General features: G+C 41.7%; 7 protein-coding genes and 2 long non-coding RNA genes across 19 annotated transcripts in view; 4 read left to right on the top strand and 5 right to left on the bottom strand.

Annotated features, from left to right (window-relative positions):
* The window catches only part of LOC127008571 (uncharacterized), a 19445-nt gene extending 8304 nt beyond the window's left edge, over window positions 1-11141 (bottom strand). Inside the window, exons 1-5 of the mRNA XM_050880774.1 lie at window positions 10943-11141; window positions 6478-6681; window positions 5512-5830; window positions 4506-4671; window positions 1862-2287 (exon numbers count right to left, since the gene is read on the bottom strand). Of these exons, the coding sequence (XP_050736731.1) occupies window positions 1862-2287; window positions 4506-4671; window positions 5512-5830; window positions 6478-6655 (1089 nt within the window). The 5' untranslated portion in view covers window positions 6656-6681; window positions 10943-11141. The remainder of the gene's footprint in view (window positions 1-1861; window positions 2288-4505; window positions 4672-5511; window positions 5831-6477; window positions 6682-10942) is intronic.
* On the bottom strand, window positions 4228-4489 carry LOC127008573 (uncharacterized). Its single transcript, XR_007761190.1, has 2 exons — window positions 4302-4489; window positions 4228-4257 (listed from the first exon to the last, which is right to left on the bottom strand). It is a non-coding gene; the product is annotated as an uncharacterized LOC127008573 (long non-coding RNA).
* Window positions 11142-11377: 236 nt separating the features above from the next.
* On the top strand, window positions 11378-15721 carry LOC127008570 (uncharacterized). The gene is made up of 5 exons (XM_050880772.1): window positions 11378-12589; window positions 12845-13051; window positions 13173-13626; window positions 13870-14861; window positions 15067-15721. The coding sequence occupies exons 2-5, from the start codon at window positions 12897-12899 to the stop codon at window positions 15632-15634; spliced, it is 2169 nt and encodes a 722-aa protein (XP_050736729.1). The 5' UTR covers window positions 11378-12589; window positions 12845-12896; the 3' UTR covers window positions 15635-15721.
* Window positions 15722-18809: 3088 nt separating this feature from the next.
* On the top strand, window positions 18810-35665 carry LOC127008569 (exocyst complex component 2-like). Its single transcript, XM_050880771.1, has 19 exons — window positions 18810-18964; window positions 20073-20213; window positions 21272-21424; window positions 22997-23147; window positions 23459-23654; window positions 24318-24438; window positions 25411-25625; window positions 25988-26103; window positions 27057-27297; window positions 28116-28271; window positions 28784-29031; window positions 29624-29738; window positions 30280-30435; window positions 32033-32215; window positions 32618-32714; window positions 33023-33144; window positions 33667-33851; window positions 34150-34206; window positions 34363-35665. The coding sequence occupies exons 2-19, from the start codon at window positions 20099-20101 to the stop codon at window positions 34472-34474; spliced, it is 2739 nt and encodes a 912-aa protein (XP_050736728.1). The 5' UTR covers window positions 18810-18964; window positions 20073-20098; the 3' UTR covers window positions 34475-35665.
* A 7381-nt stretch (window positions 35666-43046) lies between these two features.
* LOC127008567 (laminin subunit beta-1-like) lies at window positions 43047-93036 on the top strand. Of its 7 annotated transcripts, XM_050880762.1 has the most exons (36): window positions 43047-43250; window positions 52528-52690; window positions 58006-58140; window positions 59469-60404; window positions 64230-64348; window positions 64853-64983; window positions 65414-65582; window positions 65868-65996; window positions 66159-66311; window positions 67433-67664; window positions 68402-68590; window positions 69022-69201; window positions 69579-69629; window positions 70311-70527; window positions 71047-71155; window positions 72058-72108; window positions 74273-74428; window positions 74630-74750; window positions 74870-74997; window positions 75349-75544; window positions 75760-75957; window positions 76418-76595; window positions 78072-78235; window positions 78952-79176; window positions 79639-79838; window positions 81388-81414; window positions 81890-81986; window positions 82288-82479; window positions 82856-83036; window positions 83644-83828; window positions 85093-85700; window positions 85927-86071; window positions 89148-89308; window positions 89848-90045; window positions 90136-90271; window positions 90392-93036. In XM_050880762.1, the coding sequence occupies exons 2-36, from the start codon at window positions 52627-52629 to the stop codon at window positions 90538-90540; spliced, it is 6510 nt and encodes a 2169-aa protein (XP_050736719.1). In that variant the 5' UTR covers window positions 43047-43250; window positions 52528-52626; the 3' UTR covers window positions 90541-93036. The 7 variants fall into 7 exon arrangements, with proteins under 7 accessions (XP_050736719.1, XP_050736723.1, XP_050736724.1 ...); XM_050880766.1 differs by lacking the exon at window positions 69579-69629; XM_050880767.1 differs by lacking the exon at window positions 72058-72108.
* On the bottom strand, window positions 61916-64223 carry LOC127008568 (uncharacterized). The gene is made up of 2 exons (XR_007761189.1): window positions 62224-64223; window positions 61916-62075 (listed from the first exon to the last, which is right to left on the bottom strand). It is a non-coding gene; the product is annotated as an uncharacterized LOC127008568 (long non-coding RNA).
* A 6652-nt stretch (window positions 93037-99688) lies between the features above and the next one.
* On the top strand, window positions 99689-110837 carry LOC127008566 (DNA-directed RNA polymerase II subunit RPB7). Its single transcript, XM_050880761.1, has 9 exons — window positions 99689-99770; window positions 100797-100964; window positions 102177-102286; window positions 109155-109245; window positions 109421-109540; window positions 109772-109837; window positions 110049-110120; window positions 110476-110509; window positions 110701-110837. The coding sequence occupies exons 2-9, from the start codon at window positions 100953-100955 to the stop codon at window positions 110712-110714; spliced, it is 519 nt and encodes a 172-aa protein (XP_050736718.1). The 5' UTR covers window positions 99689-99770; window positions 100797-100952; the 3' UTR covers window positions 110715-110837.
* On the bottom strand, window positions 110724-114945 carry LOC127008565 (WW domain-binding protein 4-like). The gene is made up of 5 exons (XM_050880760.1): window positions 114787-114945; window positions 112585-112792; window positions 112168-112399; window positions 111696-111906; window positions 110724-111460 (listed from the first exon to the last, which is right to left on the bottom strand). Coding segments are annotated over exons 1-5 (870 nt in total). The 5' UTR covers window positions 114789-114945; the 3' UTR covers window positions 110724-111243.
* A 1286-nt stretch (window positions 114946-116231) lies between these two features.
* LOC127008563 (peroxisomal acyl-coenzyme A oxidase 1-like) lies at window positions 116232-135017 on the bottom strand. 5 transcript variants are annotated; one of them, XM_050880756.1, is made up of 15 exons: window positions 134484-135017; window positions 131710-131856; window positions 129834-129972; window positions 129096-129261; window positions 128735-128858; window positions 128363-128482; window positions 127010-127134; window positions 126436-126596; window positions 125903-126065; window positions 125592-125782; window positions 118753-118865; window positions 118402-118541; window positions 118140-118286; window positions 117554-117717; window positions 116232-116660 (listed from the first exon to the last, which is right to left on the bottom strand). In XM_050880756.1, exons 2-15 carry the CDS (start codon window positions 131843-131845, stop codon window positions 116564-116566), a joined length of 1986 nt encoding a protein of 661 aa, XP_050736713.1. In that variant the 5' UTR covers window positions 131846-131856; window positions 134484-135017; the 3' UTR covers window positions 116232-116563. The 5 variants fall into 5 exon arrangements, with proteins under 5 accessions (XP_050736713.1, XP_050736714.1, XP_050736716.1 ...); XM_050880757.1 differs by having other exon boundaries at window positions 134600-135017; XM_050880759.1 differs by having other exon boundaries at window positions 134609-135017.
* Between the last annotated feature and the right edge of the window lie 6785 nt (window positions 135018-141802).

The raw sequence follows: 141802 nt of genomic DNA, 5'->3' as shown, positions 1-141802 counted from the left end.
TCGCTTTAATACTCACTCACAATACTGATCCACTTCACGGGTGGTCTTCCCCTGACACCCCCTCCCTCAATCCTTCCCTCATACACTCCATTCACAAATTCATTCTCCCCCATTCTCATCAAATGTCCAAACCATCTCAATGCACCACGCTTCACCCACTCCACCACTCCACACTCCACTCCTTTCGCTGTCACACCATACCAAACCACTCATGCACGCTTTCATTACTTTCTCCATCCCATCCTAACACATCACAAGCACCTCTTAAATAACTCATTTCCACTGCACATATTTTTGATTGCTGTGCTGCATTCCATGTCCACATCTCTGATGCATATGACAGAGTTGGCAGGATAATACTGTTCTGTATTCCCCTCTTTACCTCCATGCTCACACTTCTTACTTTCACAACTCTCTCCAATGCACCCACCACCTGTCTGCCCTTCACTGCTCTTTCCCTCACCTCACCTTCCATACTTGGGGAGGCGGTGGCTGAATGGATAGCGTGACGGCCCCGCGTTCAGGAGGACGTGAGTTCAATCCCCGACCAGTGCCACCAAGCTGGGATTTTTCAGCCGCCGCCGAGTGGCTTAAAACTACCCACATGCTGTCCAGATGATCACCTATCAACCCGGACTCTAGCTTCTAGGATTAAAGATGAGCTCCGGGAGGGCAGCATGAGCCAATACAAGATGGCGACACTATAAACATTCACCTGCCAGCGGGCTGGGCTGACCATCAGCCCCAACCGGGAAGGAGCCTTGGGCCGACCATCAGGCCCCACCGGGAAGAGGCCTACCGGCGCAATAGGCCGCGACGTAAAAAAAAGAAAAAAAAAAACTTGCATGCTTACATAAAACTTTCCCTAAATATTTAAACTCAGTCACCTCCTTCATTCCCTCCTCCCCTAACCTTATCCTACACTTCATTGTACTCTCTGCTCTAACTCTGTACAGCTTTGCCAAATCAATGACCTGTTCTCTCGCCCTCTCAAATACCATAACCTTACTCTTTCCAGCATTCACTCTCAGCTTTCTCCTCTTGCACAACCTATCAAACTCATCCACTATCCTCTACAGCGTCCCCTCAAAATCATCCTTCACCAAATTAAAAAACAAAACAAAATGCACAGATACCGTCTCTTTACATAATAATAATACATTTCTACACACAAATTTCCGAGGCATGGGTTTCATCTCAAGGAGCATAAGCAATAGGAGTGCTTAAGTTATCCTCAAACTTTACTTAGCACTAGTTAGACCTCATCTCGATTATGCGGTTCAGTTTTGGTCACCCTACTATAGAATGGATATCAAGATGTTAGAATCTGTACAGAGAAGGATGACAAAAATGATTCAGTGGGTGAGAAACTTGCCTTATGTGGATAGACTGAAGCATTTAAATCTACACTTTCAAGAAAGGCGAAGGTTGCGCGGAGACCTGATCGAAGTTTATAAATGGATGAAGGGCTTTAGTGAAGGGGATGTCAATTGGGTTTTGGTTGTTAAAGAACCAGGTAAGACACGTAGCAATGGATTAAAGTTAGATAAATTCAGATTCAAAAAAGACATAGGCAAGAATTTGTTTACCAATAGTGGTGGATGAATGGAATAGACTTGGCAGTCATGTTGTGGGTGCCAATACCATAGATACATTCAAGAAGAGGTTGGATAAATTCATGGATAGTGAGGTAAGGTGGGGTTAGGATTACAGGAGCTGCCTTGTGTAGGCCAACTGGCCTCTTGCAGACTCCTTACATTCTTATGTTCTCATAACCACACAAAAATAAATAACTTGGGTGACTGGTAACAAAATAATATACTTTGCTCTCCATCTTTCCATAGTTGCTTGACTGTCATACCTGTGTTCGTGAAAGGGCGTCAGTCTCCTTGGCAAGAATCTCCAGGCACTCCTTCATGATCACATCCCTCGTCAGCTGTTGCTCAGTGGTCAGAAGTCTGGACAGCATGCGCGAGGAGGACATCTGGGTGAGCGTCCACACCAGACTCATGGCCATTGACACGCTCCTCACACTTCCCCTGCTATACATCTCCTGCAGAAGGGTGCCGGTCCCCTCCACCTTCCCCTGACAGCAGATAGTGAAGGCCTGGGAGAGATCATTGAGGGAGAGGTCCGAGAGAGCCGCTGAGGTGAGGGCGTTGCTGAGCAGGATGGGGATGGCGGTCAGCAGGGCGTCAGAGAGTGGCGTTAGTGGCATCTTCCTCAGTAGGAAATCGAGGAAAATCATCTGCTTGAGGGATAAGTCATTGATCTGGTTCTTCAGCATCTGAGGGGAAAGAGAAATAGAGAAGGTGAGGTATTTCATTCTAGTTTTCATGTACAGAAGTAAATAACAGACTAAAGCAGGAAATAGAGGAAAATCATCTGCTTCTGGAATAAGTTATTGATCTGGTTCTTCAACATCTGAGGGGAAAAGAAAAATAGAGAAGGTGATGCTTTTCAATGTAGTTTTTGTTGATATAAAAGAATAATAGAAAATGTATGAAAAAACAATGAAAAGCATCCTTTAGCATTTAACAGAAAATAAGGTGTTTGAATATGACCTTCTATCTTGCTTTTATTTTATGGGAAGTCAAGAAAATGGCAAAATAAATGTGGATCAAACTTTAATTCAATTCATACCTGTTAGAGAGTAGAAATAAAGACAGGACATTTGTTACTGATTCTTAACTTACCTTAAAATAAACTTACTCTACCCAACCTTTGACTTTTTATGGTTTTATTACCCATATAGCATTTTTTATTGACTGCCTAACCTAACCTCCTCTGACCTGGTCTTTGCTCTATCTAACTTTTGACCTTCTAAGCTTCGATTGATTCTCTACCTAACATGACCTACCCTGACCTGATTTTTACTTAAACTTTGACCCTGATTGCATTTCATTTGTTACCTAACCCTACCTAGTTTTTACTCCTCCCAAGCACTGACCTTACAAACTTACTTTGATTCTTTACCAAACCTAATCTAATCTTTACTCCACCCAAGCTTTCAATGATTCTTTACCTAACCTAACCTAATCTTTATTTCACCCAAGCTTTCAATGATTCTTTACCTAACCTAATCTTTACTCCACCCAAGCTCCCAATGATTCTTTACCTAACCTAATCTTTACTCCACCCAAGCTTTCAGTGATTCTTTACCTAACCTAACCTAACCTAATCTTTCCTCCACCCCAGCTTTCAATGATTCTCTACTTAACCTAACCTAATCCTTACTCCACCCAAGCTTTCAATGATTCTTTACTTAACCTAACCTAATCTTTACTCCACCCAACCTTTCAATGATTCTTTACCTAAACTAACCTAACCTAATCTTTCCTCCACCCAAGCTTTCAATGATTCTTTACCTAACCTAACCTAATCTTTCCACCACCCCAGCTTTCAATGATTCTCTACTTAACTTAACCTAACCTTTACTGCACCGAAGCTTTCAATGATTCTTTACCTAAACTAACCTAATCTTTATTTCACCCAAGTTTTCAATGATTCTTTACCTAACCTAACCTAACCTAACCTAATCTTTAGTCCACCCAAGCTTTCAATGATTCTTTACCTAACCTAACCTAATCTTTCCACCACCCCAGCTTTCAATGATTCTCTACTTAACTTAACCTAACCTTTACTGCACCGAAGCTTTCAATGATTCTTTACCTAAACTAACCTAATCTTTATTTCACCCAAGTTTTCAATGATTCTTTACCTAACCTAACCTAACCTAATCTTTACTCCACCCAAGTTTTCAATGATTCTTTCACTAACTTAACCTAATCTTTACTCCACCCAAGCTTTCAATGATTTTCTACCTAACTTAACCTAATCTTTACTCCACCCAAGCTTTCAATGATTTTCTACCTAACTTAACCTAATCTTTACTCCACCCAAGCTTTCAATGATTTTCTACCTAACTTAACCTAATCTTTACTCCACCCAAGCTTTCAATGATTCTCTACCTAACCTAACCTAATCTTTACTCCACCCAAGCTTTCAATGATTCTTTACCTAACCAACCTAATCTTTACTCCACCCAAGCTTTCAATGATTCTTTACCTAACCAACCTAATCTTTACTCCACCCAAGCTTTCAATGATTCTTTACCTAACCAACCTAATCTTTACTCCACCCAAGCTTTCAATGATTCTTTACCTAACCTAATCTTTCCTCCACCCAAGCTTTCAATGATTCTTTACCTAACCTAATCTTTCCTCCACCCAAGCTTTCAATGATTCTTTACCTAACCTAATCTTTACTCCACCCAAGCTTTCAATGATTCTTTACCTAACCTAACCCAATCTTTATTTCACCCAAGCTTTCAATGATTCTCTACCTAACTTAACCTAACCTTTACTCCACCCAAGCTTTCAATGATTCTTTACCTAACTTAACCTAACCTTTACTCCACCCAAGCTTTCAGCGACTCTTTACCTAACCTAACCAAACCTTTACGGCACCTAAAGCTTTGCCCTTCCAAGCTTCCAAAACCCCACCTGAAGGACTGCCTGAGTTAACTTGGAGTTGGATGGCACTCTTAGGTGGCACAGGTACTTGAGGAGTGTCACCAGCTCGTCCTCCTCCATGCGTCGGCACTTCACAAACAGCTGGCTACTCAGGATCTCAAAGTCCTCGTTTTGGAGAAGCTCTGTGTTATCGTCACTGTTGGAAAAAGGATCTATGGTTATTTTCTTTTTCCTGTAATTTATATTTTTCAGAGTGGCAAATACATAGTCCTCCTATCAGGTATTGTATTAAGAAATTACACAGAATTAATTAAAATGAAAATGTATTGTTGATATGCAGATTTATACACATTCTTCAATTTGTGCGTACAGAAACTTTTAACCCTTTCCATCCGTGACGCAGACGTCGGCGTCAGAGTATGGAAAGGGTCAAGAGGAAATGGAAGAGGATTAATCCTCTTCTAAACCTCTCAATCCTCCTCTAAATTCCTTTTAATCCTCTTCCATTTCCTCTTAAGAGGTTTAGAAGAGGATTAAGAGGTTTATAAGAGGACAAACCCTTTCCATACGGTGACGCCGACATCGGCGTTGCCGTAGTGAAGGGGTTAATCAGGACCAATATCAGGAAAACATAAGAAACTACACAGAATGAAATAAAGTGAAAATGTATTGTTGATATGCAGATTTATACACATTCTTCAATTTGACAAGAGCTAATTTGTTTTTGGTACCATAGCACAGGACAGGTTTTTTTCATGGTAAGAAAATTAATTGAAGTGGTGTATCAAAATTAGCATGTGAACCAGTAGGGTAAAGGAAACAAATCAAAAAACATATATAAGCTTTCAGAAATAACTAGCAAACAGATCAAGGCCTAGAAATAAAAAATAAAAAATCTGAGATAGGAAAAATGATCGCTTCCTCCTCACAAACAAATGCTTATTAATCTCCTTCTAATTCAGCCACACTTTCATTCTTATCCAATCCTCTCCTCCTGCTCCTCCTTTTCCCCTTCTACCCTTACTGCCAAACTTACCCTAAGCTCACAAGATCACTCAGCTTCCTGATGAGTGCCAAACAGTGCCTCGTGTCCATCACCTCCCTGTGTCTCTGGTAAACCTCGAAAATCTCATCGGCACTCTCACACTCGTAGATCTTGGCCTCCAAAAGATCACTCTGGTGCCGCTGGTGCTGGCTCGGTAACATGAAGCTGTCTGGGGATGCTGAGCTCTGAAGGTCTGTCAGGTGTGGGGGTCTTGGTGAGCGAGGTGTGAGGGTTTTCCTTGGGCTGTCATCCTCCTCCTCCTCTTCTTGGGTTCCTGTGAAGCTAGTGCTTGGTCTGAAGGTTGTGTGGCCTGGAGGAAGGAGGAAAAGCAAATGAGTGGCTGTGAGATAGTGAAGGACTCTATATTGTAAAAAGAAAAATATTTTGCTACATCATCCCCTACTGCATACTCTCTACTCAAACTCATCTAGATACTATCCTAACCTCTAATGCAAGAGTTATTCCGTAAAAAGAAAGATACTTTACTACATCATCCCCAACTGTACACAACTTTCTACTCAAGCTCATTCCTATACTATCCAGATCCCTTATGCAAGAGTTAGCTAGCATCTGCATTCTTTCATCCCTCTTGCTGGTAAAATCTGGAGCAGCCTTTCTCTGTCTGTATGTCCTCCTGCCTACAACTGGAACACTTTCAAAAGGGAGTATCAAGACACCTCTCCAAATGATTCTGGCCTCTCTGTTTTGAAACCCTTTTACTACAAACTGTTTACAGGAGAAGGACTAGCAGTTTTTTTGTTGTTGTTTATTTCCTCTTTTTTTTTTTTTTTTGCAAACACTCTTATAATCAGCACTCATATCAGGAAAAAAAAACTCCACAAAATTAAATGGAAATGTACTATTGTTAAAATGCAGATTCATACACATTATCTAATTTGAGAATATTAAGCAAGTCTTCACTTTTTACCATAACTATAAAAAAACTCACCACCTTACCTGAGCAACACCTGACCGGCAGCACCTCCCATGCCACGCCCCTTCTGGCTGCTGCTGCCACTCCACACCTGCTTCCTGAGGCCACTGCAAGGGTGAGTGTCGCCTGTGCCGCCCTGCCCAGCCCCTTGGCCCTGAGGCTGAGGGACCGGGCCAGGGCGTGGAGGAGTGCTGGGGACATCTCTTCGTCCCTCTTTTTAACTTAAGCTGATGAGACAATAGACAATATCACATTATAGTATTTGGGGACGTTAATCCTAAAGAAGGCATATGTGTATGTGTATATGTATAGTTTACCTCCGCCACCTCAATATACCATATAAGCCTTCACAAGGAGGCGGTGGCTGAGTGGATAGCATGACGGCACAGGTTCACACCCCACCCGGTGCCACAAGCTGGGATTTTTTAGTCACTGCCGAATGCCCAAAGACTACCCACGTTGTCCAGAGAACCATCTATCAACCCGGACTCAACATTCTAGGTACAAAGATGAGCTCCAGGAGACAACATGAGCCAATGCAAGATGGCGCCACTGTAAACACTTGCCTGCGCCACAATGGGCTGGGGCAGACCATCAGACCCGATCATGAAAACCTACTGGCGCCATAGACAAAAACATAAAAAAAATAAAAAATAAAAGTATGGTTAAAGGGCAAAAATACAGTATATATGAGTTCTTTGTGCTTTGTTGCATGTTTTCTTGGAAATCTAATTTGAGTGCCCCCTAAGGTTTGTGGTAGCATATTCAGTTCAGTTCAATTTGGAGGGATTGCCTTTGCAACGACCCCTCCTCTTGGTTTTCTTATGGTTGGTTGTGCTGCCTTCTCTTCTCTACCATTAAACCTTTGCTCTAAAATTATTGAATGTAACATTTAATTTCTTCCCATCTGTTTATGTTCTCAAACAATAGTTCACAAAGGATATTTTCTTTGTATGGTTGGCTAAATAATCACATTTGTTTCTAGTTTCTTGATAAAACTGCAATATAATAAGAAATGAAGTAGATCTTCTATTTCTACCCTGCCTTCCTTACATATTGTGTCACCATTATGGAATCTGTTTCCATCATTGAGGGCAACTATGTTGGCTCCACACCTGAGAAATGTCACTGATCAGAGCTGGTTATTGTAACACTTTTCTTCCTGAATCTTTAGCTTACAATTTCTGTACAGGGCAGTGCCACTTATATTTAGAAGTTCTTTTCTTCAGTTCTTTGAGTCCCATTCTTCCACTATAGATTTTTTTTTTTTTCTTTACTTAATATTTTCATATTTATGAACATATGAACGCAAGGGGTCTGCAAGAAGCCCACTGGCCTATACAGGGCAGCCCCTGTCCTCCTACCACGAGCGGCAGTGTACCTCCCATCATCCACCTCCCCAAGCCCATCCAATCTCCTGAATGCAGTTATCCTGCCAACATGAGCCAATCCAGCTACCACACGGCCACCCAGCCCATTCCACTCGTCATCCACCCTATATCCCACCTACTACTTCCTTACAAATCTTTTTATCCATAAACTTATCTAACCTCTTTTTGAACACATTTAAACTACTGCTGTATGCTACCTCCCCTGGCAATGCATTCCAGAAATCAACCACCCTATGGCTAAAGAAATATTTTCGTAAATCCAACCTACACCCTTGTTTCCTAATTCTCCTATCATGACCTCTAGTCCTGTTGCCCTCCTTTAGTGTAAAGAAAGTATCCACATCTAAGTAATCGCAATCTGAAAACATTTTATATAGCTCTATCATATTCCCCTTAGACATCTCTCAAATGAAAACATTCTTTTATTTATTTATTTTTTTATTTATTTACTAAGACTTGTTACTCTTGCCGTCTGTTGCAATTTTTCCACCCACTTATCATTTTTAAACACTATTGCCATTTCCTTATAAACTCTTCCCACCAGCGAGCCTTCTTTATTTATCAAGTAATTTATAAACGCCATTTTTTATTTTCCAATTCTAGCCTTCATGGCAGTACTTCCAAATTCCCCCTTAACACACTGGCTGGTGCATGATTTGGTGCTCTAAGTATGAGTCTATAGGCTTAATTTTCCAGGGTTTGTAGGTTATTTAAATCTGTTTTGTTGAAATTTATTACGTTCATTCCATGCATGATGGATGGAAGTGAGACACTTTTCCAGGATGTTTTGCCTGCACCTATCTGTTACAGCTTTTGGCTAAAATTGGTGTTAGTTGATTCATTAATCCTTTCCCTTTCTTTATCATCCTTTCTTTGTGTTGCTTGAAACAATCTTTTTTAACTGGTATTGTTACATCCAAATAGTCAATTTGTTTCTCTATATTTATTCCTCTTATTTCTTGCATTTTTTTCCTTATTAAATATACCGTAATGATATTGCTTTTCTCTTTGTTTATAAGTAAGCCATACTATTCAACCACTTTTTGTAGTTTTTGTAGTCCTCTCTCTGCATCTTCAACTATTGTGTCAAGTTTAAGCCATCATCCACATAAAAAAGTGTGTTTATATAAAAAAAATTATCCTTGAACCCCATCTGTGTCTCATGAAGTTTCTCAATTAATGAATATGTAATCAATTTAAAGAGTGTCGCTGATACTGTACATCCTTGCTTTGTGCCGCTAGTTATTTTGACTTCTTCCTGAACTTCATATCCTAATTTAATACTGGTCTTATCCAGTGAGTATACACTGACAATAATATCTAGAATTCGTGGATGTATAGGAAAGTTTATCATAGTTTCAATAAGTTTTACACCTTTAATTAAGTGAATCATATGCTTTGCTAAAATCTACTGTTGCATAAAAAATATAAAAAAATTATCTGTTTTCCAGACCAACATTAACATGCCAGGAGTATAAGAGACCACTAGAGAGGAACCCTTACAGGATCAAGCACTAAAAACAATATGGAAATGTCAGATTCATTGAAAACTATCACAATAATAGTAGTTTCATCCTAAAACTAAGCAATGATAAAACCAATCTTAACACCAATTTTTACTGAAATCATCAATAAATACCTAAAAATAAGTATTATCAACTTGATTCTACCATAAACCTTTGGGGGCACTCAAAGCAGATCTTTAAAGAAAGATGCAACAAAACGCAAAGAACTCATTTCCTCATTGAGTTACTAATGACTAGAATAAGTTACCAGATCATATTGTGAGTGCTCCTTCAGTGAACTCTTTCAAAAATAGGTATGACAATCACATACAACAGATAACAATGGAGGCGGGGAACAGGATCATAGGAAACCCGCGGAACTTATTGGTGAGTCTCGATTAAGAATGCTGGCTTCCCCGCGTCCCCTCCTCGTCAAGTGGATTCTGGGGTCAGGAAGCCCACCAGGTGAGTAAGGAAAAGTAAACCACAACCATCTTTATGAACCTGAAAATACACTCACCAATAAGTTCTGCTGGTATCCTTATGATCTAACCAGACCCTGTTGCCTGCCTCCATTGTTATACGTTGTATGTGATTGTCATACACATTTTTGAGAGTTTGGTGAAGGAGCACTCATAATATTATCTGGTTAAATTGTTCCAGTCATTAGTAACTCGATGAGTAAATGAGTTCTTTGTCTGCGTTTTGTTGCATCTTTCCTTGAACATCTGCTTGGTTAAGATTCGTTTTAGGTCCATGCCAGTATCTCATTACCTACCATATGAAACATCAGTATCTCTTCATATATCTTTTCTACAAACCTTCAACAGTCATGGAAACGCTTTGAAAATCCATTTCAAGGACTTTTTTTTAACTCTTGAAAATAGGGAATAATGTTTACGAAAGCGTCGCCTTCTCTGGCGGTGGCCTCGGAGACGCTGCAGCCGGTGATGCGAGAAATACCTCCTCGCTGAAATAAGTCACATATACATGTGGAGGGGGGGGGGTCCAGGGGGGGGCATAGCCCCCCTGGCTAGAAGGGGGGGTCGAGAGGGGCGCAGCCCCCCCGTTAATAGATCGTAAAGTTCGGTTGGAGTATTTTAAATATGCTCCCCAACCCTAAACCCTCTGCAAGCTATTTTACGGCTGCGGCGGCTGCAGCGTCGCCGCGGCCGCCGCCAGAGGAGGCGACACGCTTTCGTAAACTATCCACTATTTTCAGGAGTAAAAAAAAAAAGTCCTTGAATTGGATTTTCAAAGCGTTTCCATGACTGTTGAAGGTTTGTAGAAAAGATATATGAAGAGATAATGATGTTTCATAAAGTAGATTATGAGATACTGGCACGGACGTAAAACGAATCTTTACCTATCTGCTTTGAGTGTGCCCTAAGGTTTGTGGTAGAATAAGCCTAAAGGACTCGACTATCACTATGGCAGCAAGGATCAGTAAAACGAAACCATCTATGCGTCCCTATAAACAAGTATAAAGGACTGTTTAGGCCTATGACCGCGAGAAAAAAAGTAAAACAGTCCTGAAAGTCCGCCCATTAATTCCCCGCATGGTGGGTACGGCAAGCATGCAGTCCACTCACCTACTGCAGACCACTTATAAAAAAGTTAAGGCGTGGATGTGTGGCCGTGAATCGAACACAGGGACAAAGAGACCCGGAAAACACCTTGTCACATCATCAAACACATCACGCGCCTAGAGTGAAGAGAAAAAAAATTCTCGTCTGCCGGGTAATGTTTACGTTGGACTGAGCTTGATCTTGATGGACAGGTGACTTCAGGACCTCTGTAACGGCGTCCTCCGTAACTAAAATAAGTGCAAGTTGTGAAGTATAAAAGTGTTGAGAAGGAGGACTCCACTCTGCCCAGGAGAGTTGTGTGAGTGGAGCCCCCCGACACGTGAGATGCATACTCCATACGAGGGCGGACAAGTCCCTTATATATGGAAAACATCTGTGCGGGGAAGAACTGGCGGAGACGATGCAGAACGCCCAACCTCGAGGAAGCTGAGCGAGATGTGAATTTAACAGAGCTGGGACTACCGATTGACATTTGGGATCGGTACTACCGGCGGTAGATTACTGCTACCGATACCGATCATTCGGTATTTTGAAGAAACTACCGAATACCGCTACCGATCGCATGATTGGCAGTCAATCGGTATCGGTAGATTGAAAAAGCGAGCGCGGGACTTTTTTGTTAAGACTTAAGAGAAGACGACCCCGGCAAAATGAAACGGACAAGTTTCAACACGTTCGAGCGCATCTATGGGAAGCAGTTAGCAGGAAATTCCAGGTATTACTTTGACGTCATCACGCTTAGCCAATCACCGGCCGTTCTGGGCGTTCTCAGCCAATCAGAGGCAGCCACGACCTAGCAGATTCTCGCTCCCGCCAAAAGTTTTGGCGGGAGCCCCACTCTTGTTTGGCCTGCCGACGCGAGTAGCCTACACCTACGCTCTAGCTCCTACGCTCTCGACAACGTGCTCAGCCTCATCGCCTAGTGTTTTAAGTGGCAGTGTTTTTAAGTCCACCGCCGCGGCAGCAACACTTAATCGTTTTGTGCTTTTAACTTTTCAAGTGATTTTCCTTTTTTAAACTTTATTTTACATTAAAAAAGTTTTGATCAAGTCAGTGAACTATTTAATCATATTGTTACGAACCAGAGGTTAGGATATGCTGTGTGTTGAGTGAGTGTTTTGTATGTGGCGCGGCGGGGCCCGTGTGTAGGAGTGTGTGAACCCTGTAAGAGGGACGCGGCAGAGTGAGGCTAGTCACGTAAGCCAGTGTCACGTGTGAGGCAGCGTGGGGGAGAGGTGAGGTGTGGAGGCAGCGTCTCCTTCCCCCTGTGGACTTGAGGACGTGTCCTGGGCAGAGGCCATGGGAGTGAGGCTCTGTTAGGTTAGGCTCCAAATTGATGACACAAACTTAATCGTACTTGTAAACTCATTGCTTACTGACTACTTCTATGGCTTTCAAGCTTTCTATAACCTCTGTTAGAATTAATTTCACACAACACTTCCTGCCAATCTATTCTGTGCCAGTGTGCTTACAAACACGCTTACCTTTATATTGTCAAATTGGCTCAGACTTAAGTGAACAGAGTATAGTCGCCATCAACATGAGGAGGTTCCTGACCAGTAGCCCGGTCCCCGGCCCCAGCAGGCAGTCCCAGGCCCAGTAAGAGAGGACCAGCAGCCGCAGCAGCCTCTCGGATGCCTCAATCATCAGGTAGTTAAAACTTAAATGATTTTTTTTTAAATCTAAAATCTTTTATCTTTTAAAAAAAGGCCTTTTTTCAAAAGATGTTTTGTTGAAACTGTTAAATAGTTTCGTCTCTTGCTTTTCATAAGGCACTTTGTTAAATTTAAATTTAACAAAAAAAATAAAAGGCATTTTCCTTTTTATCTGAAAATTTCTGATCGACAGTTTTTACTTTGTAAAAAAAAAATTGAAATTTAACTAAAAATGTTAATTTGGTTTTAGTGACCCAGCCGACCCCCTGGAGGACACCAGGAGCCTCTCCAGGGCATCTTCCATGTCCACCAGCAGGCTGGACACCTTGGCCAGCAGCGGCGTGGACATGGTGAGCGCCAGCGGCGAGGAGACCTCCGACTACGAGGAAACCCAGGGAGGGGGACAGGCCTTGAACGCCGAGGAGGAGCTAAAGGGCTCTCTTCACGGCCTTAACGAGTAAGTCGAAATTTTTTTTTTATTTAGGTTTTATCACTTTTATAAGTTTTATCTTGATGCCACTGCTTTTAAAAAGTGTTTAAGTCTTTAACTTCTTTAATCTTTATCTTTTCTTTTTAAGGTTCTTCAAGTTTTACAAGCTGGAGACCTCCCAGAAGAGCAGCAAGTTCAAGAACAAGATGCTGCACAAGGGGATGGCCAGCTGCTACAAGTGTCCCCAGAAGATAAAGTTCGACAGCGAGTCGAGGGGGAACCTCAAGAAGCACTACAAGACCAAGCACCCCTCCATGCTGTCGTCTCTGGAGGCAGCCCTGTCCCTCAACAGGTTCAAGCCGACGACCAAGATAGAGAAGACCCGCCGCCAGATCACCCTGAAGGAGGCGACGGATAGGCCCAAGGCTTGGTCGCAGGAGCTGGCCCAGCAGGCGTACGTGGTCTGGTTCGCGGAGGGCCTCAAGCCCCTCTGCGACACCGAGGACGAGTCCACGAGGACCTTCTTGAACTTCCTCAAGCCCGAGTTCAAGATTCCCTGCAGGAAGACCCTCACCAAGCGGCTCAACAAGTACGCTGTACAGGTAAAATTTTTATTTAAGAATTAAAATTTAAACTAGCTAGTTGAAAGTAAACTTTAAAAATGATTTTTTTTTTATTTTTAAAATAACTATTAACATGTTATTTATTAACTTATAACTTTTAAAAGTTACATTTAAGGTTTTCCTTTTTTGTTTTAACTTGAGTTTTAATTTAATAATTTATAACTAAAAGCAAAACTTTTTTATTTTTAAAGAGTATTCTATCAAGCCTAATTTTCTTTGCAGGTCAAGGATGAGGTCAAGGCCACCCTGCAGAACGTCGACCTTGTGGCCACCACCGCCGACTCCTGGACGTCCCACAGGAGGGCCTTCCTCGGCTGCACGGTGCACTGGATCGACCCCATCACTTTGGAGAGGAAGGCAGCAACTCTTGCGTGCAGGGAGCTGATGGAGAAGCAGACAGGACGAGTTCTGGCAAGGAACCTGTCTGACATCTTCACGGAGTTCGACATCAGCAACAAGATCGCCCACTGCACCACCGACAACGGGCGCAACTACGTGGCAGCCTTCGAGCACTTTGCCGCCGACACCACCACCAGGCCAGAGTTGACAGAGGAGGAGCTTGAGGAGCAGACCGACGAGGCGATCGTCAACAGCGAGGTCGTCGACGTCTCGGACATGCTGCGCAACAGGGGGGATGATGAGTCACAGCTTCCGCCACATTTCAGATGCAGTGCTCACACCCTCAACCTGCTGGCCACGACGGACGTAGCAGAGGTGCCTGAGTGGAACAAGGGGCCCAGGGCTGTCTTCAGGAGGCCTGGGGCCAAGGCCCAGGCCCTGTGGAACCAGCAGAATAGGTCCTCTGTCTACGCCAACAGGATCAAGGAGGCTCTGGGTGGCAGAAGGCTCGTCACCCCTGTAGCTACGAGGTGGAACAGCTACTTCAACTCCATGAAGGCCCTCATGGAGCTTGTGCTGGAGAAGCAGGACGCCAAGGTTGCCATCAACCGCATCCTCACCGACCAGGGCTCCGCCAGCTTCGACATGAAGGATGCCGAGATCATCAAGGAGTACATGGACGTGATGGAGCCTGTTGCCACCTGCCTGGACAGGATGCAGTCAGACAAGTGGGCCTACATGGGCAACCTCCTGCCCGACCTGATGCTCCTCAAGAAGAAGCTCCAGCAGCAGCAGAGCCGCAACCTCAAGCACGCCAAGAAGCTTGTGGACTACCTCCTCGACCAGGACAACCTCACTAATGGCTTTGCCAACAGGTAAGATAAAACCCCTTGTAAAAACTTTTATAAACTTTTAAAAACTTGTAAAAAATTCTTAGCATTTTTTATTTTATCTTTTATTCAAAACTAAAATTTAAATTAAAAAAAAAATATAATTAAGTCGCTTAGATAAAACTTAAAAGAAATTATTGATTTTAAAGAACTTTTATAAATAAAAACTTATATGTGCTTTTTTTATTAGATTTGGTCACCTGTTCGCGGAGGAGCACCTGCTGATGGCCACCGCCACCCACCCAGCCCACACTCTCCAGGCCATCCACCGCCTTGCGGAGCAGGACTACACCACCATCAAGGAGAGGCTTGTCAGGGAGTTGGTCGACATCGTCAGTCCAACCCCTACGCGGGAGGCAGCTGCTGATCAGGGTGGCAATCAGTACTTCTGCTATGATGACCTCTATGGGCCTTCTACTTCCACCACCCCAGCCAACAAATCTACGCTGGAGGAGGCCATCAAGCTGGAGGTCATCAACTGGGCCAGGACCAGGGACCACGTCGTCAGGAAGGAGCAGTTTCCTGCCGGCCACCGCGACGCCTGGGTGAAGTTGTTTGTCAAATACAACACCTCCCTGCCCAGTTCCGCTGCCGCTGAGAGGTTGTTCAGCACCGCCGGCAACATCCTCCGCCCCAAGAGGTCCTCCCTGACTGCCAACAACTTTGAGCAGTTGGTGATGTTGAAGGGCAACAGCGAGCAGTTCAAGACATTCCTCAAGGAGGACCTCAAGAAGGGCGCCGACACCGACCTGGAGTAGGAGGCTCAAGACTGCTTCAGTTGTAATTTTTTTTTGTGTTGGGAAGAAATTTATTTTGTGAAAGTTAATAAATAATGCTGTATTGTCTAGTTTGTTTAAATTTAACTTTTTTTCAGTTTGATGTTTATTTTTTGAGGGAGAAATTCATTTATTAAATAAGTTATGTATTTTTGAACTTAAAAAAGGTATTAAAAGACTCTAATTTACTTCTATTCTTAAGTTAACCGAAATAAGAGAAATAACTTAAAAAGTGTGTTATGGGCCTTTAAAAGCATTTTTTTATTATATAATTATAGAGTTTTTTAATCTACCGATACCGAATCTATACCGATCGGTAGATTTCTGAAAAATCTACCGATCTACCGATACCGATTGGACGCGGCTCGCTACCGACTACCGATACCGGTGGTAGATTTTTTCTACAGAATCCCAGCTCTGGAATTTAAGTTTCCAGTTGAGATTTTGAGCTAAGGATAGACCGAGGATATTTAGTGTTGAAGTAGGTGAAAGATGAGTGTTATCGAAGAATAGGGCATAGGTGTTTGGGAGATTAATAATAATTGTGTCGAGTAGATAGATGGAGAAATTGGGTTTTTGAGGCATTGATCGAAGGACACAAGGTTCCCGGGCCTCTACCCCAATCGAAAATGATAGCAAGGTCTGAGATTAAGCGTTCTCCAGCCTTCAGTCGATCAGTCTGTGGAGTCTTGTAATTCCTGTTGAGAAGGCCGGTCTTCTGTTGAAAGAAGTTGAATAATGCAGAGTGGAATCATTATCGTATGAGTGGATAGGACAGTTTGTTAAAGAAAGAAGATCATTGATGAATAACAGGAAGAGAGTGGGTGACCATCTACCACAGCGGAGATAAAGGAACAGAAAGAAGGATAGAAACCATGAGAGGGCAGTTTAGAAAGCAAAGACTTGTGCCAGACTCTATCGAAGGTTTTCGATATGTCTAGCTCAACTGAAAAAGTTTCACCGAAACGGCTAAGAGAGGTAATTAAAGATATAAAATTTTGTTCAGAAATGTATCACTGCTTGTTAATACATTTGGACAGGTTAGGGATATATACTTCTCCATGGTTAGCCTGTGTATGTGTGTGTGTGTGTGTGTATTTATTTATTTCTTGCAATGGGTGTGGGCGGGTGGGTGGGTGTCTTTCTTGCAAAAATGCAATTTTTGGCAGATGGAATCACGCTCCCCATGTATCCAGCTCACGCCCCCACAGACAACTTAGCTCGTCACAGTTATCACTTATGTGTTCCAGCTCTATGTTATAATGTGTCAGACATCAGTAGAAACATCTCAACTGTTGAAAATAAAGTAACACAGCGCGAGGAGCAAGGGACGATCGATGTTCCGTCAGTGTTCCCAGATAGCTTAACTCGTCACAGTTATCAGTTATTATGTGTTCCCAGCTCTGTGTTATAATGTGTCAGACATCAATAACATCAGTAGAAACTTCTCAACTGCTGAAAATAAAGTAACACCCCGAGGAGCAAGGGACGATGTTCCGTTAATGTTCCCAGATAGCCTAGCTCGTCACAGTTATCAGTTATGTGTTCCAGCTCTGTGTTATAGCATGTCAGACATCAATAACATCAGTAGAAACATCTCAGCTGTTGAAAATAAAGTAACACAGCCCGATGAGCAAGGGTTGATGTTCCGTCAGTGCACATGTTCCAGATAAATTATCTCGTCACAGTTATCAGTTATGTGTTCCAGCTCTGTGCTATAATGTGTCAGACATCAGTAACATCAGTATAAACATCTCAACTGTTGAAAATATGTGTGTTCTCACGAAATAACATATATTTGATAAAACTGTGTAAATAAAGGGTAAGTTATGACGTCACGAGCTGGCAATACGTGGCCTGGCGGAGCACGCACTGTGATTGGTCCTAATTTCCCGTGGAGACGAGGTGTTCCAGACTTGGCGAATATGCGCCCCGGCACAGGTGCAGCCCACCACGAGGCAGGTGCCTGAAAGGGCACGTCGGATGTTCTTTTTGCAGAAGATTTTGCTGAACATTTCAAATGTTTATGTTGATAGTTTACAGAATGAAAGAAAGAGTGGCAGTTACACCACTTAGAGATGGAGGTTGGTGGAGGCAGCCCCTTCTTGCGCGCCAGAACCTTCTTAATATTACCGTACTGTCAATGATCAGTTCCCCGAATTCTTTGTCGGAAACAAGCAACATGAATAGGTACACACACACACACACACACACACACACACACACAGGGAGAGAGGCACACATTGACACACACACCTACATAGCCTATATTTACACACACACACACACACACACACACACACATACAGAAAAATATGCAAAAACACACTCGTACACACACACAGAGTACGAGGAGACTTGATCGAGGTTTTTAAATGGATGAAGGGCATAATAAGGGAGATATTAATAAGCTTATTCTGATGGTAATAGAGCGGGTAGGACACGTAGTAATGGGTTTCAGATGAATAAATTCAGATTCAACAAGGACATTGGCAAGAATTAGTTCACCAACAGACTATAGTGGATGAGTGGAACAGACTTGGAAGTCATGTGGTGATGCCAATACGATAGACACATTAAAAAAAAGATTAGATAATTTCATGGATGGTGATGTTAGGTGGGGTTAGGTTCGCAGGAGCTGCCTTGCATACTGCATACGCCTACTGGCCTCTTGCAGACTTATGTTTTTATGTATGTTCTTAAGAATACAAAGAAGAATTAATATAATTTTAAAAGAAGAACACAAGAAGAACACTAGAAGAACACAAGAAGAAGAATACAAGAAGAATATACAAGAAGAACACAAGATCGAAGAATACAATTAAGAAGAATATAAAAAGACCACAAGAAGAATACAAGAAGACCACAAAAAATACAAGAACACAAAAAAACAATATGATTGATATTGATTGGTAGTTTATTGTTGCGAGTAAAACAACAAAGGAGAAGGGAGGATCATGCCATCCCAACCCCCAGGCAGTACAGAGTGTGATTATACAACTATAAGGATACATGTGTAAGTAGCACCAGGAAACTAAAAAGATACAATGGTAGGGGACAATTTAAGTGCTAAATAAATAAAGGCCTTGATTTAGTCAAGGGAGCAGACATAATAAGGGACTGTACATATGGACACAAGAACACAAAAATAACACAAGAAGAAGACGAGAAGAACACAAGAAGACGAATACAAAAATACAAGAAGAACACGAGAAGCACACAAGAAGAACACGTTAAAAACACAATAACACGAAAAGAACACAAGAAGAAGACCAGAGCCAAGACCCAGGCCAAGCTGTCACCTCGCAAATCGTAAGAAAGTTTAATATTTTTACCTCTGCACGTCCATTTATTGCTTATTTTTCCTTCTTTTTCCACTAACTGGATACTATATGAAACCCAGAAGCTGGTTAGTGTAAGAAAATTCAGTTTCAGTACGCCTATTAAGCCTAAAATGGTGATTCTTGAAGTGCACTCAGTCAGACCCTCCCACCACTTGGCTTATTCAACAGAAAGATATGGTAAAACAGGCACATATTTAGCTATTATTTACACATTAAACACATTAAAGCACCCCAATTGTGTTTTTTACAACAGGACATACAAGGGAGACGTAAAACAAGCTATAGCAAAACATAGATAACAGATACAGTTAATCAAGCACAAATTTAGCTATTATTTACACATTAAACCCACACACACACCTTAATGGCCTTTTTTACAGTAGTTTATTCAAGGGAGAAGTAAAACACAATAGACACAATAGCAAAATACATAAGACACACCATTACTAACCCCAAGCATCTTACAGGTTATTTATCTAGAATCACACCCAACTCTGGTTACTTTTGATTTTTTTCAAGACACAGACATTTGTTTGGGATATGGGAGGTTTTTAGGTTAGCTTAGGACTGTAGGTCATTTTGGAAGCCCATTTTTCAGTGATTTTGCCTTCCCACCCCCCCTCAAAACCCCTGGTTCCCCACAGGCCCCCAGGCTTGTTTGGGGGGGTAGATGGGGCTGGGGTGGTTGAGGGGGAGAAGAAGTTGTTCTGCAGTTTTACCAGGTTTATTTTTAGGTTAGCTTAGTATTGTAGGTCAGTCAGGTAGATTTTTACTTCCTGTGGTAGATTTTTAAGTTAGGTTACGGTAGGATCAAATTTTAGATTGGGTTGATTTTTAGGGTTATTTTATCAGTAATAGCTATGTCATTATAATGTCAGAACTGTATGTGGGGATGTCAATGTGTCGGGAAATAGATATAAATGAGTAACACATGAGTCAAAACTAGACTAAAAAAAATAAAAAAATAAATAAAACCATCCTACTTCATCACTAAACCTATAATCTGCCCCTTTATGCTCAAATCTTTATCATTGTCTCAGATCATTGCACTTCCCTCCATGTATTTTTCCTTCCAGCCTGACTGCAGCTGAGGTGACGTGACATGACCCGTGCGGTGGCCCCAGTGGTGACGGGCATCTCCCCCATCGAGGGAGTGCCCGGAACCAAGGTCATCATCAGGGGGGAGAACCTCGGATCCCGCCCCGAGGATCTGATCGGTAACACCTTAGCGGAATAATCTCTGACTTTGCTTTTTTACGTTTTTTGTTTCCTTCTCATTAATCTCTAAAGTTTGCTCTCAAATGCTTCCTCGTGTAAAAAAATAAGCTGGTTAAAAAAAAATAAGTGGAATAATCTTTTACTTCAACTGTTTTACTATTTTTTCATTTTTTCACCGTCGTTGTTTATGATTTCTCCTTGGTAAAAAAACTAAGTGGATTCTCTTCTACTTTTTTCTTTTTTTTTTAGTGTGTGTGTGTGTGTGTGTGTGTGTGTGTTCCCTACTGTATTTTTATATTTTCCCTCTACTGCTTTCTCTCAGGTAAAAAAAAAAAATAATAATAACCTAGGCAAAAAAAATAAGCAGAATACTATCCTCTTACTTTTTACTTTTTCCCACTTTATTTATTTATTTATTTATTTATTTTTTTTCCTACACCTACTGCTTCCTTTGGTGTTGAAAAAAAATAAGCAGAATAATCTCATTCATTTACTTTTTTCACCATTTTTTTATTATATTTGCATTGATTTTTGTTTGTTTGTTTGTTTGTTTGTTGCTCCTTACTGCTCTCTCTTGGATAAACAAATAAGCTGAGTAAAAAATTAAAGTGGAATAATGTTATACTTTTTTATTTAGTCTTTCCATTTTTTCCTTTCAATTTTTTTTATGTTTGACCTTTACTTCTTTCTCTTGTGTAAAAAACAGGCAGACTAACCTCTTACTTTTACTCCTTAACAAATTTTTGCACATTTTTCCTGTTGTTTTTTATTATGTTTTTGCCTTACCTCTGGTGTACAAAAACAAACAGAATATTCTCTTACTTCTACGTTTTTACTTGTTTTTGCATTTACTTCATAGGTCTGCCCCCTCTTGATCCTCTTTTTTGCAGAATTAAACACACCCTTTGTTTTTAAATCGCATCACTCCAATTATCTTTTTTTCACAACAAAGAAGTCACCACCTGATGCTTTCCTCGCACCAAATAAAACCTGTATACATGTCAAACTAAATGGCCATGAATGATAATTGTTTCTAATGTTTTAAATGTTTCCCCAGGCCTGACGATATGTGGCGTGGACTGCCTCATGACTGCTGAATGGAAGACCAGCACCAAGATCGTCGCTCGCAGTGGCTCAGGAGTGGGGAAGGGTGACATCATAGTGACCACTGTCCAGGGCTCTCGGGGCACATCCACAGTCCAGTTCAGAGGTGCGTATGTGGAACCTGAACTGCTTTTCGCTTTTGAGGAGCAGAGCCGTAGCAAAATGTTTTTATCTGTATCTCGTTTTCTTCTTGAGTTGCTTCCCTGCCTGTAAAAAAAATTATAATGATGAAAATATAGGTGCTCATTATCAGGGCTGGAGTGAATACACTAGTTGTGTATTCGAATACGAATATGAATATTTCAAATTCCAATGAATACAAATAGGAATTCAAATACACTGAAATGATTTTAATTCAAATACAAATATGAATACTTCTCGATCGTATACATGAATACTTTTCCTTAAAAATACCTTATTAACGTAACTGGATATAGCACTGTTATAAAGTTATACAACAGTAAAATGAGCTCATGAACCTATACTCTATACACGACGATTTCATGTCTGCTCAGGAGGCTATATTTTCAAGGAAAAACTGTTATTTCTGGTAATAAATTTTGAAGTAGGTATGTGTCAGATTATTCACAGAATATGAATACTTTTCCCTTGTTTTCAAATATGAATGAGAATACTTTGATTCCTATCTTTCAAATACGAATATGAATATGAATCCACCCAAATATGGTATTCAAATGTATTAAAATATGAATACCAAATACAAATACTCCATTCCTGGTTTGGTTAGGTTAAGTTAAGGGAATTTTCAAACACATGATATCCAGAAACCTTTAGTATAAATTAAGAAAAAAAGCCTTCACTGTGTTATATAGAAAGTCTCATTAGCAAGGAAGCATAGATGAGTTTTTCTGAGTAAAGATGTATGGTAACTTTTTGTGGTTTTGTTAGGTTAGGTTAAGCTTAGGGTATCTTCAAACACACGATATTCAGAAACCTATAGCATAAATCAACAAAGAAACCCTTCACTGTGTTATATAAAAAGTCTCATTACTGAGGAAGGTTTAGGGATGGAGTGAATACAAGAGTTGTATATTCGAATACGAATGCTTCAAATTCCAATGAATATGAATACGAATTTGAATACACTGAAATGGTTTTAATATGAATACAAATATGAATATTTCTTGAACGTATTCATGAATATATTCATGAATACTTTTCATTGAAAAATACCTTCTTGATGCAACTGGGTATAGCACTGTTCTGAAGTTATGCAACAGTAAAATGAGTTCATGGACCTGTATAATACACGACCATTACACATCCGCCCAAGAGGCTAGAGTTGCAAGGAAAAACCTGCTATTATTTCTGATAATAAATTTTGAAGTATTTGTCAGATTATTCACAGAATATGAATACTTTTCCTTTGTATTCAAATATGAATGAGAATACTCTGATTTCTATCAATAATTATTCAAAGACAAATATGAATACACACAGATACAGTATTTGAATGTATTCAAATACAAATACATACTGAATACGTATATACCATTCCTGCTCATTATACTAGTAAATGAGTTTTATCATTTATTATATTTTAGCATACTAGAAAACAAATAACATGAAACTAATATCAGAAATTTTTCTATACATATACAGCCCATCCATCTTTCCCTCGGCACCAGTAACAGAACTTAACCATGTCACATCTCAGGTTACCAGGAGACAATGGGGCCGCTGAAGGAGTCCGCAGTGTGGGTGGATGAGACTATATTCCTCAACATGGCCTTTGGGAGGAAGCGGCCTATGTCCCCAGCCTCGGCCCTGCAGGATGACCCCCTTGGCCTGTCTGTGGAGGGCCATGAGTGAGTATTTGCTGTGGGAATATATGGATGTGGAGAACTTGAGGGGTGAATGTATAGATACTGTACATGGCAGATTTGAGAGGTGTTGAATATTGCATGTGTCCTTTAATAGAAATAGTAACAACACTGCCTAACAACACACAGACAAGGATAGACATATGTGAATATTATAAACTGTAAAACAATGCATATGAAAAATTTTACCTTCTCTTTCCTTTACTTCATTCACCCTTCTTCCCTCCCTCCCTCCCTTCCTTCCTGATCCTTCCCTCTTCCTCCTCCCATTCACCCTTCCTCTCTCCCTGACACAGCCGGCGGGTGATGGAGGAGGAGCTGGAGGAGATGTTCCCAGGTTGCTCGGGTGACCTCTCCTCCCCCAAATTCAGCCCGGAGTGGTTCCTGCTGGAGAACCACCCATCCACCTCCTTCGATGACCTCAAGGCGGGTCTAGCGTGCCTCAGGAGGAAGGTGGAGGCTCAGAAGGAGGGACAGATATCCTTCCTCAAAGTGGGTATTTTTTATTTTATTATTATTTTTTTTTTTTTATTTATTTATTTATTGTTGTTTTCCTTGAGCTGCCTCCTTTGATTCTTGTTCTTGTTTTTCTTTTACTTCTTCTTCTTCTACTACTTCTTCATCGCTTAATGTTCTCAAAGTGAGCATTTCTTTTTCTTCTTTTTCTTCTTTTTGCCTAAGCTCTTTTTATTTCATTATTCTATTTTGTTTTATTTTATTTATTTATTCATTTTATTTATTTTATTTTTTCCTTTGAACTACAACATTTATTGTAAAAAAAATACTTACACTTATTATTATTTGTGAGTTTGAGTCTTCGCTTTTATCACAAGGTATATTTCCCAATTACTACTCTCAAATATAAAAAGAAATACTCTGAGAAAATAATATATACTTATACAAAACTACATCCAAAAGTTAAGTTATTGCCATTGCATTTGGGAGGTGTTAAATATTTTATGTTCTTGCCATTGCTAATAAAACAGAGTATTTCATATCTCCTTAAATTTTAGGTCACACAGCTACTAAAAAATCTTACCACTACATTCATTCTTCCAGATGTAGGGAAAAGTTTAAAATTTGGGAGGTGTTAAATATTGCACATGTCTTTTGATTTAATAGAAATGGTACTAATTGCATCATCCCACCACCCAGGCTAATGTGGGTTCAGTACTGGAGCAGCTGGACACTCTGCAAGAACTCAAGTGCAAGTTTGAGAGCGACATTCAAGAATACGGACGAAATTCAACACAGGTCTTGGAGAAGTCGATCATAGGTGAGTGAAAGGCCCAGATTCCCAGATTCCCAAATATTTTGAGGCTTACACGCCCACATATTTGGTAAGATTTTTGTAGAGGTTGTGTTAGCATTTCCATAGGTTGTTTTATGGGCCTAATGATAGTTTGACAAGGCTTCTGTACCATGAATGTGAAAAGCACTCATGAGAATCAGACTAATCTCTTTTGTGGGCTTTAGAAATATAATTTGTTTGTGTGAGCCAAAAATATCTGAGAATACAGGCCCAAAGCTGCATGGTTTCAGTGAGAGAGAAGGATGTGACAACAGGAGAGAAAGATATAATGAAGAGATGTAAGAAAGGAGATGAATGATAGGGATAAATCTTGGTCTGGAGAAGGGTGAAATAGAGAGAGAAAAGGATGAGTTTGGGAAAAGATAAGGGCGAAGAAATAGAAAGAGAAGTGAGTGATTGGTCATGGTAAGGAGAAAAAGATGATGAAATTTAAAGAGAGACAGGTTGGAGGGATGAATCATGGCAAAGAGAGGGATACAGAAATTAATAGAGAGGGGTAAAAGGGATGGGTTATAGCAAAAAGAATAAATAAACAGGAAAAGAGAGAGAGGGTGGGAGGGATGAGCCATGATAAAGGGAGGAATAAAGAAACACAGAGAAATAGACAGATAAGAGTAATATAACACCACCCAGGAACTCTATTTGATCAATCTTTCTCAGCACATCATATCTCCAACACTCTTTAGATTACTTCATAGGAGCAGTGAGTTGTCATCTTTTTTCCTTTATGTATTCTGTGTTTAGCTTTTAGTCTGCGTTCTTTACTGTAAATATATACCCTACTCTTTTATTTTCAGTAAAGGAAGCAGCTCAAGGGCAAAAATATATAAAAAAAACACTGTCGCTATAAAGAGAAATTGAGAAGAGTGGCCTAAAGAGAGGTCAATTTCAAATACTATTACTGTGACTATTATTACTACTCCTATTCTATTACAGAGTGCAAGGAGGAGGCCGACAAACTATTCGAGGACGTCTTACAGCGAAAGGACCGAGCGGACGGGACCAGGAGCGCCCTCAATGTGCTCAACCGCTTCCGTTTTCTGTTGTTCCTCCCGGTCAACATTGAGAGGCACATCAAGAGGGGCGACTATGACATTGTGATCAACGACTATGCCAGGGCCAAGAGCCTCTTCGGGGATAGCCAGGTTCCGGTAGGTCGCCTTGCTCTCTGTCTGTCTTAAGGAAGCTACTTCTCTTTTCTCTTCTTTTTATTTCTTCACTTTACTCCTATTACTTGTACTCCTCTAAAAACTACTCTTCTGCTATTCTTTTCTTTTTACTTCTCCTTACTTCTTTTACTTCTACTCCTCCACTCCTTTCTTCTGTTGACTCTTATTCTATAGCCCTCCTTTCCTTCCTTCTATTTTGAATGAGCAGTGATTAGCAGGCTTTTTGGTTTGTCTTTGTCTATTGCCCTTGACCCATTTCCTTTTCCATAAATAAAAAATGAAAAAAAGAGGATTTAGAAGCTACTTTATATGGCATTTACCCTTTTTTTCCTCTTCCAACATAGCTGTTCAAGCGATTCTACAGTGAAGTGGAGAAGAGGATCGAGGACCTTAGAGGCGTGCTGGGGGAGCAGTTGATTCGAATGCCTTCCTCCCTGGACCACCAAAAGAAGATCATCAGGTAATGTTTTTAATTTATTCAGGAGTCTAGTCTAAGGGCCACTTTCACAGTTCAGTTCACTGTCATCAGAGGAAGGAAATGGAAAGAAAAAGAAAGCAAATGGTGAGAAAAAAGACAGATGGAAAGAAATGTCACTCACTCAAGACCTAAATTGGAAAGGGGTAGGGGACGGGCACAGCTTACAGGGTCAAAGAAAGAAGTCTCAAGTTACCTCTCCTCCCGAAACTGACCTCTCTTTTGGCCTCTTGCTCTGTCTCGTTTTATTGGAGCAGTGCCTAGGGGAAATTTTTGTTGTTGTTGTTTTATTGCCCTTTGAACTGTCTCCCTTGCTGTTAAATAAATAAATAAATCTTTCCTCAAGGGATGAAAATAAAAAGAAAAAGGAATCCTCTCATTCTTCCCTTCCTTTCCTCCCTCATTCAGTCCCTTCTTCCACCCCCTTCCTCCTACATCTATCCTTCACTCCGTCCCTCCCTTTCTCCCTTCTATCCTTCCCTTTTTACCATACATCTTCCCTCTCACTCTTCCTTTCCTTCCCTCCCTCATTCAGTCCCTTCTTTCACCCCCTTCCTCCTACATCCATCCCTCACTCCTTCCCTTCCTTTCTCCCTCCTGTCACTATTATTCCCTCCATACCTTCCTTTCTCCCTTCTGTGCTTCCCTTTTTACCATACATCTTCCCTCTCACTCTTCCCTTCCTTCCCTCCCTCATTCAGTCCCTTCTTTCACCCCCTTCCTCCTACATCCATCCCTCACTCCTTCCCTCCCTTTCTCCCTTCTGTCACTATTATTCCCTCCATACCTTCCTTTCTCCCTTTCATCTATTACATCTTTCATTTCATTCTCCAGCCTTCCCTTCCTCCCTCCTATGTACATTCTTCACTCCTTCCCTCACTTCCCTCACTCCTTCCCTTCTTAAAAAATAAAAAAATAAATCCTTTCTCTCCCCATAGGAACTTGCACCACTTGGAGACACCTGGTGACCCCGCCTGGCAATGCCTCACCGCGCAGCACGCCTACATCCTCCACCTCCTCATCTCCTCCCGCGATGCCTACCTCAACCGCGAGATGGCTGACCATGACCTTGGCTCCAGTGGCATGGGTGGTGGTGGCGGTGGTGGTGGTGAGACGAGGCACACCACCCCCGCGGCCAAGTACAACAAGATAATGATGTCGTCGATTGGGGAGTGGCAGGTATGTGGTGTCGCGTGTGTGAAGGGTGTGTGTGTTTGTTTACCAGTTTGTTTGTTTGTTTCTTTGTTTTATATTTTATCTATGGTACCGGTAGGCTTTTTTGGTGGGTCCTGTTGGTTGGTCCCAGTCCATTACGGTGCAGGCAAGTGTTTATAGTGGTGCCATCTTTCAATCAGCACTTCTTTTACTTCTCTACTCTTATACTCTTCTTTTATTTCTACTTCTTTTACTTATATTTTTCTCTTTACTCTACTTCTTTTACTTCTGTTCCTCTACTCTTTTCTTCTTTCTGTTCTCACTCTTTAACCTTCCTTTCCTTCCTCACTCACTCCCTTCTCTCCCTTCTATCCTTCCCTTTTTACCATACATCTTCCCTGTCACTCTTCCCTTCCTTTCCTCCCTCCTTCAGTCCCTTCTTTCACCCCCTTCCTCCTACATCCATTCCTCACTCCTTCCCTCCCATTCTCCCTTTTATCACTATTATTCCCTCCATACCTTCCTTTCTCCCTTCTGTCCTTCCCTTTTTACCATACATCTTCCCTCTCACTCTTCCCTTCCTTCCCTCCCTCATTCAGTCCCTTCCTTCCTTCCCTCCCTCATTCAGTCCCTTCTTTCACCCCCTTCCTCCCACATCCATCCCTCACTCCCTCCCTCCCTTTCTCCCTTCTGTCACTATTATTCCCTCTATACCTTTCTTTCTCCCTTCACCTTCATCTATTACATATTTCATTTGATTCTCTAGCCTTCCCTTCCTCCCTCCTATGTACATCCTCCACTCTCCTTCCCTCACTTCCCTCACTCCTTCCAATCTTCGCCAGGCCACAGCCCCAGTCCGAGTCCTCATGGTGGAGGAGATGTGCGAGCTACTCTCAACGAATTTCCCGGACATGTGGAAGCTGAGTCAGGCTTACTTCGGGGGGGAGCTGCTACCTCCGACAGCACAAATCAACCACCAGCAGCACCCCAAATGCAAGGTAAGGGAGATTCAAGGGCTCGGAGGATTTGCTAGTTACGGTAAACCACTATTTCTACTTGTCTGCTCTTTATTTTTTATTTTCATGTTTACTATTCTACTATTACTTTTCTCACTTCCTCTCTTCTTCTCTTCTTTTTACTTCTACTCTCCACTTTTTATTTTTATTTTACATTTTCTTTCTTTTCCCTTCTACTCTCCACTTCTTTTATTTCTATTCTCCTATGCTTTCTTTCTTTTTACTCTCACACACACACACTCACACATACATACACACAGGAAACCACTACAGCACAACACACATACTCACACACACATTCAAGACACCTCTCCTCTCGAAATTGATCCCTCCTCTGACCTCTTGTTCTTTCTTCTTTTGTTGGAGTGGCATCTAGTGGACTTTTTTGTTGCTGTTTTTGTCTTTTGCCCTTGAGCTGCCTCCCTTGACGTAAAAAAAGAAAAACACACGACATAGCACACACTTCATATTCCGTCTCACCTCACCCCATGCAGGAGATGATCTTGGAGCTGCTGCATGTCTTCAGTGGGGCCATGCGGGGTGCCCTCATGCCCCGCTCCCTCGACCCGGCAGGCCAGAATTACCGAAACTACCATGTGTGGCCGGAGGTGTTGCTTGACCAGATAACGCCGTGGCTGCCGCAGGTCCTTCGGCACGTGAGAGGCTGCTACAACACCCTCCTGACCCTTGACCTCCCCAACGACGCCCTGGATGTGATTCGTGACCTCATTTTTGATCTTAGGTATGTTGTGGTCTTCCTATGTTGGTGTTAATGATTTCTTTTCAATTCGTTTTGGGGGGGGTTGTTTAAATTTGTTTCTGCTTGGTTTGCTGTCCGTAATGTTTTTTTGTTTTTTGTTTGTTTGTTTTTCTTTTTCAGTTCTTTGTGTTCCTCTCCTTTCTGTCTCTTCTTCCTCTTCAACTTCTCTTCCCTTCTCATCTCTTCATTCTTTTCTTTTCCTTCTCAGTTCTTTGCTGTCCTCTCCTCTCTCTCTTCTTCCTCTTCAACTTCTCTTCCCTTCTCATCTCTTCATTCTTTTCTTTTCCTTCTCAGTTCTTTCCTGACCTTTCCTCTCTGTCCCTTCTTCCTCTTTAACTTCTTCTCTTCCCTACTCATCTCTACATTCTCCTTTTCATATTTTCTCTCCTCATTTTATATTGTCATCTTCTCTTGTATCTGCTCCTTTTTACTGGTCTCCTTTTCTTGTTCTGTTTCTTTTTCCTCTCATAATCCTTCATCTCTAGATCTAACTAATCCTTTCTCTTCACACCTTCCTTCACAGCCCTAACCTCCCTTCTCTCAGCTGCCCTCACCACTCCCCTTCTTCCCCCAGGGTGCACTGCCTCACCTCACTCTTCCAGCAGACCATGGAGCATGTCTGTGGCCTCTACACACGCGAACAGTGGAAAGTGGAAGTGGATGATGAGCATGGTGGATGTACACAGCTGGTGAGAGAGTAACGAGGTCTTGCGTTTTGTTAAGCCTTTAGTGTTCTTGTCACGTTTCACTTTGATCATAATTTCTTTTTCTTTTACTTTTTCTTTTACGTTTCTTCCCTTCATCTTTCCTTCTTTACGCAGCTGGTGAGAGAGAGTTACGATGTCTTGTGTTTGGTTTTATAAGTGTTAAGTATTTTTGCCATGTTTCACTTTCATCATAATTTCTTTTCTTGTACTTTTTCTTATATGTTTCTTCCCTTCATCCTTCCTTCTGTAGGCAGCTGGTGAGAGAGAGTTACGATGTCTTGTGTTTGGTTTTATAAGTGTTAAGTATTCTTGTCTAATTTTTCTTTGACCTCAATTTCTTTTTGTTTTACTTTCCTTTTACATTTACTTTTCCTCCCTCCATGCTTCTCTTGTCTTTTTGTCCTTTTACCCACCCTCTCCTTTTTTCCCTCCCCTCCACATACTCTTATTCACCCTCCTTCCTTCCTTCCCTCCTCTCCACATCCTCTTCACTGTGTCCTCTCACCCTCTCTCCCTCTTCCAGCCCCATCTGTGTGAGAGTGTGATAGTGGAGTGTGCCCAGCTGGTGCGGGAGACAGTACTGGAGGCAAGCCTGCGGGAGACTCCTCTTCTGGATCATCCCACTGTCAGAAGGGACTTGACGACGCTCATCCATAATGTTATTGTAGCCTTTGCTCAGGTAAGTGTCATTTTAGCAAGGTGTAGAATCGTGTGTGGGTTTTTTTTTTTTTTTTTTTTTTTTTCTGAACTTTGCCACAGCCTCTCTTCTTTTTTTATTTGCCCTTTCTCCTGTCTTCACACTCCCCTTTTCTTCCTTTTCCTTCACCCTGCAATTATGTTTTATATTTTTATTTTTTCATCTCAATCTTGCCAAAGTTTCTCTCTTCACTTCCCCTTTCTTCTTTTCACTCACCTTTCCCTTTTTTTCTTTTCCCTCACCCTTCCCTTTCCTCATCTCTCCTTTCTCTTCACTCTAACTTTCTTTACCCTCACACTCTCCTTTCTCTCTTAAGGGGGGTGGCTACGGGGTATTTTTGGCCGAATATTTTTGAAATCTGAGAAATTCTTTTTCTTCGCTCACTGTGGCCGAGATAGCCTAAATTATCAAGTGGTAAGGTTTGTTTTGGTCAAATTAAATCCCTTACGGCCGGGAAGCCATGTTTAAATACCCCGCGCGGTTGCGTCAGAGGCCTGAGTCACGCGGTTACACACGTGGTGTCATTCAATGCTTATATACGCGTAAATTTTCAATAAAAAATGATTTCTTCTTTATGAATCTGCATCACTGGGCATCTCAGAGAGGGTGGATGGAGTGAGTCATGCTGCCCGAGGGCCGAGAGGACTGTAGATCACGCGTCACAACTTTGGCTATGAGGATGGGAACATAATATTACATATGTTTGGTTCTCAAGAAAGATTACAAGAATCTCTTCACTGGCAAGACCTTGAAAGAGCCAGACATGCAACACCCAAGTCCAAAAAGAAAAGAAAACAGCAGAAGAAGGATGAAGAATACCAGCCTGGAGAATATTGATAAAATCTGGCGACAATGAGAAAGGTGGCGCCTTTTGACACCCTCACATACCAGTGAATAATACTTTCTCAACACTGAGAAAAGGGGACCAGATGCCTTATCAATATCTCCAGTCAATCAGCAAGGTTTGCACAATCATGTGTGAAAATTTCATCTCAATCGGACAATTATGAAGGGCATGACAGGGGTAAATGCAAAAAAAAAATTTAGGAGCCGATTTCTCAAAAGTTGGTTTTTTACACTTCAAAAAATTTCAAAAAATCAGTAAATCATCTGACTGACAATTGTTAGGTATCAATAAAAACTTCAATCAAAGGCCGATTTTTTTATTGGAATAGATTTTTCAATATGGCCATAGAAAACGGGATACAGAGCGGAGAAAATCAAGTGTGAAAAAAAAATTTAAAAATTTTCTCTCAAAGATAAAAGCAAAAATCAAAAATCTGTTCCCGACAAAATGTAGATATATAATCGAAGTTTCATTGGTAATTTTTTCAAAGTGATTGACTTAAAAATAAAGCCTGTGAAACAAATTGAAAAAAAACGCGTTTTACCTCAGTGCCCCCTATCATTCACCCAATCTCCATGAAATTCACTATACACTCCTCATTAACACCAACAAACAACATAATAAAATTTCAAGGCTATTGGACCTACCAAAAGAGCTGTAGGGGGGGGGGTAGTCGCCCCCCTTAACACACTCCCCTGCCCCTTTCCCCTCACCCTTCTCGTCCACCACCAGGCCTTGGAGAAACTCACCCTGAGGGACCCTGATGAGGACCAGGGGGAGTGTGGGGTGAGCGAGGATGCGCCGGGTGTGGAGGCTCAGCTGCTCATCACCCTAAGCAACTGTGCCTTCATGAGGAGGGTGATCCTGCCTCGCCTTCAGGAAAGCCTTGTCAAAGCATCCTACCCACAGGAGGAGGTAGGACGCTCTTGTTTTTCTACCCACAAGAGGAAGTAGGTGCAGGTGAGGTAGATTAGCATGGTATGGTGTAAGCGCTGTCTTTCCTACCCGAAGGAGGACTCAAGAGGTCAGTTTTCTTTTTGCCTTCTTCTCTCTGTCCTTTCTCCTTCCTTTCTTCCCTCCTTACCTTTCCTTCTTTCCTCCCTCCCTCCCTTCTTTCCTTTCTTCCTTTCCTCTCCCACCCACAAAAGGAAATAGGTCTGCAAAGGTCTGGTCTTTCTTCACTTCTCTGACCCTTCTTTTCATTCTTTCCTCCCTCCCTTCTTTCTTTCTTCCCTTCCTCCTTTCTTCCCTCCCTCTATCCCTGTTTCCTTTCTTCCCTACCCCCATCCTTTCATTCACTCATTCCTTCCCCCTCAGGTCAAGGAGGCAGTGGAGCAGGCAGACAGCACATACTCTGAGCTGCAGGATAGACTGTTTGAGGCCTATCTGGAGGAGCGTGTTGACCCCATCATTGGTGAGTGTGATCCAAGTGGCCCTCTGACGGTGTGCATGATACATGGAAATGCAGGCAACAGAAAGCCTATTGGTTTATTACGAGGTTGCCTGCTCTGGTGATTTTATCTGCTCGACAGTCACTTCGCACCCGCAGAGCAGATGAAAGCACTTTGTATTCAGTTTACTCCTGATGCAATGAAATAATGGCTGATTCAATTTTTAAATGAGCTGATGGTATTACTACTTACTGTTTCTGAAGAAAGAAATAATTATTCATAAAAACACTCATTCTCTTCTTACTTCTGCCTAATGTGTCTTCTCCCCCAGGCATGATAGAGCGCTCCATGTATCTTGGCATGTATGACTGGGGCAAGGTGGACAGACCCCCCTCAGAAGTCAGGACCTACGTCAAGGAAATACTCATCAACATAACCCACGTCCATGCTGAGGTGAGGGGGACAAGCTAGTGGTAGTAGTAGTAGTAGCAGTAGTAGTAGTAGTAGTAGTAGTAGTAGTAGTAGCAGCAGTAGTATGTAGTAGTAGGAATGAATGACCAATAGCTGATAATTCCCAAATATAAATTCTAGCCAACAGCTGACTATATCGATTCAAATAAACCTATTTTGGCCCCCCCCTTTTCCTCTTCCATCAATATATCATAAATTCATGGAAGTAATAAATGACCAATGGTTGACAGTTCCCAAAATATAAACTTTAGCAAACAACTGACAATATAAATCTAAGTACGTAAACCTATCCCATTTTCACTATCGCAGCCCACCACATTATAAACCCAAGTAAAACCACATAGATAACCACACCCTCATTTTTCCACCAGCTAAACTCTGGCAAACAGCTGACAATATTAATCCAAGTAATCCGTAAACCTAATATGATTCCTCTTTCCCAGCCCACCACATCTCAAATCCATGTAAGCCACACAGATATCCACACTCTAATTTTTCCACCAGGTTGTCAGGGTGTGGCCCGGTCTGGTGGGGGGGCTGGTGGGACGTGTGGTGGAGGGCGTGGGGGAGGAGATGGGCCGCCTCATGGCCTGCGTAAGCCAGTGGTGCCAGTACGGCGCTCTGCAGGCACACACTGACCTGGCTGCCCTCACCTCAGTGCTCCAGGGACACATATCACCCACAGCAAGGTGTGTGTATGTGTGAGTGTGTTTGGGGGATGGCAAGGAGTATGTGTATGTGTGTGTGTGTGTGTGTTCTTCCCTAATTCTACTCTTACAGGATTTTTTCAAGCTAGTAGTGAGTGTATTCCTCTGACTCATTCCTAGTTTTGTCCAGTTTGTCACACTCAGTTGAAGAGTTTACTTGTGAAGGTGTCATTTTCCTGGGCTTGGTTCCCTTGAGCTTGGCGTTGTAGTATGGGGGAGGTGATGCGCCCCCCAGCGTATGTCCCCACTGGTTGATTGAGTCATTTTCCTTTCCTTTCAGTGCATCATTCCAGGAAGCAGTTGAGACTCTTCCCAAGTTATCACCAGCTGAGGAGAGGTGAGTGGATTTCTTGTTGGTGAGATTATGTGGCAGGTTGATGTGAAGGAATGAGGTCTATGTTGTTTTGTTGATGGAATGGCAATGTGCTAATATGGTGCCAGTGATGATGTGTTTTCTCATTCATCACTTTCTCCCATCCCGTCTCATCACCAGATCGAAGGAGGAGATCCTACACTCCTTCAGAAGCAAGATGAGGTTCCTTCTGGCCTGCTTTCATGACCTTGAGCCCTTGACGAATGGCACTCTGACCCACTCGCTGGCTTGAGGATAGTGATGAGTGACTTTTTTTTTTATCTTCTTTATCTTCACCAATGACACCAGTAGGCTTTCTTGATGGGACCTAGTGGTCAGCCCTGGCCTGTTATGGTGTAGGCAAGTGTTTATAGTGGAGCCATGTGGTGAGCGAAGACTCTAGACTCCTTGGTGATGACTGTGGTCCCAAGGTTATACAGTGAGCCATAGTATTACAGTTGTATCATATTTCCTTTTTGCTATAACTAAGTGGCTGTGAGCAAGGGTAAAGATGGGGGTATACTCCTCAGCTGCATGTGGTCTCAGTGCTGATTTGTCACAATTGGCCCTTGAGCAACTGTGTGACTGAGTGCTGCATCATTAAGAAGAGATTTTGATATTTTACTATTTGCAGTGACTCATTTCTGTTGCAAAATCAATAAAATCACACATCTACACACTTGCAGTGGCAGAGTGAGTACAGGTTTTCCTCGAGTTACGACGTTTGCAATTTAAAACCACTCACACTTAAAACCAGCCGATCAATCCCGAATCCTGTCAGAAATTGAGGACTACCCATACTGTATTTTTTTTCTTTTTTTCTACTCTTTAGACTTCTGTTAGTGCTCGATTCTTACAGGCTTGGCTCTAATAGTGTGGAGCATGCTGTAGAGTTCTGATGCACTGTTATCAGCTCAGCCTCTCAGTTTGCTGTGTATACTACCTTTTCTTTTGCGTTGAATGAATACTAGCCGAAATTAAGGGCTGGTTTGTGATATATTTTTATTTACCTAGTTGTGTGTGTGTGTGTGTGTGTGTGTGTGTGTGTGTGTGTGTGTGTGTGTGTGTGTGTGTGTGTGTGTGTGTGTGTGTGTGTGTCAGCCTTTCCTGATGCTTTGGGGGGCATGTCTGCTTTTTCGTTCCCAACTGGCGAGCGAATGCATGTGTGTGTGTGTGTGTGTGTGTGAGAGAGAGAGAGAGAGAGAGATTGATATAACCTTCCCTTTCTCCATATATATAATTATTTCCTCTGAGATTCTGCCAAAACAACATGTCACATATGTAAATTAGTAGATATTTATAGATGCCTTTTGTAACATAATTTTATGTACTCAGTAACACTTTGGTTGGGCATAGTACATGTATGCATTATTGTTATTTGTTATCTTCAAAGGAGGTTCTATACCCCCATCGATCTTGAAAGCAAAGTACACCCTCCCAATATCCTATTTTCTTAATAACCTTGCTATAGAAAATGTGAGCATAAGTTATATTAAAACCTACAGAATATATTTTATCATGCCATATTCTTATATATACAGAATACAGTAGTCTTCCTTTAATCTCCACCTTATACAAAAGGAGTGGGTGGGTTTCAGAAATGGGTCATGTGGGGTTTTGAACTATAGGTAAATGGGGTTAGTAAATTGCATGGTGATGGTTAGAGGTTACAGGGGTTAACGGTAATGGGTGGGAGGTAATGGGAGGGTGCGTTTCAGAAATGGGTAATGTAGGGTGTCAAATAATAGGTAAATTGGGTCAGTAAATTGTGTGGTGATGGTTAGAAGTTGCAGGGGTTAATGGTAATGGGTGAGGGTAATGGGAGTGGGTGGGTTTTGGAAATGGGTCATGTTTGGTATCGAATAATAGGTAAATAGGGTCAGTAAATTGCGTGGTGATGGTTAGAGGTTACAGGGGTTAATGGTAATGGGTGGGGGGTAATGGGAGCATGTGGGTTTCAGAAATGGGTCATGCGGGGTGTTGAATAATTGGTAAATGGGGTCAGTAAATTGCATGGTGATGGTTAGAGGTGGTGACAGTTAATGGTAATGGGTAGAGGGTAATGGAAATGGGTTGGTTTTGAAATTGGGTCATGTTTGGTCTTGAATAATAGGTAAATGGGGTCAGTAAATTGCATGGTGATGGTTAGGGGTGGTGGGGGTTAATGGCAATGGATGGGGGGTAATGGGAGTGGGTGGGTTTTGCAAATGGGTCATGTTTGGTGTTGAATAATAGGTAAATGGGGTCAGTAAATTGCATGGTGATGGTTAGAGGTGGTGGGGATTAATGGTAATGGGTGGGGGATAATGGGAGTGGGTAAGTTTCAGAAATGGGTCATGTGGGTTGTTGAATAATAGGTAAATAGGGTCAGTAAATTGCATGGTGATAGTTAGAGGCTATGGGGATTAATGGTAATGGGTGGGGGGGTAATGGGAGTGGGTGAGTTTTGGAAATGGGTCATGTAGGGTGTTGAATAATGGGTAAATAGGGTCAGTAAATTGTGTTGTGATAATCAGAGGTGGTGTGGGTTAATGGTAATGGGTGGGGGTTAATGGTAATGAGTGGGTTTTGGAAATGGGTCATGTTTGGTGCTGAATAATAGGTAAACGGGGACAGTAAATTGCATGGTGATGGTTAGGGGTAGCAGGGGTTAATGGTAATGGGTGGGGGGTAATGGGAGTGAGTGGGTTTTGAAAATGGGTCATGTGGGGTGTCAAATAATAGGTAAATGGGGTCAGGAAATTGGGTGGTGATGGTTAGAGGTGACGGGGGTTAATGGTAATGGGTAGAGGTTAATGGAAATGGGTTGGTTTTGAAATTGGGTCATGTTTGGTCTTGAATAATAGGTAAATGGGGTCAGTAAATTGCATGGTGATGGTTAGGGGTTTTGGGGATCAATGGTAATGGATGGGGGGTAATGGGAGTGGGTGGGTTTTGCAAATGGGTCATGTGGGGTGCTGAATAATAGGTAGATGGGGTCAGTAAATTGCATGGTGATGGTTAGAGGTGGTGGGGATTAATGGTAATGGGTGGGGGGTAATGGGAGTGGGTAAGTTTTGGAAATGGGTCATGTGGGGTGTTGAATAATAGGTAAATAGGGTCAGTAAATTGCATGGTGATAGTTAGAGGCTATGGGGATTAATGGTAATGGGTGGGGGGGTAATGGGAGTGGGTGAGTTTCAGAAATGGGTCATGTGGGGTGCTGAATAATAGGTAGATGGGGTCAGTAAATTGCATGGTGATGGTTAGAGGTGGTGGGGATTAATGGTAATGGGTGGGGGGTAATGGGAGTGGGTAAGTTTCGGAAATGGGTCATGTGGGGTGTTGAATAATAGGTAAATAGGGTCAGTAAATTGCATGGTGATAGTTAGAGGCTATGGGGATTAATGGTAATGGGTGGGGGGGTAATGGGAGTGGGTGAGTTTCAGAAATGGGTCATGTGGGGTGTTGAATAATAGGTAAATAGGGTCAGTAAATTGCATGGTGATAGTTAGAGGCTATTGAGGTTAATGGTAATGAGTGGGGAGTAATGGGAGTGGGTGGGTTTTGGAAATAGGTCATGTTTGGTGTCGAATAATAGGTAAATAGGGTCAATAAATTGCATGGTGATGGTTAAGGGTAGTGGGGGTAAATGTTAATGGGTGGGGGTAATGGGAGTGGGTGGGTTTCGAAAATGGGTTATGTAGGGTGTTGAATAATGGGTAAATAGGGTCAGTAAATTGCATTGTGATAATTAGAGGTGGTGTGGGTTAATGGTAATGAATGGGTTTTGGAAATGGGTCATGTTTGGTGCTGAATAATAGGTAAACGGGGACAGTAAATTGCATGGTGATGGTTAGGGGTAGCAGGGGTTAATGGTAATGGGTGGGGGGTAATGGGAGTGAGTGGGTTTTGAAAATGGGTCATGTGGGGTGTCAAATAATAGGTAAATGGGGTCAGGAAATTGGGTGGTGATGGTTAGAGGTGATGGGGGTTAATGGTAATGGGTGGGTTTTGAAAATGGGTCATATGGGGTGTCAAATAATAGGTAAATGGGGTCAGTAAATTGCATGGTGATGGTTAAAGGTGGTGGGGGTTAATGGTAATGGGTGGGGGGTAATGGGAGTGGGTGAGTTTTGAAAATGGGTCATGTTTGGTGTTGAATAATAGGTAAATGGGGTCAGTAAATTGTGTGGTGATGGTTGGAGGTTACAGGGCTTAATGGTAATGGGTGGGAGGTAATTGAAGCAGGTTGGTTTTAGAAATGGGTCATGTTTGGTGATGAATAATAGGGAAATAGGGTCAGTAAATTGTGTGGTGATGGTTAGAGGTGGTGGGGGTTAATGGTAATGGGTGGGGGGATAATGGGAGCAGATGGGTTTTGAAAGTGTGTCATGTTTGGTGTCAAATAATTGGTAAATGGGGTCAGTAAATTGTGTGGTGATGTTAAGAGGTGGCGGCAGTTAATGGTAATGGGTGGGGGTAATGGGTGTGGGTGGATTTTTAAAATGGGTCATGTGGGATGTCAAATAATAGGTAAATGGGTCAGTAAATTGTGTGGTGATGGTTAGGGGTGGCGGGAAATGATGGTACCCCCATACACCCCTTTAGACTCCTTTAAGCTCACTTCTACCCTCCTTCCACCCCACTAAAAACCCCTACTACTTAAGATTAAGACTCCTGGTGGTGTGGTGTGGTGTATGGTGTTATGGGTAGTGTGGTTATGTGTTGTGGTGTTGTAGTTTGGTAAGTTATGGTAGTTCAGTGTAGTAGTAAGTGGTGCTAATTAAACAGTCTTTTTCCCCATTGTGCAGCTATTTTGATTTTGATACATAGCTGCATGTATATATATAGTCCCCACCTCTCTCTCTCTCTCTCTCTCTCTCTCTCTCTCTCTCTCTCTCTCTCTCTCTCTCTCTCTCTCTCTCTCGCAGTAGCACAGTACCCCTGAAGGACATTCCCCCGGGGACGCCCTCGAGGCAAAGGACACCCACACTGCCACTGATTAGAGAGAGAGAGAGAGAGATTTACATAGATTTACATAGAAAATCAGACCGCACAGACCCCATGGTCCAGACTAGGTGGTCTGTCCTTAAACCTAAGTGATTCAACATTAATCAGATGGCTCCAAAACGTTGCTTTTCATCTCTAGTTATATTAAGTTCAAGGAAGTGACGGTCGAGCTTGTTTTTAAAGGAGTCAATCGTGTTACGCTGGATCACTGAAGGTGGGAGCTTATTCCATTCTCGCACTACAACGTTGGTGAAGAAAAATTTGGTGCAGTCTGAATTTACTTGTCTATATTTGAGTTTTATGCCATTGTTCCTCGGTCCCTAAGTGTCATCGATCATAAGAGTGAGAGAGAGAGAGAGAGAGAGAGGCCTATGCTCCCTCCAGTAACTTTACCCATGCGACCTCTTCTCCCCCCTTCCCCCCCTTCTCCCTCTCTCCTTTTCTCCTTCCCCTCTTCCTCTCCCTCCCTCTCCACCCCCCATGACACTGTCTCAGGCACTGGGAGGTCACGGAGCCAAACAACATATGGGCTCCAGTAATGTGACACTCTCTCTCTCTCTCTCTCTCTCTCTCTCTCTCTCTCTCTCTCTCTCTCTCTCTCTCTCTCTCTCTCTCTCTCTCACTCTTGCTTCATCTAATCCTCACCCTATATATTTCTTCCCTCTTTTTTCCCCCTCTTCTCCTTAATCCTCCTCCCTTCCTCTTCTCCCTTCCCTTCCACCACCCCTCTTCCTCCTCCCTCCCTTCCTCCCCAGTTGACGGGGTGTATTTGAGACTGGCAACGAGGAACTATGATCTTGAGGTTAAGTTTAGAATTATATGTAAAAATTATGTTGAGAGATGCTTGCTTGCCTCAACACCCCACATTTCCTCCTCTCTCTCTCTCTCTCTCTCTCTCTCTCTCTCTCTCTCTCTCTCTCTCTCTCTCTCTCTCTCTCTCTCTTTCCTCCCTCCCTCCCTCCCTCGATCTTTCCTCTCCTGTTTCTCCCTCTCCCCTCCTTCCCTTTCCTCAGCCTCCTCGATCCCTTCCCTCTCTCATTCCTATTTTCATTCATCTCTCTCTCTCCCTCTTTCTTCCTTTTCAGTCTCCTCCTGTCTCTCCCTTCTCCATATTATCCGTATTTACTTTCCTCTATCCCCTTTTCTTCCTCCTTGTCCCTCCCTCCTCCCTTCTTTCTTCCTTCCCTCCCTCTTTCTCTTCTTTCTTCTCTTCCTGTCTCAACCTTCTTCCTATTTACTTCTCTCTGTTTTCCTTCTCGAGCCTCCTCCTAGCTGTCCCTCCCTTTTTCCCCTCCCTCCTCGATCCTCTCTTTCCTCTCAGCCTTCTCTCTCTCATCCCTCCTTTCCTACTCTCCTCCACTCTCCTCCTTGATTGTACCATATCCCTCCCCTCGGTAGAAAGAAGTGCGCCATGTGTTCCTAATAAGCGAGCTGTAAAATGAAGTTGAAAATATGTGTTAATGAAAATATTATGTTCCCCAAGAGGGGTTTGTGTGTGAGGAACGCCCCCCCCCCCTTACGAAACGTCTTTTAAATATAGTTGGAAATGGATTTTGGGCCAACACGGACACTTTTTTTTTATTTCTTTTCTCAGACAGGAAATGACCTCTTTATTTATCACTTTTAGAACAACACTCAAGGTTCCTTATCTATACAATGCTCTAGGTCCGTTTGCTGTACTTATATTGTCCTTGTTTTTTGTATTTATAGAAGTGCAGCCTGTTGATGAAAGACGCGCCTCTCTCTCTCTCTCTCTCTCTCTCTCTCTCTCTCTCTCTCTCTCTCTCTCTCTCTCTCTCTCTCATCAACGCATCATGGTCCCGAAATAATCTCTTCGTAATGTCACTTCCCATGAGATTTTACGTCATTTATATATTTATTTATTTTTCTTGCCTCGAAGTAGTAATAGTAATATAGTTGTAGTAGAAGTAGTAATAGTAGTAGTAGTATAGTAGGCACAATGGCTGAAAAGTGTGTGTGTGTGTGTGTGTGTGTGTGTGTGTGTGTGTAGGGGTGCCGAGAGGGCGTGGCAGCTAGGGGAAGGAAAAGGGGGGAGGAGGGAGGGAAGGAGGGAAAGGGCACACACACACACACACACACACACACACATACACACACACACACACAGACCAAGGCGTGGGAAGAATGGTTATGCGGCCCCACTTTCACTCTTTCTTCCATCCTTTCTTTTCCCATTTCTCTGCTCTTCCTTTATCTACGTAAATTCTCTCTCACACTCTCTTATAACTCACCCATTTCATCTATCACTTCCCTTTGTACTTCGTTTCCAATTGGCTTTTTTTATCTCACCCTCAAACATATACTATAAGCCAAATTTATCCCTCGTATTACATTACAAGGAGTCTCATATGGAAATGGATCTTAGGAATGAAATAAAACTATAAGCGAAAAACATCAAAATGGCAGAGAGAGAGAGAGAGAGAGAGTAGTGCAAGGAAAACAATGCACTCTTCAAGCTGTCATTGCTAGGGAAAGTTGTTGTACGTCTGGCATGGGGCTAGACTGCGGGTTCTCTCCTTCCCTCTCCCTCTCTCCCTCAAATCCGCTCGCATTTATCCCTCCCTGCGAGCATACAACAGATGAAACAATTCCCACGAGGCAGTATTATCATTATTAGTTTGTTCTTATACACCTGCAGGGAAGAAGGAGGCGAGGAATGCTGGATATTCATATTAAAACCGATTAGTACTCTCGTGGGTGTCTGAATGGAAGGCCCAACCCCGCCGCATGATAACTTTCAGCTGAGGTTGTATGAGCGTCTTGTGGACTTATTTGAGGGGTTTAGAGCTCTGTGACGGCGGTTCAGAGGTCTCGACTGCCAAAATTTCAACCCTCTGGCAATAGAAGCGGCCCAGGATTGAAAATTGTTGGGATTCTTCATTGAGGATTGCTTGCTCGCTCTCAAACCCTCCCCCAGTGTTGCCAGGTGCCGGTCCTTTAATATCTGTAGTTTTGCAGGTAAAGTATCCCGAGATTCAAGATTTCTGTTGGTCATAAATCTACATAACTCTTAAAAACGGTGTGTATAGTATGAAGAGTATGAACAAAACATAAACAGGTATACCTAACTAACTACTAACAGCTAGGTATATGCTTCTATCAAACACGTACATATATTAGAATTAAGACAAACCTACTATACATAGCCTTCATACCAAGTAATTAAGTTCTGTATGAATGAACTAAGATTATGAAAGTAGAGGAGCTGGCTAACATTTTATTCTCTCTCTCTGTGCAGATTTTTCTGCATAACCTGAAAAATCTGTAGGAAATCCAGACATTTCCGTAGACCTCTCCTCCCACCTGTCAGTGTTACCAGACCAAGGCACTTCGAAACACCCCTTATTATAATCCACATTGTATTTAGCTTTTTCCTCCTCAGATAAATAAAACGCGATGAGTCATTGAACGAGCGTTACTGAGATGTGTATTAGGTCCAAATTATCAGATAACTACCTATCACATCGCTGTATTTTCTGCGGGGTGTTGAAATCTCCAGGTGTAAGTAGTTAGCCTTCTGTGTGTTTAGGGCAATGCACAGAGATAAAAGCTTACTACTGAGGAGCTTTTTGAAATTAATTAGAACCACGAAAACATAACTCGTAACTAGAGCACAATAACCTCATCGCGTGACAATCTCGCACGTAACAAAAGCAGCGGCCCTGTAAAACCTTTCATTCCTCAACCTTCCTTCTAGTACTAGCGCTGTATATTCTCAAAATTAAGATGCAGTAGTGATAAGATGAACGACATAACCGCATAATAACGAAGTCCGCCCTTAGGAGGTGACGATGGCATTGGTAAGTGGCAACGATGGGGGCAGAGAGGCAGTGTGCATTCGGCAGTGGCTGGGGTAGGGTGTGTTGCCGCTCGTCCTCCCTCCCGTACTGTGCTGGTGGTAGTGCCCAGTGCCACGCCGAGAGTGCCACACCGCCCTTAGGATTACTGCCCCCCAGATCACCACCAGGGGGCCAGAAATAAGTGACACAGTGCCTGGTTTCCGCTAAGATACCCATGTGAGACGAATTTTGTCTTAGTACCAAAGTCTCTCTCTCTCTCTCTCTCTCTCTCTCTCTCTCTCTCTCTCTCTCTCTCTCTCTCTCTCTCTCCCCTGTCTTTTTTTTTCTCATTTTTCTAATTCTTTCATTCTCTCTCTCTCTCTCTCTCTCTCTCTCTCTCTCTCTCTCTCTCTCTCATTTTCCTCATTCTTTCCTTCTCTCTCTCTCTCTCTCTCTCTCTCTCTCTCTCTCTCTCTCTCTCTCTCTCTCTCTCTCTCTCTCTCTCTCTCTCTCTCTCTCTCTCTCTCTCTCTCTCTCTCTCTCTCTCTCTCTCTCTCTCTCTCTCTCTCTCTCTCTCTCTCTCTCTCTCTCTCTCAGTATTTTTGACAGTCCTCCTTTCGTGTGTGTGTGTGTGTGTGTGTGTGTGTTTGTTCCCCTTCATCCTTAACCTAAGTACATCTATTCCACCCACACATGCACCCTCTTGTCATTCCATCCACTCCCTCTCATTCCTCCCTTTCTTTCCACGCACACTTTCTTGGTCATTCCACCCACCATCTGTCATTCCACTCCCATGCCACTCCCTTTCTTTCCATCCTTTTCTTTCGTCATTCCATTCCCTTTCATTCCTCTAACTCCCGTTCCTTTCCACCCACTCTCATAGTCATTCCACTCTCCCCCTCTCAATCTACTCCATTTCTTTCATTCCTCTCCCTCCATCCCCTTTCTTCCACCTCTCATTTATAGTCATTTCTCCTTCCCCCTCTCGTTTTACTAGCTTTCTTTCATTCCTCTCACTCCCTTATTTTTCTAACTCTTTCCTTCCACCCACTCCCTTCGAGCACTCCGTCCTTCTTAAGTCATTCCACTCCGTTGCTTTCACTCCACTCTCGCCCTCCTTATTTCCACGTTTCCCATCCACCTTTTCCTCGTATTCTCTACCTAAAGGACTCACCAGAACCTAATAATATTGAACAGAAGAACAACAGTGGTGTGTAGAGATTCAATGAGTCCATACAAGGAACGTATCACGCCTACACACACGCCAAGCTCTGTCTGTCTGTACTCCTACTCACAAAAGGTTGAAAAAGTAGTGATATAACGTGTTCCTCCCCTTTGTAACTTACGAATAGGTCTTTGTTGTAGTGATTTGTTGAACCTTATAACGACTGTGTGTGGGGTTAAAATCTGGATGTCATGTTTTTGAGTGGAAGAGAAAAAGGATTAAGGTTTGATTTTTTTTCTAGGTTAGCATCTCAAACTCTGCATCTCTCTCTCTCTCTCTCTCTCTCTCTCTCTCTCTCTCTCTCTCTCTCTCTCTCTCTCTCTCTCTCTCTCTCTCTCTCTCTCTCTCTCTCTCTCTCTCTCTCTCCATTCATTCGCTAGTGTTACCAACTCGTGTTTACTTTATGAATCGCATCCATTCTTCGGTTCGTTGCCCCAGTGCTGTCCCTAATCTTTATGAGGTGTGTGTGTGTGCTCTCATACACGTACGTGATTTACATCCTGACATCAGCCATCTGCTTCCTATATTCGTTTTCCGTTATTTGGTTGCTGTCATTTTCACTACAATAAAAACGAAAGTGATGATAGTGGTGATAATGATGCCAATAATATCTGCCAAAGGTGATAATCAACACCTCTTTAATCATGGCTCTATCTTGTTGCCACACCAGGTAAATGTTAAAGTTGGCACTCCACCTACACACACATCTAGCACCATATTAACACGGTCCCCTCTGCCTCAATATCTCTTGGCACTATATTCCACTTCCTGTAACCTACCTCTTGGCTTGTTAGCTTACACGTGGCACTCCTTTTACTAGCACCCATCTTGACCTTCCTAGTTTTTCATTTGGTTTGTGGAAAACACTTATTTTTCACCTGCCATTCTAATTGTCATGGGTGTGACTGACTTTCATATTTTCCCATTTATTCGGCTGTTGGCGGGTATCTTGTGTAGTTATCTTTGTCACCCTCTATGTCAACCTTCCTAGCCCGATTTTATTTGTTTTGAGAAAGATGTTTGCTGTTTTGGGGTGTTTCTTGCTCTGTTGCTTCGTCTTTTATTTAGCCCTTGACGGTTTTCTTACGTAGTTATGCTTGGCAGCCTCCTTGCTTCCATTTGTTTTGAGAAAGATATTTTTATTACGTCATCCCAGTTGTCTTGAGTGTGGCTGACCATTTTATTTTGTCCTTTATTCTGCTCTTAACTGTTTTCTTAAGGTAGTAATGCTTGTCACCTTCCATCTTAACTTTCCTAGCTCTAATTTGTTATGGGAAAGATGCTTAAGTCTCAGCTGCCATTGTACTTGACTTGGGTGTGTCTACCTCTTATTTTTTTTTCTTCTAGCGGTTTTCTCATAGTATTTATGCATTACTGCAAATAAAAAAATAATACCCGGGTTTTAGTAGTGCCTTTTATCCTTCTTTCCTTCCTTCCTTTCATCCTTTCATCCATCCTTCTTTCCCTCCCTCCTTTCATCCATCCTTCCTTCCTTTCTTCTTTTCATCCATTCTTATTTCCTTCCTTCTTCCTTCCTTTCAGCCCTCCTTTCATCCATCCGTCCTTTCTTCCTTTCATCCATTCTTCCTTCCTTCTTCCCTCCTTCCTTCCTTTCATTCATCTTTCCTTCCTTCCTTCCTTTCTTCTTTTCATCCATCCTTCCTTCCTTCTTCCCTCCTTCCTTCCTTTCAGCCTTCCTTTCATCCATCCTTCCTTCCTTTCTTTCTTCCTTCCTTCTTTTCATCCATCATTCCTTCCTTTCTTTCTTCCTTCCTTCTTTTCATCCATCATTCCTTCCTTTTCATCCTTCCTTCCTTCTTTTCATCCATCCTTCCTTCCTTCCTTCTTTCTTCCCTCCTTCCTTCCTTTCATCCATCAATCCATCCATCCATCTATCCCTCCTTCCGTCCTTCATTGCTTCCTTCCTTCCTCCCTCCCCTCATGCCACCATTTCCGTGGGCGTGGCGCTGACAGCCGTGCCTCACCAAGCTGCTGTGGCACTTTGGGTGGGTGGGCGCCTCAAGTGGGCCAATAATAATGTGTTGGCATCATGGTCTGTCTGTGCTTCCTCTTGCGGGGGTGTAGGCGTGAGATTGGGGAGTGTATGGTCTCCAATTTGTACGCATCCTTTAATTTGTCTACCTTGTGAAGAGAAGAGGGTATGGTCACTGGTATGTTTTATTTATTTATTTATTTATGTACTTATTTATTTAATTTTTGGAGTTGAGGTATGAAAAAATGTGAAATGTTGACAGAGTAAAGATTTATATTAGTAGCTGCTATTTTTTTTTTTCTTTTTCTTCCTTTCTCCCTCATTTTTTTGTTCTTATTTTTTTTCGTTTCTTTCTTTATTTTCTGTTTTTATTATTAACTTCATATCTGTAGCCACCATTTTTTTCTCCTTTTTTCTGCCTTTTCCTCTCTCTCTCTCTCTCTCTCTCTCTCTCTCTCTCTCTCTCTCTCTCTCTCTCTCTCTCTCTCTCTCTCTCTCTTCATTATTAATTTATCTTTATTCATTAGAGGACGGGTTATATCACACACACACACACACATGAGAGAGAGAGAGAGACTAGAAGAGGGTGCTGCCGCTGCTGGTGCTGATGCTTCTAATTGTGATAGTGCTGCTCCTGCTCTCTTTGCTGCCTAAGGACTTGTTATTGCTGGCTAGGCAGAGACTGGGTGACTGCCAACCGCTTGCTGTCACCTCTCACCTCAGAAAGGAAGAGGAGGAAGGGGGTGAGGGAGGAGGTAGGAAGCAGGGGTGTGGAGCCTTGTATATAAAAAAAAAAAAAAAAAAAAAAAAAAAAAAAAAATCGCCTCCGACTCAGACTTCAGGAAATTTTAAGGTTACGACTCCGACTCCGATTCCAGGAACTTTTAAGGTTACGACTCCGACTCCAGGAACTTTTAAGGTTACGATTCTGACTCCGACTCCAGTAAATTTTAAGGTTACGACTCCGACTCCAGGAAATTTTAAGGTTACGACTCCGACTCCAGGAAATTTTAAGGTTACGACTCCGACTCCATTCAATTTTAAGGTTACGACTCCGACTCCATTCAATTTTAAGGTTACGACTCCGACTCCATTCAATTTTAAGGTTACGACTCCGACTCCATTCAATTTTAAGGTTACGACTCCGACTCCAGGAAATTTTAAGGTTACGACTCCGACTTCGACTCCAGGAAATTTTAAGGTTACGACTCCGACTTCGTTTAAGGTTACGACTCCGACTTCGACTCCAGAAAATTTTAAGGTCACGACTCCGACTTCGACTTCAGGAAATGTTAAGGTTACGACTCCGACTTCGACTTCAGGAAATTTTAAGGTTACGACTCCGACTTCGACTCCAGGAAATTTTAAGGTTATGACTCCGACTTCGACTCCAGGAAATTTTAAGGTTACGACTTCGACTTCAACTCCTCAGAACATACATGTCTACTGAAAATAAAACATGATGATTCCAAAACAACGTATATCTTCAACTATTCATACTTATACATACTAATACAACTAATACATGCTGATAACAAAAGAGAACTAACAGATTTCTTTGGTTAAAAATTGGCTACATTAAAGCTTTAGGGGGGTTGATAAGCACTGGTCTTGTTTCTTTTTAGTCCTGCCCTTCTTTATCTGTTCCCACCTCTTGCCTTTCCATCCGCACCCTTTCTCTTTGTTCCCTTCCCTTCAGTTTCGTTCTTTCCTTTTTTTGCGATCCCTTCGTTTCCTTTCCATTTCTCTTCCCTTGCCTTTCCTCCTCCTCCCTTCTCTCCTTCCACTCCTCCATTTTCCCACCTCCTTTCTCACCCTTCCCCTCACGCTCCTTCCCCACTCCTTAACCCTCCTCCTCATTCCTTATAGCAAAACAAAAAACTCACTTCTCCTTACCCCTCTCCACCACCACTATCACCGTCCACACATGCTTCAGCCGCCCATCTGCTTCTCATATAAATATTATGTAATGCTGAGAATAGTGTACTCTTCCCGGATCTCGTATTTATATGCTAACAACTGGGTCATGCTGTGATGTCCCCAAATGTCTTGATAAATAAATAGTTTGTCTGGTTGAGCGAAATGATGGAACACTGTGGTCGGTATCCTCAGACGCTTCCTACTCTCACATGAACTATTTACAAAGGCCGAAAAATGGATTGATCGCGTTCGCATGAGTGTGTTTTCACGTTCATGATACAGATTTCTTGTCAAACCAGGTCGGTATTCTTAGCTCTTACATCAACTATATCCAAAGGCCGAAAAGGAGAATAATCGCTTTCTCATGAGTGTTTTGTTCACGTTCATAGTACAGAAGCTTTGTAAGTCTACCACCAGGGCCATAAAACTACAATAAGTGCTACCCATGGAAACACCCACAACCTCAATGAAAGCCTTGTCAAACGTAGGTGTAAGTCCCGAAGTGTTAGATAATATGAACCCAAGTTAGTAAGAACCTTTGCTGGAGTAAGATGGAGTACATTAACATAAGATAGATAGATAGACAGAGAGAGAGAAAAAATGAATCGTGCTTTTGATCAGCTGACCGAAGATGATGATTATAATGATGATAAAGATGATGATGATTAAGGTCTCGGTGAATATCCTTAAGTCATGATCCCGCATAGGTTAAGGACTTTTTTGGTATAAGAGTGTAGGAGTGTGTTTTGCCAAGGATTGCCTGACTGACTTCCTTCCTGGGGAGTCCTGAATCAGCTTCTTTCATGCATCCTTATTATCCTTCCTCTTCCTCTTCCTTTCCGTCTTCCTGTTTTCTCTACTTTCTCTTTTTCATCGTTTTTCCGCTCGTATTTTTATTTTATTTCGTTTCCTCACTTCCTTCTGTTTTTTTTTTGTCCTGTTTCTCAATCGTTTTTTATTGTTCTCTCTCTCTCTCTCTCTCTCTCTCTCTCTCTCTCTCTCTCTCTCTCTCTCTCTCTCTCTCCTTCTTCCTTTTTCTCATTTTTCTATCTTCCATTTTGTCGTATCTCTCGTTTCTTCACTTCTTCCTTTCTCTCCTTTTATTTCCTTCCTTTTTATTTTTCCTCCCTCTTCTCTCTTTTGTCTTTCATTTTTTTTTTCTTTCCTGTTTTCTTTCCTTCGTTTCTCTCTCTCCTCATTTTCCCTCCATCTTCCTGTACTTCTCTCTTTTTTCATTTCCCTTGTTTTCCTTTACTTTCTCATCTTCCTGACCTCTTTATGTTTGTGCTTATCATCCTCTTCCTCCTACTCCTCTTCCTCATCCTCCCCATCCTCCTCTTCGTCCTCATCCTCACCCTATTTCTACAATCCTAGAATCACTTCGTAAACAGATCTCATGCCTTCCTCCTCCTCCTCTCTCGCGGCGGTGATTCACAAGCGGGGCTGCGAGGAGGTGACACCCACACCCACGCACCCACACCCACGCCCTCTTCGCCGGTCCCCCTTCTATTATTTACATAAGTATGCTGAAATATGAGCAGGGCAGCAGCTGGCGCGCGGCGTGTCGGGCTGTCTGTGGCTGGCATATGGCTGATTGTATGGCTGTTGTCGGGATGTATGGTTGAACATGTGAAGCTTTACGGCTAACTGACTGGCTAAATATGGCTGACTGACTGGATGGCTGTTCAGGAGTGTAAGACTGACTGTATAGAGCTTTATGGCTGACTAACTGACTGGCTATATGTATGGATGACTGACCGGATGGCTGTTTAGGGGTGTAAGACTGACTGTATGGAGCTGTATGGCTGATTAACTGACTGGTGACTATGGCTGACTGGCTAAATGGCTGCTTAGAGGTGTAAGGCTGACTGTATGGCTTATTAACTGGCTGTATGGTGTATGGTTGAGTGTATGAAAATGTATGAGTGATTGACTGGCTGAGTATGGTTGACAGGCTGACTGTATGGCTGACCGGCTGGATGGGTGAAGGTTTGGTTGTGGGTGGGTGGAGGAAGGGGGAGATAGCTGACTTTCTGTATGTCTTTATCTGTCTGTCTGTCTGTGTCTGTGTGTTTGCCTGTGTGTTCGTCTGTTGGCTATCTGTCTGTGTGCCTGTGTATCATTCTAGTTTGTGTTTCTGTTTGAATGGCTGTCTGTTAGTCTGTTTAGTTGGCTGGTTACTCAGGTGGAAGATTGAATGACTGACATGTTTGTTGACTGACTGACTGACAGGCAAAGGACGGGTCACAGAGGTCGAATCCCCCCACCCCCTTTACTCTCTCTCTCTCTCTCTCTCTCTCTCTCTCTCTCTCTCTCTCTCTCTCTCTCTCTCTCTCTCTCTGTGATGTACGAGTGTTTGTTTTGCAATCAAACGATCCATAAAGAACCTGGTTTAGGAGCTTTATCTCCATCAACTCGTCTGTTGCCTGTGTGTGTGTGTGTGTGTGTGTGTGTGTGTGTGTGACCACACTCCCACAAAACACCATTTAGCCCTTCAATCTCGCTTCATTCTACCCTCTTGAGCGGCGCGTGCAAGTGTGTGTGTGTGTGTGTGTGTGTGTGTGTGTGTGTGTGTTCATTCATTCATACACCTCTACCAAAAAAGGAATACAGCTTGAAGAAAAGACGAAACGAAAGATGGAAAACATAGGAACAAATAACTAAAATAAGAAAAAGAAATAATAGAAAGAAAACAGCACTCGATATATACTTAAAATCCTTTCAATCTAAATATAAAACAATCTAATATCTCCATACGGGGTCGAGGCTCGCTCCACGACCCCAACCTCTAGCTACTTTTTTATATATTTTGTTTTTAGCGAGGATACGTTTTTATAAGGGGAGGCGGTGCAATTTCCTTCCCCATCAAGGATTAATCCCTCGGTTACCCAAAGAAAGAGGCATGAACAAGCTCGGGGAGGTTGAGAACGCTGCATTCCTCATACGTATAGACCTGACCCTACTTGACATATATAAGGTCACACATACACCCAACATATAAGCCACGCAAAATCCCTCTGTCACTCAAACACACACACACACACACACACACACACACACACACACACACACAATCCCCAAACAAGGCAAAAAGATAAGAGAGGGGTGGGTGGGGGTATCACACGATCATCAGGGGCAGAGGGGCAGACTTGTTGACTCTGTGGAGGGTGGAGCAACACTGACGCCCTGACCCCCTTGGAACCCCCGACTCCCTCCCTCCCTGGATCGAGATGTACTATTATGGAAGCGTTCACTGTCAGGCTTGTGTTGTCCCGTCTTGTCCAGCCAGCGAGCGAGTCATCCAGTCAGCCGCCCTTGCCTTGACTCTTTTTCATTTCTGTTCACTCCTCTTCCCCTTTGCTTCTTCCTTTATTCCAGTATACCTTTTCTTTCTAGCTTCTTTATTCATTCTTCACTCCTCTATCTGTCATCTCTTATCTGTATTGCTTTCTTCTTTACCCTTCCCTTTGCTTCTTCCACCATTCTTGCGTCTTCTTTTTTTTCATTTTATCCCTTCCACTTAATTCTGTATCTTATCTTTATTGTTTTCTTCTATTTTTCCTCTCGTCCCTTTTTGCTTCTTTCACAATTTCTGCATCTCTCTCTCTCTCTCTCTCTCTCTCTCTCTCTCTCTCTCTCTCTCTCTCTGCATCGCTTTTATGGGCACGGAAAACCCTCCCTCGCATTATAAGTCGTTTGAGATCCTTTATGGCACTAATGGAAGGGTTTTCGATCCTCTTATTGCTAAATTGCGTGACCGTGATTGTAAGGTCATGCGGGTAGTACTGCTGCCTCCTCCTCCTCCTCTTTCTCCTTCCTTTCCTTATTCTCCTCCTCCTCCTCCTACTCCTCCTTGTCAGTTCTTTCATCTGTCTAAATTTATGGATCAATTGTCGTGTTTTATTATTAGGGGTAGTAGAAGTAGAAGTAGTAGTAGTAGTAGTAGTAGTAGTAGTAGTAGTAGTAGTAGTAGTAGTAGTACCATAGTAGTTGTATAAGTAGTAGTAGTACCACCGTAGTAGTACCGTAGTAGTAGTAGTAGTAGTAGTAGTAATAGTATTTTTATAGTAGTAGTAGTAGTAATAGTATTTTTATAGTAGTAGTAGTAGTAGTAGCAGCAGCAGCAGTAGTAGTAGTAGTAGTAGTAGTAGTAGTAGTAATAGTAGTAGTTGTAGAAAAGGAAAGAAGAAAAAAAGAACTAGCTCTTATTATTGTTGATTCTCATCTTTTTCTTCATTATTTTCTTCTTCCTATCATTATTATTATTATTATTATTATTATTATTATCATTATTATTATTATTATTATTATTATTATTATTATCACCATCATCATCGTCATTATCACTAACATTACTTTCGCTCTTTTTCACACAGAATGACGAGGTGATCTTCAAGGCACCATCACAACCACCACCACCACCACCACGTCGTGAGAGAGGGTTCCAGCGCGGGTTCCTCTTGCTGCCCGCCAAGATGAGAGTACCCCTTCGCCACGGCCTCTTCCTCTTCCTCTTCCTTTCGATTGTCATTTGTCCAGGTGAGCCAAAGAGTAATAGTGGCAGGTGTGTTTTCTCTTCCCTTCCCTTTCCCTATCTTCTCTTCTCTTCTATTTTCCCGCTTCCATTATTCATCAGCTTGTTTTCCTTCATCATCAGCATCATTAGCATCATCGTTATCGTTCATTATTAGTCGTTATCTTTTACTTCATGTTTCTTCTTTATTATATTCCTTGCCTTGTTGTTTGCGTGTTTTTATTTTCATTTTTCTTGTTTTCGTTTTCCTCTTTTTTGTTTACCTTTTTTTTTAGATTGTTTGTGTTTCCTTGTTTTGAGAGAGTTGGTGGTGATGTTGTTTTCCTTGTTTTGCATCTTGTTTTTCTTTATCATCATCATTATCTTCATCATTATTATCAGTCATTATTTTTCTCTTCTTGCTTCTTCATTGTATTTTTTTTCTTCTACTCTTAAGCTTTTTCTCCTTGTTGTTGTTCTTGTTTTTTTTCTGTTGTTTATTTTTGTTGTTCCTGTTTTTTTCTTCTTTTTCTTTCTGTTGTTTATTTTTGTTCTTGTTTTCTTTCTTTTTCTTTCTGTTGTTTATTTTTGTTGTTCTTGTTTTTTTCGTCTTTTTCTTTGTTGATTTTTGTTATTCTTGTTTTTTCTTCTTTTTCTTTCTGTTGTTTATTTTTGTTCTTGTTTTTTTCTTATTTTTCTTTCTCTTGTTTATTTTTGTTCTTGTTTTTTTTCTTATTTTTCTTTCTCTTGTTTATTTTCGTTGTTCTTGTTTTTTTCTTATTTTTCTTTGTTGTTTATTTTTGTTGGTCTTGTTTTTTTCTTCTTTTTCTTTGTTGTTTATTTTTGTTCTTATTTTTCTTCTTTTTCTTTTTCTTGTTTATTTTTTGCTTTTCTTGTTTTGTTTTCTTTTGTTTATTTTTGTTCTTGTTTTTTCCTTTTTTTTCAGTTGTTAATTTTGTTCCTGTTTTTTCTTCTTTTTCTTTCTGTTTATTTTTATAGTTCTTGTTTTTTCTTATTTTTCTTTCTCTTGTTTATTTTTGTTGTTCTTGTTCTGCTTTCGTTCATGTTTTCCTTTTCTTCTTGTTCTTCATCTTCATTCTTTTCCTCTGCTTTCTGTTCTACTTCGTCTTCTTGTATTTCTTTGTAACCGACTTTCCACTTTCTTGTTCAGCATCTGGGTCGTCGTTATTATTCATTTTGTTTTTTTTTCTTTATTTTTCGTTCCCTTTTTTTTTACTTACGATTTTACGCACGAACGCTTTTACTTTCAGGTCAAAAGTTCTCGTCATTGGGATGGAACTTACTCCCCCCCCCCTCCCCTCTTCCCCTCCCCCTCTCCCCCTCCGCCTGGTTCTTTTAATAATTAGAATTTCGTGTATCTTTTTTTTTTCTTTTGCTCTAAATTGTCTTCGTGTGTGTGGTCAGGTACGTGTGTGTCTGTGTGTGTGTGTGTGCGTGTGTGTGTGTGTGTGTGTGTGTGTGTGTGTGTGGAAAGTGTGTTGTCGGGAACGGGGGATGCACTGAAGCGTGGTGTGTGTGTGTGTGTGTGTGTGTGTGTGTGTGTGTGTGTGTGTGTGTGTGTGTGTGTGCTCTTAAGCCATCCCAAACCAGAGAGAGAGAGAGAGAGAGAGAGAGAGAGAGAGAGAGAGAGAGAGCAGCGGATGTTGTCGTTTCGCTCTTTGACCTGACCTCTCAACTGGGTCATCTCCATCCTTCCCTCCTTCTCTCCCTCCTCCCTTCCTCTCTCTCCGTCCCTCCCTCCCTCCTTCCCTCTTGCTACTCCATTCTCTCTCTCGCATCATTAGCATCTTCTTACTAAACAAAACAAGAGAGAGAGAGAGAGAGAGAGAGAGAGAGAGAGAGAGAGTGAGTGTGGATGAGATGAAGTGGATGAAGGAAGACGGATGAGAGGGTGAAGTATGCTAATAAATGTAATGGTAGGTAATAGTAGTAGTAGTAGTAGAAGTAGTAGTAGTAGTAGTAGTAGAAATAGTAGTAGTAGTAGGTTGAATTTGATTGGGCTAGGAAAGTGCAGCAGGATTGGGCTAGGAGTAGGTTGACATTGGGCTAGAAAAGAGCACTGGGCTATGGGGGGGGCGGGAGGGTATAGAAGCCTTGAGTGACCTGGGAGTCTGGCAGTGCATGTCCCCGGAAACGTGGGCGTGGTCGTTATCTGTGGTGGTGGTGGGCGGTGACCGATACCCAGTGACCCCCGCCGCCCCTCCCTCCATCCCTCCCTTCCTCCTTCCCTCTCCACTCTCCATCCTTCCTTCGCTTCCTCTGTCTCCTTAGCCTTCTTCCTTTCCTCCTTCCTTCGCTTCTTCAAATTCTATTCTCCATTTCTCCTTCCTTCCATTCCCCCATTTTTTTCTCTCCATCCTTCGCTTCTTATCTCTTTTCTCTTCTTCCTTCCTTCGCTTCTTCAAATTCTTTTCTCTATTCCTCCTTCCCTCCTTTCCCCTTTCGTTTCTCTCCATCCTTCCTTGTACCCTTCCTTCGCTTCCCCTCTCTCTCTATTCTCCTTCCTTTCCTCCTTCCTTCGCTTCTTCAAATTCTTTTCTCCATTCCTCCTTCCTTCCTTTCCCCTTTCGTTTCTCTCCATCCTTCCTTGTATCCTTCCTTCGCTTCCTCTATCTCTCTACTCCTCTTCCTTTCCTCCTTCCTTCGCTTCTTCAAATTCTTTACTCCATTCCTCCTTCCCTCCTTTCCCCTTTCGTTTCTCTCCATCCTTCCTTGTACCCTTCCTTCGCTTCCCCTCTCTCTCTACTCTTCTTCCTTTCCTCCTTCCTTCGCTTCTTCAAATTCTTTTCTCCATTCCTCCTTCCTTCCTTTCCCCTTTCGTTTCTCTCCATCCTTCCTTGTACCCTTCCTTCGCTTCCTCTACCTCTCTACTCCTCTTCCTTTCCTCCTTCCTTCGCTTCTTCAAATTCTTTTCTCTATTTCTCCTTCCTTCCTTTCCCCCTTTTTTTTTCTCTCCATCCTTCCTTGTACCCTTCCTTCGCTTACTATTATCTCTTTTCTCTTTTTCCTTTCCTCCTTCCTTCGCTTCTTCAAATTCTTTTCTCCATTCCTCCTTCCTTCCCTTCCCCTTTTTTTCTCTCCATCCTTCCTTGTACCCTTCCTTCGCTGCCTCTATCTTTACTCTTCTTCCTTTCCTCCTTCCATTGTTTTACTCCGTTCCTCCTTCCCTCCTTCGCTCTCTTCACTCCTCTCCTTCCTTCTCTTCATTTCCATCCTTCCCTCCCTTCCTCCATCACTCTAAACATTCCTTCTTCCTTTCTTCGCTTCCTGTCTTTTTGCTGTTTTTTTCTACCTTCTTTCCTGTCTTCTTTTCTATCTGCCTTTCCTCCTCTTCATCCCTCTTTCTCTTCACCACTTTCTTTTTCCCTCCTCTACACTATCTTTTCTTCCTTTCCTTCATTTTTCCCTTATTCCTGATTCTTTCACACTCTCGTTCCATTCATCCCCTCCATCTTTATTTCCATTCTTCTTATATTTTTTTTTCTATTTTCTTATATCAATTTCTAATCTACTTTCTCTTTATCTCTTATTTTTTTCTATCTCTTTATATCAATTTCTTATCTTCTTTCTCTTTTTTCTCTTATTTTTTTCTATTTCCTTATATCAGTTTCTTATCTTTCTCTTTTTTCTCTTATTTTTTCTATTTCTTTAAATCAATTTCTTATCTACTTTCTCTTTTTTCTCTTATTTTTTTCTATTTCCTTATATCCATTTCTTATCTTCTTTCTCTTTTTCTCTTATTTTTTCTATTTCCTTATATCATTTTTTTATCTTCTCTCCCTTCCTCGTGCCCTTTCTTCTCCCGTCCTCCTTCCTTCCTCTTCGTCCCCTTCTCCCCTCTTCTCCTTTCCCCTCATCTCCTCTTCCCTCCTCTCGTTTCCCCTCATCTCCTCTTCCCTCCTCTCCTTTCCCCTCATCTCCTCTTCCCTCCTCTCGTTTCCCCTCATCTCCTCTTCCCTCCTCTCCTTTCCCCTCATCTCCTCTTCCCTCCTCTCCTAAACCTCCCTCTCGACCGTTTCTTCCTCCATTCCCTCCCTTGCCTTTCTTTATGGCGTCTTCCCCTCACCCCCCCCCCCCCTCTCTCTCTCTCTCTCTCTCTCTCTCTCTCTCTCTCTCTCTCTCTCTCTCTCTCTCTCTCTCTCTCTCTCTCTCTCTCTCTCTCTCTCTCTCTCTCTCTTTAGGGGAGTGCCACGATTTCCTTCTTCCTGTCTTGGAGAGAGAGAGAGAAGGAAAGAAGGAAGAGAAGGGAAGGAAGGAGGGGAGAGGGAAAGATGGGTCATTTCTCTCTCTCTCTCTCTCTCTCTCTCTCTCTCTCTCTCTCTCTCTCTCTCTCTCTCTCTCTCTCTCTCTCTCTCTCTCTCTCTCTCTCTCTCTCTCTCTCTCTCTCTCTCTCTCTCTCTCTCTCTCTCTCTCTCTCTCTCTCTCTCTCTCTCTCTCTCTCTCTCTCTCTAACACAGCTGCTCTTTGCTTCGGGCAGAACAGGATGCGAGGAGAAGGAGGAGGAGAAGGAAGTGGAAAGGATGAAGGAGGAGGAGGATGGAGGAGGAGGAGGAGGAGGAGATGATGATAATGGAGGTGAAGATATAAAACAAGCAAGTGAATATGCTCCTCTTCTTACCCTCATTACTTCCTCTCTTTCTCTCCCTTCTTCCTCCTCTTCCTTCTTTTTCTCTCACTCATTCTCTCCTCCTGGTGCTTCCTTTTCTCTCTCTCCGCCTCCTCCTCCTCATCATCCTCTTCCTTCCTTCCTTTTTTTTCTCTCCTTCCTTAATTTCCATCCTCACTCTTCCTCCTCTTTCCTTTTCTCTCTCCCTTTCTTTTCCTTCTCCTACATGTTTTTCCTCTCCAACATCTCTCACCTTCCCTTATGCTTCCTCCCTTCCTTCCTTTTCTTTCTCTCCTTCCGTCATTTCCTTCCTCACTCTCTCCTCTTTCCTTTCCTCTCTCTCCCTTTCTCTTCCTCCTCCTACATATCTTTCCTCTCCAACGTCCTTCATTAATTTCCTCCGTCTCTGTTTGTTTCTCCTCCTCTTCTTTCCTCCTGCTTGCCTCTCTCTCCCTTCCTCCTGCTTTCCTCTCTCTCCCTTCCTCCTGCTCTCCTCTCTCTCCCTTCCTCCTGCTCTCCTCTCTCTCCCTTCCTCCTGCTTTCCTCTCTGTCCCTTCCTCCTGCTCTCCTCTCTCTCCTTTCCTCCTGCTCTCCTCTCTCTCCCTTCCTCCTCCTCTCCTCTCTCTCCCTTCCTCCTCCTCCTCCTGCATATATCTCTTCTCCCTCGTCTCTCACCTTCCCTTTCATTACTCACGAGATGCCTTTCATGTACAGGTGTGAGCAGGGCGGAGGAGGGTGACGATGAGGAGCTACAGGCGGACGAGAGGGCAGGTGTAAGGAGACCAGGTGTGAGGACGAGGAACAAAACCTTCCGCACCTCATCCTCCAGCAGCCGTGTCATCAGGCCAGGTATGTGATGACCGGGTGATGACTCAAGGTGATGACTCTCTCTCTCTCTCTCTCTCTCTCTCTCTCTCTCTCTCTCTCTCTCTCTCTCTCTCTCTCTCTCTCTCTCTCTCTCTCTCTCTCTCTCTCTCTCTCTCTCTCTCTCTCTCTCTCTCTCTCTTTAGGGGAGTGCCACGAAAGGAGGAAAGGGAGAGAGGGGAGGGAGGGGAAAGGGAAAGATGGGTCATTTTCTCTCTCTCTCTCTCTCTCTCTCTCTCTCTCTCTCTCTCTCTCTCTCTCTCTCTCTCTCTCTCTCTCTCTCTCTCTCTCTCTCTCTCTCTCTCTCTCTTCTCTTCTCTTCTCTTCTCTCTCTCTCTCTCTCTCTCTCTCTCTCTCTCTCTCTCTCTCTCTCTCTCTCTCTCTCTCTCTCTCTCTCTCTCTCTCTCTCTCTCTCTCTCTCTCATGTGTATATACTTTTTTTTTTATCGTCAGTTTTCTTCCCTTTTGTGTATGTACGTACGCACACAGCTCGCTTACATAGCTTGGCCGGCATGTGCACGGAGAATCCACGTGTACACAGGAGCGAGGAGACCGTGTGCACGCCAACCAGAAACGCACATGAGCACGCACACGGCTTTTTTTTTTTCTTCTCCTTAATGCATGATTGTCAAGCACTCCTGTTGCCAAGCCTCCGTGTGTGTGTGTGTGTGTGTGTGTGTGTGTGTGTGTGTGTGTGTGAGTAGGTTGCCGCTACGACCTACGACATCCCACGCGGGGCCTCCTAGCGTGGGTGCCTGCTGACTAGGGGTGCCTCGGCAGTGCCTACCCCCCCCCCCTCTTCCCCTCCCCTACCCCCTACCCCTTGCCCTCATCCCCCTCTCCCCCTTACTTCCCTCCCCTATGTCTCGATGGGCGTGGACGGGGTGTAGGCGGGAGTTGTGTGTGTGTGTGTGTGTGTGTGTGTGTGTGTGTGTGTGTGTGTGTGTGTGTGTGTGTGTGTGTGTGTGTGTGTGTTTGCTACCGCCAACTTTTCCTCCACGCCCTCCTATGTGTTTGCAGGGGCGATTTTGTGTGTGTGTGTGTGTGTGTGTGTGTGTGTGTGTGTGTGTGTGTGTGTGTGTGTGTGTTTGCCCTACGTGTGCGTGTGTGCATGTGTGTTTCGCTACCTTCTGCATCCACATCACGCCTTTTTTGCCTATGTACGGGTGTGTGCGTGTGTGCATGTGTGTGTTTTGCTACCCCTTACTTCTGTATCACGCCCTTTTCGTGTGTAAACGGGCGTGTGCGTGTTTCCCGTGTGTCTGCTGCTGTGTGTGTGTGCGTGCATGTACACTTGTTCTTGTGGCCGCCAGGGGTGGATGAGGGTGAGGGCAGCACCAGCAGCATTGTGTACGGGAGCTCTTACGTGCCCTCCACGGAACACCGACGGGGCAGAGGGCGGCACAGGAACAGGGGGAGAGGGCGGAACAGACAGTCATCCACATCGTCCTCCTCGTCCTCCGCGTCCTCCTCCTCCATCCGCACCTCCTCCGTGACTGGGTCTGACGGCGTCGTGAGGGAGACAGTCTCACGCACCTCCTACGGCAGTCCCGGGTCAGGGGTGCAGAACGATTCCTACTCCTACACAAACACCTACCGAAGACCCTCCTCCTCCTCCTCCTCCTCCTCCTCAACGTCGTCCTCCATCGCTCCTTCCTCTGGGCCGGCTCTCGTGGATCAGTCGTACTTTAATCGCCGTCGTGGGGAAAGCGAAGACGAGGAGTACTTCAGGTGGAACGGCGGAGTACGAAGAACCGGCAGTGGAAGAAGTGGAAGCGGTGGAGTAGTAACTGGTTCCAACACGTCTTCAGTCTCCCGGCGGATCAAGACCACGAAGACCACGACCACAACCACCCAGACGCGACCAGGCTCCACCACACGCTTCACCTACACGCTGCCAGGCATCTCCGGCTCCTCCACCTTCAGAAACACCACCTACACCTCCTCATCGTCCTCCTCCTCTTTGGGACGTGGAAGCGTTGTAGGGAGTAGCGGGACCAGCGGAGGCAGCAGAGGCGGGGTCCAAACCACAGATACGCGTTACGAGACCGTCAGGCAATATGGAAGTCGCGGCCAAGGAAGAGAGGAAGGGTTCGGGGAGACGTATAGAAAGAACACCGAGGAGGAGGTCACGGAGACGCAGGAATACGAGGAGGAAGGATACAGTGAAGAGTTCGCCCGAGGTCCTCACATCTCCGAGCAGGACCGTCTTCATCCCCTGGCCCTGAGGGGATTTGGGAATGCTCCAGGTAGGACAGGTGATGGCTCTCCAGCTCTAATTAGTGGTCCTCAGGTGTGGAGACTTATACCCCAGTAGCCAGACTTTGGAGTGAGATGCATTATTTAACTCCTTTTTTGGTGGTGGTGGTGGTGATGGTGGTGTGTTGCGGTGGCGGTGATGGTGGTGTTAACGAGGCACTGTCAAGCCGTAGTGTTGTTTTTCTTATTGGTGTTCTCTAGTGTTTCTTTGACTTTTATTTTATTAACATTTGGGGACATGCGGTTTGGTACCAGTTAACACAAGGTAGTAATGTGGTCACGAGCTTAACGTTGGTATGGTCCCTCTTAACATGGTGTGGTGACGAGGTTATAACAAAGATATGGTCACAGATTCAGCATTGGCGTGGTCACGGACTTAACATAGGTGTGGTAGCGAGGTTAACAAAGGTGTGGTCGTAGATTTAACATTGGTGTGGTTACTCTTAACATGGATTTTGGTCACTGCAGTAGTTTAACACGAACAGATGTGAGGTCGTGGTGGTGGTGATGGTGGTGGATGAGAAGAGGAACTGCGAACCCCACGACACACAAGAGGAAGGGGATGATGATAATGGAGAAGGTGAAGCTATAAAACGAGGATGAGAATGTGTTACTACCTTCATTTCTTACTTTCTTTCCTCTCTCTCTCCCTTCCTCCTGCTCCTTCCATTTCTCTCTCACTCTCTCCTCCTCCTGTTGCTTCTTTCCCTCTCTCTCTCAGCCTCATCCGCCAAGCCGCAGCGCTGTTGTTTTTCTTGTTGGTGTTTCTGGACCGCACGACAGGTAAGTAAGAGATTTACATAGATTTACATAGAGAGGGAGAGTACACATTTAGAGACAGTGGCTTAAGTTTCTTCGAGCGTAATCGGAGGGAGGAAGGAGGGAGAGAAAAAGCCCCTCCTCCATCTCCTCTTTATCTCTACCTATCCATATCTGTCAGCACCTTTCTTTATCTATTGGGCGGGTTTGGGCGGGCGATGGCGACTGTGGGCGGAAAGTAGCGGTTTTGGGTGCGTCTTGTAAACCAGCTGTGCGTGTGTGTGTGTGTGTGTGTGTGTGTGTGTGTGTGTGCCATCTTGACTTTTAGCAACTTCCGGTTTGCATGGAGAGGATCCGTGTGTGTGTAATGACTTCATGCTGTGTGTGTGTGTGTGTGTGTGTGTGTGACAGACAGACTCTAAACACGTGTTCCCACCTACGCCTTCATGTCCTCTGTTGAGCCCACGCATTTCTCTCTCTCTCTCTCTCTCAGACACCCCGAATCAGAGAGAGAGAGAGAGAAGCGTGGGTATGATCGTCCACCTATTTCTCTTTTACTATATTGGGAGACTCGTCCACTTCCTTAGAGCGTTCAGTAAGAGAGCTTTTGCGTACAGCTGACTTTATATACGTTCCCAGCACAAGCATTTACCCAATAGGCGTGACGGCTTAATACATGCACATATACATATATACACACGCCTAACAGCTTTAATTTTTACATACATCGACACACACACACACACACACACACACACACACACACACACACACCTGGCAGCTTTAATTCATACCCACATACATACATACACACCTGACAGCATTAATTCATACACATATACATACGCACATATATATACACACCTGACAGCTTTGATTCACACACACACACACACACACACCTGGCAGCTTTAATTCATACCCATATACATACATACACACCTGACAGCATTAATTCATACACATATACATACGCACATATATATACACACCTGACAGCTTTGATTCACACACACACACACACACACACACACACACACACACACACACACACACACATTTATATACACACACCTGACAGATCTCCTTCATACACACACAGATAGATACACCTGACAAAGATCTAATTCATACACAGACCGAAAGACACATTCATACATACACACCTGCATACATTCACACATACATCGACAGATTTACATCAGCATTATATTAGTCTCCCTATCCTTGTATAATAAAACATATACGTATAGCGTTATTGCATTTAGAAGCTTGATGTCTCCATTTAGTCAGTTGCATGTTGAAATAGTATGTTCATGATGAGCACTCTTGATAATTGGTCACTGAAGCGAGTTTGCTGGGAGAGAAGGATTGATTTGCAGGTTAATGAAAGGTGGGTTTGTCTAGGGCATATTTGCAAATTTATACATGCAATTCCTGTTAGCGGGCCCTGAAACGGGGGCCTGAGACCTCATCAACGGTAAACGGTAACGGTAGTACTTATATAAGAAAAAATATACAGAAACGGCCTAGTAACCGGAATTCCACTGGTCAAAAAAAGTTAATAAAAGGGCAAACAGGAACTTATAATCCCCCCAAAAATAGCATTCTAAGTTCCAGAAGGCAAGAAATTGTAATAAAAAAGTCCACTAAAATTTAAATTGCAGGAAAAAAAACGCATGGATGATGGAATATTTCTCTACCCTTGATAATTTAACTAGGTGTAAAAATAATCTCTTGTGAAAGGTAAAAATTGACTCACTGAGAACTTGGAACAACTTTTGGGGATCTCGGCAAACCAGGTGCTTGGCGTTCACCTGCCCAGCGTTAGTCACCCTCACCTGGCACCCCTCAAGGCCTCCACTGTAGCATCTCCCAGTTTTTTCCCTCCCAGGCCCGGCAAGGTGACTCACTCGGCCCCACCCCTTCAAGACCTGTGCATTATATTCTTCATTTTTTTGTTGGTGGTTTTATTATTGTTTTTACTTTTCATTTGTTTATTTATTTACCTTTTTTCACTTTTGTTTTTGCTTCTTATCTGGAGGTGTATAAAAAAATTTGTTGAGGTATGATCAGATTTGGGTATTTATTTTTATTTAATTTGCTTTATTTTATTTTATCTATATCTCTTATCTGGAAATGTATGAAAAAGATGAGGTATGACTTTATTTGTTGCCAAGACATAATATATACTATACTTGTGAAATTTTGATACATCCCTCAGTATAATCTTCATGTTTTTGTTGATGTGCGCTGTTTTCCTTCTTCTCTGGAAATAAAAAAAAGTAAGGTATGTTTAAATTTTGGTCAACACAATACACACTGCTCGTAATACTCTGATACATTCTACAGTATAATCTGTATGTATTTGTTGACATATATTTTGCTTTTGTTGACGTATACGATTTTCCATTCTTGTCTGGAAACAAAAAACATCCCAATACACAATACGCACAATACATAATTTTGACCCATTCTCTTGATTTAGTGTGAAAAAAATTTAGGCGAGCTAATTCTTGTGTAATTTACCATAAATATTGACATTTTTACTTACCTCCTCTTGTGATAGTATGGCAGAGCATCATAGTTTTAAGGCAGTAACTTGCAGTATGATATGGACACCCTTAAACTGTTTGCCTAAGCATGTAATTCGATCTGTGTTTGCTTGTGTTCCATGACTCACTGCTTGCTTAGATCTGCATTGTGATGATGTGCACTTGCTTGAATGTACAGTAGCATGATATTCTCTTGACTCTTATTTGTAGCTGTTTGTGACTAATGTGTAAGAATCATTTCTGTCATTGACTCTTATTGTATTTTTTTGCTATACAATGAAAACAATCAATCAATCAACTTGGTAGATATAAAGTTTTGCATTTGAAATGTGATTTATATTTCCTAAGCCTCAAACTTTACTGCAACAAGGAGCAAATGATATATAAACACATCAAATAATCGTCATTTAGTTGTCACCTCATATTACAAACTCATTTCAGAATTCAACACATGTAGTAACCATATTTCCTTGTGTGTGTGTGTGTGTGTGTGTGGTGCAGGGTATGGCCAGGAGACGCATCCATGTGACCAGAGCTCGTGTTATCCGGCGACTGGCAACCTGCTCATCGGCCGAGAAGGCAACCTGACAGCCACCTCCACCTGCGGTCTCTACAGGAGGGTGAGTGGCTGCAGAGGGGTGGCCATGCAGGTCCCTCTTTTCCTGCCTTGTTGCCAGTCTCACTCCATGTTATTGTTTCCTTTATTTCCTTTATTTTTTTCATTTAAGGTGTGTGGTGTTGTCAAATTTAGCCATTTTACTGTTATATTTAGAGTTTTTGTTTGTTTCTATTTTTTATTCATGTTTTTTATTTTTTATTTTTTATTTAATTTTTTTTTTTACCTTTTCCACAGACGATGCATTTTTTCAGTTTCCGCTCTTCTGTTCCATCTCATATTCCTTCTATCTTTTTATATTTTGTTTTCCTTTCTATATTTTTCTTACCACTTTTCCAAATACATGCTGTGCCTCACTATCCACTTTCCAATTATTCTACTTTTCTTGAATTTTTCCATTTTAAATTTGCCTTTTTAACCTCTTTTCCTCGTACAGCTAAAGTCATAGTGTGGATGCCTATGGAACGGTATTCAAAATTTGTATCTCACCGTCCACTTCCCCCATCAGGAGCGGTACTGCATCGTGTCACACTTGAAGGACCGCAAGAAGTGCTTCTGGTGCGATTCCCGCCCCCAGTGGGATGGCAACCCTCGCTACTCCCACAAGATTGACAACCTCGTGTACAGGTTTGACCCAAGGTAAGTCACAGATCTTGTGATGCTAGATATGTTGCTAATGCTAAGTATGGAAGAGGAGAAAGGTAAAAAGCCAAGTATATTCAGGAAAAAATATATGTACCCAATAGATTAGTGTAAGTTACCAGCCTTTGAAGAAGAATAAGGCTAGGGTAAGTCTGGGCATATGCAGGAAGAAAAACAATATGCTGAACAGTGTAAGCCTACGTAACCAGCCTTGTAAACAAGAATAAAACTAGGATAAATCGGAGCATTCATGTTTATCGGAAGAAAACAATATACTAAACTGATAAACATAAATGGCCAGCCCTTGAAAAATAAAAATAAGGTAACGGTAAGTCTGAACATAAACACAGGAAAAAAAAGAATATACTGAACAGGTAACCATAAATGACTAGGCCTGACCCCTTTTGACCCCTTCCCACCCCCACAGGACAGCGCAGCGGTCGTGGTGGCAGAGTGAGAATGGCCTCGAGACATCAAGTATCCAGCTGGACTTGGAGGCCGAGTTCCACTTCACTCACCTCATCCTGACATTCCGCACCTTCCGTCCTGCTGCCATGCTCATCGAGAGGTCCTTTGACTTTGGAAAGACTTGGAAGGTGATGAATACTTTAATACAGGACTTCATTCTCTGCCATTTCTCTTGAGAAATAGGATAATACAGAAATATATGGGTATAGATTCTTTATTGACCACAAATTTGTAAGCTCTATAAAATACTTGTATATAATTCTATATAAGATTGAATTTATGGCCCAAAATAAAATACTAAACTTGATATAATACTAAGGACACAATCATACAAAACACCCTCACATTCACATATTTAAAAACACACAGAGCCCCAGCAACACATAAGTAACACCCTTTAACTTCTCCCTTAGGTGTATCGTTACTTCGCCTACGACTGCAATGATGCTTTCCCAGGCATCCAGCGAGGGGTTCCAGAGTCTATCAATGATGTGGTGTGTGAGTCACGTTACTCTGCAGTTGAGCCGTCCACAGAGGGAGAGGTGAGTAGGGAGGAGGAGGAGGAGGAGGAGGAGGAGGAAGTTCCCACTATTCATTTCCTTTTCTTATTTCTTTCCCTATTTCTTTTCTTATTTCTTTTTGGACTCTGCCTCACCACCACCATCACTAATGTCTACCCTTCCCTTTCTCTCCCACCATCCCAGGTCATCTTCCGAGTGCTGCCGCCAAATATAGAGATCTCCAACCCCTACAGCGATGAGGTGCAGAACTTGCTCAAGATCACCAACCTGCGTGTCAACTTCACCAAGCTTCACACCCTTGGAGACCAGCTTCTTGACAACAGACTGGGCATCAAGGTGAGAGAGAGAGAAAGAGAGATATACATAGATTTACATAAAGGGGGAAGAAAATACCAAATGAAATGCTGCAAACAAACACACACACAAGGAAGTAAACAACAGAGGAAGGGAACATAAAGGAAAGGTGAAATAAAGGTGAAGGAAAAGGTGATGGGGAAAGGGAGAGAGAAAGAGACAGAGGACTGGAGAAAATATCAAGTGAAATGTTGCATACAGACACACAATGAGGGGAAGTAAATGAAGAAGGGAAGGGAAGGTAAAGGAAAGGCAAAGTCAAAGGAGGAAAGAGTTAAGAAATTGAAGGAAAAGGAAGATAAGGAAAGGCAAGGGAAAAGGAGGAAAGAGTGAAGAAAATGAAGGAAAAGGAAGATAAGGAAAGGCAAGGGAAAAGGAGGAAAGAGTGAAGAAAAGGAAGGAAAAGGAAAATAAAGGAAAGACAGAGAAGAGGCAGAATAAAGGCATGAAAGTATATATATAAAAAAAAGTAGATATTTTAACATTCATTCGACTGATTCACATTTATTTAAAGGCAAGGGAAAGGAAAGAAAGGAGTGTAGAAACTGAGGGAATGGAAAGATAAAGAAGAGGCAGATAAAGGCATGAAAGTATATATGCAAAAAAAAAGTAGATATTTTAACATTCATTTGACTGATTCACATTTATTTTAACCCAGTAGCAGCGACGGGCCAAATTTGTGGCTTTACCGTGTAGTAGCGACGGGCCAAATTTGTGCCATGATATCAACCCCTCAAAATAGATGATACATAATCTGATCACAAATGCTTTGATATATATTATGAAATGGATTGTGTGAGGGGTGATTTTTTCTCATTTTTCTCGCTTGGAGGGACCATTAAGAAACATGAACCCCGCTGCTACCGGGTTAAGGCAAAGGAAAGCGAGGAAAGTAATGTAGAAAATGAGGAAAAGGAAAGATAAAGAAAAGACTAAGAAGAGGCAGGATAAAAGCATGAAAGTATATATGCAAAAAAAAAGTAGATATTTAAACATTCATATGATTCAATCATTTAAACCTCAGCTCATTTTTATCCTGATATCAACTCTAATTGGGGCATACAAACTCCCAAACATACATTACCTATCATCACCACTTACAGGAGAAATACTACTATGCCATCTATGACATGGTGGTAAGGGGGTCCTGCTCTTGCTACGGCCATGCCTCTCGCTGCCTTCCCTTGCGTGGCGTGGAGGACAAGCCTGGCATGGTGCACGGCCGCTGCGAGTGCACACACAACACCAAGGGACTCAACTGTGAAAAGTGTGAGGACTTTTACAATGACCTGCCATGGAGACCTGCCGTGGGGAAGGAGTCCAACGCCTGTAAAAGTAAGCAAGAGAGGGTGCTGGAAGTGGTGTTTGGTTGTATGAAAAAATAGATACAGTACACCACATTATGTTCCTGTATGTTACCAGATGTCACTGGAATGAAGAAGTTTAATGTTTGTAAGTGTAAGCAAGAAATGGGACTGGAGGGCTGTTCTCTATGGCATTGTGTCGTATGAAAGAATATAATATAGCACTCCACATTATAATCACATGCCTTACTGTACATTATTACTATGAGAAAGGAGTTGAATGTCTTGAAACGTAAGCAAGGGATGGGACTGGAGGGCTGTTCTATTGGGCACTGTGTTGTATGAAAAAATATAATATAGGCACTTCACATTATATTCCCTCATGGTACTGTATGTTATTGCCATGAGAAAGGATAATGGACTGTACAGATAACCAAGGGAGGATTGTTCTCTATGGCATTGTGTAATATGAAAGAATAGAATAATGCACCACATTAACCCGGACTGAGATTCTCTATATCAGGAGATTGACCTTCAATAAATGATATCTAAGTTACATAAACGTGTCATAAATATTACAATACACATATCTGTAGCTCGAAATGTGTTGTATCCTGCATATTTCTTAGATTTTTCTATCACAAAATGTTTTCGCCTGTTTGAAAAGCCCGCTTCCAGAATTAACTTTCCGAATGTTGTCAGTATATATTTACTTTGCGTTAACCAATTCCACCGCCTCACTCAACACGTTCTCTCGCCTTTCCTCAGAGTGTAACTGCAACAACCATGCAGCCATGTGCCACTTTGACCAACGAGTGTATGAGGCAACGGGCTTCGTGTCTGGCGGGGTGTGCGATGATTGTGCCCACAACACACAGGGACGCAACTGTGAGGAATGTGTCACCTACTACTACCAGGACCCAGAGAGAGAATCGTATGACCCTGACATCTGCCAGCGTAAGTCTTTGGCGCTAGTGATGAAGGAGATGTTCTGTTGGTAGTAATCTTTTCTCTCCAGTTCCTTTTTTTTTTTCTAATTTTTTCTTTCTTTTTTCATTTCCTTTTATTTTTTTCATCTTTCCTTTTATTTTTCCTCCTTGGTGGTTATCTTCTTAAAATGACCTTGACATCTGCCAGCATGATTCTTTGGCATCAGTGATGGAGGCAACGTTCTGTTGGTAGCACTCTTTTCTTCTCTTCTATTCATTTCTTTCTTTTCTATTTTGTTTTCTTTTCATTTCCATCTTATTTTCATCTTTTCTTCCTTTCTTTTTCCTTTTTATCTTTGTGGTTTTCTTCTTAGAACAATGCATACTAACTGAAAGGAAAACATATCCTAAGGAAGCTCTCCCTCTCCTTCATATCAAGCTTCTCATCACCCTCCTCAGCGTGTAACTGTGACACCCGCGGCTCAGTGGACAACGCCATCTGTGACTCACGGTCAGACCCCACCAGTGGGCTGCTGGCCGGCCGCTGCCACTGCAAGAGCAACGTGGATGGCCTCAAGTGTGACCGCTGCAAGGCCGGCTTCTGGAACTTCTCATCGGAGAATCCTGAAGGCTGTCAAGGTAAGATGCCCCTCAAGTCAAGTGGCACTTTGTTACTTAATATTATTTTTCAGAATGTCAATTTTAAACCTTTGTATTGTATATGTATTTAATTTAGAATTGATTTAGCATTTCAGAACATCTATTTCAAACATTTGTACTGTGTATGTATTTGATTTAGAATTGATTTAGTGTCTCAGAACGTCTTTTTCAAGCCTTTGTATTGCGTATCATTATTTCATTTAGAGTTGATTTAGTATTTCAGAGTGTATAGTTCAAGCTTTTGTATTGCATATTATTATTTGATATAGATAATATTGGTTTAGTTTCTTACGGGTAGGTTTATCAGTATTCTTCACAAAGATGTTTTCCTCCATTATTGCATTAAATATTTCCAGAGATGACTGAAGATTATCTCTCACAGCCAAGGTCTGAGTGGCCAAGGAAACGTAAGCCTTTGTGGTGACCAATCCTTTAACTGAGTGCTGTGTGGAGTGTTAAAAGCCTGCCACGTGTAGGAGTGTAGTAGAGACTTTCTTCTCCCATTAATTTGCCTCACATGGAAAATTTTTTGCTCCATTACAGGACTCATCACCATTTTCTTTATTCATGCATCAAACATCCTCTAAACGATATCTGCACACATTAATCCTCCCAACATTCACTTGTTCTTGTCCTCTCTCAAATCTAACTCATCAGTGTTCCTAGGCATCAAACAACTACTTTTCTATTCATAACATTCATATATAGTGTTTTAGGTTTCTGCCTAACATTGAGTTCAATAATTATATATTCCAATGATGTTTTCTAATGATATTTTTATTTTCGATCTTCCTTAAAACTTAAATTCTAGCTTATTATAACATTTGAACTTTGTGATTCAACTTTAATTCTAACTTTCATTTCTAGTTCTGGAAAGAATTTTAGGAAAACTTCCCAAGATCTTTTTCTTACATATTTTCAACACTAGAATTTTCACATAACTCCAAAATAAGTTTTGAGCTCCCAATGAACCTGAAATAGGATTCACTGCAGTCACCAGGCCACTGAAAGGTCCAGTTATGATATTCAGAACCTACACAAGAGCCATTTTAATCTTCATAGAGTAAATCACCTTTTTATTCTTGCAGAATGCACATGTAACCTGTTGGGGACCGTCAACAACCTGGGCTGCAACGTGTTGACTGGTGAGTGCTCCTGCAAGCGCTTTGTGACTGGCCGAGACTGTAACCAGTGTCTGCCTCAGCACTATGGCCTCTCAGAGCACCCAGATGGCTGCCAACCCTGTGACTGTGACCCCGGCGGCTCCCTGGACAACAACTGTGATGTACTGACTGGAAAGTGCAAGTGAGTTGGGCTCATCAAAGAATGCATCATGAAAATAAGTTAATTTCATGTTCTGCTAGGTACATGTGGCTGACAGGCAGCAACAAGACAGTTCAAAAACTTCTATTTTTTGTCCTTAGCTAACCTCTTTTATTCTCTGGCAGGATATTGAAAGCTAGGAGTTAGTAGTGTAGTAAACTAATATTATAGAAGTAATAGATTGATTTAACTGGCAACATCAAAACAGTCAGTAGTATAGCCAACCTTGTTCTCTCTCTCATAGGATACTGAGTGTTAAAAGTTAGTAGTGCAGTAGATTAGCTTTGAAGAGAGAATATCTGATTTGAAGTTCAGAGATATCAGGGCAGAAAAACCTTAGGAACCATTACTCCCCCTTAACATTACACTCTGAGGTCACACACACTCTTCTTCTCAGCTTCTTCTCATTTAACATCGTTATTTTCCCTTATGGGGTTGGGCGAGCTATGAGTCCCCCACTCTTAATGACAGTATGCTCGCTCACACACACACTCCCAACAGGTGCCGGCCCCATGTGTCAGGACGAAGGTGTGATTCCCCCGAGGAAGGTTACTACGTGGCTACCCTTGACTACCTGACCTATGAAGCTGAACTTGCCAGGGGATCAGAGGTCGGTGCTGGTTTGCTCTCTTACCTCACAGGGGAATAGGACTGAAGGGGCTGAAGGGACTTTGATATGTGTAAAAGAAGGGATGACTCAGGGCACATCCACCAACTATCACACATCATCCCAATTAGTACACACATCAAGAGGATAACAATGTACTCTGGAATATTGATCTGTGGTAAAATATTGCTTCCTCGTCAATATAAAGACTCATACCCACTCTTTATTTTTGTCGTTAAGTTAGTTTCCCATCTCAGTTTGGCCTTCCAGAGTAGTTTTTTCCTTGTTGTGTGTAGCTACTGATTGGAGTGTTGAGCACAAATTGGTGGTTATGCATTACTCGTGAGAGCATAAGAGTAAGAGAAGGTGAAATACTTGACTGAGTGCCTGAGTGAGTTGGATATTGTCAGAAAGGGAAAGAATGTATAGGAGAAAAGTGTAAGATTAGGATTGCATTAGTTATAAGATGTTGAAGAAATAAAGGGTTTGCATTAGAAAGTTAAAAAAACAGAAAAAAAATAATTATCTAACCTTAAAAATCAATATCATCTAAAAAAAAAATATTAGAATCACATTGGTTAGATATGTTGAAGGAATAGAGAGGTTGCATAAGAGAGTAAGGGGAGGGAGAGAGAGAGAGAGAGAGAGAGAGAGAGAGAGAGAGAGAGAGAGAGAGAGAGAGAAATTATCAAACCTTAAGAATCAATATTATGTCAAAAAAATGTGAAATATAGACAAAGAAATGAAGGTTTTAGCCCAGATGAAGACCCTTGCAGTTACAAACATTACTAAAACATAAAAATATAAACGATATGATATGTAGACGTAAAGAGGAATAATAACCCCTGACGACGAATCCTGCGATGTCGAAGGAACACACCAAAGTAACAAACCCTCCATTGCAGCTTTATTGTGAGGAAGCGAGTCTGTTTGGCATCAGACCGGCAGAAGGAAGAGTAGGTATTGCTGGTCTTGGCCTGGTGGTGGTGGTGATGGTGGTGGTGGTGGTGGTGTGGTAGTGGCGACTCACCTCGCTAACATGTTTTTCTTTTAACCCCTTCAACATGAGGACGTGTATACTGCGTCCTTGCGTGCCCCGTTCCATATCCGAGGACATGCATACTGCGTCCTGGCTTGCTTTAGCCAATATACGAGTTATTTATCTATATATTTATGCTTACATCTCAAAATTATCAATTAATTTATGTTTCTTTATGTGCACCATTTAATTCTGCATGTTTTCATATATAATACATAATGATTATGTTGAGTTTGTGGCTGAAAACTTGTTATATTCAATAGTGACATTTGAAATTTGGCGCGCGCAGCGATCCCTGATACGGCACGGGGCGCTGTTTTGGCCCGGCCGTAGTGAGTTTCTTTATGTGCATCATTTAATTCTGCATGTTTTCATATATAATACATGATGATTATGTTGAGTTTATGGCTGAAAACTTGTTATATTCAACATTTGAAATTGATCCAGATAATGCACGGGGCGCTGTTTTGGCCCGGCCGTAGTGAGTTTCTTTATGTGCATCATTTAATTCTGCATGTTTTCATATATAATACATGATGATTATGTTGAGTTTATGGCTGAAAACTTGTTATATTCAATAGCGACATTTGAAATTTGGCGCGCGCGGCGATCCCGGATAAGGCGCGGGGCACTGTTTTGGCCCGGCCGTAGTGAAGGGGTTAATAACCGAAGGAAGTTTGTGGTAGATTGGTTTTAGAGCGGTTTGCCTTTTCTTATTCATTTATTTATTTATTTTTCTCTTTTGGTTGGTGCTAAGGTGATTAACTTCTTAACGTTATAGTCACCAGCAAAGCAAATTAATGAAGAGAGCACATAATAAATGGCTAACATGTTGGGTGAGAATTGAAATAGTTTGGCGTTGATATTAATCTTTTTTGGGGGTGGGGTGTTATCATGACTAACATCTTAGTTTTAGATTTTTAACACGGGAGAAACAAGGAAACGAGTGAACGAGTGAAATGCTAACCTGGTTTTCATAATATAATAAATGAAAATGGGATAGATTAAAGGTTTAGTTGGTGTGTAGTTTTGCTTTTTTTTGTGTGTGTGTGCTGAGGTAATTAACATAGAAAACTTTTTTTTTTTATTATTTTTATTTTATTTTTAATATATATATATGTAAATAGAGACTGAGATGGAATGAAGGTGTTAGACAGATTGAAGTCCTGATTTTCTTGGGTGCTGAGGTGGTTAAATAGTCCTAGATTCTTTGAACACAATAAAGGGACCAGATTATATGTAGTGTACAAACCTAGTCTATGAATGAAGTACTTACGTAGTTCATGGAGAGTGTGGCAATGTCTTAATGGTGTTGAAAGAAGTAGTTCAGAAGTTTATTGAGAGTGTGGCAATGTCTTAATGGTGTTGAAAGAAGTAGTTCAGAAGTTTATTGAGAGTGTGGCAATGTCTTTATGGTGTTGAAAGAAGTAGTTCAGAAGTTTATTGAGAGTGTGGCAATGTCTTTATGGTGCTGAAAGAAGTAGTTAAGAAGTTTATTGAGAGTGTGGCAATGTCTTTATGGTGCTGAAAGAAGTATTTAAAAAGGTCATGCACAGTCTGGCAATGTTTTAGTGATGCCAAAGAAGTATTTGAAAAGGTCATGCACAGTCTGGCAATGTTTTAGTGATGCCAAAGAAGTATTTTAAAAGGTCATGCACAGTCTGGCAGTGTTTTAGTGATTCCAAAGAAGTATTTGAAAAGGTCATGCACAGTCTGGCAATGTTTTAGTGATGCCAAAGAAGTATTTGAAAAGGTCATGCACAGTCTGGCAATGTTTTAGTGATGCCAAAGAAGTATTTGAAAAGGTCATGCACAGTCAGGCAATGTCTAGATGATGTCAAAGAAGTATTCAGTAAGTTCATGTAGAGTGTGCCAGTGTTAAAACGATGCTGAAAGAAGTATTCAACAAGTTCATGGAGAGTCTGGCAGTGTTGTAAGGTACTGAAAGAAGTAGTATTTAAGAAGTTCACGTACAGTCTAGCAATGCCAAGAGAAGTATTTAAATAGTTCATGGAGAGTGTGGCAATGGCTTAACCTTACAATGTCCTAACGATGCTGTTGTTGCCGCTGCCGCCACACAGAATTGCCAGGTGGTGATGCGGTCGCTGGATGGACGGGAGGCCACTTGGACGGGTCTCGGCTTCATGCGGGTGTTCGAAGGCTCCTACCTCGAGTTTGAGATTGAGAACATTGAGACCAGCATGGACTACGATTTGGTGATCCGCTATGAGCCACAGGTTACTATATTATTTCCATTTCCTTGGTTATTGTTGTCTCCTTTTTTCTATTCCTTACCACTGTTGTTTCAGTTTTTTGTTGTCACTCCTAAGTCACCTGTTTCTTCTTTTCTTGTTCTTTGTTTGCTTTAGGAATGAACAAATATGCCCCATGCCACCCTGAACCACCCATGAGTCTGACATTCAATTCCTGTCTTGCAGTTCCGAGGTGTGTGGGAGAATGTGATGGTGACGATTGAACGGCCTGGCCCCATAGACCCCAACGGCCCCTGTGCAAACACTCGCCCCACTGACGACCAGATGGTGATCAACCTGCCTGACAGTAAGGGTCTTAGAATTGTCTCAAACTTCTCTTGCACTTTTTAAATTTTGTATACATATATGTACTTATGTGAAAGCTGTATTTTCTGAACGCAGTGTTGATTTCCTTGACTACCGCAGGCCGCCGTCACGTGAAGCTATTCCCGCCTGCTTGTCTGGAGGCTGGCAAGCGCTACAAGATCAGGATTGACTTCAGGAGGTCCAATGCCAACACTGACTCTCCCTCAGCATCTGTCCTCATTGACTCAGTAGGTTGGCCATGAAAAGAGAGTTTGACTCTGCTTACTTCTCACTACATCAGGATGGCTTCATATTGGTTCTTGTATCTTACTTCTAGCAATTTCTTTGTTTTTTATATTCCGTATTACATATTTTGGATCCCTGCTTGTTTGGTAATGACTCAGTAAGTTGGTCATGTTAAGAGAGACTTTCCTTATTTTTCAGAGCATGAAGATTATTTTATATTGGGTCTTGTATTGTATTTCATCCCTAGCAGTTGCTCTCTTATATTTTCTCCTACATATTTTGGCTCCCTGCATTGTTCCCTTTTCTTTTGGTAATGATAGTAAGTCAGGAATGCTTCTCTGTCCTCCCTTCAGATTGTTCTCATCCCTCGTGTTGAAAGCATTAACTTCTACTCCGGCTCGCTGGAGAGTGACAACCGCCGGCAGGAGTATGACCGATATAGGTGTAGTGAGACCTTCTACGAGGGACAGGACCTTGCCACTGTGCCTGAGGTGTGCAAGCAGAAGCATCTGGACAGCATTGGCTTCTGGGTGTATGGACAAGCCTACTGTGAGTGGACTGTGTTCTGCTTTATAACCTTTGTAGAGTAAGATATCTCAGTTTGTTTACTCTAACTCATGATAAATGTGGAGTGAGTGAAGCATAGTTAGGCAACCTTCAGGAAGTTGTTTTATTTCAGCCAGGGTGTAATGGGAGTGTGATACATTTCAGAATATGGACCTAAGTATCATGGATATGTGTAATCTAGTGTTTTCCTCCCTCAGCTTGTCACTGTGATGGCACTGGAAGCAAGAGCAGCATTTGCAGCTCCCTGGGCGGCCAGTGTGACTGCAAGACCAACGTTGTTGGCCGCAGGTGTGACCATTGTGCCCCGGGGACCTATGGCTTTGGCCCTGAGGGATGCAAAGTGTGTGGCTGCAGCCCAGTTGGAGCCCTGGATAACTTCTGCAACCAGCAAACAGGTGAATCTTGTGTAAATGGATGAGGCAGTCAAGGGTTGAACGTTCTAGAGAGCCATCATTAGAAGAATAAAAACAAAACATACTAACATATCTGAAGCCTTTTAAAATGAGAGAGAGGAATAAAAAGAGAAAGATTAGTATTTTGTTTCCCAGATCACCATGTTCAAGTAGCCTCTGATAAGTTTCCAGTCCTGATATGGTTAGCAAAGTTTAATAGAAGCAGCTTGACACATTCTCTAACTTCCAAGTCTTGATAAAATCATTAGCAGAGTATAACATTAGTGGCATGAAACATTTTTGTAGAACTTCAGTGGCCAACAAATATGGAAAAGGGATTCATATTCCTCTTAAACATGTATAGGTGTATGAATAAGCATCACCTTGGCATTTCACTGTCCTTTTTCTCCCATTTGTGATGCCATGAATTCATAGGCCATTCAATCAATCTCTTTTTCCCCAGGCCAGTGTAAGTGCCGTCCCAACACATACGGTCGGCAGTGTTCAGAGTGCCAACCAGGCTTCTGGAACTTCCCCAACTGTCAGCGGTGTGAGTGTAACGGCCACGCTGACACCTGCGACTCCTACACCGGCATATGTCATGAGTGTCGCGGCAACACCACCGGCGCCAACTGTGCTGTGTGAGTTCTCCTTTTGATTTGCCTGTATACCCTTTCCTCGGTCTTGTTGGTCTTCCTGTCTGTCCCTTGGTCATTGAATTTTCTTTTGTCCTGTGGTTTCTATGCTATGTTAGTCATCTTGTTGATTTGCCTCTACCCTTTCCTCTGCCTCTTTTTCATTTTTCTTTTTTTTTATTTATTTATTTATTTATTTTTAAATTGTGTGAGTCACCCTGTTGGTCTGCCTGTTTACCTCTTCCCACAGCCTGTTTTTATGATTTATTTTGTTTTATTTTTCTGTGTCATGTGAGTTTTTTGGTTTGTCTGTGTATCCTTCCGTCAGACCTTTTTATGATCCTTCTCAGCTCATTGATATCTAAGGTGAGTCACCCTGTCTGTCTGTTGGTTTACCCCCCCCCCCCCCCCCTCTCTCTCTCTCTCTCTCTCTCTCTCTCTCTCTCTCTCTCTCTCTCTCTCTCTCTCTCTCTCTCTCTCTCTCTCTCTCTCCTCTCTCTCTCTCTCTCTCTCTCTCTCTCTCTCTCTCTCTCTCTCTCTCTCTCTCTCTCTCTCTCTCTCTCTCTCTCTCTCTCTCTCCTCTCTCTCTCTCTCTCTCCTCTCTCTCTCTCTCTCTCTCTCTCTCTCTCTCTCTCTCTCTCTCTCTCTCTCTCTCTCTCTCTCTCTCTCTCTCTCTCTCTCTCTCTCTCTCTCTCTCTCTCTCTCTCTCTCTCTCTCTCTCTCTCTCTCTCTCTCTCTCTCTCTCTCTCTCTCTCTCTCTCTCTCTCTCTCTCTCTCTCTCTCTCTCTCACTCTCTCTCTCTCTGTCTCTCTCTCTCTCTCTCTCTCTCTCTCTCTCTCTCTCTCTCTCTCTCTCTCTCTCTACTCTCACTCTCTCTCACCTCTCTCTCTCTCTCTCTCTCTCTCTCTCTCTCTCTCTCTCTCTCTCTCTCTCTCTCTCTCTCTCTCTCTCTCTCTCTCTCTCTCTCTCTCTCTCTCTCTCTCTCTCTCTCTCTCTCTCTCTCTCTCTCTCTCTCTCTCTCTCTGTGTGTGTGTGTGTGTGTGTGTGTGTGTGTGTGTGTGTAATTCACCTCTTGGTCTGCTGCGGGTCTCTCTCGAGACAGCCAGCCGTTCCCCTACGGAAGAGCACAGAGCTCTTAGTACCGATCTTTGGGTAGGACTGAGACCACTCACACACAGCACACCGTGACAACGAGGTCACAACTCCTTGCCTGCCGTTGCGTATCTACTCACTGCTAGGTGAACAGGGGCTACACGTGAAAGAAGATAAACCCAACTTATCTTCACCCGGCTGGGGAATCGAACTCCGTTGTGAGCCAGACGCCCTACCCCTGAGCTAGCGGGCCGTGTGTGTGTGTGTGTGTGTGTGTGTGTGTGTGTGTGTGTATATATGTGTGTGTGTGTGTGTGTGTGTGTGTGTGTGTGTGTGTGTGTGTAATTTCAGTAGTAGTAACAAGTGAATGCTCTCTTTTTTTCACCATAGGTGTGTGGAGGGCTTCTACGGTGACCCCAGGCTGGAGGTGGGCATAGCGTGTCGCCCGTGCCCTTGTCCGGGAACTGATGACTCTGGCCACAGCTTTGCTGCGCGTTGCTCCCTCGACCCGCGGACCAAGGATGTGGTGTGTGAATGTGAGCCGGGCTATGCTGGTGAGTGTTCTTTGGTGATAGTGAGGACAGGCTAACGGCTGAATACGAAATGAGGAAATGCCTGCCACGAGATGATCCTATAAATAAAAGCTGGAGAATGTAAGATAAGAGATGCCAAGAGAGGATTATTGGATCTTAGTTTCAGCGGTGTCCTGATGTTATTGTGGATTTTCATTTAAAGTTCCTCCAAATGTGGATATTTTTATTAGAATTGTGTTTATTTTCAGTTTTACAGGAGTTCTCTTAGTTGAAGACCCACCAGATCCTCTTTAGTAGACATTTAGACATTCATTTCTAAGCCCCAGATTTCATTATATAAATGTAGTCCAGAAGTATCGACACATGATCAAAAAGAAAATTCCATTAAGTAGTCTGCAAAAACACTAGCACTTCATAATGATCAGTAGGAAAGTTTTATGAAGAAGTCCACAATATTGGCACTTCATTGTGATCAGTAGGAAAGTTTTATGAAGTCCACAAATATTGGCACTTTTTTGTGATCAGTAGGAAAGTTTTATGAAGTCCACAAATATTGGCACTTTATTGTGATCAGTAGGAATGTTTTATGAGGAAGTCCACAAATATTGGCACTTTATTGTGATCAGTAGGAATGTTTTATGAGGAAGTCCACAAATATTGGCACTTCATTGTGATCAGTAGGAATGTTTTATGAGGAAGTCCACAAATATTGGCACTCCACATGACTAACGTTCCAGGGTCGCGTTGTGATGTCTGTGCCGACAACTACTATGGCGACCCTGAGGTGCCAGGCGGCCAGTGCCAACCATGTGACTGCAGCAGCAACATCGACATCTCCCGGCCAGGCAACTGTGACCCAAGGACAGGAGAGTGCCAGCAGTGCCTCTTCAACACCTTTGGCTTCCACTGTGAGCGCTGCCAACCAGGGACCTACGGTGATGCCCTAAGCCAGGAGTGTCGGAGTGAGTTCTCATTTTCTTCCTTCTTTTTGTCTTTTTTAACAGCAAAGGAAGTGTTGGGGTGAGTCTGATGGTCTTCCTTCTTTTTTTTCTTTTTTTTTAGCAAAGGAAGCAGCTCCAAGGCAAAAACGAGTAAAAACAAAATGCTTGTTATGAAAAAAAGCCTGCAGTGTATTTATATCTACATTGATTGATTTATCTTTCAATTTCTTATCTTTTTTTTTCTGTGTGTGTATGACTGGTATTAGGAGACAGACTAAGGGATAAAAAATGAAAATAAAAAGATGTTATGAGGATGAAAATGAAAGGAAACTAAAAGAATAGGAACAGAGGAAAAAGAAAGGACGAGCACAATTTTGGCCCATGAGTGAACCATATAAGAACCTTTACCATACTACATCTCCCCTACCAGCATGTGTGTGTACCATATACGAACCTTTACCATACTACATCTCCCTTTACCAGCTTGTGTGTGTAACCTGCTGGGCACCAACCAGACCATTGGCGCCTGTGACCACGAAACAGGCCAGTGCCCTTGTCTGCCCAACGTGCTGGGGCTGGAGTGTGACCGCTGTGCTCCAAGCCACTGGAAGATAGCCTCAGGCAGTGGCTGTGAGGCGTGTGCATGTGACCTTGTTGGCTCCTACTCAAACCAGTGCAATGAGGTGAGGCATTCGTGTGGAATTTGTGTTGAAATTATATCTAAAAGGGAATGTGGTATAGTATCAGGGAAGGGGTTTAAGGAATAGGGTACTTTCATCAATTTGCACACACCATTTCAACTAGTAATCCTCTTAGAAAAAAATAGTACTCTTGAAAACTGAGTGAGCTTAACCCTTAAACGATGAGTATTGTTTTCACTGAATGGTCCCTGGATACGGGTAAAAACAGCTGCTATTTTTTTCTTGTTTATTAACATTGTGTGAAGCGTCTTAACTCACAGAACATAGTGGTCAAATCCAAATTGCGGTACGTTAATAGTGGCGATAGAGCATGTGAAATATAGCCAGGGTGTGAGCTGCTTGCATGAAACACTGCTCCGGGCAGCTTGGAGGGGCTGCCACCAAGGACGCTCAATATGTCAAGACAGGCTGGCCACAGTGGCGGCATGCTTCACTTTTCCTCTCACAACTGAATGTCAATGATATGAATTGTTCTTTACACTGAAATAATTTAGACAACATCTACTTTACTCACTTACTTTCAGTCTTCCTCAGACCTGGCTGTTTCAGTTGGGGGAACACATGCCTTATGCGTAGCCTTCTTACTCTGCACTGCTGTCATAGAAGCACTTGCTGAGCTAGAGTGGAGTGCAGATGGTGAAATAACATCATCACTCTTTAAGTCACTCTCACTACTGCTGTCACTATTCACAATGTTTTCACCACTGTTATCATTGTACTCAGAATAATCTTCACTCTCTATCCTGTCCTGATGCCTCACTGTGTTTCCCTGTGTTTTCTTATCTTTGGGTTCCAGGGCTGCACAGTGAGGACTAATGATCTTATCTCAAATCCATGTGGATCAGATAAATTATGCTGGCAAACAACTCGGCAAGTCACAAAACCTGCCAAATTTGATCTCAACATTTAAATTAGTGGCGCGATATAGTCTGATTAAATAAACGATGGCCGTCTGTGTGGCCTGCGCCATATTTGATTAAATAAACGATGGCCATCGTTTAAGGGTTAAGTATCTAAAAGGGAATGGAAGGTAGTCTCAGGGAACAAGTGTAAGGAATTGGGTATGTACACCAATTTGCACACACCATTTCAAGTAGCAAGCCTCTCTAAAAAATAATTTTTCACTCTTGAAAACTGAGGTATAAATTGGGTTTGGGATAGATGAAATGGAAAAGTACAGGGTCAAGTTCAGTATCAGGACTTTCATTAATTTGCACACACCATTTCCAAACTAGTACTCTTCACTGAAAATAACTAGTGCTCTTGAAAACTGAATAATATATAAAGTGGGCTTTGAATGAATGAAGTAGAATACAGGGCTTGTTCCAGCAGCCAGTGGTCTTGGTTTGGTTTGGAAGATAGTCACTCTGTTTAGCAGTGAGCACAGCCTTTATAATAGATTGCTCAGACTGCTCTTGGTTTGGTTTGGAAGATAGTCACTCTGTTTAGCAGTGAGCACAGCCTTTATAATAGATTGCTCAGACTGCTTATACTGTGGACATGTTCTAAGCTCTACACTTCCTTCCTCCAGCGTGAAGCATGGCAGTTAAGGCGCTCTGTGAGTCAAGAAAATGAGTAAAATAGTTTGATTACCTGCTTTGTGTGTTTGGTTTCATTGCCGTTTATTATTTTTCTGGTTTATAGATAGTGGCTGTTTTGAAAGAGTGAGCTTCATTATTTTTTTCTCTGTGTTATATCAGTTTCATTCTTTACCCTCATCGTTTGGATTAAATATTGCTTACTGATATTTTTTCTGGTTGATAATTGTTTCTTGTTTTGAAAGTAAGACAGACTTCAACAAACTTTTCCTATATTTTTGTTTATTGTTTGAATTTTTTTAGATGAGTATTGTTGTCATTCTTGAGTGTGAGTGTTCTAAAATTTGACTTAACTCATCTGCCTCTGATATGAAAAATGAAAAAAATTACTGTTTTTATATGGCTTTCCAAAAAGGAGAAAAAATGACTTAGGCAGTTTGTGTATGAAGGTGACCCTCTTTTTCTATCTTACTATGCCATCGTTTTCCTTCACAGTTTGACGGGCAGTGCCACTGTCGGTCAGGCTTTGGCGGGCGGCAGTGTAACCAGTGTGAGACCAACTACTACGGAGACCCTCAAGTGGAGTGCCTGTGTAAGTCCTTCCCTTTGTCTGAAATAGAAATATAACCTCCATGATTAACATATTTATGATTTTGTCCTGTTAAGTTTTTCCTTTTTACTGAAGCATAAACATAATCTCGTCAAGTAATGTAGGTGTGTTTTTGTTTCTGTAGTGTGCTTGTCTGTCCCATTGTCTTCAGTATAAATAACGACAAACTTCAGTAATATATCTTCGTCTGTTTCTTTATTTCAACCTTTAATGGACTTCCTTCACCAGAAACAATATGAAAATCGTTATCATAATCCCCAAACACTTCATCTCTCACCCACAGCTTGTAATTGTAACCGCGATGGCTCAGAGACCTTGCAGTGTAACCACGAGACTGGCCAATGTCAGTGCCGTGAAGGGATTGGTGGGGAGAAATGCGACGAGTGTGCACGAGGCTTCACCGGGCAGGCACCTTACTGCCAGCCCTGTGGTGAATGTTTTGACAACTGGGACTTCATCCTCACTGAGCTCAAAGGTATGCTTGAAACGGTGCTGTGGATTGTCTTTATGTTGTTATGATGATGCCAAGGGTGCAGTATGTGTTAGCCATTTCACACTCTCTGCCATTCCATTTAAGAACTCACATTAGGGAAGAAAAATACATCATAAAATTAATATGCTGAGGTTTGAAAATTAACTGTTGTCAAAGGAAATAGCAATGCTGATCAATCTGCATTTTCACAATTGTCCATTTTTACTCCAGCAGTCTTGCCACACAAGTTTCACCCCATTGGTCTTGCCACATAAGTCACCTGAACACTTGCCACTAAGTCAACTGAACACTCCACTCTTGCCACATAAGTTTCACTCCAGCACAATTGCCACATAAGTCAGCTGATCACCTTCCCCAGAGCGCACGCAGGCCCTAATAGCTGCTGCTGGGGAGATTAAGCAGACGGGAGCCACAGGAGCGTACAGTCATGAGTTTGAGTCCATGGAGGAGAAGATCAATGACGTGCGGGATATTCTACTCTCAGCCAACATGACCTCCCAGAGCCTTGCCTTCCTGCAGGAACTCATTACAGAGCTCAGGTTGGTAGGCTTGAGTGAAGGACATAACAAAAAACTTACTTGTCCTCATACTCAGTAAATTGACCCATTTTATCTTTGCTAGATGTAGGGTTAACTATCTTATGTTGGTTGCCAGGCATTATTGGGATACATTCTAAAAAGGCTCTTGTTCTCATATTCAGTAAATCAACTTTTTTTTTGTGGGCTTCTTTGTTTTTATTTACAGTGGGCTTTTTCGGTTTTTATTTATTTTTACCCTTGAGCTGCTTCCCTTACTGTAAAAAAACAGATGTATGGTTAAGTTTATCATATACCAAGGGACTCAGTAGGGTTCACACCAGTCATATCCAGAGTGGAATCATGAATAGGGAACTTTCATTATCTTATTCTTACTGCTGTATATTTTTTCCTTACCCTCTTCTCCTTTTACCTTCTCTTTCCTTCTTTCTTCTTGATTATCCTCTCTATTTTCCTCCTTCAACCTCTCCTCCTCATTTACCTATCCTTCACGTCTTTCTCTAAATTGTCTTCCAGCTTCTCTCCATCTATATCCATCTTCTAAGTTCTTTTATCTTAACTAGATAGCTTGACTAACCTAACCATGTAAATGACTGTTGCATTCTTTCAGTGAGAGCTTGAACGTGGCCTCAGCAGACTTAGGGGGGCTGGAGCTGGGCGTAGACAACACCAGCCAGAGGATAGACTTGGCCAAGAATGCCCTGGCTGACCTGCGCGTCCAGGCTGAAGAGCTGAGGGACGATGCCGGGGACCTCAAAGCCAAAGCAACCAAGCTTCAGGAAGGGAATGTCGAGGGTCAGTGTTGATTAGGATTCCAGAGTTTTTATGTTGACTCTGCTTGACTGACCTTATTAAGGTTTTCCACTAGCTTTCGTGTGGTTGTAATGTAAGTGCTGATTGGACTCTGGTATTATTTGGTTTCTGTTATCTGATAGGAGTGAAATGATTTTGTAAGTTGCTACCATCTCAGTGGAGGAGAATTATTATTCGTAAGTTCTCAAAAATCTAAATTCTAAGAATCCTGCTTATTTTATTTTATTTTTTGTTCCATTTCTATTTCATTAAATAATTTTAATTTCATTAACCCTCTCGCGTACCGTAAGTTTCCAATAAGTTTCTGTTCCATTCACCATGCATTTCTCAGGCCCGACTGGCCTTTTTTTGCTGCTGCGATACTCTACATTCCTGGACGTATTTTACCCTCACAGATATATTGCACCCCAATAAAGTTGGTATCAATGGCTTCATAAAGACTTGTACTAAAACATGCGCATATAAAAATAGAGGAAAATAAACAATACAAACTCGTTTCAAGTCTCCATATAGACTATTGTAGACAATAAATCCTAAGTACCAACCCTTCCCCACTTGCTAGCTTGAAATTTTGAAATTTTGTGGGCCAACTTTTTTTAGCTGAATATATGTTTCGAAGCGGAGTTTAGTGAGGATTCTTATGACATCGTCAAAATCCTCATACGCCTATTAGTTTCCGAGTTACACCAAGAAAACTGGGTTTTTTTTAAAGTAATCTACAGAGTTGACGCTCCTCATCTACGCTCATCGCTCCTCATCTACACTCCTTAGAAAGGTTGCCATATGTTACCATTAAGAACTTATCCCAACAAATGACGCTCCCAAATTTGACGCACTTTCACCAAAAACTTAATTTTTAATCAATTTTTTTTAACTTTTAATGGCACGTTTTGCGTCATCGTGTGCCAGGACCTTTTACCATTGATGACGCGAAACGCGTCATCGTGCACGAGAGGGTTAAAATAATTAATTATATATTTTTAAAGGAATTATTACATGTAAGCATTCATGAATTTGTTTAAGGCCTCTTTTATGATCAGTTCTTCATTATTTTTTAGTGTCTTGAAGAAATCCTCATTAAACCCATGTTATGGTGCTATTGGTATGTGATCAATCACTTTAAAATCAATTTTTAAGCTATATTTAACCCAAACATGTTACAAGGGAGGCCTGTACTACATTATTTGGGTTGTTGAATTGTCTCTGAATCCCTTATTTCACTCTGACCAGTGACTTTATTTCTCAGGAGCCCTCAACTTAACCCGCACTGCTGGTGAACGCTCTCGTGCTGCCCAGGACAGAGTCGGCCTCACGGAGGTCATCATCTCTGAGTCAGAGAGGAACCGACGCCGCACCGAGAACCTTTTGTTGCATGTGGGTGACCGCTTCAACCGCACACAAGCAGAGAATGAAGCAAGACTGGCAGAGCTGAGCGGTTTACTAGATGGAGTGGAGGACGGCATGCCTGACCTTAATGAGCAAGTGTGTGACAAACGTGGAGACCCTTGTGACACCCTCTGTGGTGGCGCAGGCTGTGGCAAGTGTGGCGGCCTCTCCTGCAACAATGGACTGGTCAACACTGTCAGCCTGGCCCTCAGGTTTGCAGAGGATGCTGAGACGGAGCTCAAAAAGAAGGAAGCCTCTGCCGATGAGCTGCTGAGGGGTGTGTCTGCAGCTAAGCGGCAATCAGACGTGGCCTTTGATTTGGCAAAGATGGCATTTGATCTTATACTCCAGAACCTCAATACCTCTTCCTTCTACAAAACAGAAATTAACAGACTCTTGGAGGAGATTCAGGAGTACTACAGCACACCCGGCTCAAGTCCTAGTGACATTAAGACACTAGCAGAACAGGTGAGTATGCAGGAATCTTGCTGTCTGTACACACAACTATAATTCATCTTGCATCTCAAACTGTGAATTCAGGTGATTTATCATTCTTCTGATTTAAAGTCAGTTTAAATTTGCCTCTGGTTTGATCTGAACAGTTTAATTATGTCACTTATGTCACAAAAGTTGTATCTCTTGCTCCATAAAGATATTGCACTTAATTTATTGATGCATAATTTGTATTGTGCAGGTTCTGGCTCTGGACATCTCCCTGAAGCCTGAGCAGATCACAAACCTGGCCGAGCGTATCTCACTCACCATTGACTCTTTGACCAACATTGATGCCATCATTGATGCCACGAGAAATGACCTGGACCTTGCTCAGCGGCTCAAAGGTACACACACACACACACACACACACTTGTCTTTGACAAGTGTGTGTGTAAGTGACTTAGTGAGTGTTCTAAGCGCTAATTGGTTCACGGATACAAAAAGGCAATATCCGTCAGGGTTATTTATTTGAACAAACATACAAAGGTCATTAAGACAAACACAACACATAGAAAAGGTGTTTGTGTATGTATGCGTTTGTGAAGATGTAGTGTAGTGTGAATGACATATAAATGTTGGTGTGTGTAGTAAACAATATGTAGAAGAGAACTGTAGCAAGATGAGGACAGACAGTGGAAGATAAACAAGTAACAAAAGATAACCAATTGAAGATGCCAAAGAAACACAGAACACTGGACAAAAGAGCACAACAATTAAAACAGTTTGTCCTGCCGCACCATTTTCATTGAGTCACTGGGGAGAGCATACAACGATTTGTATGGGTGACTAGCTGCTACATATGTGCAAGATTTGTGAAAATATAATAAAAAAACAATGGGTTGAACATTTAGAAAAGGAAAACATGATAAATGAAGGACAGTTTGGATTTAGAAAAGGGAAATCATGAGTCACTAACTTACTATGTTTCTACTCAAAAGCCATAGACGTGGTGCAAGAGAGAGAAGGTTGGGCTGGTTGTGTATATCTCGATTTGAAAAAAGCTTTTGACAAGGTTCTGCACAAAAGGTTAATCTGGAAACTACAGCAGTGGGGAGGAATGAGCGGGAAGATTATCGAGTGAATGAAGGATTACTTAATGGGAAGAGAAATGAGGACAGTGATTAGAGAAGAGAAATCAAATTGGAGGAGAGTAGAGTGGAGTTCCCCAAGGCTCAGTTCTGGCACCCACAATGTTTATAATATATATAAATGATATTCCAAAAGGTATAAAAAATTATATTAGCCTTTTTGCAGATGATGCAAAGTTAATAAGAAAAGTGAGGATGGAGGAAGATTGTGAGGAGCTGCAAAAAGACCTGGACAGAATATATAGGTGGAGCCAGTTATGGGAGATGGAATATAATGCAAACAAGTGCCAAGTTATGGAAATGGGGAAAAGTAAAAAAAAGACCAAGGAAAACATACAGGATGGGAGAAGAAAACTTAAAGGTGGTGCATGAAGAAAAAGATTTGGGAGTAACGATGCAAGACACACATCCCCAGAAAAGCACATAAACAAGCTGTTTGGAGAAACCTACAGGATGATGCAAAATATAAGGGTATCATTCCATTTTATGGACAAAGAAATGATGAAGAATATAATAACAACAATGATAAGACCAAAACTTGAATATGCTGCAGTTGTGTGGTTGCCTCACAAAAAAAAGGATATCAGAAAGTTAGAAAGGATACAGAGAATTACAACTAAAATGGTCCCAGAACTCTCGAATATGACGTATGAAGACAGATTGAAGGAGATGGAATTGACGACACTGGAACAAAGAAGGGGGAGAGGAGATCTGATCATGCTGTACAAGTTGGTAAATAAGTTTGATAAGGTGGATGGAGATGATCTCTTCTTAACTGCGAGAACGCAGGGGCTGAGAGAACATGGAAAGGAATTTAATAAAGGAACCTTTTTGAGTGACTTGAAAAAGTATAGTTTTCCACATAGAAGTGTTAACACATGGAACAGCTTGTGAGAAGAGGTGGTGGAGGCGAGCAGTGTCCAACAAATGAAGGAAAGGCTCAATGAATGTAGATATGGAGATGGGACTAGTAGAGATTAGCTCAGGCCCGATAGACTACAAATAGGTAAATACAAATAGGTAAATACACTTGGAAAGGAAAAGATCCATAAAGCAAAAGGGGAAAAAGACCTGGGAGTGTTAGTCCAGGATAATCTGTCACCAGAAAAACACATTAACAAGATTGTTGGAGAAACGTACAAGCTGTTGACGAATATAAGAATAGCGTTTCACTACATGAATGAAGAGATGATGAAGAAACTGATAGTAGCTATGATTCATCCAAAATTAGAATATGCAGCAGTAATATGGTCCCCACACAAAAAGAAGCACATACACAAGATCAAAAGAATCCAGAGAGCAGCCACCAAGGCAGTCCCTAGCCTGGAAGACTTATTGTACCAAGAAAGATTGGAAAAGTTGGGGTTATGATCCCTAAGAGAAAGAAGAGAGGTGATATGATTGCAGTTTTCAGGGTGATGATGGGAATAGATAAGATTGAAAGAGAGGATCTGTTTGTATGGGATGGTAGAGCATCCAGAGAACATGAAAGGAAACTGAGAATGACAAGATACTTGAAAGATGCTAAGAAATACAGCTTCCCCAATAGATGCATCGACCAGTGAAACAGCCTAGACAAAAATATTGTTCAATCCAGAAACATAAACGAGTTTAACCCCTTCACTACGGCCGGGCCAAAACAGCGCCCCTCACCTCATGTTAAAGGGGTTAAAGCAAAGTTTGACCAATTGAGACTCAGAGACGGGACCACATGAACGTAACTCACTTCCTGTATATGACAACTAAGTAAATACAACTTGGGGAGGCGGTATCTGAATGGATAGCGTGATGGCGCCACGTTCAGGATGACGCAAGTTCAATCCCCACCCGGTGCCACCAAGCTGGGATTTTTCAGCATCCGCTGAGTGGCTTAAAACTACCCACATGCTGTCCAGAAGATCACCTATCAACCCGGACTCTAGATTCTAGGATTAAAGATGAGCTCCGGGAGGGCAGCATGAGGCAATGCAAGATGGCGCCACTATAAAACACTCGCCTGCACCAGAATGGGCTGGGCCGACCATCAGGATCCACCAGGAAGAAGCCTACCGGCGCAAAAGGCCACGATGTAAAAAAAAAAAAATTAAATAAATAAATAAATAAAAAAGGTAAATACACACACACAAACACAAACACACACAGAGCAAAGAATGTTAACAAAATTTCTTAAGTGTTGTAATTTGATTAAAGTAATATTAAAAGTAGATGATTTTCATATATTTTCCCATCCAGGTATTGTGTTGTAGGAAGATGAAATAGACATAATCCAGCTGGAGATAAGATGAAGAAGAGACTCCCTATCTCTAGTAAGTGTGTGTTGCATTCCCCACAGAGCGTGCCGACCAGGCTAAGAGGCGGGCTGAGGGCACCCTGGGAGTGGCAGAGCGTGTGGTGGAGGCCTTAGAGGAGGCTGCCAATGCCCAGGATGCTGCTGAGAGTGCCATCATGAATGCCAGTGATGACATTGAGGCCACTCAGATCCATCTTACTCAGGTTGGCATGTTTTCTAGTTGGGCCACTCAGAAGTACTTATTGAGGCTAACATTTTATTGACTTTTAATGAAACTGAAAGGATACACTGTTAGGGTAGATCAGAGAGTCAGAGAATAGGTCCAGAATGATCTGTCACCAGAAAAATACATCAACAAGATTGCTGGAGAAACTTACAAGCTGTTGACGATTATAAGAATAGCGTTTCACTACATGGACGAAGAGATGATGAAGAAACTGATAGTAGCCAGCCCACTGTTGTTTCCTTCTGTCTTTGGCCTGTATTTTCAAACATTTGTGACTTTCACAACAGCTGTATCTGAAGGCCACGAAAGAGATTAGTCAGGTTCTCATGAGTGTTTCTTACATTCATTGTGCAGAAGCTACTAGGCTCCTAAAACTACCCATGGGCTGGCCCTACTGAACCCCCTACCTTGCCTATATGAATGAGGACTTGGCAGTGATGATGATGACAGTGGCAATAACATTGTGTGCATACCTAGCCATCATTTCCTACATAACCAAACTCCACCCTCCCACAGATCACCAGTGAGACCAATGTTGCTCAGGAGAAGGCCAATGCCTCCCTGCTAGAGGTGGGGGCACTGGAGAAGCGTGTGGAGCAGGTCAAGGCTGCATACCAGCTGAACCAGCGGCACTTGGAGGACACTACCATTGCTGTGGACCAGGCGGACCTCAAGGCCAGGAAGGCAGCCAATGATGCACAGCAGCTGGAGGATGTAAGGCTGCCTTAAGCTCCTCAAATTCTGAACATCTTGATTTCATAACCCTTAGTGAACATGTCATCGTAACTTTATTTTCCTCTGCAGAAATATCAGATTGTGGTGGACTTGCTGAATGAGAAATCTTCAGCAGCAGAGGATGCAAGGATGAGGGCTGAGGAGCTCAAGACCAGTGCCAACAAACTTGCCTTTGAGGCTCTTGGAAAGCTAAATTCATTGAGAGGTAGTCGAGTTTTGCTGGTTTGCTATAAATCAATGTGAAATAGACCTGACGGCATATGAAATATATTGGTTGTTTAGCCCTGTACTTCCCAATCATCTCTTCCTCATCATCATGTTACAGAAATCGAGAATGAATTCAAGTCCAACGAGGGCTTGCTGCTGGACTATGAGGCTGTGATCCGACGGATGGAAGAGAACATGATGGAGTACAACGAATACATCCTCGAGAGGACGGAGTTCTATGCAGTGTGTCAGTCCACACGTCGCTGAGGTGACATGAAGAGTCAGGGAGACACTCTACCCGTAGGTTGTGGCCAACAGTTCATCATGTGGAGATCAGTGAAGCAGGACACTAAATGTCCTGCTTGTTCAAGGAATTGTGTAGATAACAGTAGTGGATACCAATGTGGTTCTTATAAGATATGCATTTAGAAAACTAATGTACAGAACTGTGTGCAATTTATAGGTGCCAGAAAATGTACATTTTTAAGAAAGGATTTTCTACAAAAGCAAATTGAAAAAAGTATTGTGCGTGCAATTTTTAGTCAGTCGAACATCGTAGTTTGTTGAGGATCACTGTACAGTTTCATTGTTGACTGGAAATAATCCAAAGTTTCTAGAGAAATTAGGCTACAATGTTTTTAGCCAGATGGGAAATGCCATAACCAAAGTCGTCTCATTAACACAAGCATACCACACATTTTACTTCATAAGAACAATAGAATTTTAATTTCTTAGACAATGAAGAAAGTTTGAACTGTAACTTGTCATTATGTTCTGCAAATCAGGTTAAATTATCATTTCACTTTGTGAGCAGAAATGTGTTGTCTTAGAATTTTGAGACCAGTCACAGCTTCCAGTATAGTGCACAGTGAAGGACGTTGGATGGTGAGCCTCCCTGTCCAGCCCAGTGTGGGGGCTGCAAGGCTGCCCCACTCAAACACTCCAGAACAAGAGAATTGTGCCTCATCCTTTCAGCTTAGGAGAGCCTGTGATTAAGGCTTAAAGAAACTTAGCATTGAGTTTTATTTTAATTTATTTCTTTGATTTCATAGGAATATATTAAGTAATATATAGGAGCAGGATTCTGCTGGCACATGTTTAGGTCTCTTCCTGTCGTATTTTTAGTGGTTCACATCACGGTTGTTTCCAGTCTTTGCTGACTCACCCACAACATGAGGTCAATTAAATTGTTAATGATCAGACACAAGTTAGGAAAATATAAACCTGCAAGTGTTCAAGTATCTAAAACAGAAGTCCGTTTTTATTTCAATAGACTGTAAGTGACACTTCTTCGAAACTCAGGTGTCCAGCCTCAAATTGGAATCTCATCTGAGAAAACTCTGAATACTGTACTTTTTACTAAAACATCATGCCTAAACTGTAGACGTAAGGTAATATTAAGGAAAGAGGATATATTAGGTAACACGAAGAAAGCAGTTGTAGTAAAATCTCTTCCTCTTGGTCAAGTTGAGGAAATTGTTCCCTCATAATATATGTTTGTTGTCTCTGTGCCAAAGGTTCAGGTGTCTGGACCCAAACCTTCTCGTGTAGTTCATTAGACACTGCCACATACCAAAGTCTCCATGCTTGTAATATAAACAATGACCATAGCATAATAGTGTCCTTTGTATAACTTGCTTCTCCTAAGGTTTTCCTCCTGGAGCAGAATAACCAACTAACTAGTCCATGTTGTTAACGCTGTACATAAATGAACGTTAGCATAAGGCTGACACCTCCTGCTGTCGGCTGAACTGGCTGGCTCTCAGCCGGCCCTGCTCTGTGCCAAGAATGTGTTGTTACTGACCTGCAATGGATCATTCTGGGGATGAGGTGCATTACTATACCATCAGGGAAAAGGTGACCTGTGCTTAAGTCACAATAAGAACATTAACTTAATCATATTATCTAATTTTTCATCCCTGTATGTTTAAGATGTTTTGCCATGCCAAATTTCTCCAAAATATACTAACACCACAAAGGAAATATGTATACCATATCCATTGAAGCTCAACTGCAAATATGCACAGGATCTAAGGATATATATATATATATATATATATATATATATATATATATATATATATATATATATATATATATATATATATATATATATATATATATATATATATATATATATATATATATATATATATATTATTATGTTACCTTTAGTCAATCTGTGACATGCTCTCACACCTCATAGATAAATCTTTCTAAACTGTATGGTGAAATAAAGTGAATCTTGGTAAAAACTTTCTTGATACACATGCAGAACACCATTACAGACCAAGCATTTATGTTGGCATGTATCCAAACTGTGCTGAATACCTTAGGAAATTCTGCTCCTGTACAAAACAAGTTTATATGCATATAAGTCAGATGGTGAACAAGAAACCAGCTGAACGTATTTTTTTTTGGGGGGGGGCAGGGGAAGGGAGGGGTTAACCAGATATATTCAGTCTATGATGAGTGTGTTTGATGCCTGGTAGCTCCATCAGCAGACGCATTTAAGTGTTTAGTACATCTCCATTTTTTACCTTGGTCGACTCCATAGTAACATGTTACTACTATATCTAATGATAAAATATTAGTCTCTTCTGGCAGGTTTTGAAGTTAGCAGTTGTAGAGTTTGGAGATTAGAGGTTATCAGATTGCTGTACTCAGAAAATTGTACCTAGTTATCACTTTAAGGCCCCAAAACCACCTTACCCACACAAATCACGATATCCAGTTAATGTTATCATTAAAACTATAAATTACTGATGTTTTTTTGCAAGAGTTATGGGTCAGAAACTGGAAAATTCAGTGTTATGGACAATAAAGTTAGTGCCCCTCAGTGGCCCCTGCTGGAGGTCATTCGAGGAGCAGCCAGCGAGGTGAGAGGACGTGTGGTGGCGCATGTGAAGTACAGGGGAGAGCTTGATATATATCTATATCTATCTATCTATCTATCTATCTATCTATATCTATATATATATATATATATATATATATATATATATATATATATATATATATATATATATATATATATATATATACACACACACACACACACACACAACATAGAGTAGATTGTTTGTCTGGGTGCATTCAATGCTTACGGGTCCTATCAAATGTTTATTGAAATATTGTGAATATGATTAAGGAAACTACCTGCTCACCAACGTGTAATTGCTTAGTTACGTTAATAAGTGTTCAAATTAGTGGTAGTAGTTTATAGAGAAAGTCATTGGGTCTTCTTTATTTCTATTAATTGATAGTTTATTGTTGCAGGTATCAGAGCTGGGACTACCGATTGACATTTGGGATCGGTACTACCGGCGGTAGATTACTGCTACCGATACCGATCATTCGGTATTTTGAAGAAACTACCGAATACCGCTACCGATCGCATGATTGGCAGTCAATCGGTATCGGTAGATTGAAAAAGCGAGCGCGGGACTTTTTTGTTAAGACTTAAGAGAAGACGACCCCGGCAAAATGAAACGGACAAGTTTCAACACGTTCGAGCGCATCTATGGGAAGCAGTTAGCAGGAAATTCCAGGTATTACTTTGACGTCATCACGCTTAGCCAATCACCGGCCGTTCTGGGCGTTCTCAGCCAATCAGAGGCAGCCACGACCTAGCAGATTCTCGCTCCCGCCAAAAGTTTTGGCGGGAGCCCCACTCTTGTTTGGCCTGCCGACGCGAGTAGCCTACACCTACGCTCTAGCTCCTACGCTCTCGACAACGTGCTCAGCCTCATCGCCTAGTGTTTTAAGTGGCAGTGTTTTTAAGTCCACCCGCCGCGGCAGCAGCACTTAATCGTTTTGTGCTTTTAACTTTTCAAGTGATTTTCCTTTTTTAAACTTTATTTTACATTAAAAAAGTTTTGATCAAGTCAGTGAACTATTTAATCATATTGTTACGAACCAGAGGTTAGGATATGCTGTGTGTTGAGTGAGTGTTTTGTATGTGGCGCGGCGGGGCCCGTGTGTAGGAGTGTGTGTTTGATGTTTATTTTTTGAGGGAGAAATTCATTTATTAAATAAGTTATGTATTTTTGAACTTAAAAAAGGTATTAAAAGACTCTAATTTACTTATATTCTTAAGTTAACCGAAATAAGAGAGAAATAACTTAAAATGTGTGTTATGGGCCTTTAAAAGCATTTTTTTATTATATAATTATAGAGTTTTTTAATCTACCGATACCGAATCTATACCGATCGGTAGATTTCTGAAAAATCTACCGATCTACCGATACCGATTGGACGCGGCTCGCTACCGACTACCGATACCGGTGGTAGATTTTTTCTACAGAATCCCAGCTCTGGCAGGTATACAACAAAAGAGAAGGGAAAAACCTGCCATCCCAACCCCCAGGCAATACGTAGTGTGATTGTACTACAACTAATGACACATATGTAGGTATATAGCACCATGAAACTAAAAAGGTATATGGTAGGGAACAGGCATAAGGGACTGCACCCATAAACTACAATCTAGGGGCAAATGCAGGATACTCACCTAATAAACATGAAAGAACATTGTTGTTAATGAACCAGCTCACCAGCTCAGGCAGGTCCCAGTGGCCCTGTGGGTGGTAGGCACTAATAGGGAACATTTCAAGACCTAATGATGAAGCATGTGACCCCCTGGCTTTGCCCACAAACTGCAAAGTACAGGGGCAGCCCCACTTATACCTTCCAGTAATACCTTTAGCCAGTGCCAGATAGAGCTACCATTGGGCCCTGGTGCTGCAAGTAATTCCAGGCCCCTAAGTATCTTAATTTACACACATCATCCCCGGGAGGCCGGGCCCGGGTGAAATACCAGCTCCCCCCCCCCCCCTCTCTCTCTCTCTCTCTCTCTCTCTCTCTCTCTCTCTCTCTCTCTCTCTCTCTCTCTCTCTCTCTCTCTCTCTCTCGAGCCCTGCCTTTATCCAGAAGTGGGCGTGGTACTGAAAAATCAGTAGTGCGGTTGCGGTAGTACAGTACTTTTTCCGGAGTAGGTAACTGTCGATTTACGCGAGTTTGGTTTACGCTTTTTTTAAATAACGCGGGGTCCAAAATCCAAATGTTTCATTTACACGTTTTTTCACTTATACGCGATGTTTTATGGAGTGGCTACCAGATGTCTCACGCAACTGGACTCACACGGCGCCGCGGCCACAAAGCTGAGCTCAGTTCTTCACGCGCGCCACTTGAACAACAATACAGTACCCACGCTGCCACGCTAATCAACAATAGGGGAGGGCAGGTACCGGTACCAGTACCGGTACTAACGGTACCAGCTATACGGTACGGTACCGGTACCAGACTGCTCGGTACCGGTACCAATACTAGCCAGTCGCTCATGGTGGCCCTCATTTCTTCCTCACGTGACACGAGTGAGGCTGAGACTTGAGTGCCTGAGTGGATATCTCAGTGATATGGATATTCTCTCTCTCTCTCTCTCTCTCTCTCTCTCTCTCTCTCTCTCTCTCTCTCTCTCTCTCTCTCTCTCTTGGGGGTCAAAATCGCGTCAAACCTCAAATTCTCACAGCAATGCATCAATGCAGCAAATAAAGCGAACAGAATGTTGGGGTTCATTAAAAGAAACTTTATTCAAGAATAAAGATGTAATACTTCCACTCTACAGTAGTTTAGTCAGACCCCACTTGGAATATGCGGTACAGTTTTGGTCTCCCCACCATGCAAAGGACATTGCTAAATTAGGTGTTCAGCGTCAGGTAACAAAAATGATCCCTCCCTTGCGCAACAAATCTTACGAAGAAAGGCCTTAAAATGTTCTCTCTTGAGAAACGTCCCCTCCGAGGAAAATTGATCGAATGTTTTAAAATACTTAATGGTTTCACGAATGTAGACAGATCAACATTGTTTATGATCGATGACACTTTGCATACGAGGAACAATGGCGTAAAACTCAAATGTAGACAAGTAAATTCAGACTGCACCAAATTTTTCTTCACTAACGTTGTAGTGCGAGAATGGAATAAGCTCCCACCGTCAGTGGTCCAGTGTAACACGATTGACTTCTTCAAAAACAAGCTCGACCGTTACTTCCATCAACTTAATATCAACTAGAGTTGAAATGCATCGTTTTGGAGCCTTCTAATTAATGCAGAATCACTTAGGTTTAAGGACAGACCACCTAGTCTGGACCATGGTGTCTGTGTGGTCTGATTTTCTATGTAAATCTTTGTAAATCTCTCTCTCTCTCTCTCTCTCTCTCTCTCTCTCTCTCTCTCTCTCTCTCTCTCTCTCTCTCTCTCTCTCTCTCTCTCTCTCTCTCTCTCTCTCTCTCCACTGAATGAAGTGAATATTTATTTTTCGATAGGCCTACCTCTTGTTTGATTTACATTGTTTTTTTTTATTTACGCGACCTCTTCAAGGACACAATACTCGCGTAAATCGAGAGTTATACCTGTAGTGCGGTTGCGGTAGTGCGGTCCCATTTTTTTTCTTTCCCAGTGCAGTACGCGGTGTGCGGTACTGCGGTAGCGGTAGTTACTAGTCAATATAAAAAAAAAACTTCACTGCCTATCCTGGCTATTCATTGACTATAACTAATAACTTGATACAAAAAAAAAAAAAGGAGGACTGGGGGAGGGAGAGAGGGAGGTAAGGGAGAAGGAAGGGGGGGGGGGACAGGGGAGTAGAGGACAGGAAGGGGAGGAGGGGGAGGGAAGGGAATGCAACTTTCCGAGGAAGGAGGGAAGGGACAGGGAAGGGGTTGAAGGAGATCAGCGTCATGTGAGAGAGGAGGAAGTGGGGGGTGGGAAGAAAGGAAGGAAAGAAGGAAGGGTTGTGCGACAGCTGCAGTAGCACTAGCCAGGGAGGAATGGTGGGGAGTGAAGGGGAAAGGGAGGAGGGGAGGAAGGGGAGGAATTCTCCGGCGTTTGAGCGAAAACGAAAGATTACTAATCTATGCTAGTAAAGTCATGACGGGATAAGTGAAACATTATTCAAACTGTCTAACATATTAAGACAAAACACATCATCTGGAATTGGTAACGTACAGGGAGACCTCGACCGTGGGAAAGCACTAAGCACTGGCGTCTCAGGCCTCAGCAAAGAAACCACGTGGAAATTTCAACGAGGATGGTTATTATAATAATAATAATAATAATAATAATAATAATAATAATAATAATAATAATAATAATGATAATAATAATAATAATAATGATAATAATAATTATTATTATTATTATTATTATTATTATTATTATTATTATTATTATAATCAAACAATATTGATCTTGGCTACATTGAAGAGAGAGAGAGAGAGAGAGAGAGAGAGAGAGAGAGAGAGAGAGAGAGAGAGAGAGAGAGAGAGAGAGAGAGAGAGAGAGAGAGTTACAATGAAGTTAAAAAAAAACAGATATAGTATGTACTATATCTGACATATATATAACATAGACAGACATTATGTCTATGTTATGCATCAAAGAAAAATTTATACGGGACATGAGATTAGCGGTGATCATGTTAGTGCTTGCTTGTACTGTACGTTGTACCCTGCCGTCTGCCATGTATACTAGCTGTCACCATCAGAGGCAGTCATGGCGCGCCGCCTTGGGTTGAGTAACGAACAGATTTACTCCGAGTTATTCATTTAGTATTTAATTTTGAACAATAACTGGAAAGTCAGAATGATTGAATCACTGATTTTGATGACTGATACCGATTGAGTCCGATTCCCTGTAAAAAATAAATAATAATAATAATAATTCTGTGAGCATGCCGCGCTGTAAATGTCTTCGATAGTTTTTTTTAAGTACCGCAGGATTTTTAGTGCAGTCCGCGGTAGTGCGGTATTTTCAGAAAGTTTGCGGTAGTGCGGTACTTTTTTTGTGATGCTTTAGTACCGCACCACCGCACTAAGTACCGCACTTGCCTACCTCTGCCTTTAGCCCAGCCTCAGGCGCATCACCACAAGATCATAGGATGTACTGTGTGGGTACACAGATCGACTCGATACCTTATTTCTACTCCAATTAGTCCGGTTTCGTTTTATTCTAATTAAGTTTAAGATATAAGATGCGTTTAATAGGTAATTAAGTTGCCTAGCTACAGTTATAGTGGTAATTAACAGAAGGGGTCATCTATATAGGGTTTCCTTTACGTCATAGGTATTTACGCCATTTAGATCAATTTAGTTTTATTTCAGTTCAATTAAGGCTGTCTCTGATAGCCTTTAGATCCATTTAATAAGTGGTCATATTTCATAGTGGTAGTGAAACTCCCGAAATTTTACCTTACAAGACCTCCACACGAACACAGCGTGTAACGAAACACACGAAAAGATAATCCAGACCAGGAATGGTTTCGCCGGCGCCGGGGATCGAACGTCCAGCGAGACGGGATAGCCATTCCTTAACTAGTCGGCCAAAGAGGTAGGTAGCCCTCTCGCAGAATAATTATGGGAGGCGCGCTCTCGGCACCACAGTGCATGGTTAAAGGGCCATTGGGCCTGCATGAATTTCTTTTCATTATCGGTATTTTTACGTCATCTAGACTAGCTTACATTTATTTTTAGTTAAGGTTATACCTCCGATTGCCTATAGTTACGCAAGTGGTCGTTGCATAGTGAAAGATGTAATGAAAGGGTCATCGGGTGATTTCCCAGTCCATGGTGCAGAAGTCGTGTAAAACTATCTCTAGGATCATAAAACAGTCCGTGAAAATCCCAACATCTTTTACTAGAGACTTTTCAAACAGGGGAACAGAGATGCGCCGATACGTTTAAGAAAGCGGGCTTTAATCTGGACACATGATGCGCAGGGCACGCGTACAGATGTATAACACGCATAGGCCTAAATGATCACGCATAATAACCGCGTGTACTATACAGCATACTGTGCAGTTTTGTTCCTGATGCCTCTGAGAATGATAATTAGCGAGCTTGTCTCCACATAGAAACAGCAACTGAGAGGAGGTGTCGATCGTTTATATCTCGAGGAAACACTGAACCCCTGTGAAGCAAAGCGATTGCATGTTCCCTGTAAGTGCGTGTTTGTGTTTTCGAGTGTTAATGAGTGTAGTGTCAGTGCTGTAAGTGTGAATGAGGGGACAAAAAACTAAGGCCGGCACTGTGTGAACATTCGTGATGGTTGGAATGGCGCTCGAAACACTGAACTACTGAACCAAGGCGAAGCAAAGCGATTGTCGTGTGCAAGTGGTTGCCCTGTTTAGGTTGTTTGCTCTTGGGTGTGTTAATGAGTGTAGTGTACATGTTGAAGTTCGACAAATAAAAACAAATTACGTTTCTTGTCAATGAAATTATTAGTATAAAAAATAGGTTAAAACAATAAATTTAAATATTAACATGTATAAAAAATTCATGTGTGTGTGTAAATTGTATAAAAATTCGTGTTTTGTGTGCGTAAATTCACCTACTATCACCTGCAGTGAGTTGGAGAGAGCGAGGGGCTGAAGAACGCCACATCCACACTAGGTGCGAGCGAACTGCCACCTCTCAGCGTACAGGACTGGGCACTGGGCAGGTAGGCTACGGGTACTCAATTAATAAATTTTTCTCAACCTTAATCCTATCATAATAGTTATATAAAGGACATTCTTAAAGTCTATTGCATATTATTGAAGCAGTATATGGATGGATATAAATGGAAATAACAGAATAACTATAGAAATTGAGAATCGAGGAAGTAATTAACGTGCAGGAGGAAGGCAGGAGAAAGAGAAAAAATTAAGCTATTATTTATTTATTTTTTGGTATAAGATCGTGTATAGAAGATAGCAATTAGAAAAGGGCAGAAAATGGAATTAAACTTGGTGAGAGAACTAAAGTCAAAATCACATAGGAAAAACAGACCTTGATGAAAATAAAAGACAGGAATGAAGCTAAGGGAGACAGGAGAAATGTTAACTTATGTAGAAACTTGATATAGAAAGAATAAAAGAAAAGCATAAAAATCACACAGAAAGTCCAGGAAAGTTCAGAAGTTTGCAGTTAACAGAATATCTATCGACTAAACTAAACTTAGATTTATTACATATACATTATTGGTGTTAACTTAAATTTGTGATGCTCTTTGCAGGTGAGGCGCAGATGAGGAGACGACACAAGAGGGAAGGAAAAGAGATGGCGGTCCTTCAAGGAGTCATGTCAGTCAGCCCAGCAATAAGATACATATGGATTTAGGCAGTCATATGCAGCAATGAAATTATAATGTCATATTCATCATGAACTGCTATAGCTATAGGTTTGTCCTGTTCCATACCAGCCAGCCAGTCAGTTTAGCAATTAAAATGCATGAATTTAGGCAGCCAATAAGTCAGCATTCTTTAGGGACTGCTATGTACTGTACAACCTCATTTGTACTATTGCAAGATATCGATCTTGATCTTGGCGGGGAGGGAGAAGGGCGACGAGCCTAACAATATTTATTTTTTTATTCATTTATCTGACTTTTTACGAACTTCAAACATAGATATAACTTATGCATATACAAAATTAGTTATTACGAGAGAAAAAGGTTTATGTGATGAAAAACACCCCTTTGTTGAAGGTAACCCAACAGGCGTCCCTTACACGCCACTGAGTGAGGAGTGAAGACGGCCTCTGGAGGCATTGGTTCGGGTGCTCCCAACAAACACTTAAGAAAACAAGGCCCTCGGAGCTTTGGACGTGTTGAGGAACTTTTACCCTTCCTCAGGACACAAACATGTTCTACCACGTGAGTGTTGTGGTCGAAACACGAGACACCGTTTTCATATTCCTTTTTGGCTAATGTTGAGGAAGGGGCAGCCACGTCTTGCGAAGTTAATACTTACACTATGGGTTTTAATTTTTGGTCCCTGAATGCAATGCAGTAACAAATGACTTGAAAAGAAGCATAACTTGAAAAGTAGACATTTATGACGGAAATGACACCCACGAAGAAGAAGAAGAAGAAAATCGTTGGTTGGGTGAAACCGTAAATTGTACGAAGAGAGTCAGATGAGTGGCCGAGATAGGTCAATTTCGGGAAGAGAGATGTCTTGATACCCTCCTCTTGAAAGAGTTCAAGTTGTAGGCAGGAGGAAATACAGATGAGGGAAGATTGTTTCAGAGTTTACCTGTGTGAGGGATGAAAGAGTGAAGATGCTGGTTAACTCGCGCATAAGGGATTTGGACAGTAAAGGGATGAGCTTGAGAGTTTTGTTAGGTTAGTTTAAATTTATTCAGCATGCAGTGTGGGGCAGCAGAAAAACTCATGGCAGTCAGTTATGGTAGGCTAGAGCAATTTTTGGGTTGTCACCGTTCCTTAAAATATGGATTCATTATGTAAAGGGGGTCCATGACTTCAACGGAGTTCCGTTCCTACATCACCGTCATGACCTGATTTTGTATATAAGTCAAAACACACCCTTTATTAGAAGGAACTGTCACCCACAACCCTCAAATCAAGTGCCATAAGCATCTCAATCACTCCCCTGGCTGGCGGTAACAGGTGGGAGCGGGGCAGCGGCGAATGCACAACAGGCATTGGAAAGTCAATCAGTTAGTGATTTCTGGAAAAAAATACTATCTTCATTATAAAGAGCATCATATTTGTCCAGAAATAAGCAGTCAGTGTCTCAAAATCAATAGGCTACCATCTCCTCAATAATCCTCAAAAGCATCATATTTAGTCCAGAAATAAAGTCATTGTCTTGAAATTAGTAGGCTACCCTCTCTTCAGCAATCCCCTACTTTTTATCATCAACTTCTATAAACTTTGAATAGCAGCGAGTCAGTTTCCAAACATCCCGCTGGAGCACGAAAACACAAGACTTATATTCTATGCTACTTTTGTTAACAACTTTTATAACCTTTGCATACCAGCAAGTCACTTTCCACATTGTTTTATGTTCCTTTTGCCTTCAACTTCTATAACCTTTGAATACTAGTGAGTCCATTTCCACAGATCTCGCTGGAGCATGAGATCTTGCTGCACCCGCGCTACTTCGGGCCACAGCTGATGGACACCGTGAGGCAAATGCTTTTCACTGAGGTAGAAGGAACCTGCACTGGAAAGTAAGCACCACCTTGGGGAGCCATTTTGTTTGGCCAAGTATTTCTGCTGTAGTTTAGCTTCGCCACCTCAAAATATCATATACAGGTGGTCGTTGACTTATGACCTCGATTGGTTCCAACCAACTGGTCATAAGTTGATCTGGTCGTATGTCAGTCAGAGTGGTTGCCAGTTTCCAAGTGTTTTTTCCATGTTTCCCACTCTGAAATGGCGGTTTGGGGCTACTTTTATGGGCAATCTCCGCCGTAAGTGCTACGGAGGAGTTGGCAACACTGATATGTACCAGATGGTAGAACTTGCTTGATGGTCAGACTCTAGTCCTCACGCAGTGAACGTGCCAACTATACACACACACACACACACACACACACACACACACAAGCAGGCGTGTGTAAGTATCGTAAACACACACACACGCACACACAGACATATAAGAAACAGTAAAGACTGCGAAATTCTGCAAGAAGACCTAAACAAGATTTGGAAGTGGAGTATGGAATGGGAGATGAAATTCAATGTGAAGAAATGTCATGCTATAGAAATGGGAAAAAGTGAAGGAAGACCAAAATGGACATATAAAATGGGAGATGGTGAAACATTAAAGAAAGTACACGAAGAGAGAGATCTGGGAGTAATAATGCAAGATAACAAACAGCCAGAGAGTCATGTTAATCGAATATTTGGTGATACGTATAACATGGTGAGAAATATAGGAATAGCATTCCACTAAATGGATAAGGATATGATGAAAAAATTAATTACCACAATGATCAGACCAAAGTTGGAATACGCAAAGGCAGTGTGGTCTCCCCATAAGAAGAAACACATAAAGAAACTAGAAAGAATACAAAGGATGGCAACAAAAATGGTTCCAGAGCTGGAGGGATTGACATACGAGGAAAGACTAAAAGAAATGGACTTACCAACACTAGAACAAAGAAGAAAAAGGGGAGACCTAATTCAAATCTACAAATTATTGAGCAAAATGGAAGAAGTAGATAACAAGTAGTCACTACTAAAAGAAGAAATTACCACCAGGAACACAAGAGGACATAGTAAAAACTGAGGAAGGGAAGATGCTTGAGAGACAAAGAAATATAGAGGTTTGGAACATACTAAGTGAGGATGTAGTATCGGCGAGGAGTGTGCAAAACTTTAAGGAAAAGTTGGATAAATGCAGATACGGAGACGGGACCACACGAGCGTAAGCCCAGGCCCTGTAAAACTACAACTAGGTAAATACACACACACACACACACACACACACACACACACACACACACACACACACACTGTGATGAGTGGAGTCCCACAAGGTTCGGTGTTGGTGCCAATAACATTTGCTGTTTGTATAAATGATATGGTGGATGGAGTGACCAGCTATGTGAGTTTGTTTGTAGATGATGCAAAGCTATTGAGACGAGTGAATGATGTGAAGGACTGTGAGGCATTGCAGAGGGACCTGGATAAAATATGGGAGTGGAGTGGTACATGGCAGATGGAGTTCAACCTTGGGAAATGTAAAAAAATAAAGTTTGATAGGAGTGGAAGAAGATGTGAATATGATTATAAGATGGGAAGTGAGATAATATGCAGAGAAGTGGAAGAAAAAGATTTGGGAGTGACTGTCTCAGAGAACATGTCACCGGACAAACACATCAACAGGATAACGGGACAAACTATGAATTTGCTGAGGAACATAAGGACGGCATTTGTGTATTTGGATGAGGAGATGTTGAAGAAAATATAGTTACAATGATAAGGCCAAGGTTGGAGTATGCAGCAGTGGTCTGGTCTCCTCACGAAAAGAAGAACATAAGAAAGCTGGAAAGAGTGCAGAGAGTGGCAACTAAGATGGTACCGGAACTTAGAGATCGGACTTATGAGGAGAGACTCAATAGCATGGGGCTCACAACCCTGGAGAGAAGAAGAGAAAGAGGAGACCTGATAGCGGTGTACAGGGTGGTGAGTGGAGTGGAGCATTTGGACAGGGAGGACCTGTGTGTGTGGAACGAGAGAGAAACAAGAGGACATGGAAAGAAGTTGAGGGCGACCACATGTAGCGAGATGTGAAAAAGTTTAGCATCCCAAACAGAAGCATTGAGCTATGGAATAGGCTGGAGGAGGAGGTGGTTTGTGCAAGAAACATTCATGAGTTTAAGAAAAAGTTGGACAAGAGTGGATATGGAGACGGGACAGCATGAGCATAGCTCTTTTCTCGTATGTCACAACTATGTAAATAGACACGTGTACAATACATATAAATACATAATGGATTGGGGCATTTGTCTTGGTGCTGCAACTGCACATACATAGATACACATGAACACACTCCCATGCATCATGGCCCCTCTGGTTGTAGCAGACGACCCTGACAGCCTAGCTCCCACTCGGTTAGCTTACACACACAGCAGCTTATATATAAGAAGTATGCACCCAAGAGTGTTGCCAGTAATGTATGATGAGCAGATAAGTTAAGATAATGTTTTGGAAATGTGATTGTTGGCAAATACATAGAAAAGTGATAATGAACAACAGAAGTGTTGAGAGAAATTCTGCCAGTTACAGCCTGCCCTGCCATTGTCATTATTTGATCAGCCAATCTGCCTTGAGGCATTCAATTTTTGCAATTACGTAGAATCTAGATCGGACTCAGATCCTAATCAATGATGTAGAGCTGATCAGTGTTCTATAATGAAGAGGCCAGTCTTGAAGATTCATTCATGTTCACTATCGGTGCACGGCTGGGCCGATGACCAAGGCCAAAACTTGGTATGGGGGTGCATGAGTAAACCTCATACTACCATTGCAATAATCTGTTTGGACTACTAGTGTCATTGCAACTTTCTTTAATTACACAATAAACTTGCAAATTAAGAAAACCAAGAACCAAGACCAACCAAAATAAAAACAGCTGCGCTTCCCTGGCGCCCAACGACACGAAGACTCGAGGAGTCAAGGTTGTTATTGGTGTTATTAGTAGTTATATTTTACTGATACCGTTCACCGTTGATGAGGCTTCAGGCCCCACTCTGCTGCCAGCTCAGCGCTCTGCACAGCCGTCAACAATATACAGTCGTCCCTCAAATAGTACGGTTTCGGTTTTAGTATACGGATTGTCATGGAAGAATTTTTTTAGGATTTTTAAATTTCCCGCTCATCACACCAAGTAGCCATGGTGTGAGTGGCAACACTGTTCTACCAAAACACCCACTGAAAGCACCCCAAAGAGTTTGAGAAAGGTGTTCATCTTACAGAAGATTTCAGAGAAGTTATGTTTTGGGATGAGTTACGTTGCGGTAGGGAGAGCATACCACGTGAATGAGAGCAGTGTTCGCTGTATCTATCATAGTGTAAAAGAAATTCTTGCCGCAGTAACTGCCCGTGCTCCAAGAGTGCTGCAAGAGTGGAGATAAAGGCCGTCCATTTACTAAGCCTCGTCTTTGCTATGGTGACAGTGTCTCACTCGCAGCAAAATGGCGTACGCTGATCTTCCTGCCAGTGCGTTTGAGAGAATGAGTCAGGACGTCTAGGGCGCCCAGACCACCCCTGGCGATGTTTAACATGCATCACTAGCTGTCCTTGCTGACGAACTCCTTACAACAGAAGATGAAAAGGAAGCTCCAATGGTCATAGTGGTACAGAGAGGTGAAATGCAATGGAAACACTTATATGTGTTTATTTGGGCTGCCATGTTTGTTGATGATGTCATCACAGCACGAAAGCACTCCACCTCTCAAAGCCGGGAGCCAGCGGACGTGCTGAGTTTACAACTCGTGCTGCCGCGTCATGCGTTTGAGAGCACCTGGGACGTTCCGAGAGTCCCGATTCCCTCTCTCAAACATAGCCCAGGGAGTGTTTCTATGGGGAGCACTAATTTTATACGGATTTTCGAATAGTACGGGGGTCCTGGGTCCCTAACCCCCGTACTATTTGAGGGATGACTGTAATGATGTTAGCCTTAAAAAATAATCCTCGATGCACTTGTTCATGACATCGTAGTTTCCGCCGAAATTGTCATACCGGCGGTCGTAATGTCGATCAGTCGTAAGTTGCATAGGTCGTAAGTCGATGACCACCTATACAGTCATACCTCAGTCTACAAGTTTAATTCATTGCAGAATATTGCTTGCACACCAAAACACTCATAAACCAAAATGAATTTCCCCATTGAAATTAATGTAAATTCCATTAATGTGTCCCATATCTCAAAAATATATTTATATAAAAATCATTCTGCATGTCATTTTATATAGAATAAAAGTAATTTTACTAACCAATAGCAATGATAAATAATATATAACAAATCAATTTGTTATGGTCGTTACGGAGACTCCCGCAACCGCTAATTACGCTCGAGGTGTAGGCTTCGCAACAGGGTTTAGCAGCCGCTGTTTCCCTATTCTTGAGGCACTGGAACTACATTCGACCACCAACATGAAGCTAACCTGACGTATTGTCCAAGACGGACGGTGAATGGGAGTCACTCACGTCTAGGAGGGCATACAAGCCGCCAAGGCTTGCACCCCATTCCTGTTGCGAGCATGGTATCTGCCATTCCTGTTTTCTTCTTTGCAGCACCATCCCTCTTAATCATCTTTCTGGGGGATATTATTAAAGCACAAAGAATGCACACTGTAGTACTGAAGACAAAGATCGCACACCAAAGCACAAATGCAATCTCTACAAGTTTATAATGCTGACTGAGACCAGGGTTGTCAAGTTGCCACCCTTTCTTTGAAATACGGAATGCCATTTGTTCCATATTTGGCTGTCTGAATGGTTAAGGAGATAAATTTCAGTATTTTAAAACTGTAGTGAGTGCATTTTTCAGTGAACTACAAAACCAGTCCATAAATTTTTGTTTGTGAAGGGTCGTCCTGAAATATGTGCAAAATACGCTTCATAACGTCCCTCCCCTCCTGCCTTCACCAGCAGTGGGCAGCGGCTGTCAGTCATAGGAGCCTAGAGAAATTTTAGGGTTGCCACCGTTCCTTAAAATATGGATTTGTTCTGTTTTGGAGAATGGGATGTTGTGTTCCTTTTTTTTTTTTTTTTAGCTCAAGGTGGCAACCTTAACTGAGACTCTATTCCCAATTTTTCTGCTTTAAGCACTCATCTTGCAGCGAACAAAGGGAAACCATGCTCACATCTTCAACTTGTACCAAGAGACACGCCAGTCCTCATCGAAAGACTGACTTGGTCGGCTAGGCTGACGTCAGTCAATAGAGTTGAGCTATCGGCATCCTCCCCTCCCCTTCATGAGCCATCACCCGGCAAGGGCCTGTGGTCCCTCCTCGGAGGGACCTACATGATTGACCCTGACGGCCTCCATATAGCCAGTGTCCCAACCCTTGAGGTGGCAACCAAAAAAAAAAAAAAAAAAAAAAAAAAAAGAAAGAAAGAAAGAAAGGAAGACATAAATAGGATGTTCATATACCAAGTCACTGCACATAAACCAAGGCATTTTTTGTGATTTTTTCTTTGCTCGTGAATCAAAACATTCGTAAACCATGGTACTCATTAGCCCTTTCGTTGCACATGGCGATTTAGGCGACTATCCCTTCAGGCGCACTTGGGCAGCCCAGCAGGGGGGGGGGGGGGTCTTTTAACCTCTGTATTTCAAAACCTATTCAGCACAGCTAAAAAAAACAAAAACACCATTGGAAAGAGGAGGCCAAGATCTATAGGATTCAGTTATGTATGCCTCTCCTGCAAACATACAATCATGTTCATAGGGTGTTGCCTGTGAACACTTACATCAGTGCGTGTGTCAGCCATATTGAGGGAACTGCAGAGATCTCTTCATGGGTTGCTGGCAAGGTAGTATTGCCAACTGCAAAATTTACAACTATTTGGTCAAAGAATCAGTCAAGTGATAGGTGAAGCTATGCAAACATTTTGCTATATTGGACAAGAACATCCACCAATTACTCGTTCGTAGATTTTCTGCGCTAGGCTGATATGATTTTCCACCAAGTTTAGTGGAAAACTCACTGAATTGGCAATGCTGTGGGGTGAGAAATATTGTTGGAACATTCTCATACACGGAAAATTTGAATGCGACTGGAACTCGCAGCGAGGATTTAGCACCACCGGTAAGTTACGCTAGTCCTCGCTGTGAGTATTTAGCAACGAAAGGGTTAACAGAGATATGACTGCACATCTTCCTACAATAGAGCACTAAGGTTAATACTGAATTTATTAATGTGATGATATGTTGTCTTGGTCACATTAATAATAATTTTTTTTTTGTTTTACTAACCTAATATGACCAAACCTAACAGCTACACCTAAAGCCACCACCCACATTTATTTTACAGTAAAGGAAGCAGCTCAAGGACAAAAAAAAACTAATGAAGAAAAAAAGCCAGCTAATCATTGCCCCAATAATAAATATTTAGAAGAGCGGCCAAAAGAGGTCAATTTCAGGAGGAGAGGTGTCCCAATACTCTCCTCTTGAAAGAGTTCAAGTCGTAGGCAGCGCTGGCATGATTATGTTAGGTTTGCATAGATTAAGTTAGCTTCAGATAAATGTGTAATTTAGTTCTGCCACCTCAAAATACCACACATCTTCCTATTATAGAAACTAACCCTACTTGACCAAATCTAACCATTACACCCCGGACTGCAGTCACCGCCCTGACTGTCTCCTATGTATTGGCATGGTTATGTTAGTTTTGCTTAGATTAGGTTAGTTTCTGGTAAATGTGTAGTTTAGCTCCACCACTTCAAAATATCGTATGCTTCTTCATATTATAAATATTAATCTGACATAACCCCCCCCAAATCTAACCAGTACACCCCAGACCATCTGAGATTATTTATTACTTTTTTCATATTGTTCTTTCACCTTTTTCCTACCCACAGGTATGGGTTTGTCATAGCTGTCACCACCATTGATCACATTGGGTCAGGCATGATTCAAGTTGGCAGAGGATTTGTGCTGTACCCTATTAAGGTTGGGTTTCTTTTTTGCTCTTGATGAGGTGCTGCATTTTTACTCTTAATGTAATTGAACAATTTATACTCTATCAAGCTAAGTTGTAATGAAGTTGTTACATTAGTTTATCATGGTCAGCCTCATTCTGTATATTGAGGTTTGGTTTAATTGATATTTATTCTGATGTTTACAGTACAAAGCCATCGTATTCAGACCCTTCAAAGGAGAGGTCTTGGATGCTGTTGTCACACAGATTAACAAGATTGGACTTTTCTGTGAAATAGGACCCATGCAGTGTTTCATCTCTAGACATGTAAGTTAAGTATCATTTGTTTTAATACATTCATTACAATAATTTACCTTTTTCCTCTCAAGTTGCTGAATTATATACTTTCCATTGCACTTAACACCTAATCTCCACATAACAACTTTAAACAGACTCCCAGGACCCTATTTACTATTTTATATAATGGAGGTGAAAGTTGATAGGATTTGTCATTCATAGCTGTACAAAACCCTCTAATTAATGGTGTTCTCCTTCCAGTCTATCCCTCAGGATCTAGAATTTGACCCCAACTCCAACCCTCCCTGTTACAAGAGTAGAGATGAGGTAAGTATCATGCTCTGGTAGGTTCTAATACAAGACAGGTAAAATTTTGTGTCATGGAAGAAGCCTGTATTTATCTGATTTTGGTTTACAGGTTTTGAGTCAAGCTCATATTGTCCTGCCTCTAATGGAATTTCTTTTTTCTTTACTTTTCTGAACAAAGATAAACTGTTAATACAGTAACAATATGTTTAAACATTTTTATCATTTTCAGGAAGTTGTAATTCAGCAGGATGACGAAATAAGAGTAAAAATTGTAGGAACCAGAGTAGATGCAACTGACATAGTAAGTCATGTGTTTATCATCTATCCAAACATTTTTTTTACTTGACTGTAATTAAGATGCTATCAAACTTTTTTTTTTTTTTCCAAAATAAAATTTAACTTTCTTGGACCTATGCCTACTCAAAAAAAATTGGGGGGGGTCATGTAAAGCTTGAGGGATCATGCATATATTATTTATGACGTACTTCAAAAGAAAGTTAATTAATAACTAGTCTATTTATTATTTTCATGCATATATTATTTATGACGTACTTCAAAAGAAAGTTAATTAATAACTAGTCTATTTATTATTTTTTTCATGAATTGGATCATCATTTTAAAGGAAGTCACTTAACAGTAACTTTTTTCTTTTTCAGTTTGCAATTGGAACACTCATGGATGATTACTTGGGTGAGTTGATATATTATCATTGGCCTTTTGCAACATATTTTTAATTAAATTCCATAAGTTTTCCCAAGTTGCTTGCAAAACAGACCTTATCTTAGCATGGGAATATTTGCTGATGAGTTCATAGTGCTGTCCATCTGCTTTATAAACAAAACTGATACTGCTTAATTCCAATACATTTTTTCTTTCCACAGGTCTCACCAGCTAAAGAAGTGGAAACATTGTATGCTTTATTTATATTGATAATAAATGCCTATCATAAAAATTAATTTCTTTAAGAAACTAATGTATGCCAGTTCTGAAAGTCTTATAATATACACATGATTTTGTACTTGATTGTTTAACTCGTATACTTTTGAATTTTATTCCATTAAGGCCAACTTGATGGATACCTTCCCTGGTCCCCAATGTGATGGTTACTCTATCTCTTGGCATTTGATCAGTGACCAATTTGGGTGATTAAGTGATGCATGAAAGGGCACAAAACAAGTCAATCTAAAGAGGTAACACTGAAACTGGATGCTTATTGGGGAAGAAAGGAAATGGCATCATGTGATGAATGGAATGGTTTCAGATCAGCCAGACTCATTTCATAACTTAGTAAAAGTACTTACCTTTAATAAAGGTACACAGCTATAGCTTTTTTAAATTCAATTTCTCAAAGTAAACATCTTTACTTCCCATACCTTGAATACACCATAAAATCCCTGTTACAACAGATGAAAGTAATTTTGGTCCTATAAATCATTTCTTCTTTTCATAATCTTTCTATTGTCCTGCAGTGCTTTCCTTTTCTTGAAGCCAACATTGCCTCCTCCTTCATCTCCTTTATTGGATAGTGTTACAACCTTTTCCTTGAATGTCACTTCAGGCTTACTGATCACCACCTCAGGACCATAATAACCCTCCTCTTCAATTTCTGGAAGTTGGAGGTCCACTGCTTTTTCCTTAGTCCTGTGGGAAGGAAGAAGACATCAATACTTAGAAAAATGCAGGATAAGTTTGTTTAAAAGACTCACATTGACTGACTAATTGTATGAAGAGATATTCAGGCTTTTTTTTTTTTTCATTTTTGTTTTTGTTTCATGACCAGGACCACTGTAACTAAGTGGTTTTAACACTACAGATATCAAGATTGGTTAATTAATATTCATATTCAGAAGTATATTTCAGGCAGAGCAATACTCACATCTCAACTGTCTGCCATGAGGAATAAACATCAACCTTTGGTGCAGGTCCATAGGTTACAGGAGCTCCAGAAACTGTGCTCTGTGACTTCTGAATTTTGGGAGTTGGCTTATCTTTTGAGGATGTGTTGCTGGCATTGCCGGTCTTGCTTGTCAGTTGTTCTTGATCTTCTATTGACAAAAAGCCTTCCTTGGGTACCTCCCATGTAGACTCTAAAGAAAAGTAGTGAATAAAGTTTTATAATTGTCAGTGACCAACACATGGATGACCCTGTCCTCTCCTTGACTCGTGTGGTTGGAAAGTATTCTGAGGAAAATGTAATGGGATGATACATAAAGAACAGATCTTATCAAATCAACGGCAATAAACTGAAAGATGAATGGGTTTAGAAATATATAGATCTCCAGATTTATCATAATAAAGTATAAATATTAATCATATTTTATATAACACAACAATCTCCATTGATGTACCTCCAGTCTCTGTGTTCCAGTAGTATGATGTTTTGTCAGCAGCTCTGGCTTCATGCCATACTTTAGGTGCTGCAGCAGCAGCTGGCTTGGAAGTAGCAGTGGTGCTTTGTGCTGGTGCCTTTTTCTTTCCTACCACCAGTTCAGCATTGCTCGCCTTAGCTATCTCACTGATCTTTGCTCCGGTCATGTCTGGGTTCTTCTCTATGTCAGCCTTGTAGGCTTTCATGGCAGCCTGAACAATGAATTAGGTCTGAATTTAGTAAATCACAAGTGTAGTATATAAATCCATCTTATAAACTCCCACTAAGTCTTTGAAATGTTATCTAGTTTTACTGGTATAAGTATACTTCTTACAGAGCAAGTGGTAGTGCAGACTAGAGCTCTTAGGTGTGCTGTGCATAAACGACTATACTTTACCTCTTCCATGCTCTTAAGAAAATCTTCCTCTTGTAGCTTAGCCTCATAGTCCTCCTGGCCCTTCCTTCCCATTTCTGCCAAACGCTTTTGCACATTTTCCTTATGCCGTTTTCCTCTTTCATGGAAGTCTACGCTTGGTTTGTTGTCTGCAATCCAACACTTGCAGAAGTCACAAAATTTCCGAGGATTGGATTTCCAGTATTCTGACCTGCAAGCCAAATACAATTGATGAACCTAATTTTTCTGAATACCCATTCTAGATGATGTGTGAAGGAAGTACTAAGACCAGCTGGTTGATTTTTCCATCCAGATGGACAGTTTTCATGGAAGTTGGCAGGGAAAAACTGGTAGCTGTGAATTGGCATTATGGGAGGCTTTTTTTTTTAATAGCTGGCTATATTCATATGCATGAAATAGAAATTTCCCTCACCTAATTAATAAACAGATTGAATCATTCAGCAATTTCACCCCAACCATGTGGCAACTCAGCTCAGCAAGAAGGTACTGTGGTGGCTGTCCACCAAGCATTAAACAGTACTTATCCAAAATCACACCCAATTCACTTTGGTGGCTTGCACAAGTTTTCTAGTAGATTTTAACGTGCTACTCGTCATTCTGATAACCGTTTTTGTCAATTTTTTGTTTGGCATTACCTGGGTGAAAGGAAAAGTAGGTTTAGTAAAGTATGCATGGGTGTGTATTTATGCACAAGTAAATGTGAAAAGTAACAAAGGACTGAGGGAAAGGGAAGCTTTTTGGGAGGAAGTGAATGCATGTTTGAAGAGTTTTGAGAAAGAAAGAAAACATTATGATGAGAGATATGAATGCTGAAGTAGGTGATGGATGTGGTGGGAAAATGGGGGATACCTGGAAAGAATGAAAATGGAGAGTGGCTGGTGGATGTCTGTGCTGAGAGGGGCCTGTTCCTAGTGAACACTTTTTCAGCACAAGAATATCCACCGATACACATGGAGGAGGGGGGAAGATTATGAGCAGAAGGGATTGATTGATTATGTGGCAGTAGATGGAAGACTTAGAGAGGAAATTTGTGACGCAAAGGTAGTAAGGCGTCAAAGATGAATGAATTAGCTCATTCTTTATAATGAAGATGGGTAGTAGCATCTGTAACATTTGTGTATCATTCATTAGGTTAAGGTGGGGCTCTGCCAGTTTGGAAAAATGCAACATGCCAGGGCATGGGTTCACTGGTGGACTACACCATATGCAAATGGGTGTAATTCTGGATATTTACTAACCTAACGAGACTTCCCACACTGCCAAAATGTGCTAGACTGCACCCATAAACTTTTTTACATCATTACATTGAAGCTAAAGACCAAATTACAGCACATGTTATATGAATTAACCTTGCAGATGGCTACCATAAAAAAAACATCCAATTGATTTTATAAATAATTATTAACAAATCAAGTGGCATTAGGTCATTATTTTACTGATGAGGTCAGTTTACTCAATAAATAACTACATGACACTAACAATACTCCCTGAGGTCTGCCCAGTAAATAGCCTCACCCTTCCAGTATATATTTCGGATAATATTTACAAAACCTTAGCCATCTCTGGCAAATTTAATACATCATGGATTTCTTGTTGGTCCCTGAATGCAGTGCAGTAACAAGTGACTTCCGGAGAGGAAAAAGAATCCAATTCAGGGACTATTTATTGTTGAAAATAGGGGATAATAAACAAAAGCGTCGCCTCCTCTGGCGGCAGCCGCCATGGCGACAGTGCCACTGGTGTTGCGATAAATACTTCCTTGCAGAAATAAGTCGCATATACATGAGGGGGGCGAAGCCCCTCCGTTAGCTGTTAGGTCGTAAAGTTTGGTTGGAATAGTTTAAATATGCTCCCCCATCCTAAACCCTCTGCGAGCTATTTTGCGGCTGCGTCGTCGGCAGAGGAGGCGACGCTTTCGTGAATTATTATCCCCTATTTCCAACAATAAATAGCCCCTGAATTGGATTCTTTCTCCTTTCCAGAACCCACTTGTTACTGCACTGCATTCAGGGACCTTTGCCAGAGGTGGCTAAGGTTTCGTAAATTTTCCCCTATATTTCTTACATGGAAAATTAGTAGACTATTTAGTTTAGAAGATACTATTGGCTAAAACACTGAATCTTAACCATCCCTTTGAACAGCAAATCCAAAAGATGTCTTGAAATGTTCGTGATGGAGCCTTACATTTTGTTTGTGAGTTATGACACGTCCCTGAGACCACCTGTTTCTTGATACCGCTGAAATGGTTCTTGAGGCTATGTGCTAGTATCAAAATAAGTCCTTCACTGCACCCTTCAAGCAAGGGAAGAAATCGTCATGGAAAGATAAACAAAGAACTCTTTTCATCGGGGTCACTAAACAATTACTTCTTCTTCTTCTTCTTTAGACCTCTTCCGCTTTTAAACGCTTGTTAGGTCTCTCTCCTTCTTTCTTCCTCTCTTCTATGTCGATTAGTTGTCCCTTATTTTTCAGTCTCTTTTTCCTCCCTTCTGCACCGTTTAGTTGTCCCAGTACAGTTCTCAAGCCTCTGTCCTCCTCCTCCTTCCTGACTTCCCACTCCTGTCTCTCAATTGCTCTAGTTATTTGTCTGTATAGTTCCTGCCTCTGTCTATTGTACCTGTCGCATTCTATTATAAAATGTTCCAGGGTCTCCTTCTCTAACCCGCATGCCTGACACCCTTGCATCTGTTCCGCTTTGTTTCTACCATTCACCTCTAATGTTCCACTTCTAGCTTTGAATAGCAATTTACTTCTCCAGTCTCCTGTGTACCATTCTTCCTTTCCTATGTCTTCTTTTTGTTTCTGTACCATCTTATATTAAAGTGCTCTTTGTTTCATTCTTGATGGCCATTAACTTCAATTTTCTCCCTTAGCTCCTTTATACGTTATTCCACTCTATCTCTATTCCCTCCCTTGTCTTACATTTCTCAAGTTCCTTGCACCACTGTGATCTATCCTTACATGCCATAAACACCTGTTTGGCCCACCTGTCTTCACTCATTGTTTCTATTTTCTTGAGGTAGCATAATTTTCCCTTTGCTATTCTTTTGTTAAACATGCTCCATCCATTAAAAAAACTTTTTGTGTTTTTTAAACAAGTCAGTCATGTTACACTGGAGCACTGAAAGTGGTTGCTTGTTCCATTCTCACACTACAAGATTAAAGAAAAATGTGGTGCAGTCTGAATTAATGTATTTGTTTACAATTATGTTTTGTGCCATCATTTTTTGTTCCAAATGTGTCATTGATTATAAACAGGAGAGAGAGAGAGAGCTTTAGAACACTTACTGTATACCAGTTGTTAATAAAACTGGAGTGTGCCATCAATCAATTTAGCATCTAATAGTACTATACATGTTTGCATAAGAAATAAGAAAACAACTTTGGTATTATTTACTTTTAATGCCTACATACAAAAAGCAATCTGCAGTACAAAATGTCATACTCGTACCAATGCACCAGGTTACACGTGAATTGAGCTGCTTAAGAATGCTTTGTGACTATAGATATGATAGGTTGTTTGATACAGTTAAATTAGAGATGAAAATGATCATATACTGCAAGGCCATGGTACTGAAGGTTAAGCTACTAAAGCCATACAAATGTTACCCTACACACTTTTTCTAATATATATATATATATATATATATATATATATATATATATATATATATATATATATATATATATATATATATATATATATATATATATATATATATATATATATAATGTCAGGAAACATATATGAATGCACTACTACAGATACTAAGGCCATGAAACAGTTCCACTACACATAATTCCTTTTTGCAGTCAGAAAATATATATGAATTTTCTACTGTGACTTAACAATAAACATTCTTCCAAAGTCTATGACATGCACATGCCAACCCTTTACACCATGACCAGAACAGAGAAAAAAATGTGAGTCAGATTTAGGGAAACACAACTGACCTTAATTCTAGAGGTTAGATTTCAAGAGGGGGCGCAGGTATTGGTAGTAAGCCTTGGGTACATCAGTCTTGTTGAGGGGACTTTTGAGAGCCTCATCATACAACCTTAAAGGAATAAAAAAATAAATATATCTTGGGTTACCACCTTGAGCTCAGAAACATATGGAACATCTCACTCTACAATACGGAGCGAATCTGTATTTTAAGGGATGGGTGGCAACCCTAAAATTTCTGTAGCCTGACCAGACTTGACAGTTGTTGCCTGCTGCTGATGGAGGCAGGAGGAAAGGGGGAGGGACATTACATCGTGTATTGTACACGCATTTCAGGACGACCCTTGACAAACACATAATTTTGCAGACTGGTTTTGTGATTGACCGAAAAATGCCATCACAACAGTTTTAAAATGCTGAATTTTATCTGCTTGCCCATTCAGACAGTCAAATACAGAACAATTGGCATTCTGTGTAGGTTCAAAACGGAATGCAACATCTCACTCTGAAATACGGAACGATTCCGTATTTTGAGGAATGGGTGGTAACCCTATCTGTCATTACTCCACTTCTATCCCTGCCTGACTGACAGCTGCTGCCTGCTGGTGGTGGAGGAAGAAGGAAGGGGGAGAGATGTTATGTCACTTACTTTACATGTATTTTAGGATGACCCATGACAAATTCATAATTTTATGGACTGTTTTTTGGTGAATGTTTTTTAAATTTTAAATTTTAAATATTAAAATACTGAATTTTATCTGCTTGACCATTCAGACAGCCAAATATGAAACAAATGACATTCCGTATGGTTCAAAATAGAAAGCATCATTTAATTCTCCAATACGGAACAATTCCGTATTGTAAGGGATGAGTGGTAACCCTAAATACTACATTTGAATAGACAACAAAAAAAAACCACATCAAATTTATCTCTCCCAATGCAAGATAACCAAATCAAAACAAACAGCTACTTGCAAATGTAAAGGGACACAGAATCTCACTCACCTCTGGTACACTTGCCCATCCCAGGCACCCAGTGTGGAGCCCAACAGTTCATCACGGATGTCAAAGGAATCAACCAAAGGAACTGCTTGCTTTCGGAGTTCAGCCAGCAACTCACACATTTCTTCCTCCAACAGAGAAAGCTCTGCCTCACTTAAGGCCCCACTCTGCCAGGGGTGAAAAGATCCACAGATTGTAGAAATTTGGATATGAAGCAGCACAGTGGTTGCTCCTGCTATGCAACTTTGCTTGCAACTGTGTCACAGGATTGAGCTATGATCATTTCACAATACGAAAGAAAATAAATTACAGATCAATCCAGTGACATTGTCAATGTAAATGTTGAATCGCGGAAAATACACAAAATGTTTTTGACAGATTGACTGGCCGTGGTGATTGAGGGAATGATAAGTAAGGTAGAAGGAAAAAGTTTGTTAGATCTGAATTTTGCCATCAGACACAAAAGTAGATTACAGAGACATTATATTCCACCCATTCTTATACATCTCCTCCACTAAAAAAAAAAAAAAAAAAAAAAAAAAAAATAAAAATAAAAAAAAAAAAAAAACTTTGAAATAAAAGAGCTCACCCTTAGGAAGTGTCCTTGGTTTAGGATCGCATTATGGATCAGGTAGAGGCGACACAGACCCAGCAGAACATTCTTCACCCCTTCACTCACAGTAACACTCTCTACTGTCCTCAGGAACTGCTCGCATATATAATACCTGATGTGAAGCTGCAGGATGGAAATAAGAATAAACTAAGCTAAATTATCAATTCATGTTTTAAGAATTATCCTCACAATATTGCCCATGTTCACTAAGGTGAAGACTTCACATTAGTGTGCCCACCTCAGCACAATGAACTAGTGACACTGAGCAAGAGTTCCAGGCATGAGGAAAATCTTGGCCCATGTCACACAGCTTCTGAAGGCGGGCCTCAACCTCCTTCACCAGAGAAGCTGAGGATGTCCTGAAGGCTTCTTTCAAATCTTTAATTAAACAAAATTTCGATTATGGTAAGTTGTCTTAAAATTTCTGTTATGGTGAGCAAGTAAGTTGGGAAGCAAAGTATACTCAATTACTGCTCCAATTATTTTGGTAGCAGCTCTTGATACTGAGAATTACTAGGCATAAAGATATGAGTAGTCTCAGATGGATTATAAATCCCTAGTTTGGGTAGAAGGTTGTATCTTTGAGCACCTTTGCTGGAAAGTGAGTTTGTCCGCTGAATGGCTGGTGGTGTGCAGAGGTATGAGACCGATGGCAATACTGGCTTACCCTTCATGGCTGCTTGGTATGATTTGATGAGGTACCTGTCATTAGATAAATTATGATTCAAATTATATAAAATCTCAGGCACTGTGTGTGTGTGTGTGTGTGTGTGTGTGTGTGTACGTGTGTGTGTGTGTGTGTGTGTGTACGTGTGTGTATTTTACCTAGTTGTAATTTTACAAGGCCTGAGCTACACTCGTGTAGTCCCGTCTCCACATCTGTACTTGTCCAGTTTTTCTTTAAAGTTGTGAACACTCTTTGCCAATACTGCATCCTTACTTAGGTAGTCTGTTCCAAACCTCTATGTTTCTTTGGGGAAAGCTATATTTTTTTGTCTCATGCATCTTTCTTTCCTCAATTTTTTACTGTGTCCTCGTGTGTTGCTGGTGTTTCTTACTTCTCTTAGTAGCAACTCCTCGTTATCTACCTCTTCCATTTTATTTCGCAATTTATAAATTAGTATTAGGTCTCTCCTTTCTCTTCTTTGTTCCAATGTTGGCAGGTTCATTTCCTTTAACCTTTTTTCATATGACAATCCCTCTAGTTCTGGAACCATCTTCGTTGCCATCCTTTGTATTCTTTTTAGTTTTTTTTTATGTTTCTTCTTATGGGGAGACCACAGTTCCCGCATATTCCAGCTTTGGTCTAATCATAGTGGTAATCATCTTTTTCATCATATCTTTATCCATGTAGTGGAATGCTATTCCTATATTTCTTACCATTCTATACGTATTTCCGAATATCCTATTTATATGACTCTCTGACTGTTGATTATCTTGTATTATCACTCCCAGACCTCTCTCTTTTTGAACTTTTAATATTTCTCCATCCCCCATTCTATATGTTCATTTTAGTCTCCGTTCACTCTTTCCCATTTCCATTACATGACATTTCTTCACATTGAACTCCATCTCCCATTTCAAACTCCAGTCCCAAATCTTATTTAGGTCCTCTTGCAGAATTTCACAATCTTTATTGTTTCTTATATGTCTCAGCAATTTCGCATCGTCTGCAAACAGGCTCATGTAATTGCTTACTTTCTCTGGCATATCATTAATATATACTAGGAAAAGTATTGGTGCCAATACCGATCCTTGAGGTACCCCACTATCTACATTTCTCCATTTTGATTTCATGTCCTTTACCACTGTTCTCATCTCTCTTCCCCTTAAGTAACTCTCCATCCAGTTTTTGATTTTCCCTTTCATTCCTCCTTTATTTTCCAGCTTCCATAGTAGTCTTGTATGTGGAACTTTGTCAAAAGCCTTCTTCAGCTCCAGATACACGCAATCCATCCATCCATCCCTCTCCTGTGTTATGTCCGTCACACTTAAGTAAAAGCTCAGTAAGTTTGTTACACATGAACGTCCTTTTCTAAAACCATACTGTTTATCTGAACGTCCTTTTCTAAAACCATACTGCTTATCTGTAATTATATTGTGTTCTTCTAGAAATTTTGTCCATTGTTTCTTTATCACTTTCTCGCATATTTTACAAACTATACTGGTCTGAAGTTCAGAGGTTCTTCCTTTTTCCCGCTCTTATATATAGGGACCACCTCAGCCCTCCGCCACTCCTTTGGTACTTTACCAGTTGATATTGAGCACTTTATGATATCATATACCGGTCCAACCAGCTGATTTCTGCATTCATCAGTATAAAACCTGAGACTTCATCCGGTCCTATTGCTTTCCTCTCCTCCAGCTCCTCCATTATTTTATATATTTCCTCTTTATTTACTATGACTTCATCCATTTGAACATTTATCTTGTCATCTTGTGGTTCATTGAATTGTGATTCTTTTGTAAAAACTTGCTGGAACCTCTTGTTTAGCAGCTCAGTCATGTCTTTAGGATCTTCAATTATCTAATTTCCATTCCTTGGTTTGATTTTTCCATTTATGAATCTATAAGACAGTTTAGGTTCTTCCTTGCACTTTTCAACAATATCCTTTTCATATCCTTTCTCTTCTCTCCTTATCTTCACGTATTAATTTCTTGCTATCTTAAAATCTTCTTTGTTCCTTTGATTCTTATTTTTTTTCTATCTCTTCTATGCTTTGTCTCTTTTTTCCTTTGCATCTGCACATCTTGCATTAAACCAATCCTTCTTTCCTCTTTCTTTGGGTTTATACAATGGGACATATTTCATGACACGTTTCATACGCCTCCATAAAAATATCATACTTTTCCTGCACCTCCCTTGTTCTCTTCAACTTTTCCCAGTCTAGCTCTTCATAATATTTCTTAAGATTTTCTATGTCTGCCTTCCTATAGTGTCTCCTGTTTCTTTTATATGATTCGTCCCCCTCAGTGCCTTCCTCCTCTGTTTCCATCTCTATTAGTATCACATGATTGCTCTTTCCTAGGGGACACACATATCTTAATTCATTTAACAAGTGCATTCCCTTTGTTAGCACCAGGTCCAGTCTTGCCGGTTCATCATCATCCCTGTATCGTGTGTTCTCCATCACCCACTGCATCACCAAATTTTCCACAGTCAATCTTAGAAATCTTTCCCCCATGCCATTTCACTACCTCCACTTTCAAATGTTTACCAATTTACCTCCTTACAGCTGGTCTCCAATTAACAAGACTCTTGTTTGCTTTGAGTAACCTACTCAGACTCTGAATGGTATCTTCAATCATGGTTGCATATTCTTTGCTCCATGAGTTTGTTCTTGGTGGTATACATAGGTTGCTATTATCATCATCATTTCTCTGCTTTTGTTCTCTAGATTAACGCTCACTATTTCTGCCTTTCCTTCTCCATATCCTACTTATTTCACTAATACCTCCTTCCTCGTCATTATCATAACTCCTCCACCACCTTTACCCTTTCTATCGTTCCTCCATACATTGTAATTATTATCAAACACTATTTGAATGACCTCATTCAGCTTTATTTCCATTAAACATACAATCTTGGGCTCTTTTTCCTTTAAGTAGTCTTGTAGTTCCAGTTTTCTAGATATTATCCTGTCTACATTTGTAAACATCACACTTAATTCCTTATTTGTTTCAATCTTGTCTAGCTTCTGTTCTCTTTCGGCTTTTCCCTTATATACCATTTCTTTACTCGATCTCCCAGAACTCTCCAAAAAAAACAACTTTTTTTCCTCTTCTGATCTTTCATTATTTCTTTCTTTTGCCTCTGCTTGTAATTCATTCCATTTCTTCCTTTCTTCTTCATTTCTATTTTTCTTTATGTATATTTCCTTACATTCATCTATTTCCCTTAGTTTAGTTGTTCTGTACAATATTTCCTCAGTTACCTTCTGTGATTTAAATCTTAATTTAACTGGCCTTGTCTTACCTTTTATGTAAGGGCCCATCATAACAATCTCTTCCACCTTCTCCTCAAGGTTTTGTATTTCTTCGTCATTCAAGTTCTTCAGTAAGTCCTTCACTGACTTAAGTCCTTCCTTATCCCTTCTTGGTTTATACATTATGTATTTTTCTTTCATTCCGAATATTATAAGACTTTTTCTTGTCTGCTACATCTCTTACTAAATCTTCATTCTTTTTTATGACCTTGACCACCTCTTTTTCTACATTTTCTTTCTCCTCTTTCAGTTGCTTTTCAATTATTTCCTGGAAGTCTACATTAGTTTTTTCATGTTCAACTTTCCAGGTCTTTATTTCACCCATCACTTCCTCCCTTACTCTCTTTTCTTCCTTGCCCATTATCTCTTTCAGGTCTTCATTTTCCTTTCTTACCACTCCTAGTCCTTCCTTCATCATATTTTCATATTTTGCCAACTCCTCTTTCAACTCCTCATTTTCCTGAACTAATTTTTTTCCCCCTTACTTCTAGACTTCGCACTCTTGCCCGTAAGTCATTGTGCATCTTCTTACCTTCCATATCTTCATCCTCCATGATCTGGACTTTTCCGATCCACATATTCAGTTTCTTTTCCACCAGCAACACTTTCTGTACAGAGACAGTTCATTATTTCCAAAACCAGAAAAATTTGGCTCGCTAGATTCATAACAATCTTCACTATCCTAATCCCCTCCCACAGCTCCCTCTCGCATTTTCAGTCTTGCTCTCTTTCCTCTTTCTCTTCTATTCGGTGTCTGCCACCCCTCTTCCTCCTCACTCATCTTACACTAGCTTTTTTAAGTTCTTTAACCCGAGAACGTCGGCAGACCCTTTTCAGGGCTTTCACGAGTCGTGGATGTGGTACGGTGGACCCTAAAAAGGGCTCACCATAAAACACCTTATTCGAGCTAATTGTAGGTGGTGGTGGCATAGAGCAACCCGCCATATATGCTCTGGGTCATTGTGGTGAGTGAGTGATCTTGAGATGGGCTTTTCTGTCATAGGTGGTGCTGTAAGGTCATGGCAGACTGAAATAGCTATCCATACAATAATCACTTGTCAAATTCTCTACAGTAGACAACAAGCGACTCTCGGTTAGATGCCACGCGTCACGAGACTGTTTATTTTGTAACAAACACCACCCAAAAATAATGGAGTTTGAGTAAAAGTAAACATTTTTAACGGCTTTATGGTTATGAGAGGAGTACTCTGATGTACATTCCATGCTCTTTTCTTAGTCTCAAAATGCAGTGTGATTTTGACGTTTCTCGGCCACTTCTCGGCTTTCCCATAGCCAAGCCCACGGGTTAAATGGGAGACGGGCCTCTCAGCATAACCCTGACCCTGTAAACACAACAACACAGGTGTCAACCAACAGTTGATCCCAGCACAGGGAGTGGGGGAGCAAGCGACAACACGTCCGCCTTGCTCGGTCTCTTGGAGTGCGTGCGAGTGTGTGTACCCAAAATATGAAAACACAAATATGTAGTTAAACTCTTTGTGAAACAAATAGTAATGAAAGATCATAACACAACTATAGTCTTCCAAATATGTCGAGGCCAGCCTGGCGAGGCCCTAAATGGGAAGTCCCCTGGTGCGGCGTTGCCAGATGTACTAGCAATAATTAAAGGCTTAGCAAGGAAGTGCGATTTATTTCCTCTTTCCCTCCCTCTCTCTCTCTCTCTCTCTGTCTATCTCTTTGTCAGTGTGTGTGTGCTTGTCGATTTTGTGAAATAGGAATCTCTGGCATTATTGATGTTTTTCTTATTGTGATATCTACTATTTTTTTTTCTCTCTCTCTCAGCCAACCCTTGATTCAAAGTAGCCACACCTCTCTCTCTCTCTCTCTCTCTCTCTCTCTCTCTCTCAATGTGTGCGTGTATTTACCTAGTTGTGAAATACAGGAAAAGAGCAGTACAGGTAACTCGATTTACGCGAGTTAGGTTTACGCGTTTTTTAAATAACGCGGGGTCCAAAATCCAAATAAATGTTTAATTTACACGTTTTTTCACTTACACACGATATTTTATGGAGTGGCCACCAGATGTCTCACGCAACTGGACTCACACGGCGCCGCGGCCACAAAGCTGAGCTCAGTTCTTCCTGTGCGCCACTTGAACAACAATACAGTACCCACACTGCCACGCTACTCAACAATAGGGGTGGGCAGGTACCGGTACCAGTACCAGTACTAACGGTACCAGCTATATGGTACAGTACCGGTACCAGACTGCTCGGTATACCGGTACCAGACGGCTCGGTACCAGTACCAGACTGCTCGGTACTGGTACCAATACTAGCCAGTCGCTCATGGTGTCCCTCATTTCTTCCTCACATGAGTGAGGCTGAGGCTGAGTGCCTGAGTGGATATCTCGGTGATATGGATATTCTCTCTCTCTCTCTCTCTCTCTCTCTCTCTCTCTCTCTCTCTCTCTCCACTGCATGAAGTGAATATTTATTTTTCGATAGAAACCTACCTCTTGTTTGATTTACATTGTTTTTGATTTATGCGACCTCTTCAAGGACACAATACCTGTACTAGGCTCATGCTGTCCCGTCTCCATAACACTTATTATCCAGTTTGGCTTTAAATTCATGAATCGTTTTTGCACAGTCTATTCGTCAAGTCCGTTGTGCTTCTGTATGGAAAACTGTATTTCTTGATGTCTCTCCTACAGTCGCTCTTCTTCAATTTCTTACCATTGCCTCTAGTCACACTTCTGTCACGTACTACTAGGTCTCCCCTGTCCAATTTCTCCAATCCCTCTTGTATCCTGTACAATGCTATTAGGTCCCCTCTCTCTCTTCTTCTCTCCAGTGTTGTTAGTCCCAATTTCTCCAGTCTTTCTTCATAAGTATGTTCTCTCAGAATATCCGGTAATTTAGTCGCTGCTCTTTGTATTCTTTCCAACTTTCTAATTTCTTTCTTCAATCTGGGTGACCACACTAATGCTGCATATTCCAGTCTTGGTGTGTGTGTGTGTGTGTGTGTGTGTGAGTGTGTGTGTGTGTGTGTGTGTCAGGTTATCATGAGAATCAACCTCTCATGTACCTGCGGATTAGCGTGGTCAATGTACCTTTGACCCAGCCTCAGAAATAGCAACAGTGGAGAACAGAGTTGCTACATTTTGTGGTATCTGTACAAGTCATTGTTATCATTCCACTAGAACAATATTCAAAGCTCTCTATACATCCTTATTAGAAATTCATATAAATGCACTATTATGAAGTTTCATTTAGAAGTAATCTAACAATGAGACAATAATTGTTGCTAGTACATCAGGCAACACCGAGCCAAGGGAATTCCCCTTTCAGGCCCCCGTCAGACCGGCCTCGACATATTTGGAAGACTATAGTAGTGGACTATGAATTGTCAAAATTTTCTATTGTGTTTGAAAACAAAGAAACATTGTATAAACATTAACAATACCTCTCTTCCTCACCTGGCTACCTGCAAATACAAAACAGTGTTCTCGCCCTCATAGGTGATGGCACAGGTTGTACTTGTGTACAGAAGAGGCAGCCTTGATGATGCAATGTATCCATGCCCTCCACAGGCCAGGCGACATGTCTCTATACCCAAAGTGCTATCTTGAGAACTGACAGCTTTCAATCCACTCGACAGTGAGTGAAGCTGAAAAGAGACAACATAAGTTGGTGTGCTTGCATACCTCCTGGTAAGTGCTTGTATTTACATATTGTACCTCAGTGAAAATGAAAGTAAACCTGAGACTACTGGAAAATAAAATAATACCTCAGGCAGATAATTCACATTTCCCTTTCCAATATCTGCTGTTACTTTGTGATACACTTCCAACAGACTCCTGCTTGCAAAAATAAAAGCAAACACTGAGGCGATGTGGGGCAGTAACTTGTACTGTTGAGTCTGGTACTCCAGGATTTGTGGCTCTGGCTCCCTAGAACACAGTGCAAGAACAGCCGAATTAGAACACCAAATCCTCATTCATAAAATCTGAAAACAGTTTTTCGTACATTATTGTGTATGAGTGTGTGTGTGGACTGCATAAATATCATATGTTCCAGATTTCAACCTACATGTGTGTTAGTGTGAGTCTGCAAATCTCTACTTTTTATTGACTCCCTTGATTCTGAATCTTCAGTTTGTGACTCCCTAAACCCTACTTGATCCAGGATATCAGGTGATGTTAGGAATAAGAAGTATGTTGATTATTAAACTAATTTACATACAGCAACCACTTTGCTGATGCAGTACTGTGATTCATTTTAATTATGAATGAACAAAACATAACTGAACTCAAAACCTACCCTGGAATAAGCTCTGACTGATGGCGCACTGCAGAGTATCGGGTGGCTATGGTGACAGCACAAGCTAGTTTTCTGGCACACATAAAGGCAATTCCCACACGAGTCTGCACCATTGTTCCATAAGAAAGTTTTTGGTGGATTGGCTTGATGTACGTACCATCCTGGGAGGAAGCATAGTTAGGTGGCAAGGGTTGAGCGGAGTTAATAGTTATAGCTTGAAAGTATTTCCTCATCCTGATTCAGGTAAGAGAGAGAAGATAATGAGTGAAAGTAGAATTCCCATAACTCCAGTAAAGATATGAAAACGGAATACAAAAAAATATCAATAGAACTGGTGAACAGTGTTTTAAGTTCTTAAATTCTTGACACCTTAAATTCTCTGAAAACCTACTAGTCATTTATTCATAATGTCTATGCAGTGAATTTGGTAAACAAAAATAAAATGCAAATCTAGAGAACAAAAAACTCTCATTCAAAAAATTGCTAGTGGCTTAGTTCTTATGCAATTCTTATTGAGGAGTCAACAAATGGTAGTGACAGTGTTATCCATAATCATGATAGTCTAGATCCTTACCTCAGTGACCTGGGAATGCTTCATGAGCATGTTTGTGCGAGGGATGCGGAAGTGGTTAAAACTTAGGAAGCCGTTGTCCTGGCTGTTAATGCCGAGGCGGGGCCCGATCTCCCCGACGGTGACTCCTGAAAGTCGTTCAGCAACGTGGTCAGCACCATCACCACCATCCTCATCCTCAGCAAAGGAAATGTCATGAATGTAGCTAGATACCCTCTCCATGCCAATGCTACTTCTGTGGCAAACTTTTCTCACAGGGAGATAAATATTTAGATCAATGACTTCTAAAAATTGAAATATGTGGATATAATAATAATAATAATAATAATAATAATAATAATAATAATAATAATAGTTATAATAATATTAATAATAACAATTTTGAAGTCTTTTTCTGAATATTTTTACTGCCCTTCAGCTGCCTCCTTTACTCTAAGAAAAGAGGGAAGGATATGCTTCTCTGCAGGGAATATTATAAACATTGGTGGATACAGACATAATTTTCCCAGTGCTTAGGAAGAAGTGTTGAAATATCAGAGCTAAAAGAATAAAAGAGGTAAAGGACAGGAGAGTAACAAGGAGCATATGAGGATTTTTTGCGGGTCTTTTCCGTTTGGCGTACAGCGCTAAAAGTAATTTTAATATAGATTTTTCTATGTATTTTTGTCCGTAGAATCAGAATATCACATTATTTTTTTGGAGAAATTAACAGTTTTTGAGTTATTTGCCTTTAAAGTTATTTTCTTCCTATCTATTACTGAAGGAATTCAAACTTTAAAAAGTCGTAATATTCAGTATTATATACAATTTATGGATCTTTTCCGTTTGCAAACCTTCAGCAGTCATGGAAACGCTTTGAAAATCCAATTCAAGGACTTTTTTTTTACTCTTGAAAATATGGGATAATGTTTACAAAGCGTCGCCTCTGGTGCTGGCCGCGAGGCTGCAGCGGGTGTTGCGAAATACCTCCTCGCTGAAATAAGTCACATATACATGAGGGGGTCCAGGAGGCGTAGCCCCTGGTTATTAGGGGGTCGAGGGCGCAGCCCCCGTTAGTAGGTCGTAAATTTCGGTTGGAGTAGTTTAAATAATCTCCCCGACCCAAAGCCCTCAGCGAGCAAATTTGAGGCTGCGGCGGCTGCAGCGTAAAGGAAAATAACTTAAAAACTGTTCGTTTCTCCATAAAACGGTTGTCATATTCGGATTCTACGGACAAAAATACATAAGAAAATCTATATTAAAATTAATTTTAGCGCTGTACGCCAAACGGAAAAGATCCTTTTTTGCTGCCATGGACATACTCTTATTCATCACATGACTCCAAAGCTAAGATACATAAGGTGCTTAAACATTCACCAGGCAGAGTGCGATGGGTGTTGAGGTCTCGCAGCTGCACAAAGAAGGGGTGGGGACCATGGCACTGGCCTTGGGTGTACAGCTGAGCCATCACAATAGCCACACTAGATGTCTTGCCCACTTGAGTGCCATGATGAAAAGAAGGGATACACAAAGTAATACTCTCTCACTCTTGCTTTTGGAGGAGGAGGATGAAGAAGAGGAAAGAACAAAAGAAAAGGACTAAATATGACTATCCTAGTAATTACTAATTCTAATACAAAATGCAATTACAACAGTCCAGAAATAACTCAGCCAGCCTTAAAAATATTACTTGTATGAGGATGCATAAAACATTCACACATTATACAGTTGACTATTCAAGTGCCTCACATCCTCCAGGCCACCACTTTGTTGAGGTGATGGTGGGTGAGTGAAGCACAAACTCCTGGGTCTTTGAATCATAGGTTGCCGTTGTTTCCAGTCCTCTTAGGAAAGTGCCATGACCCATCTCAGTCTGAAAGACACCACCTTTACATTACACTTCTCTCAAAATTAGTTCTCACTATATTATCTATATTTCAATATATTAATTTTTGGCAGGGGTATAAGTTTTAGGTGAGGGACTGCATGCCTCACTTCAACCAGTCAAATGAAGGTCTGGACTGAATGCTAGCCATGGGCAGGAACACAGAGCCTATGAGAGGATGAATCCCCTGATCATCCAAGTCATTAATGCCTCGATGCAACTCACCTGTGCATATGTTCCAATCACTTTGTTCTTGACAATCATGCTGACCCACTTTTGCTGTTGCTCAGGGGATGCCAGGCCTTGCAGTGCATCGGAGAACATGGACATATGGAGGCCAAGAGGGTTGCCATCTCTCAGAAGTTCAAGGGCCATAGTTGAGTTCAGCTCTCTGCATTATTTGCACAATTCATAAAAAAAAATGTGCATAATCAAGCTTATTCTCATATAGGTTTCATAAGCCTAAAGACACAATTCTTTAGATGTTTTTTAATGGAAGAATGGTGTAAGGATTTAACTGTTTAAATTTTCTAAATTCTGCAAATAATTATTTAGTTGATATATCACAAAGGACACAAAGGAAGAAGGAAGAACAAACAACAGCAGACCTGCTGGTCCTTACGAGGCTGTTTGTGACAAGCTACACTAACTATCTACTCAAAGGTGGAAGATGAAGGACAGCAAAAAGCTCATTGATCATTGGTGTGAAAGAGGATTAAGCTTTTCTGCTACAACACTGCAATTGGTCAGTATTTCACGGCTGAACTGCTTAAAAATAAGGTTTAAGAACATGGAGCTTTCACAATAAAAGGTTCTTACATACAAGGGAAACCAGTTTGTCAGCATTTCAAAGAGAGATAAAAGGATAAAGCCAGGTAGAGAAGGTTTAGCTGATAAGTAACTTTGAAATGACATTAAATGGTCAAGTATTCAGCTCACACACCACAGCCCCAGCCAACCCACCTTAGGGAAATGTTTAGGTCTGCCATCTTCTTGGTCAGGTGTGTAACCTTGCGTAACTCATTACTGTAGAGTTCTTCGTGGCTTAGGTACTCAATAGGAACCTCATCTATAAAAGCTGGGTCAGTGCACATCAGCTGTTCTGAAAGGGTTAATTATCTATATGTAATTTGGGTAGGCAGTGGCCGAAGTGGTAGCGTACTGGGCCCACATTCACCGCGTGAAGGACGACGCGAGTTCGAATCCCCACGCTACCACTCGGATTTTTCAGTCACCGCCGAGTGGCTTAAAACTACCCACATGCTGTCCTGAAGACCACCCATCAACCCGGACTCTAGAGGAAGCCGTCCAAGCGAATCAAGAACGAGTTCCGGGGGGCAGCATGAGCCAATGCAAGATGGCGCCACTATAAACACTCGCCTGCGCCAGAACGGGCTGGGCCGACCATCAGGCCCCACCTGGAAGAAGCCTTGGGCCGACCATCAGGCCCCACCAGGAAGATGCCTACCGGCGCAAGAGGCAGCGACGTAAAAAAAAAAAAAAAATAAATAAAAAAAATTACTTGTATTTAAATAAACCTAATTACCCAGATTTGAAGGGGCTAACTTGCAGCCCCCCTCCTGGTTTACTCACCTGGTGGGCTTCCCGACCCCACAATCCACATGATGAGGAGGGGGTACTAGGAAGCCAGCACTCTGCAGATGCGCCAGCTCTCAATATATAATTACTTACACAAAAACAAGTATATTAGTGAAAGAGCTGGATAGTGCATCATGTGCAGTCAACTTGTAATAGAATTTATAAGATTAGATGAAGAGCTATAGTCCATTTAATGATATTCTAAAAGTTTGTCCCCAAGATGATGAGCTAGTGCTGATTTAAATAGAGATAGAGACTGGAGGGTGACTAGGGACTCAAGGAGGGAATTACACAAAGGAATTCCTCTGACACTGAAGGACCTCTTCGTTAGTTCAAGCTGGGTCCTAACATGAGCTATTTTGTACTGGTGGCCTCTAGTGGGTAGATCAGGAGTTAGAACAAAAAGGTCTGAAGGGGAGATTGCACATTTATTATGAAAGATCTGCCAGTACTTGATCATGTCATGACGGAACAAACGAACGGGTATTGAGAATAAATTTATTTATGTGCAAGATAATTTAAATTTTCTAAACCCCGAATGTACTTTGACGAACGCCTCTGAACTGACTCTAATAACTTCAAGTCTCCAACATAGCCTGTATTCCACACGGCAGAGTATTATTCCAACAGGGGGCGCACGAGTAATGAAAAGGGGGACCATAAATGAAGCATCACGATTAACTGTAGCTTTAAGGATATTCTGCATAATGCCTCTGGCTTTGTTGAGTACATATTAGCAATGTGTTGATGAAACTTTAAAGTGCAATCAACTGTTATTCCTGAATCAACGGCAATGTCTTTTATAGGGAGGGTTATGTTGTCCATGTAATAAAGTCCGGATAGGCCCAAAACTTCCCAGTTCATCTGACGTCTCTGGAATCTTAATAAAACGCACTTGAAAGAATTCACAGTAAGACCCCAAGATTTAGATGTAGGAAAAGGGGAATTTATAGCTTGTTGACACTGCATCACATGCTGTATTTGGGCCGGAATCTGTCTTAATGTTGATGTACAACTTAAGGTCATCAGCAAAGATCTTGGTAGAAGCAGTTATGACAAAGTGAATGCTGATCTTTGTCTCACATCACTGGTGCTCAGCCTACTAGACCTTAACAAAATGCCAAGCCCAAGGGTCCCCATAACTCTTAGTTGAGATGACACAAATAATTATAAGTAATGTCAAATGGTTAAAGCAGACTAAAAAAAAAAAAAAAAAAAAAAAAAAAACTTGTCTACTTACCAATTTCTCTTCGTCGAATTGTCAACTGCTTCCTTCCGTCCAAGAAGTTTGTCAATTCTTCCATGTTAAAGGAGCATTGGGCCCTCTCCCGCCTTAGCTCCTCAACACAGTCTTGGGAATGTCTTGTCTCACCCATCTTGTGACAGCCTGAAAGTATTTAACCTGGTAACAGTGACGGGCCAAATTTGTGGCCCCAGCCTGAAAGTGTTTAAAGTAGGGAAAACTCAACACAGTCTAGAGAATGTCTCCTCTCACCCATCTTGCCCCAGCCTGAAAATATTTAACCCAGTAACAGCGACGGGCCAAATTTGTGGCTTTACCGCATACCAGCGATGGGCCAAATTCTTGACTTGACATGAATCCCCCAAAATAGAGGATATAATAGGGACACTAGAGGTCACTCCTATAAGCTTTATGTCCCCCGTTATAACACTGATGTGAGAGCCCACTTCTTCTCATTGAGAGCAATTAACATTTGGAGCAGCTTGCCGGATTCTGTTGTTTCTGTCATCTCAGTGAATTCCTTCAAGCACCAGCTGGGCAAGCATCTTGGTCAGATCTTATACGAGTTTGAGTAATTTGCCATGTGGTTTGTTTGTTCTTTTGGGTGTTTTGTTTGCATTGTTGTTATTGACTGGGTGTTGAAAATTAGTAGTTGTCTGTGCCATCTCGTGATGTCATATTAGCCAACCATCTGACCATCTTAATGAAAATCATCGCTGCAGTTTTGGTTGGAGACATCGCAGTTTTATGGGTGAGGCGTGTCCCCATCCAGGTAAAAAACATAAACTGATAACAAATGCGTTGATACATTTAATATATTGGTTTGCATGAGTGATAATTTTTTCTCATAAATTCGCTTAGAGGGGCCTTTAAGAAACAAGATCCCCGCAGCTACCATGTATGGAGTCCTTACCTGGTGAAAGTGTGTTGCCTTCAACTCTGTTTTTAATATTTAACTAGTAGTGTGCTTCCTAGTTGTTAGGGTGATGCAACACAAATGTTAAATTATGAGGTTTATTCACATTATGTTGATATATAATGGTAGCGAGCTTATTGAAATTAAGTAACAATATTATTTACAATTCATCACTGTTGGTAATGGTAGCGAGCACACTGATATTAATTAACAATGCTATTGACAACTCATTATTCTGTTGGTAATGGTAGCGAGCTTTTACTGAGTTACTTTACAATACTGATTTCAACTCATCATTCCAATCACCTTAAAGGGCTCACTCATCTCTTAGACTATTACAATTACATGAAGATGTGATACACTGGCCATAGCCTAAACACTTAACCGTTGTTAAATAACAGCTACCCCAATCAGGGTTTAATGATACATGATTATTACTGAAAATATTTCCTACCACCAATATGTGTTCACAGGGTTGATCATGGAAGCACGGTAGTCATGGGGGTTCAGGACACCAAGGAGGTGGTCATGAGTCCCCACAAGCATTGGATTAAACAAATGACTAACAAGAAAAAGTATCTTTTCTATTACTGAATTAATCATGGGATGAGACATTTGTGCTCCTAAAATACCAGAGGATGGGTATGGAAGCCCAACAAAGGGGTAACTTTACATTCTAACACAACAAGGGGGTAACGACTCAGTCAGTAGGGAACCTGTTGAGAGGAGAGGTGAGGCTTGACTGACTTAACCGTTATAGGTATAATAATAACATTGTAACACTAAATAATCACCGTCTGTTGGAATTAACTTCACATGTACCTGTTGAGAGGAGAGGCGAGGCTTGACTGAATATGCAGCTCTCGCGCTTTCCCCAACTCGACTCCTCCTCCCCCCCTTTGGCGTGGCTACCGGCTAACTAGCACCAAACGGTGGTTGTTGATACAGATACTTGGCCTGTTCCGCTAACTCAGGAGTTCAGAGACAGCTGTTCCTCTATCCCACGTGACTTAGGTGAAAAATTCCTCCTCGTTGTTCCCCGTAAAAGGAAACCTAACTTAACCATCCTCGGCACCTTCACTATGAGTCAGACCCACGCGATGCTGACCCGTCACTGGTTTGTCTGTCTGTCTGAATGTCTGCCTGGCCGCACCATCACCTAATTCACAAGCACACATCGGTTATTACAGGTTATCGATTTTCCTAGTTTTCCCCACATTACAAAAGACATTGAAATGATGGAAAACGTTCAGTGAAGGGCTACTAGGATGGTACCTGAACTTAAAGGACTTACCTACAAAGAGAGACAGAGGAAGCTGAGAATACCGACACTAGCATATAGAAGAGCACGAGGAGATCTAATTGAGGCCTACAAGATAGGCTACTCACTGGGAAATATGATGATGCATGTAGAGAAGGAATACTGAAACTTAGAGAAGAAAGTAGCAGCAGGGGGAATTCACTGAAATTTTTTAAGTCAAGATCACGGTTGGATATAAGAAAGTATGCTTTCCCAAAAACAACTGGAATTAACTGCCTGAGTGGGTGGTGGCAGCAACCTCAGTGACTCAGTTTGAGGCCAGACTAGGCAAATTCTGGGCTAATCAAGAATTGAAATATAATTACAAGGCACAAATAATCCACCACACACTGCCACAAGTTGCTAATGTAGATCTGGAGTCACAGGCGTAAGCCTCTTCCAGGAGGTCTTCTGTAAGTATCTGTAAGTACAGTAAGGAAACCTCATCACAATCTTGGGATTGTCTCCTCTCACCCATATCATGCCCCAGCCTGAAAGTAGTAGTACTTATTTAAGATAAGAACCGAACTCATTACCAAGGACTCATTTACTAACTTCCTCAGTTTACTTAGTCTTGTCTAAAGGCCACAGTTAACCTTCACCCAGTTACCACTCAGCTGGAAAGGGAAGATGATTAGTTGGGAATTTAAACGAAGACATGGAAAGCTCACCCACCTCACCCAACTTGATGATTTGAACTATCAGTGTGACTTGACAGACATGAGTGCCACTTCTGAACGACAAGGTCGGATGAGAGTTTCCAGATGTCTTCTGCAGGCGACGAGAGGGCGGGATGATAAGATAAAGACGTATCAGAAGAGATATCCTGAAGGTCCACTTTAATATTTTTAGTTAATTCTTGAATCCTTTTCCATGGCTTTTACACACAAACAGATCAAATTACTGGAATGTAGAGAGGTCTTTGGGTGCTATCAGAAATGCTATGAGCAGAAAGCTGTTTTCAAAAACATGTGAAATAATTGAAAAATTGGAATAGGACTAAGTCGCCTTCAACCACATCCTCTCTCTCTCATTCTTTCATTCTCATTCTGTCTCTTTCCATTTATCTCTAGCTGTTCTTTCTTTCCTTTTTCTATCTATCTTTTATCTCTCTCGATTCTCTCTTTCTTTCAAGGTCAAGGGTCAAGGTCGCGTGGATGAGTAACTGTACACCATCGCAACGGGGTTACTATCGGGTTGGGGGTAGCTGGTATAGTCTGTAAAGCGATTTGTCGGGAAATTTGTTCGCTTTATTGTCGCACCCCAGCACTGCACAAGTGGATGGCATTTCGGCAGGCCATCTTCTTCTGGGGTGTTTTATGGGGCTATATAGCTGTGGGACCGCTGTCTCCTGCCCAGTCAGTGGAATATGTTAAAGTATGTTCGGAGCATGAAGTCGGTTCATGTTATTCTGTCGATGTGTCACTAGGGGAAGGGCTAATGCTGGGTTCACACATCCACGGTTTGTGGTCACGGTGCCCTCCCGACGTACGCAAAAATGATCAGTCGGCAGTGTATCCGTGACTATCCCTGACGTACCTTGGATTTCCGGCGCGGCATCGTAACCCCGCCGTGGAAAACCTTGGACGTCGGCAGTGTCTCACGATCATTTTGGTCCGAGCAAAATGATCGTGGGTCACCACGACAACTGTCAAATGCCGTGTCTATCCGGGATGGCATCGGGAAGGGTCCGGGCTAGCACCTGGAGTCCGTCGGGTTGGTAAGCCATCGCAGATAACCGTGACATTCCGCCGCTCAGCCACGGTATGATAACGTGTGCTGCGGACGCCTACCGACCCCATAAAGCTGTCGGGCGCTGCCGGGCTGAGCCCGTGACCTCCCCGAGCGCACGTCACCATGACCCAGCGTTCTGACGCCTCCGTGCACGTGTTGCGGGTCGACGAGCTCGAGTTATCAGCCCCTGCAGCAGCCGAGATGGCTATACGGAGCAGCCCCAGTCCCCCCTGCAGGAGGAAGGTACCGCTACCCAGACACAAGAGGTAGCTACTCAGCCCCAGGAAAATGGAAGGAAGAAGGCCGCCACCACTCTCCTCGATGAGCCTGGAGATGGACCTGGGGGAGTGGCTGCAGGAGCACCCTTGTCTCTACAACAAGGGGCTCAAGGAATATAAAAACAAAGCCCTCAAGGACCGGCTTTACGAGGTCAGTTTGCTGCCACTAATGACCTAATTAAGTAGCCTTGCCCCTCAATTAACACATAAGCATCAATATAATCCCCTTTCCTTAACCTGCTGTTGTGTTGTCAGAGGGAAGGAAAACATTTGTTCCTCAATCTATTTTATTCACATTCACACAGTGTCAGTATATCAAAAAAATAACAAAATCATTCACATATTGGTCTAAAATATTATCTCGACAGTACAATCTAAGCCTAAGTCTTTATTTTCAAATGTTTTTTTTTCATTGTCTGCATTATTTCTTTCATCTTTTTTATTTATATCCAGTATATATTTATAATGAAAAGTAAAGTCTTGGATATTTTAAACACTAAAAAGAGCATTCACATGTTGATTCTTTTAAAACATAACAAAAGCATTCACATACTTAAGTCAAAACATTATTTCGACAGTACATACATTTGTCTAAATGTAAGTCATACTTTCTGATGGTTTTTATTTTTATCTGCATTCTGTCATTCATTTTTTAAATTCATATTCAGTATATATCTATACTGAAAAGTATAGTCTTTATATTCTGATCGTTAATTACTTCATGGGCACAATATGGTGAATAGTGTTCACAGCAACGCGGAAGGCATACGAAAGGCTTTTGTAGGAATCACCTGTTGCTAAGAAACGAAGTGTGATCGCAATACTGTTATGCCGGACGTGTTACTTGGGTTCCGTGTCGCCGTCAGGAGACTCCGTGGGAGTTGGATATGTAAACACTTTGCACCGCTTCTGTAGTTTAATACTCTTCCTCAGTAGTACACTTCACTCTGACTCTTCACTTACCACTAGCTTACTATGACTGGAACTAGCCGCTCTCTCGCCCTCTTCTCCTATATATATCCAGAACAGTACAGTCTAGAATGTTACAGTATATTTTAGATCATACAAGAACATGTAGCTAAAGTATGTGCGAGTTGGCAACACTTCCCGCCTGGCGCCTGGCCGCGCCCCGCGGGGCCCGGACGAGGCTTTGCTCCCCGCCCCCCTGCTCGCTTCTCCTGGAGCCTTCTAGAGGCCTATGGACGCCGGGGGAAGCTTCCAGCACAACAATACGTAGTCCTGGCTCAATGGGCGATCTCCAGAATGTTGTCTGTTTCTCAGTGTGTGGGCCAACACGTGCAACAATCTCATTGAACAGGTCTTCATCAATCCTGAGGAAGTTTTTGTACAGCTCTGGATCTTCCTCTGCCAGTTCTTTCATGAGTGACATAATGGCCGTCTCGTCAGGTAGGGCTTCACCCAAATCCTCTTCTTTTTCGACTTCTTTTTTGTCAGCTGTATCAGTTCCAGTATAGTTTTCTCTATGGCGAGACACTCCATGTTGTGCTTATGCAGCATCAATATCCTCAGTTTGGCTAGGTCGCTCTCTTCCATGTTGTTGCGTTCACGAGGGACACTTGTGGTTTGGTGTCAGTTCCAAGCAACGCCCCCTTTTTATACACTGGCAGAAATACCAAGATGCTACAACGGTTAGGCGCCGATGTCCGTGAAATACCGGGAAGGCACCTAGGCAAGTCCGTAACTTCACCGTGGTCGTCGTGGGTGGGTCGTGGGTTACCGGCTGTAACCTTGGTGATACACTGTCATTTTCCGTGGCCGCCGTAAGTGTGTCGGGAGGGCTCCGTGGTGGGGTCGCGAATGGTCCGGGAACGTCGTTCGCGTTCCGGCGTACTACCTTTGTACGCCGTTTTACAGCCCCCACAGGGATAGTCCGGCGGTCAGATCGTGGCCAGAGGTCACGGATTAACCACCTGCTCTCCGGGAGGCCATCGTGGACCACAAATCGTGAATGTGTGAACCCAGCATAAAGATCCTGTCGAGTTACCTCGACTTCTGTAGGAAGGTCTGCGTTCACTCGAGGGGTTGGAAGGCAGTGTTGGGGCTGACACCCGTGTCGCTGCCCAGCGTCTGTGGATGTTGAGTCTGGTTAAGGATGCTTTGAGGTTAGTGTGGAGGAAGTGGAATCTTGGGCAGTGGAGCAGGAAACTGCTATCTGGTGTGTGGGGCACCATGGGCAGTGTGGGTCTTGGATTATATTCACTCGTGTGCAGGTGGGCAGGCAGAAAGTCTGCATGTCTTGACTTTTGCGGCACCAACGCGGAACAGATTAAAAGAAGCGTGGTTTGCTTTGCCTCCAACTCGGCGCTCAGCCTGCACATGATGATTGATGAGTTGTGCACGCCTTGGAGGAAGAGTACAAGGAGAGGGCATGACGACACAAAAGTGAAGCCACCCGACTGGTTGAACGCACGACACCCATGCACACACCTCAACATTTTTTTGTCTCCATGCCGGCTTGCTCAGCCTTTGCTCAAGTCTCAAACCCACAGAGGCAGGGATGGCAGCATAACATTTCCTCGGTAAGATACAATGATTTTTGTGGCGAAACAATATAGGAGGCGAGAAAACTGGGCTAGAAAAATAGCGACCCCAAAAAATGTGAATGATTGCCCTGAAGTAATTTCAAGGAAATCATCTGTAATTCCTTTTCCATGGCTTTACACACAAACAGATAAAATTACTGGAATGTAGATCGAGGTCTTTGGGTGCTATCAGAAATGCTATGAGCACAAAGTTATTTTCCAAAACATGTGAAATAATTGAAAAATTGGAATAGAACCAATTAAGTCGCCTTCAACCACATTCTCTCTCTCTCTCTCTCTCTCTCTCTCTCTCTCTCTCTCTCTCTCTCTCTCTCTCTCTCTCTCTCTCTCTCTCTCTCTCTCTCTCTCTCTCTCTCTCTCTCTCTCTCTCTCTCTCTCTCTCTCTCTCTCTCTCTCTCTCTCTCTCTCTCTCTCTCTCTCTCTCTCTCTCCAGGAAGATTTGCATAAAATATCAGATTGGTCAGTAAAATGGGAAATGCCTTTTAATATAAACAAGTGCCGATTCTGCAGGTTGGATCTAGAAATATAAAGGACTATGAAATGTGAGGCGTTAAAGTTAAAGGCGTTCACTCGGTCAAAGATCTTGGCGTCACAGTCGCGTCTAACCTCAGGTTTTCCCAGCAGTGCAACGAGTCCGTTAAAAAAGCAAACAGGATGATCGGTTTGATTAAGAAAAAAATTTCATTCAAGAATAAAGATGTTATACTACCTATAATAGTTTCGTCAGACCTCATTTGGAGTATGCCGTGCAGTTTTGGTCTCCCCACCATGCGAAAGACATTGCTAAATTAGAAGGTGTTCAGCGCAGAGCAACCAAGATGATCCCTTCATTACGAAACAAACCCAACGAGGAAAGGCTGTCACATCTTAACCTGTTTTCTCTTGAAAAACACCGCCTCAGAGGAAAACTGATCGAGTGCTTTAAAATACTTAACGGTTTTACCAACGTGGATCCGACGAAGCTGTTTGTGGTGAATGATTCGACGCGAACGAGAAATAATGGCGCTAAACTCAAATGTAGCCAAGTTCATTCAGATTGCACAAAATTCTTCTTCACTAATGCTGTCGATCGAGATTGGAACAGATTACCACCATCAGTGGTGCAGTGTAACACGATTGCATCGTTTAAGAATAATCTTGACCGCTATCTCCTCTATCTAAATGTTCACTAGGTCAGTTTCAACGCCATGGTGGCCGCATAACAACTGTCACTTAGGTTTAGGACAGACCACCTAGTTTGGGCCTTAGGACCTGTGTGGTCTGGTTATCTATGTAATTCTATGTAATTCTCTCTCTCTCTCTCTCTCTCTCTCTCTCTCTCTCTCTCTCTCTCTCTCTCTCTCTCTCTCTCTCTCTCTCTCTCTCTCTCTCTCTCTCTCTCTCTCTCTCTCTCTTGTTCTCTAATTCTTACTATCTTTCTCTCATTCTCTTTCTCATCATCATTCTCTCTGTCAGTTTCATTCTCTCATTATCATTCTTATTCTCTCTTTCATTCTCAATCTCATTTTCTCTCATTCTCTTCCTATCATTCTTTTTCTCATCCTCATTCTCTCTCTCTCTCTCTCTCTCTCTCTCTCTCTCTCTCTCTCTCTCTTACAAGAATTATATCTTCTATTATTTATTCCACTCTTGTAAGTCTCTTTTTTCATCTCTGGTGATCAGAGTAGCGGTTCCAGGGGGGGGGGGGGGGCACCTAGTCACGTGCCCCCCAAAAACAAATATTATAATTTTTAATAACGGAATTAATAATAATAATAATAATAATAATAATAATAATAATAATAATAATAATAATAATAATAATAGTAATAATAATGATAATAATAATGTTACACCACCGGCCCACACACCACACTCCAAGCACGGGCAAGCGGTGTGCCTCAACCCCAGACCACCACTCACGGGCGTGAACCCACACCAGCCACGAGACACAGCACGCCAACACTCCCAAGGTCTCCCCCAAACACGAGGGGACAAGGCAGGGCAAAGAAAGGCTCACAGTGCAGGTTTTCCACTTTACTTAACAGCTCCAACCACGTAGAACCACTAGTTTACAAGGCACGGTAACTCCAGGCACTCAGAGGGGCACAGACACGGCACAAGACTCGCAGAAGCGGGCAGGGGCGGAGGAGACAGCGACGCACTCTATCGTCTCTGGCAGCTCAGACCTCTCTCTGCCCCGCGGCGTGGCTGGCGTCTCTTGACTCTCTTCACCCGGCCGCCGCGATGTACCCCACGCCGTCGGCCATCACACAGCCCTCCGCGCCCCAAATTAGCACCCCACACACAAAAAAACACAAATACAACCAAAAATACCCCCCTGGCGTAACAATAATAATAATAATAATGATAATAATAATAATAATAATAATAATAATAATAATAATAATAATAATAATAATATATTATTATTATTATTATTATTATTATTATTATTATTATTACTATTATTATTATTATTCAGTTTTTTTTCTTTTACGAGGAACTTCTGGTCCGCCAAAGGCTAGCTCCAGGGGGCCAGGATTCATACGAGATCCTGCCCTTGTCCAGTATACCCGCCCGATAAGCGTATTAGAGTATTCAGCGAGGCGAAACCCGCAGAGCGTGAATAAACTGCATGTAGTGTAGATACTTGTTCTGTTTTTCACGTTTTTTTTTCTTTTTAAGCTTTAAAACATATGTTAACGCGAACTAGTAGATAACATTCATTTAGGCATTTTAATAATAATGATAATAATAATAATAATAATAATAATAATAATAATAATAATATATTATTATTATTGTGTGTGTGTGTGTGTGTGTGTGTGTGTGTGTGTGTGTAAATGAAAATGAATGTAAACAGAATAATATCTGCAGTTATAAAAACGAGATCTCACGAACCAGAAGTTCCTCAAAAAAAAAAAAAAAACTGAAATAATACGAGATGGAGCGTGAAGGAAGAAAATTTCACCACTTCATAAAATACATGGAGATGGTGAAGTACTTTCTTCTTAATGAATGCCATCTCCTGGTTGCTCTACAGGTGATAAAGAGCAGTAATTAAAGCAACGAGGACATATGCATACATGCGTGTTATGCACCTGATGGGTGCCCTGCGTATTAATCCTGGGGGGGCCGTGGGTGTGCCCAGTTCATCCAAAACCGACGACTTCACACACCTCAATCCCACCCTGTTTCCTAACCCAACAATCTTCTTTAAGAAAAACTGAGACCACCATCATCTTCCTGAGAAAATTCTGCATCACACTAGCATAAAATTGTAACAATAATGTAAAAATACACATACGAAAATCAG

This window comes from Eriocheir sinensis, chromosome 38, assembly GCF_024679095.1.
Source record: "Eriocheir sinensis breed Jianghai 21 chromosome 38, ASM2467909v1, whole genome shotgun sequence".
NCBI lineage: Eukaryota > Metazoa > Arthropoda > Malacostraca > Decapoda > Varunidae > Eriocheir > Eriocheir sinensis.
Note: the sequence above shows the minus strand (reverse complement) of the source record. Positions and strands in the feature narration are given on the sequence as shown.

Excerpts from the sequence above, each read along its gene's own strand:
- LOC127008563 (XM_050880756.1), bottom strand. The coding sequence starts at position 131,845 with ATGGGTGAGACAAGACATTCCCAAGACTGTGTTGAGGAGCTAAGGCGG. Across the intron at positions 126,597-127,009 it reads AGCATTCCCAGGTCACTGAG|GATGGTACGTACATCAAGCC; the intron begins GTAAGGATCTAG and ends GCTTCCTCCCAG. Across the intron at positions 125,783-125,902 it reads ATGTGAATTATCTGCCTGAG|CTTCACTCACTGTCGAGTGG; the intron begins GTATTATTTTAT and ends GTCTCTTTTCAG.
- LOC127008565 (XM_050880760.1), bottom strand. Across the intron at positions 111,907-112,167 it reads CTGGAACACAGAGACTGGAG|AGTCTACATGGGAGGTACCC; the intron begins GTACATCAATGG and ends ACTTTTCTTTAG. Across the intron at positions 111,461-111,695 it reads TCATGGCAGACAGTTGAGAT|GACTAAGGAAAAAGCAGTGG; the intron begins GTGAGTATTGCT and ends TCCTTCCCACAG.
- LOC127008566 (XM_050880761.1), top strand. Across the intron at positions 109,541-109,771 it reads AGTGTTTCATCTCTAGACAT|TCTATCCCTCAGGATCTAGA; the intron begins GTAAGTTAAGTA and ends TTCTCCTTCCAG. Across the intron at positions 109,838-110,048 it reads GTTACAAGAGTAGAGATGAG|GAAGTTGTAATTCAGCAGGA; the intron begins GTAAGTATCATG and ends TATCATTTTCAG.
- LOC127008567 (XM_050880762.1), top strand. The coding sequence starts at position 52,627 with ATGAGAGTACCCCTTCGCCACGGCCTCTTCCTCTTCCTCTTCCTTTCG. Across the intron at positions 74,429-74,629 it reads TGATCCGCTATGAGCCACAG|TTCCGAGGTGTGTGGGAGAA; the intron begins GTTACTATATTA and ends CCTGTCTTGCAG. Across the intron at positions 78,236-78,951 it reads ATGTGAGCCGGGCTATGCTG|GGTCGCGTTGTGATGTCTGT; the intron begins GTGAGTGTTCTT and ends CTAACGTTCCAG.
- LOC127008569 (XM_050880771.1), top strand. The coding sequence starts at position 20,099 with ATGACCCGTGCGGTGGCCCCAGTGGTGACGGGCATCTCCCCCATCGAG. Across the intron at positions 23,148-23,458 it reads CTGTCTGTGGAGGGCCATGA|CCGGCGGGTGATGGAGGAGG; the intron begins GTGAGTATTTGC and ends TCCCTGACACAG. Across the intron at positions 33,852-34,149 it reads CACATATCACCCACAGCAAG|TGCATCATTCCAGGAAGCAG; the intron begins GTGTGTGTATGT and ends CTTTCCTTTCAG.
- LOC127008570 (XM_050880772.1), top strand. The coding sequence starts at position 12,897 with ATGTCCACCAGCAGGCTGGACACCTTGGCCAGCAGCGGCGTGGACATG. Across the intron at positions 13,052-13,172 it reads TCTCTTCACGGCCTTAACGA|GTTCTTCAAGTTTTACAAGC; the intron begins GTAAGTCGAAAT and ends TTTCTTTTTAAG. Across the intron at positions 14,862-15,066 it reads ACTAATGGCTTTGCCAACAG|ATTTGGTCACCTGTTCGCGG; the intron begins GTAAGATAAAAC and ends TTTTTTTATTAG.